This window comes from Colossoma macropomum, unplaced genomic scaffold (assembly GCF_904425465.1).
Source record: "Colossoma macropomum unplaced genomic scaffold, Colossoma_macropomum, whole genome shotgun sequence".
Lineage (NCBI taxonomy): Eukaryota > Metazoa > Chordata > Actinopteri > Characiformes > Serrasalmidae > Colossoma > Colossoma macropomum.
In genome coordinates, this window is record NW_023494796.1 from 34,232,803 (window position 1) to 34,376,981 (window position 144,179).

Here is a 144,179-nt window from a genome sequence, read left to right on the forward strand (position 1 = left end):
TTGATGAACTCATATTGTCACTATTAACTGGCTATCATTGCATTTGTAAACTCTCCCCTGCTGAAAATGGAATTAGAAACTACTGAGATTAAAACCTAATGGTTTTGCTTTCTAATGGGCCGTTCCGCGCTGGTCTGAACTCGCGAGACTGGTTACAGTTTCTGTACCACTAAATCAGAACCAGGGAATACCCAAGAAAAACTCAAACAAGAGGCTAACTGCTAACAGGCTAATAGCCACGCACACATCACTAGATAGATTCTGTTAGACTCCGTCTGTCACTCCAACTCCGGTCTCTCTCCGCTGTGCTCATCTTGTTTATCCTCTAAACGAGTGTTATTTGAGATCAGTTACTGAAACAGCCTGTACTGCGGTGGGTTCACCTGCACTACTTTCATTTATTTGCCGTCCGTGTGAGCGAACTGAATTTATTTGATTGTTTTCAAGTTTGAAACACAAAACCGCCATAAAAATAGAACCAATCAGTGAATAACTACATCGTTACATCATCCCACTGAACGGTTCTGTGGCCCTGAGTACGCTTAGCTAACTGTGCTGAAAAAAGCGCTCCATGTCGAACCGTGTCCGTGTGGAAATGCCCTCCGTGCTCAGAACCATCCGGCCCTGCAGTGGAAAAGAGGCCAGTGATTGACTGATTACTCTGCTTCAGAATACATCCATGTTGTAAACAGTTGCTGTATAATATTAAATATAGTGTACATTTGAAAAAAGGCTAAATTAGTGATGCCCCTCACGTCACTGGGGTCATCTCTATCTTTAATTAGGGAACATAACTAGCAAATCAAATTGCCGTTCCGTTTTTTAGTTGCATTGACTCTTTACACCCTGTCTGGACTTCAGGCTGTTTATTTTTCCATTTGAAAACTTTATGAAAATGTAGAAATGACAAATCATGTACATCAGTCATGTACAAATGACTGGTTCTATTTTTATGTCGTTATTTTGCCTTTCACATGGGAAAAAATTAAGGCACACGAAGGCCTTAAGACAGTTTGAGGGCTCATTTGTATTGTTTGTGCCTCCATGAAGAAAAATGTACCTCTACTTTACCTTTTTTCTGACATTGTACATGTTAAAACAAAGGATTATTATCAGGCATTAACAGACTGGATGCTGCTTCTGCTGCAGGTTTTCCTGTAGAATATTCCAAACATAATACCTACTGTTTACCCATCAGCTGAATTCCAGAGTGATTCCACTATAATTATGGAACATGTCTCATTTTGTTAATATATAAAGCACATGGAACTGGCTTTGGCACTCCCTCACTCAAACATGTTTAGCAGTCTGAAGTTATCAGCACTCCAGTTGCTTTTGTGTGCATCGTTTAAAAAGAAGCAACAGCGGTGAACTCACACCAGCAGGAGCTCACAAAGGCTCTTATTTACAGTCAGCTTTCAGAACAAGAGGTGAAATAGTTCATTAGTCAAAGGTAGTAAGAATTTTTCAATGGTCCATTATTTAATACATAATGTAATTAAATCAGTTAAGGCTAAAAAATAGCATTTAAGCTAAAGACAGTGTAGAATGCATGTCAACTGTGTGGGTGTGTGTATGTGGGGTGATATAATTAATAATCTTGATTTTTTTAACAGCAAACTATCAAGCTATTTATTTTTAGAGATGGTCCAGGCAGCTACACTGATGACAGGATGAATATTACAGATGTTTCATAATAACATTAATCTGTGATGTGCTGTTCTCTGACACGTCTGAGCTGAAGGGCTGATCTGTGAGAGGTCAGATGGGGACACTTTCTGAAACTCTCCACTTCTGATGGCCACAGTTTTTCCTGCCTGTGTTTCGTAGCTGATCAGAGGATGTTGAGGAGCTATCAGATGCTCTTCTGCTTCTGATGTTCTTCAGACTGATGTTCTCCGTGTTGTTTCTCTCAGGTGCTCTTCAAGCTGGTGCTCGGCAGTGCCAAGTTTGGGGAGGCTGCTCTGTTCCTCAGCATTGTCGGGGGAGCCAACTTTGTCTTCATTAGCTTCGTGCCAGTAATTCTGTACTTCACCCACGTGGAGTACTTTGGGTCTCTGGACAGTATTCCCTGGGCCAACCTCTGCGGAGTAGCAGCCCTCCTGCTAGGTATGTCTGACTTTCCCTGTGTGACAGAGCGGGTCTGACAGGCTAACACTGGTTAACAATTTCTAATCTTTCTTTTTTAAGTAAAGTCTCAGAAAAAGTTACCCTCAAACAATAAATTGTGTATCTAATATCAAACAAATTATATGAGACGTTTCATTCAGGTTTTGATTCTAACCACAGTACAGAGACGGCATTGGTTCATGTTGTGAATGACCTCAGGCTCAGCACTGATGCACAAAATCCTTCTATTCTGATCTTATTGGAACCCACTGCAGATTTTGGTACTGTTAATCACATAATTCTAGTCTACCACCTTGAATGCTGGGTCGGCCTCTCGGGCACAGTTTTAGAACGGTTTAAATCATAGTTAATGAACAGACAGTTCATGGTTTTACTGGAGAAATCATTCACTGAACAGGGTTTTTGTGGAGTCCCACAGGGTTCAGTTTTAGGGCCTTTGCTTTTCTCTTTGTACATGCTACCTCTAGGTGATGTCATTAGGAAGCATAATATAAATTTTCATAGCTATGCTGACGACGCCCAGCTATACATTTCTGTTCCTTCTGATGATCAAGACTCTGCAGACAGACTGACAGACAGAGTTCATATCACCCCGTTTACACACTGCACTGACCGCCTGGATCTGTTATAGAGAGTTTAAAGCTCTGCTGCTGGTTTTAAAGCTCTAAATGCCCTTAAAGCTCCTGAACGTCTGTTTATGATCTCAGATCTGCAGATTCTGACTTTCTGAACTCCTTCAGTAAAACACAGAAAACGTGGAGAGACTCTTTCAGTTATTCTGCTTCTAAACTGTGGAGCTCAGTTCAGCTTTTATTAGACAGTCGAAAACGCAGCTTGTTAACTCAGAGCTTTATTAAACTTTACTAAAAATCTCTTTAATCTGATCTGTTTGTGTCATGGTGTGGTTTAATGTTTGTGACCTGTTTCATGCCTTTTTATTGTGTATACATGGAAGATACATGTTAAAATCTGTGTTCGGGACGTCTTCTGGGGTTAGTCTCTCACTGCAGAGAGAGAGAGAGAGAGAGAGACACAGAGAGAGAGAGAGAGAGAGAGACACAGTGAGAGAGAAAGAGAGAGACACAGAGAGAGAGAGAGAGAGAGAGACAGAGAGAGAGAGAGAAAAAGAGAAAGACACAGCGAGAGAGAGAGAGAGAGAGAGAGAGAGATATCGTGGACAACCTGGGGAAAATATAATTTTGCTGATTGTATGTTTAAAGTTTGAACAGGAGGATTTTAAAAGAAATTCTCTACAAACTACACTTTTTTTGTCAATAGCTTTATTTTTCTATTTCATTTGTTTTTGCATTTTGTTAAAAGTTCACATCTTGGCACTTTTTGCACCAGTAAACACACATTTTTTTCCTGCCGTGTTCCTCAGTTACCTGCGACCTTGTGACGGCCTACGCTGCCTTCACCAGGCCTTGATATTTATGATATTTATTAATATTTCCAGTGCCATTGTGTTTACACTCGTCTTCGTGTTGTTTTATTTCTCTACAGCGTTCAACATCCTGGTGAACTTCGGGATCGCTATAACGTATCCGACGCTAATTTCACTCGGGATTGTGCTGAGTGTTCCTGTGAATGCAAGTAAGTGGTGCCTTCATCCCAGTCCAGCCCTCTCATGGACAGCGTCCAGTCCAGCACACGCTTTATTAATGTAAACGAACGTGAGCTTTAAAACAGTGCTTTATACTCACCTCTGATTCATATATAGGTGTCCAGTCACAATCACAATCATGATGGGTTTTAGACGTCTTGTAAAATCAATTAAACGTTCATTAGTTTAATATTTATTCACTATTTTATTCTGATTTTCAGTTTTAGTATTGTTTCAGATACTAGATAAGAGAGTAGTAGCTTTAGCTAATAGCTAATAGCTTTTAGTGTAGTTTTCATTTAGTTTCTGTTGGCTGTGATGTTTATTAGTGAACCTGTTAATTTGGTCATGCAGACTTTGGTGAGTTTGACGGCTGCTACACTCTCAGCTCACTCGTTCACTCTGTAGTGAATAAAGAAACACACCTGCTGTGTGACACTCCAAGGCTGTCTCACTCCTCCTCTCTGACCCCCGCTGTGTCCGCAGTGGTCGACCTGTACACCTGTGAGATCCACTTCAACACGGTGCGGCTCATCGCCGTCTTCATCATCTGCCTGGGCTTCCTGATGCTGCTGCTGCCGGAGGACTGGGACCAGTGCCTGATCCAGCTGAGCACCAGGCTGCGCAAGCGGGAGCAGCACGCCGAGCCGGCCGAGCCGGGAGCCGGATCCAGCCTCAACTGGAGCCGAAGGACCAGGACCTCCATGTCCACGTTCACGCACTGATGGATTTGACCGATAAAGAAAACATCGCCCAGAAACACTAGCAGGACATTAAAACTGGTGGGACCACTTAGCATGATTGTTTTCATAATGATGCTAACTGGCTTATGCTAACTTTGATTCGCTGTTAGCAGAGCTAGCGTTCTTCATGGAGATGACCAGCCCAGTCCTGCTTCATCAGCATGGCTATCTCACCTACAGTCTGACCAAAGCGGTGGAACATCTCCCTGTCTGCTTTTCACACGCTTCTCACTTACCTCTCCGCAGTTAAAGGAGGATTCCACAGAATGTTCAAAATTTCAACATGTTCAGATGTAAACAGAGTCGTTCAGAGTGGTTTGGTGTGAAACTCTCCGTTCTAGAGTCAGAACTGTTCACAGTGGTGGTGATGGGAACCAGACATCCACCTCTAAAAGCTCCCTCACAGACAGTTATTACATGAGTCAAGTCAAAATCTACTTATATAGCCCTTTACGGCAGGCGTTGTCGCAAATCAGCTTTACAGAAAAATCCGGGTCTGAGCCCCCATGAGCGTCGCCAATGGCAACAGTGGCAAGGAAAAACTCCCTAAGAGCAAGAGGAAGAAACACTGAGAGGAACCAAGACTCAAAAGGGGAACCCATCCTCCTCTGGACCACACCAGATAGCAAACAATGAAAGACGTTTGTTCAGGGTGGCAAAACAGTGGTCAAAGAAAAGCCTCGATTAAGGTTTATTATTACATATAAAAACACAGATGACATGTAGGTGTATTAATCATTTAGGACAGTAAATAAAAAATAAAATAGCATAGCTCTGTGTTTATGTCCCTTTCACCACCACTGTAAAGACATCTGAACCATTTCACACCAAACCATTCTGAATCTCTCTGTTTACACCTCACACACTGAGTTATACTGGCATTTTGAAAAGTTGGTGGAGTTCTCCTTTTAAATGGATGAAATTGGTCACTTTTACTTTTGTTTCTTCCCTCCTTCCCTGAACCCGCTGTAGTAATTTACACGGCCAAACGAGTGACTGTATCCTGAAAGTGAACAGATGTAAACAGAGAACCCCAAATAATTCGGATCAGGTATGACTTACTGGGTGTGTCTCTGGCCCTCCTCTCTGTCCTGACCTGAGCAGAGCACCTGCTGTCCAGCCGAGACGCTGCTCTCCGTCTCTCTGTCCCTCTTGTGCAATAACTGCCCTGTACACAAACGCTGTAATCACTGTTTCAGACTCAGCTGTCGGTGCCCTCAGTGTCCAGCAGTGACTGACAGGAACATCCAGAACATCTGTCTGAGGAGGGCAGCCTGGAAGGGAACCTCCACCAGTTTTCCAAAAGTCCTGCATAATTAAGTGGTTAAGATGTAAACAGAGTCGTTCAGAGTGGTTTGGTGTGAAACGCTCCGTTCTAGAGAAACATTAGTTTTGAGATTCCCCTTTTAGGTATAAGTGTCAGTCTACTAACTGAACTAATTAATTAAACAAGTGGATGCTCCTGCTGATTTGCAATTAAAAAACCTTAACAGACAAGATTGGACCCCTGGCTTAAAGGAAAATTCCACCAATTTTTCTAAATTTCTGCAGAATTAAATAATTGCAGACATCTGAAGTGTTCAGTGCCTCTAAAAGCTCCCTCACAGGAAGTGATTACATAGAATGGTTATGAATCCACTGTTTTACGATAGTCTTGAAGTTTTTGGCCTTTCATAACTCTATTCACAGTGGAGGGATACATGGAGAGTGTTGCCAAATAGTCCCCTTTATTTACTATCCAAAACCACCAGTTCTCTGGTGGTTCTGGATAGTAAATAAAATGTCTATATCTGTGTTGTAGTCATGGCGACCCCTGGTTCCTATCACCACCACTGTAAAGACATCTGAACCATTTCACACCAAACCACTCTGAATCTCTCTGATTACATCTCACACACTGCAGAAATTTGAAAATATCAGTGGAATTCCCCTTTAAGGACCCAACCTGAGAGAGGCTAGCTAAAGGCCAGTAAGAACACCCTCTCATGTCTGCCCAATACAGAGTCTCCAGAACTTTGACTATGGCCTTAACTTCTCCCTAAAGCTTCCCTTTTCTCACCAGCCACTTATCATCACTCACACTGTTCGTCCAGGGCCGAGTCACGCCAGCATGTCCAGCACGTCCAACAGAACTGCTCTGATGGACCCAAACACCAACACCGACACCAACAGCAGACATGATCTTCGGCCAGTGCCAAACAAAGGACTTGAGGACTTCCTGTGGGCCTAAAGATGTTTTCTTCTTCAGCCCCAAATCCAAGAATGAACATGTCACATGACCTGTGAGCTCTGAGTGATCCTGGACCAGGATCTCCGTCTGAGGAGGTCCAGGCTGTTTACATCCAGTCGTTCTGTATCAACTCGTCACCTTCTCGCTTAACTACGCGTTAACCACTGTGAGGCTACTTCAGGGTCAGGCGGCGCAGCCACGCCGTAACTGGGCATTGCCAGAGCGTTGAGAAGACGTCAAAAGCGTGGGTTTGCGCCCGCCGCGTGAATGTATGAGCGTTTCCGAAACACGCACCCACACAACGTGCTTTCCGGAGTGGCTGACCAGGACTCGCGCCGTCTCCGACTCACAGCGCTTCTGCACTCATGACTTCCCACAATTCCCCAAATATGACTCTGCAGTGCATCATGTTTCTGACTGTGTTGTAAGTCTTGTTGTATTTCTGCATCCTGAGGATCGAAAAGGACGGTAAGTGGACGTGGAAGCGCATGCAGGAACGGTCAGTCAGTGGTCAGCTTCACTGCCTTTTCTTTAGTTCGCAATAGAAATCATCAGCACTGTCTCCCATTGTCATTGTTCCAATGACAATAACTATGATATTGTATTCCTCTGGAATTATGGCTAGGAATTATTGTAAACCTTTGTAAGGAATGACAATTTTTACACTGAAATGCAGCGTATGATTATCACATTTGAGGAAAATGAAAACATGAATAAACAACAGCTTCATTTATTAGACTCGCTGTATTTTTTATAACGTCAGAAAAGAATATCCGATGTGGTTTGTCATTTATGTTAATTATGGTTGTTGTATGTTCTTCTTAGTTTTATATTATTCTTCTTTTCTTATTTTGAAAAGATAACTCATCCTGCAGTTTTCAAGATCTCAACGCCATTCTGACTCCAGATTGTCTGGACTGATTGTGTGATTCGGGCTTGTATACAGCTTTTTGAGTGGATGTTTCCGTGTAGCAGTGGAATTTTGTGGAATTTTTCCCATAGGAATGAATGGAGTGCAAATGTTTTGGCAACTTTCTTGTGTCACGATGATACAAATACACTAACCACAAACACACACACACACACTCACACACACACACACACACACACACACACACACACACACAGAACACACCAAACACGCACACAGCACACAAATGCACACAAACTCTTTTAAGGTAGCAGGAGATTTTAGGTAGCTGTGTATTTAAGGTGGCACTGGATTTAAAGTGGTAGTGGATTTAAGGTAGCAGTGAAGTTAAGGTAGCAGGAAATTAAAGGTGGCAGTGGACTTAGGCAACCATAGTAACCACCAACTTGGCAACACCATAGCACCACACTGCAACCACCTGTAATACCATAGCAACAATCTAGCAACATAATAGCAACTACCTAGCAACCATAGAGGAGCACCATAGCAGCCCTCTGGGATACTTAGCAACATATAGCAACCACCAGATTCTTTAAATGTCCACTTACTGAATATATCATATTGTAACGAATATATATGTATATATATAGAGAAAGAGGTGGGCGATATGGCAAAATATATATAAAATATAACATTTTTCATAATGTATGATATTCTGACATCTGATCAGCTGGAACAGATGAAAAGAGCTAGCAGTGCTACGTTTTAAAAATACTATCATAAACTGTGATTTCCATTCAGTATTTGGCTCTAAATCCAGTTAAATGCGTACTGGACTGTGACATAATTCATCACCATAATGATATATATGGTCATATTGCCCAGCCATCATATGTATATGTATGTATGAGTGTGATCTGTAGAGGATGTGAACTTATTTATTCCTCATTTCCTCTCAGCAGACTGAAGCTTAACATGCTAATGGATCAGACAGTGCCCTGCTGAAAAAGGACCATTAGAAGCCATCAAACACATTTAGAACCAGCCACTGCTCACCTGTTAAACCATTAGGATCCTTTACACTGTGATATCAACCCATTAAAATAGACAAAACACATTACAGAACCATCAGGAACCAACAGGAACACTTACTGGTTTCTGTGTTTATCAGCAGGTAGAGACGGTTCACCACAGACCAGCACATGTTTCTCAGACTGTGTTCTGGTTTTCATCTCCGCCACCACTGATCATCTCCAGTGGCAGCACTTAGAGCCATGATGATGTTCTGCATGAAGCCACGACTGACCAACCGGTCAGCTGAGAACCGGACTTGAACCAACAGCCTCCTGATCTTGGAGGCATGATGTCTACCAGCCGGCCACAAGATCTCACAGCTGCTTGTTTTTTTTAAACATTTGTCTTTGTGTTTCTCATCTTCACCATGAAGACATGCAAAAGAAGGCCTGAAGCAGGATTTGAACCAACAACCCTCAGATCTCACACAGCAGGTTTACCAATAAGCCACATGAACATGAGAGCAAATTATTTTTTTTGAATATATGTCTTTGAGATTCCCACGTTGTGTGTCTGCTCATGTTTGGGAGCTTCTTAAGGAAGAGATGATTCCAAAAGGCAGTTCCAGATCAAACTCCACAAGTTGTAACCTGTGTGTGTGTATGTATATATATATATATATATATATATAATTTTCCAAGAACTTGGTTCCATCCCACACTGACCAAAGAAACAAGAGTGGTGCTTTAATACTTGCAGGAGAATATAATCATGATTCTATTGACTAAAGATGAACAAAAATATATACAAACATGCAGTTTTTGGATCTCAAAAGTGACCAGCAGAGTGTCTGGAAGAGCTGATGTCCAGGATGAGAGGGGTCAGATGGTGTTTTGCCGGCACTCTGCTGTTGTAGATGTCCTGAAGTGTTCCAGATGCATCCCATGATCCTCTGTGCTGTCCTGATGATGTGCTGCAGTTTGGCTCATTCTTGTGAGGTGGAGGAACCAAATCAGATGGTCAGAGTCGATGTGAGGACAGACTCGCTGTGTAGAACTGGATCATTAGGCTCTGCAGCAGGTCGAATTTCTTTAGCTGGCCACAGAAATTCACAGGAATCGCTGAAGCCAGCGAACCAAAGGATCTCACAACTGACCTTTGTACATTTTTAGCAACATTAGACTTTCAGCTTCCCAGAAAAGATGTAAGAAATTAATTATAACCTCCAGCCTAATGAATATTAGAACGCACAGCCTCCTGGCACTGAGAGCACAACCCACACCACTGAACTACAGCAATTTTTAGTTGAGCTGCCTTTTTGGACATTTATCTTTCTGATTCCCAACTTCACAAGAAAAAAGGTTTTGACTCAATATCAGTAATGTTAACCAATCAGCACTCAGTATCAGTAATGTTAACCAATCAGCGCTCGGTAGCAGTAATGCTAACCAATCAGCGCTCAGTATCAGTAACGTTAACCAATCAGTGCTCGGTAGCAGTAACGTTAACCAATCAGCGCTCGGTAGCAGTAATGTTAACCAATCAGCTCTCGGTATCAGTAACGTTAACCAATCAGCGCTCGGTAGCAGTAATGTTAACCAATCAGCTCTCGGTATCAGTAACGTTAACCAATCAGCGCTCGGTAGCAGTAATGTTAACCAATCAGCTCTCGGTATCAGTAATGTTAACCAATCAGCGCTCAGTATCAGTAACGTTAACCAGTCAGCTCTCAGTATCAGTAACGTTAACCAATCAGTGCTCAGTATCAGTAACGTTAACCAGTCAGCTCTCAGTATCAGTAACGTTAACCAATCAGTGCTCAGTATCAGTAACGTTAACCAGTCAGCTCTCAGTATCAGTAACGTTAACCAGTCAGCTCTCAGTATCAGTAACGTTAACCAATCAGTGCTCAGTATCAGTAATGTTAACCAGTCAGCTCTCAGTATCAGTAACGTTAACCAATCAGTGCTCAGTACTACTTCTGATGATACATTTTCTAAATCGTGTTAAAACAGAAAGCAACCTATAATCTTTATATTAACCCCCAACTCCCAGCTCCCCAGGCACTGCGGATAGGGCTGCCCACCACTCCGGGCAAGTGTGCTCACTGCCCACTAGTGTGTGTGTTCACTAGTGTGTATGGGGTGTTTCACTGCACATGTGGAGGTCTAATTCCTCTGTGTACAAACACAGTTGGCTGATGGTTCTGAATTCAATTCAATTCTATTCAATTCAAGTGACCAGAATTGCTGCAGCAGCGCCAAAGACAGTAAGGGACTGTTTGTAAAGTGCGGGTACTGCCTAAAAATGTAGAACATTCAAAGACATGAGGAGCCTGTTGTTGTTTATAAAGACTTGAAAACAAATGAAATACAAAGATGATGTGAAAATCAATAACTGATATTAACAAGTATACATTTTTATCAGTTTAGTCTAAACGTGCATGTAGTGGACTGAAGTGTCACAACTCTAATACATTCTAGTTTTGAAAAATGTTACCAAACATGACTTGGTGGAATTGTATTATGCTTTGTCAAGCGGTTATTTAAAAAAAATTACTTTCACAAAGTTGTGTGAAAAAAAAGAACAAACTGAGACAAATCAGATAAACCTACTGTGAAATAAAATCACTTGTCCTCAATTAAAAACATACAAAAAATACAAGCCTTAGTTTTATAAGATCGACCTTAAATGGATTTTAACGAAATAAAAAAAAAAATCTTCTGTGAGATCTAAAAACACTGACACACACACTACAGCCTTTAGTTTAAAAAGAGAAGCCTTGTGTTTAAGACTAAAAGGTACTTAGAAGTGCAGGAAGAGGGGCTACAGTGGAGAGTCCAAGTGGGAAGGAGTAAATTTGGGTAAACTCACAGGTCATGAGGTCACTATGTCAGACTTCTATAGTTCAGGACTGGCCTTACCAATAAGACATTTCCTGATTGCTCATGAAGGTGGAGTCTAACCTATCAGACATGAGAGGACGAGGTAATACGTTTTACCATGACTTACAAGGGTTTGTTTGAAGTGTCCACCAGAAAGTAGAAGCCTTTTTATTTTAGTGTCATAAACCCACAGAGCAGCAGTGATGGAGTTTAGTCTTCAGCAGCAGTTTGTGGACTGTGAGAAAGCAGTGGAGGTCCAAGTTTACAACATAGAACAGTTCTAAACCTCGTGTTTCAAGGCTGTTCATGGCAGCCTTTAGTGATTCTTTGACCCTTTAGTCTGATCACAGGCTACTTTCCTTTAATACCATGAACGTGAGCACCAAGCGAAGTATGACCAAAGGTGGTGTTCCTTATCCGCATTCAGTACTTTTGTGGTTCCAAACAGAAAGACCGTATTATTTCTCCCCCCCATGTTCTGAGTAATATAGTGCTGATTTCCACATTTATGCTAAGAGCTCCTGAGACACTCTGATCATGGCATTTTTAACGTTAACTGGTTCTGATCAGTGAGGCGTTATTCACCACAGTATCATGTGTAATTATAATTGTTCAGGTAACACAGTTTTGTGGGGGAAATCCGACAATTTAAAAAATGATACAAAATACACAAAAACTGATTTTTCTAAATCTGTAATGCAGTGATTTATTTCCAACACTGGAGGGCGATGGTGAGCACAGTTGTGGAGATGGAGGTACCATTGAAGGCACCAGTGAGCTTTAGTATCTGTTTTTTTATCCCAGGTTTTTTTTTTTTACCAGCAGTTCAGAAGAAACAGTGGCATTTTTTGCTCGAACTGTGGAATAAAACAAAAACTCTGATTATTATTTCAGCTTCTGTGTAAGACTTTAGTCTCCAGGCGGTTCTGAAAATACTTTTGGAGTTTATGAAAAACAAGAGTCACTATAAATTAATCTGTTCAGATTGTGGCTTCTTGATTGCACTCAATTATGAAAGCTAACGTTTATTTGCACAACATTTTCAGTATTTTATTCATTTTACATCCCAAAGTCTTTAAAACTGGCTCTGAGTGTCATATAAACACCAAGATAATCATCTACGTTACATTAATTATGGACCAATCAGCCAATGAAATGTTAACAGATCAGCCAATGAGGTGTGGTGTTAGAAGGACAGAACTAATGTGTATGTGGTGTTTCACTGCACGGATGGGTTAAATGCAGAAGTCTAATTCTGATGTGTTTAGACGCAGTTGGCTAAAAGGTTCATTTCATATTTTAGTGAAGTGTGAAAATGTGAAGGTACCAGAACCAACCAGAAACAGTGTCTTCAGCAAGACCAGATCAGCTCAGAGCTCCGTTTACCGACCTGAGGAAGGCTGAACTGTTAATGACTCTCCAGCTGATAGCACACATGCTAATAGTGTTAGAATCAGCTAACATCCAAACTAGAACTGATCCACAGTCTGAGCTCCACCTGAGGGCTGTGTAAGCTAAGCTGAGTTCGCTTCAGCTGAAGGAGATCTTAAGGCCGTTAATTAGTAATTAACCCCACCTGCTGCTGGTGACAGTGAAGAACTGCGCCATCTGCTGGCGATGAGGAGGGACAGTGCAGAACTGCGCCATCTGCTGGCGATGAGGAGGGACAGTGCAGAACTGCACCATCTGCTGCTGGTGATGAGGGAGGAGGGACAGTGCAGAACTGCGCCATCTGCTGGCGATGAGGAGGGACAGTGCAGAACTGCGCCATCTGCTGGCGATGAGGAGGGACAGTGCAGAACTGCACCATCTGCTGGTGATGAGGGATGAGGGACAGTGCAGAACTGCGCCATCTGCTGGTGATTACGAGGGACAGTGCAGAACTGCGCCATCTGCTGGTGGCCTTCAAAACGGTTTTTGACTGCTTTCCTTTTTTAGATTTTCAACTCGAAACGTTCGTTAATGTTTCGGAGCGCCCTCTAGCGGTTCTTGTAAGGCCAAAATGCAGTATTTACGGTGACAGTAAGAGAAAAGTTTCAAACTGAGATTTTAACATTATTTTCTAACATTACACTACATTATGGTACTGAAGTACTAAAACATTACATTTCAAATAAAAATCTAATAAGTTACACTACAATAAAGACATCATTTTTCTAAAGGTTTTTTTGAAGGTTAGCATTACTGACACTGAGTGCTGATTGGTTGGCGAGTGGAGCAGCTCATTGGCTGTTCGTGCTCACTGACGTGTTTTAAACCCCTATAATTCGTGTTTTAAAACTCTTAAAAATATACCAGCAGTGTTAAAATGTTTTATGCCGTTCTGTGTTCAGGAAATGAATGTATTCTTTTATATTAAAAACGTTTAAGCATTTATAAACTATGATTGTGCTCGAATGCTCCATATTAACCCATTCATTTTGGACTTGCTCAGGAGCGCCCTCTAGCATTTGAGAAACCTGGAAGACATTACAGAGCGCCCTCTAGTGGTAACTTTGTACTTTGCCTACTGTAATGATCAGCTGTGATCCTTCTGACAGCCTCGTTTTATCGGAGAACATTTCAAAATCAGGATAAATCAAATAATTAGGAATTTTTTTATATGTGTACATTTAGTTAGGTTTCAAATGTAACATTCTACGTTTTATGTATTTACAGTCATTTATTAAGACTGAAATCTACTGTTGTTTGATGTTTGGTAGGAGCCTTTATTCTGTTCCAGTATTTCAGAAAACAGTTAAGTCACAAATACTGTTGATATACTGGAACAGAAATGTAATGTTAGCCACTTTTTGGCACATTTAAAAAAAAAAAATTGTTTTAATTTCAATTTATTCATTTATTAATATGCATAGCTTTTATCCATAGCGATTTGGGAAATATCAAAACTGCTGCACAGAAAAATAATTCCCCCAGTGGTGAATGAGGTAACGTTAGGTTTGAAGCTTTTTTAGACACCCAAAACTGAAAAGCTGAGGAGGGAAAAAAAAAGCGCAAAACCCCACTATAAACAAAAAGAAGCAAACCGGGCAGCCCAAGTTTAGAACTTACTCTATGTCAAAAGCCTCAACTACAGTAAGACTAGTTGTCAAATTGATGGTAACTTTGGATTTCCTGACATGGGAATATGGTCATTTCTTGAGTTACCATGAATGAGAAGCCTGAAGCACCAAGCTGTGTTTGATCAACCAAGCAGGCTAAACTGCATTAAAAGCTTGTGGTGTGTTCAGTGTTTGTTTTAATTAAATGGTGTGAAACTCTATTTTTTTTTTGAACTTGCCTCTTAACACATCTCAGCTCAAAGAATTCAATCTGAGAGGTTATTTTGCCCAACAATGTAATTATAAACAGGAGCTATAACAGGACTAGTTCTCAAACTGATGGTAACAGGTAGTGATTTCCAGAGTTATCATAAGTGAGAAGCCTGGAGCACCAAGCTAAGTTTGACCAACCAAGATGCAGCTTCATTTTGACACTGTAGTTTGAAATTTAGTTGTGATGATGATTTTCTGTTTGGTGTGATGTTTTTAACCTCAAGCAGCTCTACAAAAAACTTTCTCAGTTGTTTGTGCGGCGTGCATTGACACATCACGGCTCGATCGTTAAAATGAATCCGTTCTCTAGTTGCACAGACAAATTTTCCAAAGTTGTTTCCCAAGTTCATAGCATTTCAGAACCGGTCTTGACGTTGATGTTAAATGCTTTGGAGTTGCCACGTTAACTAGAACGCAGCTGTTTTACAGTATAAAACAACTTTCATACAAAATATAACTCTCTTTGAAGTCCCTCTCACATCAAGTTCCTAAACATGGGTAGAGGCACAACCTGGGAATCTCAAAGACAAATGTCCAAAAAAAAACAAAAAAAACAAAAAAAACAAAGGAGCTTCCCCGTAGGGCCTGTGGCTTGCTAGTATAAATGATGTTTCTACAACCAGAGGGTTGTTGGTTCAAGCCCCACTTTAGGGCTTTCATTTGCATGTCTTCATCAGTAAAGATGGCAAAAACAAAGACAAATGTTAAAAAAAAAGAAGGACATTTGTGAGATCCTGTGGCTCACTGGTAGATGCCCTGCCTCCACAGTCTGGAGGTTATCGGTTCGTATCCCGAGCAGGATCCTCACATCACGGTGGTGGTGAAACACACACAGGGTGAAGGGTGTATGATGCATGATGTGCGAGGAAGGCCGGAGGGCGCAACCCAAGAACCAGGGGGGAAGGTATACCCGTCTTCCCCCCTGGGGCCCAGGAGAGAGGACAAGAGGGGGTTATGCAGAATTTTGCTGGAAAAAAAAGTTGCACTTAACCCTTTGGGTATGCAAAAATTCTACTTACTTGGACCCTCATTTTGCTTAGCAATCTGACTAAAATGTTACCCCTTTGATTGACACTTTCTTTTCTTTTCTTTTCTCCCCCATCCCCTTCCCTCTCCTCCAGACTTGAACTCACAACCTCTCACATTTGAGGCCAAGGCTTTTCCCACTAAGCCACCAAGCTTCACACGCAACAGCCTTTTTTTGGAGGTTTGTCTTGAAGATTCCAAGACACACACAAAAAAATCTCATTTATGCTCCTAAACATGCATCTTCTCATGATTCAAAGCCCATGAAGGCCAGAACGTAGTTTGAGAAATGTGTGCTGGTAGTCTGTGCTGAACCGAGGTGTTCCTAATGCTTTAACAGGTGGCTGATTGCAAATGCATCCCATGGTTTTCTAATGGGATCTAGGTGTGTGCTCTCTATTGGAAACCAGACAAACCACAAGTTTTATTTCAGAAAAATGAGTCTAGGTAAACACAAGTATGGAATACAGTATAGAAAAGCTGTGTGTGGATGAGGTGTGGATTGTCCATGGAGATCATCACGACGATGACTCGGAGGTGCGGCGACAGGCCTATAGGCCGATACGCCGGCGCTACTGGCCGTTCGGCAGCCGGATGGCCCGGGGGAAGAGAGCGGCTCGGAACCGGACGGTTCTGGACTTTATGCTTCTGCGCCTCCTCCTGCACGGCAGCTCTGAGAACAGACAGCGGCTTGGGTGGGTGGAGTCCTTCCTCGGGCAGCGGCTGGTGCATAAATCCAGGAGGTTTGGGAGCTGGACCCCGGTGATGCGCCGGGCTGTCCGCACCACCCTCCGCAGAGCTTTCCGCTCGATGGCGGTGCAGTTCCCGTACCAGGAGGTGACGGAGCCTGTTAGAATGCCCTCCACAGTACATGTGTAGAATGTTCCGAGGATGCGGGGATGCATGCCAAGAGGCGCTGTTGCGCCTTCTTCACCACCCGTGTGGTGCATTCGGTCCACGTCAGCCCCTCTGAGATGTAAACACCGAGGAACTCGAAGCTGCTGACCATCTCTAGAGAGGCTCCGTTGACGGTGACGCGGGTGTCCGCTTTCTCTTGCTTCCGGCACCAGTGTGTCAGGAAGCTGACCTCCTCTCCGTAGGCCTCCTCGTTGGCCCACAATCGTGGTGTCATCTGCAAATGTGATGATGACATTGGAGCTGTGTCTGGCCGAGCAGTCGTGGGAGTACAAGAGAGGGCTGAGCACCCAGCCCTGAGGAGCTCCGGTGTTAAGGGTCAGCGAGGAGGCGTCGGCCCGTCGGGAAGTTCGGGATCCAGCTGCGCGGAGAACTGTTCGGACCCAGATCCCAAAGGGTCTGAACATAATCGTCGACGTCACATTAATAATGGACCGGTCGGCCAGTGAAACGTTAACAGATCAGCCGATGAGGTGTCGCGTTAGAAGGACAGTGACTCCAAATGGATGAAAGAAGAATGGCTCCAAAGTCAGGTAGGCTAATCTGACATTATTATGAAATGAAACAGTGCTGTTATTTTGGTAAACGGTGGGAAAATGTAAAGGTACGAGAACAAACCAGAAACAGCGAGTCTTCAGCAAGACCAGATCAGCTTAGAGCTCCGTTTACACACCTCAGGAGGGCTTAACTGTCAATGTTTTCGACGCTTATGAGGAGAACAGCAACAAAAACACTCTCTAGCTGCTAGCACACATGCTAATGATTAGCGTTAGCTTCCTAGGCAGCTTTCGGCACTTTGTAAACACTTCACAAAGGTGCGAATTGTAAAATATCAACGGTGCCGTTCTAGTATCCGGCCTGGTGCTCTTCATGCTCTGTGATAGTGACCATAGTGACTTTCTCCTCACCTGAGCAATAGTTTAAGACTGTTGGAGAGAGACCGCGAGATCCCCACAGTGCACGTTGCTCAGAAAGAGAAAACAGAGAAATCAGAGATGAACTCCTGATCTGCAGTGGAAGCATTCACTCGTCCACTTTTCTCTCTCTGGGGAGTTTAGTTAAGCACAAATATCTTGTTTTAGTGCCGTGGTTCTCGTGTTGGTGTTCCAGATAAAGAGGAGAGGAGTTCAGTCCTCCAAACTAGAACTGATCCACAGTCAGAGCTCCACCTGAGGGCTGTGTAAGCGAAGCTGAGTTCTCTTCAGCTGAAGGAGATCTTACGGTTTAAACTCAGCGGCATCTCTTAAATCTAAAGGCCTTTAATTAGTAATGAACTTCACCTGCTGCTGGTGATGAGGGAGGAGGGACAGTGCAGAACTGCGCCATCTGCTGGCGATGAGGAGGGACAGTGCAGAACTGCGCCATCTGCTGGCGATGAGGAGGGACAGCGCAGAACTGCACCATCTGCTGGTGATGAGGGAGGAGGGACCGTGCAGAACTGCGCCATCTGCTGGTGGCCTTCAAAACTGTTTTTTTTCTGCTTTCCTTTTTTAGATTTTCAACTCGAAACGTTCGTTAATGTTTCGGAGCGCCCTCTAGCGGTTCTTGTAAGGCCAAAATGCAGTATTTACGGTGACAGTAAGAGAAAAGTTTCAAACTGAGATTTTAACATTATTTTCTAACATTACACTACATTATGGTACTGAAGTACTAAAACATTACATTTCAAATAAAAATCTAATAAGTTACACTACAATAAAGACATCATTTTTCTAAAGGTTTTTTTGAAGGTTAGCATTACTGACACTGAGTGCTGATTGGTTGGCGAGTGGAGCAGCTCATTGGCTGTTCGTGCTCACTGACGTGTTTTAAACCCCTATAATTCGTGTTTTAAAACTCTTAAAAATATACCAGCAGTGTTAAAATGTTTTATGCCGTTCTGTGTTCAGGAAATGAATGTATTCTTTTATATTAAAAACGTTTAAGCATTTATAAACTATGATTGTGCTCGAATGCTCCATATTAACCCATTCATTTTGGACTTGCTCAGGAGCGCCCTCTAGCATTTGAGAAACCTGGAAGACATTACAGAGCGCCCTCTAGTGGTAACTTTGTACTTTGCCTACTGTAATGATCAGCTGTGATCCTTCTGACAGCCTCGTTTTATCGGAGAACATTTCAAAATCAGGATAAATCAAATAATTAGGAATTTTTTTATATGTGTACATTTAGTTAGGTTTCAAATGTAACATTCTACGTTTTATGTATTTACAGTCATTTATTAAGACTGAAATCTACTGTTGTTTGATGTTTGGTAGGAGCCTTTATTCTGTTCCAGTATTTCAGAAAACAGTTAAGTCACAAATACTGTTGATATACTGGAACAGAAATGTAATGTTAGCCACTTTTTGGCACATTTAAAAAAAAAAATGTTTTAATTTCAATTTATTCATTTATTAATATGCATAGCTTTTATCCATAGCGATTTGGGAAATATCAAAACTGCTGCACAGAAAAATAATTCCCCCAGTGGTGAATGAGGTAACGTTAGGTTTGAAGCTTTTTTAGACACCCAAAACTGAAAAGCTGAGGAGGGAAAAAAAGCGCAAAACCCCACTATAGACAAAAAGAAGCAAACCGGGCAGCCCAAGTTTAGAACTTACTCTATGTCAAAAGCCTCAACTACAGTAAGACTAGTTGTCAAATTGATGGTAACTTTGGATTTCCTGACATGGGAATATGGTCATTTCTTGAGTTACCATGAATGAGAAGCCTGAAGCACCAAGCTGTGTTTGATCAACCAAGCAGGCTAAACTGCATTAAAAGCTTGTGGTGTGTTCAGTGTTTGTTTTAATTAAATGGTGTGAAACTCTATTTTTTTTTTGAACTTGCCTCTTAACACATCTCAGCTCAAAGAATTCAATCTGAGAGGTTATTTTGCCCAACAATGTAATTATAAACAGGAGCTATAACAGGACTAGTTCTCAAACTGATGGTAACAGGTAGTGATTTCCAGAGTTACCATAAGTGAAAAGCCTGGAGCACCAAGCTAAGTTTGACCAACCAAGATGCAGCTTCATTTTGACACTGTAGTTTGAAATTTAGTTGTGATGATGATTTTCTGTTTGGTGTGATGTTTTTAACCTCAAGCAGCTCTACAAAAAACTTTCTCAGTTGTTTGTGCGGCGTGCATTGACACATCACGGCTCGATCGTTAAAATGAATCCATTCTCTAGTTGCACAGACAAATTTTCCAAAGTTATTTCCCAAGTTCATAGTATTTCAGAACCGGTCTTGACGTTGATGTTAAATGCTTTGGAGTTGCCACGTTAACTAGAACGCAGCTGTTTTACAGTATAAAACAACTTTCATACAAAATATAACTCTCTTTGAAGTCCCTCTCACATCAAGTTCCTAAACATGGGTAGAGGCACAACCTGGGAATCTCAAAGACAAATGTCCAAAAAAAAACAAAAAAACAAAAAAAACAAAGGAGCTTCCCCGTAGGGCCTGTGGCTTGCTAGTATAAATGATGTTTCTACAACCAGAGGGTTGTTGGTTCAAGCCCCACTTTAGGGCTTTCATTTGCATGTCTTCATCAGTAAAGATGGCAAAAACAAAGACAAATGTTAAAAAAAAAAAAGAAAGGCACACTGTAGGCCCTGTGGCTTGCTGGTATGAATGATGGTTCTTCAACCAGAGGGTTGTTGGTTCAAGTCCCACTTTAGGGCTTTCATTTGCATGTCTTCATCAGTAAAGATGGCAAAAACAAAGACAAATGTTAAAAAAAAAGAAGGACATTTGTGAGATCCTGTGGCTCACTGGTAGATGCCCTGCCTCCACAGTCTGGAGGTTATCGGTTCGTATCCCGAGCAGGATCCTCACATCACGGTGGTGGTGAAACACACACAGGGTGAAGGGTGTATGATGCATGATGTGCGAGGAAGGCCGGAGGGCGCAACCCAAGAACCAGGGGGGAAGGTATACCCGTCTTCCCCCCTGGGGCCCAGGAGAGAGGACAAGAGGGGGTTATGCAGAATTTTGCTGGAAAAAAAAGTTGCACTTAACCCTTTGGGTATGCAAAAATTCTACTTACTTGGACCCTCATTTTGCTTAGCAATCTGACTAAAATGTTACCCCTTTGATTGACACTTTCTTTTCTTTTCTTTCTCCCCCATCCCCTTCCCTCTCCTCCAGACTTGAACTCACAACCTCTCACATTTGAGGCCAAGGCTTTTCCCACTAAGCCACCAAGCTTCACACGCAACAGCCTTTTTTTGGAGGTTTGTCTTGAAGATTCCAAGACACACACAAAAAAATCTCATTTATGCTCCTAAACATGCATCTTCTCATGATTCAAAGCCCATGAAGGCCAGAACGTAGTTTGAGAAATGTGTGCTGGTAGTCTGTGCTGAACCGAGGTGTTCCTAATGCTTTAACAGGTGGCTGATTGCAAATGCATCCCATGGTTTTCTAATGGGATCTAGGTGTGTGCTCTCTATTGGAAACCAGACAAACCACAAGTTTTATTTCAGAAAAATGAGTCTAGGTAAACACAAGTATGGAATACAGTATAGAAAAGCTGTGTGTGGATGAGGTGTGGATTGTCCATGGAGATCATCACGACGATGACTCGGAGGTGCGGCGACAGGCCTATAGGCCGATACGCCGGCGCTACTGGCCGTTCGGCAGCCGGATGGCCCGGGGGAAGAGAGCGGCTCGGAACCGGACGGTTCTGGACTTTATGCTTCTGCGCCTCCTCCTGCACGGCAGCTCTGAGAACAGACAGCGGCTTGGGTGGGTGGAGTCCTTCCTCGGGCAGCGGCTGGTGCATAAATCCAGGAGGTTTGGGAGCTGGACCCCGGTGATGCGCCGGGCTGTCCGCACCACCCTCCGCAGAGCTTTCCGCTCGATGGCGGTGCAGTTCCCGTACCAGGAGGTGACGGAGCCTGTTAGAATGCCCTCCACAGTACATGTGTAGAATGTTCCGAGGATGCGGGGATGCATGCCAAGAGGCGCTGTTGCGCCTTCTTCACCACCCGTGTGGTGCATTCGGTCCACGTCAGCCCCTCTGAGATGTAAACACCGAGGAACTCGAAGCTGCCGACCATCTCTAGAGAGGCTCCGTTGACGGTGACGCGGGTGTCCGCTTTCTCTTGCTTCCGGCACCAGTGTGTCAGGAAGCTGACCTCCTCTCCGTAGGCCTCCTCGTTGGCCCACAATCGTGGTGTCATCTGCAAATGTGATGATGACATTGGAGCTGTGTCTGGCCGAGCAGTCGTGGGAGTACAAGAGAGGGCTGAGCACCCAGCCCTGAGGAGCTCCGGTGTTAAGGGTCAGCGAGGAGGCGTCGGCCCGTCGGGAAGTTCGGGATCCAGCTGCGCGGAGAACTGTTCGGACCCAGATCCCAAAGGGTCTGAACATAATCGTCGACGTCACATTAATAATGGACCGGTCGGCCAGTGAAACGTTAACAGATCAGCCGATGAGGTGTCGCGTTAGAAGGACAGTGACTCCAAATGGATGAAAGAAGAATGGCTCCAAAGTCAGGTAGGCTAATCTGACATTATTATGAAATGAAACAGTGCTGTTATTTTGGTAAACGGTGGGAAAATGTAAAGGTACGAGAACAAACCAGAAACAGCGAGTCTTCAGCAAGACCAGATCAGCTTAGAGCTCCGTTTACACACCTCAGGAGGGCTTAACTGTCAATGTTTTCGACGCTTATGAGGAGAACAGCAACAAAAACACTCTCTAGCTGCTAGCACACATGCTAATGATTAGCGTTAGCTTCCTAGGCAGCTTTCGGCACTTTGTAAACACTTCACAAAGGTGCGAATTGTAAAATATCAACGGTGCCGTTCTAGTATCCGGCCTGGTGCTCTTCATGCTCTGTGATAGTGACCATAGTGACTTTCTCCTCACCTGAGCAATAGTTTAAGACTGTTGGAGAGAGACCGCGAGATCCCCACAGTGCACGTTGCTCAGAAAGAGAAAACAGAGAAATCAGAGATGAACTCCTGATCTGCAGTGGAAGCATTCACTCGTCCACTTTTCTCTCTCTGGGGAGTTTAGTTAAGCACAAATATCTTGTTTTAGTGCCGTGGTTCTCGTGTTGGTGTTCCAGATAAAGAGGAGAGGAGTTCAGTCCTCCAAACTAGAACTGATCCACAGTCAGAGCTCCACCTGAGGGCTGTGTAAGCGAAGCTGAGTTCTCTTCAGCTGAAGGAGATCTTACGGTTTAAACTCAGCGGCATCTCTTAAATCTAAAGGCCTTTAATTAGTAATGAACTTCACCTGCTGCTGGTGATGAGGGAGGAGGGACAGTGCAGAACTGCGCCATCTGCTGGCGATGAGGAGGGACAGTGCAGAACTGCGCCATCTGCTGGCGATGAGGAGGGACAGCGCAGAACTGCACCATCTGCTGGTGATGAGGGAGGAGGGACCGTGCAGAACTGCGCCATCTGCTGGTGGCCTTCAAAACGGTTTTTGACTGCTTTCCTTTTTTAGATTTTCAACTCGAAACGTTCGTTAATGTTTCGGAGCGCCCTCTAGCGGTTCTTGTAAGGCCAAAATGCAGTATTTACGGTGACAGTAAGAGAAAAGTTTCAAACTGAGATTTTAACATTATTTTCTAACATTACACTACATTATGGTACTGAAGTACTAAAACATTACATTTCAAATAAAAATCTAATAAGTTACACTACAATAAAGACATCATTTTTCTAAAGGTTTTTTTGAAGGTTAGCATTACTGACACTGAGTGCTGATTGGTTGGCGAGTGGAGCAGCTCATTGGCTGTTCGTGCTCACTGACGTGTTTTAAACCCCTATAATTCGTGTTTTAAAACTCTTAAAAATATACCAGCAGTGTTAAAATGTTTTATGCCGTTCTGTGTTCAGGAAATGAATGTATTCTTTTATATTAAAAACGTTTAAGCATTTATAAACTATGATTGTGCTCGAATGCTCCATATTAACCCATTCATTTTGGACTTGCTCAGGAGCGCCCTCTAGCATTTGAGAAACCTGGAAGACATTACAGAGCGCCCTCTAGTGGTAACTTTGTACTTTGCCTACTGTAATGATCAGCTGTGATCCTTCTGACAGCCTCGTTTTATCGGAGAACATTTCAAAATCAGGATAAATCAAATAATTAGGAATTTTTTTATATGTGTACATTTAGTTAGGTTTCAAATGTAACATTCTACGTTTTATGTATTTACAGTCATTTATTAAGACTGAAATCTACTGTTGTTTGATGTTTGGTAGGAGCCTTTATTCTGTTCCAGTATTTCAGAAAACAGTTAAGTCACAAATACTGTTGATATACTGGAACAGAAATGTAATGTTAGCCACTTTTTGGCACATTTAAAAAAAAAAATGTTTTAATTTCAATTTATTCATTTATTAATATGCATAGCTTTTATCCATAGCGATTTGGGAAATATCAAAACTGCTGCACAGAAAAATAATTCCCCCAGTGGTGAATGAGGTAACGTTAGGTTTGAAGCTTTTTTAGACACCCAAAACTGAAAAGCTGAGGAGGGAAAAAAAAAGCGCAAAACCCCACTATAAACAAAAAGAAGCAAACCGGGCAGCCCAAGTTTAGAACTTACTCTATGTCAAAAGCCTCAACTACAGTAAGACTAGTTGTCAAATTGATGGTAACTTTGGATTTCCTGACATGGGAATATGGTCATTTCTTGAGTTACCATGAATGAGAAGCCTGAAGCACCAAGCTGTGTTTGATCAACCAAGCAGGCTAAACTGCATTAAAAGCTTGTGGTGTGTTCAGTGTTTGTTTTAATTAAATGGTGTGAAACTCTATTTTTTTTTTGAACTTGCCTCTTAACACATCTCAGCTCAAAGAATTCAATCTGAGAGGTTATTTTGCCCAACAATGTAATTATAAACAGGAGCTATAACAGGACTAGTTCTCAAACTGATGGTAACAGGTAGTGATTTCCAGAGTTACCATAAGTGAAAAGCCTGGAGCACCAAGCTAAGTTTGACCAACCAAGATGCAGCTTCATTTTGACACTGTAGTTTGAAATTTAGTTGTGATGATGATTTTCTGTTTGGTGTGATGTTTTTAACCTCAAGCAGCTCTACAAAAAACTTTCTCAGTTGTTTGTGCGGCGTGCATTGACACATCACGGCTCGATCGTTAAAATGAATCCATTCTCTAGTTGCACAGACAAATTTTCCAAAGTTATTTCCCAAGTTCATAGTATTTCAGAACCGGTCTTGACGTTGATGTTAAATGCTTTGGAGTTGCCACGTTAACTAGAACGCAGCTGTTTTACAGTATAAAACAACTTTCATACAAAATATAACTCTCTTTGAAGTCCCTCTCACATCAAGTTCCTAAACATGGGTAGAGGCACAACCTGGGAATCTCAAAGACAAATGTCCAAAAAAAAACAAAAAAACAAAAAAAACAAAGGAGCTTCCCCGTAGGGCCTGTGGCTTGCTAGTATAAATGATGTTTCTACAACCAGAGGGTTGTTGGTTCAAGCCCCACTTTAGGGCTTTCATTTGCATGTCTTCATCAGTAAAGATGGCAAAAACAAAGACAAATGTTAAAAAAAAAAAAGAAAGGCACACTGTAGGCCCTGTGGCTTGCTGGTATGAATGATGGTTCTTCAACCAGAGGGTTGTTGGTTCAAGTCCCACTTTAGGGCTTTCATTTGCATGTCTTCATCAGTAAAGATGGCAAAAACAAAGACAAATGTTAAAAAAAAAGAAGGACATTTGTGAGATCCTGTGGCTCACTGGTAGATGCCCTGCCTCCACAGTCTGGAGGTTATCGGTTCGTATCCCGAGCAGGATCCTCACATCACGGTGGTGGTGAAACACACACAGGGTGAAGGGTGTATGATGCATGATGTGCGAGGAAGGCCGGAGGGCGCAACCCAAGAACCAGGGGGGAAGGTATACCCGTCTTCCCCCCTGGGGCCCAGGAGAGAGGACAAGAGGGGGTTATGCAGAATTTTGCTGGAAAAAAAAGTTGCACTTAACCCTTTGGGTATGCAAAAATTCTACTTACTTGGACCCTCATTTTGCTTGGCAATCTGACTAAAATGTTACCCCTTTGATTGACACTCTCTTTTCTTTTCTTTCTCCCCCATCCCCTTCCCTCTCCTCCAGACTTGAACTCACAACCTCTCACATTTGAGGCCAAGGCTTTTCCCACTAAGCCACCAAGCTTCACACGCAACAGCCTTTTTTTGGAGGTTTGTCTTGAAGATTCCAAGACACACACAAAAAAATCTCATTTATGCTCCTAAACATGCATCTTCTCATGATTCAAAGCCCATGAAGGCCAGAACGTAGTTTGAGAAATGTGTGCTGGTAGTCTGTGCTGAACCGAGGTGTTCCTAATGCTTTAACAGGTGGCTGATTGCAAATGCATCCCATGGTTTTCTAATGGGATCTAGGTGTGTGCTCTCTATTGGAAACCAGACAAACCACAAGTTTTATTTCAGAAAAATGAGTCTAGGTAAACACAAGTATGGAATACAGTATAGAAAAGCTGTGTGTGGATGAGGTGTGGATTGTCCATGGAGATCATCACGACGATGACTCGGAGGTGCGGCGACAGGCCTATAGGCCGATACGCCGGCGCTACTGGCCGTTCGGCAGCCGGATGGCCCGGGGGAAGAGAGCGGCTCGGAACCGGACGGTTCTGGACTTTATGCTTCTGCGCCTCCTCCTGCACGGCAGCTCTGAGAACAGACAGCGGCTTGGGTGGGTGGAGTCCTTCCTCGGGCAGCGGCTGGTGCATAAATCCAGGAGGTTTGGGAGCTGGACCCCGGTGATGCGCCGGGCTGTCCGCACCACCCTCCGCAGAGCTTTCCGCTCGATGGCGGTGCAGTTCCCGTACCAGGAGGTGACGGAGCCTGTTAGAATGCCCTCCACAGTACATGTGTAGAATGTTCCGAGGATGCGGGGATGCATGCCAAGAGGCGCTGTTGCGCCTTCTTCACCACCCGTGTGGTGCATTCGGTCCACGTCAGCCCCTCTGAGATGTAAACACCGAGGAACTCGAAGCTGCCGACCATCTCTAGAGAGGCTCCGTTGACGGTGACGCGGGTGTCCGCTTTCTCTTGCTTCCGGCACCAGTGTGTCAGGAAGCTGACCTCCTCTCCGTAGGCCTCCTCGTTGGCCCACAATCGTGGTGTCATCTGCAAATGTGATGATGACATTGGAGCTGTGTCTGGCCGAGCAGTCGTGGGAGTACAAGAGAGGGCTGAGCACCCAGCCCTGAGGAGCTCCGGTGTTAAGGGTCAGCGAGGAGGCGTCGGCCCGTCGGGAAGTTCGGGATCCAGCTGCGCGGAGAACTGTTCGGACCCAGATCCCAAAGGGTCTGAACATAATCGTCGACGTCACATTAATAATGGACCGGTCGGCCAGTGAAACGTTAACAGATCAGCCGATGAGGTGTCGCGTTAGAAGGACAGTGACTCCAAATGGATGAAAGAAGAATGGCTCCAAAGTCAGGTAGGCTAATCTGACATTATTATGAAATGAAACAGTGCTGTTATTTTGGTAAACGGTGGGAAAATGTAAAGGTACGAGAACAAACCAGAAACAGCGAGTCTTCAGCAAGACCAGATCAGCTTAGAGCTCCGTTTACACACCTCAGGAGGGCTTAACTGTCAATGTTTTCGACGCTTATGAGGAGAACAGCAACAAAAACACTCTCTAGCTGCTAGCACACATGCTAATGATTAGCGTTAGCTTCCTAGGCAGCTTTCGGCACTTTGTAAACACTTCACAAAGGTGCGAATTGTAAAATATCAACGGTGCCGTTCTAGTATCCGGCCTGGTGCTCTTCATGCTCTGTGATAGTGACCATAGTGACTTTCTCCTCACCTGAGCAATAGTTTAAGACTGTTGGAGAGAGACCGCGAGATCCCCACAGTGCACGTTGCTCAGAAAGAGAAAACAGAGAAATCAGAGATGAACTCCTGATCTGCAGTGGAAGCATTCACTCGTCCACTTTTCTCTCTCTGGGGAGTTTAGTTAAGCACAAATATCTTGTTTTAGTGCCGTGGTTCTCGTGTTGGTGTTCCAGATAAAGAGGAGAGGAGTTCAGTCCTCCAAACTAGAACTGATCCACAGTCAGAGCTCCACCTGAGGGCTGTGTAAGCGAAGCTGAGTTCTCTTCAGCTGAAGGAGATCTTACGGTTTAAACTCAGCGGCATCTCTTAAATCTAAAGGCCTTTAATTAGTAATGAACTTCACCTGCTGCTGGTGATGAGGGAGGAGGGACAGTGCAGAACTGCGCCATCTGCTGGCGATGAGGAGGGACAGTGCAGAACTGCGCCATCTGCTGGCGATGAGGAGGGACAGCGCAGAACTGCACCATCTGCTGGTGATGAGGGAGGAGGGACCGTGCAGAACTGCGCCATCTGCTGGTGGCCTTCAAAACGGTTTTTGACTGCTTTCCTTTTTTAGATTTTCAACTCGAAACGTTCGTTAATGTTTCGGAGCGCCCTCTAGCGGTTCTTGTAAGGCCAAAATGCAGTATTTACGGTGACAGTAAGAGAAAAGTTTCAAACTGAGATTTTAACATTATTTTCTAACATTACACTACATTATGGTACTGAAGTACTAAAACATTACATTTCAAATAAAAATCTAATAAGTTACACTACAATAAAGACATCATTTTTCTAAAGGTTTTTTTGAAGGTTAGCATTACTGACACTGAGTGCTGATTGGTTGGCGAGTGGAGCAGCTCATTGGCTGTTCGTGCTCACTGACGTGTTTTAAACCCCTATAATTCGTGTTTTAAAACTCTTAAAAATATACCAGCAGTGTTAAAATGTTTTATGCCGTTCTGTGTTCAGGAAATGAATGTATTCTTTTATATTAAAAACGTTTAAGCATTTATAAACTATGATTGTGCTCGAATGCTCCATATTAACCCATTCATTTTGGACTTGCTCAGGAGCGCCCTCTAGCATTTGAGAAACCTGGAAGACATTACAGAGCGCCCTCTAGTGGTAACTTTGTACTTTGCCTACTGTAATGATCAGCTGTGATCCTTCTGACAGCCTCGTTTTATCGGAGAACATTTCAAAATCAGGATAAATCAAATAATTAGGAATTTTTTTATATGTGTACATTTAGTTAGGTTTCAAATGTAACATTCTACGTTTTATGTATTTACAGTCATTTATTAAGACTGAAATCTACTGTTGTTTGATGTTTGGTAGGAGCCTTTATTCTGTTCCAGTATTTCAGAAAACAGTTAAGTCACAAATACTGTTGATATACTGGAACAGAAATGTAATGTTAGCCACTTTTTGGCACATTTAAAAAAAAAAATGTTTTAATTTCAATTTATTCATTTATTAATATGCATAGCTTTTATCCATAGCGATTTGGGAAATATCAAAACTGCTGCACAGAAAAATAATTCCCCCAGTGGTGAATGAGGTAACGTTAGGTTTGAAGCTTTTTTAGACACCCAAAACTGAAAAGCTGAGGAGGGAAAAAAAGCGCAAAACCCCACTATAAACAAAAAGAAGCAAACCGGGCAGCCCAAGTTTAGAACTTACTCTATGTCAAAAGCCTCAACTACAGTAAGACTAGTTGTCAAATTGATGGTAACTTTGGATTTCCTGACATGGGAATATGGTCATTTCTTGAGTTACCATGAATGAGAAGCCTGAAGCACCAAGCTGTGTTTGATCAACCAAGCAGGCTAAACTGCATTAAAAGCTTGTGGTGTGTTCAGTGTTTGTTTTAATTAAATGGTGTGAAACTCTATTTTTTTTTTGAACTTGCCTCTTAACACATCTCAGCTCAAAGAATTCAATCTGAGAGGTTATTTTGCCCAACAATGTAATTATAAACAGGAGCTATAACAGGACTAGTTCTCAAACTGATGGTAACAGGTAGTGATTTCCAGAGTTACCATAAGTGAAAAGCCTGGAGCACCAAGCTAAGTTTGACCAACCAAGATGCAGCTTCATTTTGACACTGTAGTTTGAAATTTAGTTGTGATGATGATTTTCTGTTTGGTGTGATGTTTTTAACCTCAAGCAGCTCTACAAAAAACTTTCTCAGTTGTTTGTGCGGCGTGCATTGACACATCACGGCTCGATCGTTAAAATGAATCCATTCTCTAGTTGCACAGACAAATTTTCCAAAGTTATTTCCCAAGTTCATAGTATTTCAGAACCGGTCTTGACGTTGATGTTAAATGCTTTGGAGTTGCCACGTTAACTAGAACGCAGCTGTTTTACAGTATAAAACAACTTTCATACAAAATATAACTCTCTTTGAAGTCCCTCTCACATCAAGTTCCTAAACATGGGTAGAGGCACAACCTGGGAATCTCAAAGACAAATGTCCAAAAAAAAACAAAAAAACAAAAAAAACAAAGGAGCTTCCCCGTAGGGCCTGTGGCTTGCTAGTATAAATGATGTTTCTACAACCAGAGGGTTGTTGGTTCAAGCCCCACTTTAGGGCTTTCATTTGCATGTCTTCATCAGTAAAGATGGCAAAAACAAAGACAAATGTTAAAAAAAAAAAAGAAAGGCACACTGTAGGCCCTGTGGCTTGCTGGTATGAATGATGGTTCTTCAACCAGAGGGTTGTTGGTTCAAGTCCCACTTTAGGGCTTTCATTTGCATGTCTTCATCAGTAAAGATGGCAAAAACAAAGACAAATGTTAAAAAAAAAGAAGGACATTTGTGAGATCCTGTGGCTCACTGGTAGATGCCCTGCCTCCACAGTCTGGAGGTTATCGGTTCGTATCCCGAGCAGGATCCTCACATCACGGTGGTGGTGAAACACACACAGGGTGAAGGGTGTATGATGCATGATGTGCGAGGAAGGCCGGAGGGCGCAACCCAAGAACCAGGGGGGAAGGTATACCCGTCTTCCCCCCTGGGGCCCAGGAGAGAGGACAAGAGGGGGTTATGCAGAATTTTGCTGGAAAAAAAAGTTGCACTTAACCCTTTGGGTATGCAAAAATTCTACTTACTTGGACCCTCATTTTGCTTGGCAATCTGACTAAAATGTTACCCCTTTGATTGACACTTTCTTTTCTTTTCTCCCCCATCCCCTTCCCTCTCCTCCAGACTTGAACTCACAACCTCTCACATTTGAGGCCAAGGCTTTTCCCACTAAGCCACCAAGCTTCACACTCAACAGCCTTTTTTTGGAGGTTTGTCTTGAAGATTCCAAGACACACACAAAAAAATCTCATTTATGCTCCTAAACATGCATCTTCTCATGATTCAAAGCCCATGAAGGCCAGAACGTAGTTTGAGAAATGTGTGCTGGTAGTCTGTGCTGAACTGGTATGTTCTTAATGGTTTAACTGATACCCTCTCGCTGACTTTAAATGCATTTCCCACATCATTTCAAAATTATCACTGCTAAACAGCAGAGGGCGCCAACGAGCAAGTCCTTGGTGAATGGGGCTAAATGGGGCTAAAAACAAACAGTTAAAATAGTTTCTAATCACTTAGAACTTTCCTTTAATTTAGACAGTAGAAGAATGAATTTCACTAAAACAGCAAAGAAAACTCACCTGAATGTTTCCTTTACTACAGCAAACAGACACCAACATTACTGATACTGAGAGCTGATTGGCAGTTCTGCACTGTCCCTCCTCATCACCAGCAACAGGTGGAGTTCATTACTAATTAAAGGCTTTTAGATTTAAGAGACGCCGCTGAGTTTAAACCGTAAGATCTCCTTCAGCTTCGCTTACACAGCCCTCAGGTGGAGCTCTGACTGTGGATCAGTTCTAGTTTGGAGGACTGAACTCCTCTCCTCTTTATCTAGAACACCAACACGAGAACCACGGCACTAAAAAGATATTTGTGGTTAACTAAACTCCCCGAAGAGCGAAACGAGGACGAGTTTAGGTCTTTGCCTTTGTTTAGGTTTGCAGTCTCTCTCCAACAGTCTTAAACGATCACTCAGGTGAGAAGAAAGTCACTATAACCACTATAACAGAGCACTAAGAGCACCAGGACGGAAACTAGAACAGCACCATTGATATTTTTGCAATTAAACACTTCATACACGTGTTGTTGGAAGCTGTTGCTAACATCATTAGCATGTGTGCTAGCAGTTAGTGTTTTTGTTAGTGTGTTTCACATGAACGCTGAAAACATTAACAGTTAAGAAAATAGGTATTTTTTTAATTTTCTTTGTCCATATTTAAAATAAGTCATATGTCAGTGGTTTGTTTATTTAAGGTTCGAGTGATTTAATCAACATTTTTGTGTTGTAATGAGCCTTTTTGTGTGGCTGAGCTTCAATGGAAGTGTATGACCCTCAGTAGGAAAATGAACCGGACAGTAGATGGTAGCACTGAGCCAAGTGTCTGCTTCAAAACAATGAACCATTTTCTGATACAAGTAGCTCAGCTGTGTTAAGATTCGTAACGGTGATCGCTACTGTCCATTTTCTCACTGTTCACCAAAAGAACATCATTTAGTTTCATAATAATGTAATAATCAGCCGACCTGACTGCAGAGCCGTTCTTCTTTCTTCATTTAGAGTCGCTCTCCTTCTAACATGACACCTCATTGGCTGAGCTGTTAACATTTCATTGGCTGATTGGCTCATTACTACTGTCACATGTAGACTAATAGCGCCGTGTTTATATGAAACTGAGTCAGTTTTAAAGACGCTGGGATGTAAAATGGATAAAATAATAAAAAGTAGGCGTGCGGGAAAAAATCGATTCTTAGATGCATCGCGATGCGGACGTCAACGATTCTGAATCGATTAACAAAAGTCGAAAATCGATTTTCTAAATATTTAATTTATAATGTAACGTTGACGGAACGCAAAAGGCGGAACTTGGAAGTGGGTGAGTGCAGAGCCCGGACAGTCTGTGGCGGCACATAACAAACACTACTGGATGAGCGAGAAATCCGACCGGCTCCCTCTGCATTAAAGCCAGGTTAGGTCAGGAGTCACAACCCAAATGTTAAGAAGAGACATGTTGTCCTTTCAAGAAAAATCAGACCACCTTGGGAGCCACAATATCTAATGTCCAGTATGTGCTGATGTCCTAGTTTAGGCTTAACAATATAAACGAAAACGCGGACTTACTCTGCTCTGCTTTAAGCTTTAGCTATAACCGCTTTTCCTCTAACTCTGCCAGAAAACTTTTCCTCAAAAGTTGAATAGTTTCTTGTAAAATGTCCTGTTTTACGAGGCTGAAGTCGCTTTTCACTCGCCAGCTTCTTGCTGAACTTTCCCGTTCCACCTTAAATTCTGACTGAGGCACCGAATGTAAATGCGGCACCATTTAAGGTGGAATGGGAAAATTAGAAAGAGAAGCGTCTACATCTTCGCACCTTTTTAGTTAGTGTTCGACACATTTGCACATTTAACGTACCAGGAAACCAACTGCGCTGCTTATAAATGCGAATAAGTCCATTCGTCTCCAAATGTTTGTCTGTCTTTCGCTTTTCCTTTTTCGTTCGCCACTAGCTCGGCGAAACCTCGTTGCTATGGGAAAAACGCCAGTTCTCAGTCATTGTGAAACAGAGCTTTCGCGCTCCCCCCCTCTATCACGAGACCAAAACCGAAGTTAGAAAATCACTGAATTAAACGGGCAGGGCGGCTGTAACATCCATTACCACTGGATCTTATTTCACCCTAACAGCGCATTTTATTGCAGATGAGTGGCAGCAGCTTCTCCAAACAAGAGCAGTGAATGAGAGCCTTCTAGATCACTTACCACATCACTTCCATTTATTTTATTAATAAAAGATATTGGACGTAAATGCATTATGGGCCATTACAAATACTTTAAAACTACCAAGTCCTCACACAGTAGAAAATAGAAATCATGTATAGAAAAAAAAGATGCATCGATAATCGTTTTATAATCGCATCGCAGCCTCTGAATCGTAATCGAATCGAATCGTGAGGTGCCTGAAGATTCCCACTCCTAATAGAACTGTTAGGCTTATACACGTTTAGCTTTCATAATAAATGTGATCAGAAAGCCGTAATCTGATTAAATTATAGTGACGTATGTTTAAAACTTAGTGTCTCTCCAAAAGACGCTTCGAGCTCAGTAGATCTTAAACGAGAGGTTTTTTTGTTTTTTTTTACCGTGTGCAGGTTTTATTCTACAGTTTGGTCAAGAATACATTCTATTGTCTTTCTCCTGAACTGCTGGTGAGGAAATAAACACTGTGATACGTGTGATGCTCACCTGGGCATTATATAGCTGTGCTCCTCATCGCCCCCCAGCGTCAGAAATAAATTATTGCATCATGTATCTAAAAACAAATTGTACAGTTTGGTGTAAAATAATTTTTCTTCATCTGTAAAATGTTCTTCACAGAAAGTAAACATAACGATATACAATAATACATTGACGGCCACAGGGGGCGCTGCCAACCAGGAGCTGGCATGTGGCGAAGAGGCTCACAGGAGGCACGTTCCCCAGTGAAAAGAGATACTCCATGTTCATGTTGTTTAAAGTTGCGTGTGTGTGTGTTTATTGTATGTTCTGTGTTGGGTGTGGTTTTGGATGGGGTGGGGGGCTGTGACCTCCCCCATGAGTGTTTGTGTTGTTAGGTGTTTATTTCTCACCTCGTCTTTGAATAAAGAGGTGTTTTTGATTTTGATTGATGGTTTTAGTTGACTCTTTTTGTTTGGTCTTACGATGTACAACGCAACAGAAATGATGCACGACACATCTTTACATTAACAAACAGCAACACAAACAATCCTAAAGTCCCTTTTTCAGAGGAGACACACTTAGCAGGGGCCTCCTGAGCTCTTTGGAGCGCCAGCCGTAGAAGCTCTGAACCCCTAAAGCTTACACCATCACTCAGACACTAAACACAGTGAATAAGAATCTAAACACTGTGAATGTGAATCTATATACAGTAAATAAGAATCTAAATACAGTAAATAAGACTAAATACAGCGAATGTGAATATAAACACAGTGAGTGTGAATCTATAGACAGTAAACAAGACTAGAGTGAATGTGAATCTAAACACTGAATAAGAATCTAAATACAGTGAATGTGAATATAAACACTGAGTGTGAATATAAACACACTGAATGTGAATCTATACACAGTGAATAAGACTAAATACAGTGAATGTGAATCTATACACAGTAAACAAGACTAGAGTGAATGTGAATCTAAACACTGAATAAGAATCTAAACAAACTGAATAGGACTAAATACAGTGAATGTGAATCTAAACAAACTGAATAGGACTAAATACAGTGAATGTGAATCTAAACAAACGGAATAGGACTAAATACAGTGAATAACAATCAAAATACAGTGAATGTGAATCTAAACAGTGCATAAAACTAAATACAGTGAATGTGAATCTAAACACAGTGAATAAGAATCTAAATACTATTATTATACTACATACTATTATTATTATTACAGCATGTCATATACAGCACTATTCTGTCAATTTAAACTTATTAAATTTTGGAAAAGCAAAGTACAGTAATGCACGTAGTGTACCGTGAAAATACACTGAAGCATCACGATATAATATTTTTGCCACATCGCCCAGTCCTATTAGCAATACAGCAAACCTACTATCGAACAAAAGAGGGAAAAATAAGCAGAGGACGCAAAAAATTCAATTTGAATACATTTAATGAATTGAAGTCCATGATACAAAACCATCTTAACAAATGATAATGTTTTATTTAAATACAATTTCTTGCTCACAAGCATAAATTAACTCCCCATAAGAAACCGAACTTTCCTCGGCCGCCTACTCATCGTTGACTGTGCTATCTGATCTGACAGGACTCTCGTAACTCGACCCGACCAAATTAAGATTGTTTAAAATGTGGAAAAACCCCTGTAGTAAAATGCTAACATGCTAAGTTCTCGTACCCAACGCCAGGTTGGGTTAGTGTTGTGCATGACGCTGCGATGGCTGAACAAGACAGCGTATAAAACCAAAGAAAAGTCCAAGGCTGTTTTGTCTCAGCTACAATCATATCACATCTGGAGTTCATCTGGAAGTCAAGATCATTGTAATAAAAAAAGAACCATTGTACAAAATGCATGTACTCAAATGGCAACTGACCAATAGAAATCAAGGACTCTAATGCAGTTCGGACGTCAGTCACCCACCGATACGTTTAAATTCTGGTGAACAGCGCAAGTTTTTGCAACAATGAAGAAAACGAGTGGACTTAGGACTTCAGTCGGTTTCTCCAAATAAATATTTCATTCTTTTCTGTTTTTATTTTTTAGCAGCTACATTTCCAGTTCAGCATTAACAAAGTTAAAATCAAATGAATTGTACTGCAGAAGGAAACTGGTAAAATATAAATTTATAGATAAATAATACTGAAAATATACCACAAAGAAGGAGACTTGATTTCATTGCCGATGAACAGAACACTAAAAATCGATCAAAATCATTTTTGGAAAATGGCAGTACAAAAATAAAAGTGATGAATTTCACATTCACAACAGACTAAAATAAAAACCAAATAAAGAACAAAACGTAAAAACACTGATATATAGTTTTCTTTACCCCAGACACGAAGGCAAAGGCATATTTAAAATCATAAAAAAATAGTGATACGCTGTTGAATGTCTGTCAGGGTGTTGAGGTATTCGCGCCTTGTTCTTCTGTTCTAACGGGCTATTGAAAGAACTTTAGTCCTGCCACCAGGAAGAATTTCTCCAGGAAAATCTCAGAGTCCAGAACAGCGATGTGGGCCGCCCGGCCGATCAAAGAGTTGGCGGTGTTGGGCAGTGCATGAATCACATCGTAGCGCACCAGATTACAGTCTTTGTTCTGAAGCACTGGTACCAGCAAGTTCTCGATCATCTCAGCGTACACTGGACCTGAGACCCAGACGGGTACATAGGTAAAGAGACAGTTTTACATGTGAAGAAGTAAATACACCCCATGAAATGTTTCTCTTTTTTTTTTCCATATGTGGAAATATCAGTACTAGGGGTGGGCAATATGATGATATTTTAGTGTTACTGTGATACATTATGTCACAATATGCTTTTCTGAGCTTATCATGAAGATCAGCAGTGCTTAAAAACACTGACTACATGCTTCATTACAACATAAGCATAATTAGGCCCGGTTAACTGGATTTAGTAAAGCGCAGTTTGTAAAAGAGTGAATAAAAGTCAGTTAGTAGTAGTTTTATCATGACTAGTTTTTTTAATATGTGGCAATACAGGTTCTATTTTGTCTGTAACAAATAACAAACTCAGAAATACCAAATATCATGATGCATATCATATATCGTGAAGATGTCTTGTAGTATCAGGTATCACAATATATTTTTGCCACATTGCCCACCCCTAGTCAGACGGATAAACGTTATGGAACAGAACAAAAAATTATGGAAATTCCACAATTATTCTGCAATAATTTACTAAAAATACAATAACTGTCTGCTGAAAAATTAAGTATAGCCCTGGCTTCAGTAACTGGTACCACCCCTTTTGACAGAAACAACTTCATGGAGCAGCGCAAAACCATAACACTTCCACCGCCATGCTTTACAGCTGGCATGAGGTTCTTCTGATCAAATGCAGTCTTTGGTTTTTGCCAAACATGGCTTCTTTTACTGTGGCCAAACAATTCTCTTTGACTCTTTGTCGGTCCAGAGCACACTGTTCCAGAAGTCCTTGTCTTTGCTGGCAGTGGTTTTTAATCTTCTCTACTAACTTACTACCTGATGATCTTCCAGACAGTGGAATAACTCATTTCTAACATTTTGGATATCTTCTTAAACCCCCTCCCAGACGCAGAGGCACCTACAACCTTCTTTCTGAAGGCCTCAGCGAGCTCTTCTGATCTTGCTATGATGAAACCACACACTCCAATAACAAAGAGCAAACCAGACCAGATATCTGAGGTTTAAATAAGACACGTTCCTCCAAGACGTTCTCTAGCGGTGCTCTAATCATTAGCACCCAATGAGGTGCAACCAATTTACACTGATGTTTAGTGATATAAATAGGGGTGTACTTACTTTTTAAACATAAGACAACTGCACGTCTTTTTGTTTCAGTTACATAATTGATTGCAAAAATGTTAATTCTATGTGTCACATGTTAAAGTATATCACCCTGATCTATCAGCACTGTTTAAATGAAGACTTAATATCTGTATCTCCAAATATGTTGCAAACGTAAAGTTTTCCTGGGATGTACTTCTTTTCATGACTGTGTGCTTACAGAACGATGTTTTTTGGTCACATTTATACAGTTTTAAGAAAAAATGTAAGCTTTGGTGGACTCACACATGGTTCTGTCTAACTGTTAGTTAAACACTAGAGTGCAGTAGATCATTTCCTGTCAGTAGGACCTGGTGTTAGCTACAGATTAAAGGTAGCTAGGAAACTAATCAGCCTGCTTAAGTTGCAGTGAATAAAGAAAAATAGACAACTATATCGTTAATTGCAATTGCATTGTAATTTATACAACAGTTAATCGTAAGGTAAACCTTTTATGATCATGACAGTGTTACAGTACACTCACGGTTTAAGAAACAACCACAGCAGCATTAGCCTCACCTGTCTGCTTGTCTTTTAAGGCTGTCTTGCACATCTCAATGCGAGCCGAGTGATACGGCACATAGCGGTCCTGCAGAGAGCCTACCAGCACCACGTTCTTAAAGAACTGAAGACCTGCACCACAGAGAGAAAAATGAGTTCAGTGAGTCCAAAAGAAATGTGCATGCTCCAGAAAATGCCTGACATTAACCTGCTTTCTTGCTCAGCTTGTAGAGGAACGTTTGCCGAGGGTCTGAATGATCACGGCAGGTCAGCTGAAGCAGCGAGCCGGACTTTTTCCACTTCTGCATGAACCACAGCCCTGAGGTCGAGAGAAGAGAAGACGTGGAAACAAAACTATTCAGCAAACAACTATAACTGATCATCCAAAATCTGCTCGGTGCTCAAAGCCTGGGCCAGTTATTACTATATACCCGTACTGATAAAATAACTCGAAACAGATTCTAAAATCTGAATGGCTGAGCCAAAGCCGTTGTAAATCACTTAACATACACATTTGAGCCCAGATCTCAAAAGAATTCTCTGTTTCTCCCAAATTTAGTCACTGCCAATTCCTCCTGCTAGTTAGGTCTCACAGTCGCATGACGGTAAGAGGGAGGGAAAGCATGTGCTTAGCCACCACAATACATCATCATTGGATGGTTCAACATGCTTGCAGGAGACTGCTAACTTTGTATGTTAATGTACCAATTCAGGTACATTAGTCAGCAATCAAAGAGCCTAATACCATCCCGAATTATGGGGGAGTGGAAGGGCCAGTTACTCTCTGCTGGAGTCCCCGTCCTCACTGGGAACTTGCAATTTCCCAATGAAAAGACCAACATTTAAAGGGGAACTGCTGCAATTTTTAAAAACTGCTGAATAATGAAATCATTGCGATGTAAACGGAGTCATTCAGAGTGCTTTGGTGTGAAATGCTCCGTTCTAGATAAACTTACCGAGTTGGAACTGCTCACAGTGGTGGTGATAGGAACCAGACGTCCACCTCTAAAAGCTCCCTCACAGAAAGTTACTACATGAAATGGTTATGAATTCACTGCCTGATGACTGAGACACTGTTTTATTATAGTTTTAAGACTATTCTGGCCTTAAAATCCATGCATGGTGTAATTTATATGATATGTTAATCGTAAGGCAGGGTGTTCTAAGGCAACTGCATTTTTTTTCAAATCACTATTTTCCATCATCAACATTCCACATAAACCTCCGAAGACTCGTGTAGGTTCACTGGTGGTGTTGGATAGTACATAAAATGTCTATATTTGTGTTATGGCTTTATTAGGTATCACAATACCTGGTTCCCTCTGTAAAGAGATCTGTTTTCTTTACAATTCACCATTTCTCACCACATTACACATCAATTTTGTTCACATGTCAATGACTGAACTACATGGAAATCTTTAATAATCAGTGGGGAATTCCCTTTTAAGACATTGTGGAACAATCTTTGACTTTTACTTTCCTGACAATCACAGCCTACTGGTAGACAGACTGTTCATTGTGTTTACTGTCATTGGTGTATTTCACTGTGTTTACCAAGGCCATGTACATTACAGTGATCTGTCATGGTTACGCAGGTTTTAGGTTTATTGCTGTATTCTGTGTTTGTGGTGTTGAGTGTACTGATGTGTGGGCGATCAGGTTTCGTCATACCGGTATTCACAAGGGCTGAGGTGTTGTAGAGGGTGCCGAGGTGAGGCCCGGACAGCGACAGGAAGGTATGCAGTCTGCTGAGATAGCACTTAAACCTGGGCCTCGTCAGCACCGAGCGCACTATCAGGTTCCCCAGAGAGTGACCAACAAAGCTGCGGACATCAGATAAGACTGGTCAGACTGGTTTTGAATGTTATTAAGGCCTTGGATACACTACACAACCCCTAATACACTCTAGAAGACTGTCTATCTCACACTATCTGACTGGTTTCTGGGTATTTGTTGGGCAACTGTAATATTGGGAATCACACACTTCACAGCTTTAGTTGTTGCAGAACTGAACTGAACTCAAACTTGTGCGAAACTATTGTGGATTTTATTTTAGTAATCAAGACTTCACTTCGCTTCACTTCGGTGAGCTGGGTGTGCATGTAACCCATTTAAACGGATTCTAGTGTAGTGTGTTGTCTTACTTATGCAACCATAAATTATGAATGCTTACAAGAGGTACACAGGAATGTAGTTTACAGTGCTTTTAGCTGTAGAGGTAGCCTAGGGTACTCTACACTTTGGGTGGTCTCTCACTGTGTGCCAGCTAGATAGGGAGTCAACTCCTTGCAGCTTCCCAAGGCTTTAGGCCTCTGTTGTCAGTTTCGAGGCTTGGCTGAACTGACTGTCCATGAAAGAAGTGAGTATGTTTGTGTGTGTGTGTGTGTGTGTGTATATGTGTGTGTGTGTGTGTGTAAGAACATTACCTTATCTTGGAAACAGTTAGATTGTAGATTTGTATGTATTGCACAATTTCATCCAGAAGTCGGTCGGTCATAGACTCAAAATCAGCAAAGGTATCATTCTGCGAAAGGAGAAACCAAAACAAAGTAAATAATAGCAGACGATGCACATTATGCCCAAAAACACAGTTAAAAAAACAGTGCAGAATAAAACAGAGACGCACCAAAATGAATATTCTTGGCTAAAACCGAAAAATGAAAAAAGATGAAATAAATAAACTAAGTTGATTGCAATATGTAGACTACAGTCAACGTTTTGGATAAGAGAGTGCTGTTGGTCATCCAAAGCAATAAATTCTCTTTTCAGTTATGTTTTATGGTTTGAACACTTTATTGCAGGCTTATTTACAGCAATACTATGTAATATTTGGAGATTTGGAGCCCTCTCTGGTGTTGTGTAATTGCAGAACATTTTGCAGTGTGGGTTGTGCTTCGGCCCTTTACCAAGCGAATGAATCTGCTGATTGAAAGATAATTCAGAGAGAACTCAGAGTGAATTATCTACTGTTGTCATCATATCTTCATCAGTATGATGCTGATTATGAGATCATTTGAGGCCGAAACATCGAGCCAGACCTTCTTTTAGAGTCTGTGTGCGACGTTAACACGTAAAGACGTACGACGTGGTGTGAAAAACTCCCTGACTTTTAAATGATTATTTCAGGTTTTACAGGGTGATTTGCTGCAGCAGCTCCATATTTTTGCCTGTTTTTATTCTCCTCACTCATTAATGAAACTCTCTCATTTTTCTCTTTCACAGCACTTTCAGTTTTCGGCTTAAAGAGAAAAACGGCTTAAAAAAAAAAAATCCAGTGGCTGAAACTTCAGTGCATCCCTATAAAACAATGATGTATGGCCTGTTACCTGGTTGCGCTCTGACATTAAGAAGTCTATACGTGCTCCAGGCAACCCCAGCTCTAGGTAGGTCTTCACCAACCTCAAATCCGCACTGTTACCTGTTGGAAGAGAAAGAACACAAAAAAACGTAAGCCTTATGCAGCTGCAGTGAAACACTGTAGAGTGTGAAGATTTCACAATATACAGTACAGCCTGTGAGTAATTTGACAGTTTTATTGTATTGATTTAAGACGACCAACACTGCGGAACATCTTTTTAAATTAAAGAGATGTTTACACAGGATGAACCATACAAATAAGAGTCTTTTAAACAAGCGAGCTTACGCCCCATTCGGATTGGATTAGTATTCCATGAGGAGGTGGGTGATGCGTGTTTGCCACATGACGTCTATAATGTTTATGACCGATTCGCAAGAAATCTCATGTGTAAATGACAGAGATGCAACGGCTACTCGATTTACGCTCCAAGTCCAGAATAGAGTAGAAAACGTTAAAACATTTAATTTGGCCGTTATTTCATTTACCATAAATGTTTACCTTTCTATCTGTCTAATGCAGTGCGTCATTAGCATCACCATTAGCTGGGAATTCACAGCCTACAGTCAGCTTCATCGCATAAAATCAAACTTTTTGTTTGAGTTGTACATGTGAGATTGGACAATAATGCTATATATCAGCCTGATTTTAGCCACGGAAAACAACAAAGCTGAAGATGGCTTTCTATTCAGCAGCGTCATGCTAGAATTTTCCTGTTACACCTTAAATGGTGCAGCAGTTACATTCTGCTGCCTCCGGCACTGTAATAATAACTGCTGCACCATTTAAGGTGGAATGGGACAATTCGAACAAGAAGCTGAGCTCAGAGAACACAAGTATATCACAGTATATCATAGCATCTTACTAGCATGCCAATTCACACAGGATTACTATAACCTGAGGTTATTTTTGGCTCATTTTACAGAAGGTAAAAGATGCCCAAATGTCGCCTCACAGCTTTCTGTTTGGAGTTTGCTGTTCTCCCTGTGTCTGTGTGGGTCTCCTTACACAGTCCAAACACATGCAGTCAGGCCAGCTGGACACGCTAAAAGTGTATATGTCTGTGTGTCTGCCCTGTGATGGACTGGCGACCTGTCCGTGGTGTTTCCTGTCATCTGCCCAATGAAGGCTGGGATAGGCTCTAGCATGACCCATGAGGATAAGCGGCTTAGATAATGTGTGTATATTTAGTTCATTTTTAATCTCTTTCCTTTTCTTTTATCTTGTTTTTTTACAACATAAACAGCAGCAGTGAGGGTGACATCTATACACAGCTCGCCTCAGTTAAAGCAGAGCTTAGGAGTGTGGAGAGAAGAACTGAAGACCCTCTGAAGCAGCAGACTCGGCAGAACCAACAGGTTAAAGGCTTTAAGTTCTCCAATCTTTGTTGCTCTCATCACAAGTAACCGATATTGCCCAGCAAGCTGACAGAATTCTCAAAAGTTGCCGTTTTAAACCCCTTTTTGTCCCTGTAGGCACTAGAGACATTAAAAGAAAGACTTTATCATTATCAACAAGTTTAGGAACAAATGCAATCTTGCCATATCTAGCCTTCTTCCTGTTTTTGTCAGGATGCCTTTAGTCATCTCCTTGCCCTAAAAAACTAACCGGCTCAAGAAATAAAGTTCTGCCAAGAAAGGGATCATTGCAGAAAACTGGGACATGCCAACGTTTGTCTCCTCTGTCCAAAACACTGTTGAAGGAATCTCTGGGCTGGGAGTCTGAGAGCACCCACGGTACTACAAGCGACCGTGCTCTCCCCCCTCCACCACATCCAGAACCCACCATAACCAAGTTTGAGGCTTTTAGGCTCTCCAGTGTCTTTGTCAGCCTCATCACAGCCATCAAACTCAACTGCTGGAAGTAGAAATTCCATTGTGTGCAATCTGGCTCAGACAGCACTGAATCCCAGTGTTACTGTCCACTGTTTCCTCAGACCTCCAAACAAGCTGACAGAATTCTTACAAAAAGCTGGTTTAAAACTGCTGTCATCCATGCAGGTAGTAAGCACATTAAAAAGAAACTGTCAGAAATTCTGAAGAAGAACCAGTTTATTGTCCACCTAAACACACACAATCCTTTCTACTCAATCTCTCGAACTCTCAAACAGTTTGTGATTTTTAATTTTTTTTTACTTGAAATTTTAACCTTCATGTCCACAGCCGAACTAAATGTAAGGCAATGGATTTTTGTGTGAGTCTTGCATTCCTTAGATGTTTCCCGACATTTTACTGAGGAACATTTTAAACATAATAATCCTGTGAGGTCTTAGCGTTAATGTGCATGAGATTATCAACACAGTGATCTCAGATAACTACTGCTTTTTTGATGGAGCTAGAGGTTTCTGTGGGATTGTCTGCTAAACGTATGTTTTCTGCTCTTTTCCTGACACTGAAAAATAAAGAACTTTTATTTTAATGGCTGTTATGACTGAAAATTAAATAAATGAAGGTTGGTTTCTGTACTATTTACAGCACTATCATCACTAAAGCATCAAGAGTGACGTTAACAACAACACCATGGAATATCGATACATCTAGATGATTTATATATTTTTTACTACTAATTTTATTTATTTTTTATACTGATCTGTTTAACCCTGCGGTCACACCAGCAGCGACTTAACACCTCTTGTCGCCCACATCACTGATCACTCAATCCCTGTGGGTGTTCCTGAACTTGAGCGGACCGTTGTTTCCCATGGTTTCACTGATACACAAATAAGATGCATTCCTGCTAAAATTAAAAATCCTGGTGAGAAATCATTTGTGTGCTTATTTTTATTTAATCCTCGCATCTGTGCAGTTGGTTTATGAGGAAAACTGTATTTGGTCTTTGTGATTACTGTCAATTTGCAGTGCCACTGCTGGTGTGAACGCAGGCTTGACTTTTGATTAGTCTATTTTCAATTTTTATGTGCTGTTTTAATAACACAGCATGATTAAAAAAGATTAATCCGATTTCAAAGCGCCATATTTCTACAACCGTGAGGCTCCTAGGAACCAATCACAATCCAATTGAAAGAGGGGGTCATAGAGTTTCTGACTGTCAGTGGAAGATGGCTCCCCTCAGTCTGAGAGGAGATGAGACCCCTGAGCAGAAAGCGTTCTGCGTTCTCCACTTCAATAAGAGTGAATCAGTCATAACTGTGCAGCGCGATTTTCGTGGGCAGTGAAGCTCCAACAGCTCGGAGTGTTTGTCGTTGGTTCCACAACACTGGATGATCTCCGAAATCGCACTGAAAGAGCCATGAGTGCAGCGACACCCAACATGCTCAATCCAGTATGGGATGAATCTGACTATGGCGTTGATGTTGTCCGTACAGCTGGAAGAGGTTCATACTGAGCACATATACAATTACATAATAAACTTTATGCTCACTTAAACAATTTACACTCTACTGCATTATTCTGTAATGATTTACAAGGGAAATAAATCGTTTTGAAATCAGACGAATCTTCTTGAATCACCCAGTATTTTGTTTTCTTTGCTGTACTTTTACTATCACAAATACATATGTATATTTACTCTTTTCAACCCCATCTTTTCTGTATAATGCTTAGCTACACCCTGAATGTATTCCAAGTTTAAGTAAAGGTTTACTGATTGATTTCAACACTGGGCCCTGCAATAGTAGTGTGTTCATTTAAAACATGTTTACATCACATTGCCGGTGTATGTGGATGTATGAATGATATTTTATCATAGCACACTTGTAATATACCATTTTGTCCAGCAGCACGGCTCCACTTGCACATTGGATAAATAAATAAAATAAACAGTCAAGCATAACAATACACTATATTATTAAACAAACATCTGTCAATATTTGCTGAGGGTGTGTTTGTGCGGCCTCACCGTCCAGCCCATGCACACACACGATGAGGTGAACACCCTCGTCACAACTCTCGTCCTCATCCAGGCTGAAATACGGCACAGTGGAAGCCAGATCTGCCACTTCACTGTACAGGAAACCTGGCAGTTTCAGCTGCTTCAGCTCCTCTTTCGCCTGAACAAACCTATAGAACAAATGGTTAGAGAGCAACAATGAAGAAGATGTGATAAAAAACGCTGTTTTGAAATGCATTACCTGAAATTATTTCAACAGCAGTACATTATGAAAATCACCGAGTGCTTTATGCATGTTTGAGCTTGACTGATTTAATCTAACAGCAGGCAGGACTTCACTCGAGAGAGTTTTAATGCTCTGAAATTTCTGACAATAAAAGGTAACATTTTACTGTCAGAAATTTTTTTCCTGATAAACTATAAACCAGCACCTGAAAACCTACAATTGTTGAAGTTTTTTGACGAAAAAAAAATTACAATTATGCATTATTTTAGCAGGATTGTCATTGTGTGCTTCGCCTACAGCAAACCAACAAAAACTACAGCAGACTGGCAGACTGAGCTCTGTCTCACAAGCCTTCTCTGTTAATACATAAACATATGGAGCATTAAAAGGGCAGCTTCTTGCATCATGTGCGAGGGCTTCATTTATGCACCGTCATCTTCGGAGAATGTTGCTAAATTTGGCTACACATTTCTGAAACATCATAATTATAATCAACTGCTCAACATTAATGAATGTTCTTTGTGTTCAACTCTTTTGTTTAAGGCATGTGACTTATTTACACACTGGTCACATTAATGACCCTCAGTGGTGGAGAGTAAAAAAAAAAAAATGTAAATATATTCAGAGAGAAAACAGTCATATGTTCAGAAAACAAAAATAACTGGTCTTGTTTATAGATAGCTTCTAGGGCGTAACGCTTTTGGCAAAATATCTAACTGCAATTTTTCTGACCAATATTGTGATTACGGTTTAAATTGCGATTGTTTCCTATAAACTGAGGTTTGGGCCTTTTTTTTGGCTAAGAAGACCAGAGTATACTTTTCTGGCTTGAGACTTAATGCAGTGCACCAGTCTGCCAGTTAATTGTGTTTGTGATGTCACAGCACACGGATGTTTGGCTGCTTCTGATCAGTCGAATTCATCTAAAAGCAGTTCACAAGCTCCATGTTATTAGGTTAAATTTCCCACCTTAAAACGTACAGCGTATCAACGTAGCTGATAATAGACTGTAATAAGAATACTTATAATACTACTGATCTATAAAAATAAAAAATTCATTCATTCAAATTAATTTCAAATATTAGATTTCCATCTAAAACTGATTATCAATACTTCAGCTGTAATAGTTTCCATTAGTTACTGATTTAAGAGTCTTCAACAGTCGTGGATATGCCAACCAACACGTGGAAGTTGTTCACTGTACAGACACAAACATTACTGTTATATAAATAAAAATATGTTTAAAAGGATCTTAAAAATCTAAATGTAATTTTACAGACTCATATGTAGCTGTATTCAGTGCACAGTCCACACTTGTGTGGTCAACTTATCTAAGGTTGGCAGGTGAGCCATTAAACTGAGGACCGGACACAGGGCTACGCAAAGTGAGTGTTGATCCGGTTGATAAGTTTTGAGGGCTTTTGTACCATAAAAGCTAACGTTAGTGAAACTGCTGCTCAAACACTGAAGTAACTAAACATCGTCATGTCAGTGAACTTGCATCTGTTTCATAATGGCTGTCCTTGCAATAATATGTAAAGCACACAGATCTTATTTGGATTCTACTGGTCATTATATTGTCGGCGTGGTCATATGGTGACGTCACAATTGTGGACACAATTTAAAACATTTATAAAATACTAGACAGAAGCATCATTTTTATTTGATTAAGCAAAACCTATGTGGCAGCAATTGTTTGCCAAAAATGGTATTAAATATAGTGCATTTATTTTCTTGCAATAAAATTCAATGTTTTGAATCATTTTCATGCATGGAGTTGGTGAAAACCCAGCTAGTGATGCATTTCTGAAAAAAATAACTCTGCCATGCATTGGAGGTTGATGCACTGACACAGTGAACAGACCCCAAGCAAGAAAACTCACATTTTCATTTGGGCAGGGGGGGCGCTCTCGTACCAGCGAAGGTTGCTGCTGGTCAGCGCCGTTTTGGAGGGCCGGCTCTGCTGGCAGGTCCGTGGGGAGTACGCTTCCCTAAGATGCTCCAAACCCAGATGCTCGTAGAGGCGTGCCTCTGCTCCCTGGCCACCTTCCCCCTCTCCGCTTCTTCCATCCTCCTCTGGCAGACCGTTGACAGAGACCGGCCCATCTGTCTCCTCATAGTAGCCGTTCTCGATCATCTCATGCTCCTGCTCTTCCTCGTCCTCCTCTTCCTCAGCGGTGTGGGGGCCAGTCTGGATGCCCAGCGTAATGGCAGCTGTCTCCACAGGGCTGATCTCGGAAACGTCGGTGCTAGAGCGCGAGCCGAAGTAATTCTCAACCAAACCCTTCTTCACCAGGTCCGTGCTGCTGGTGGCTGAGGTGCTAGACTGTGCCGCGGTCTGCAGATCGCCGGAGACCTCCGGCCCAGCACCTCCACCAGCAGGTGGCCCAAGGTCAGCAGACTCCGTTTTGTCGGTAGCAACAGCTTCGCAGAGGGACAGAGGAACCGAAGCCTCCTCCTTAAGGAACACCGAATCATCTCCATGGCTGGAGGCTCCTCTGAGAGGTGAAGGCCTGGTGGGGATGGTGGCACAGAACGGAAGGCGGATATCAGCTCCTCCAGAGAAAACCAGTGCCTGCTCCTGCACGATGACACTGGATTTCCTCCCCACAGCCTCGCCCTCCACCTCGTCGTCTGAGGGGAGCGAGTTTATGGAGGTCAGGGAAGACTGGACGCCACTTATGCCACTGGTACTCTCGGGGTTCGGCACCTCAGGCACCGTAGAAGCTTTTGATGCAGGACTGAGCTGAGGCAACTTGGGGGCAACACTCGGAGGGGTCGGTTCGCCCTGTAATGGAACCCAGTCTAGATCCACCCCAGTCAGAGTGGAGGAAGTCTGTGGCCCCGGTGCCAGCTGGGTGGCAGAACTAGGTTCGCTCTCGATGCCTGAATCAGAGAGGCGCGAAGAGGCGCTTGGCACATTGTCGCTCCTCAATGCCATGGCACAACCACCCAGCAGACCCACATCTGTGGTCCCTGCCCCACTCTGATTCTCCCTGCTTTGAGGCTTGGACTCACAGCAGTCTGTCTGTGTGATCTCAGGAACACCCCTCTTGGGGGCAGGATCATAGGAGCACGGTAACAGGATGGTGACCTTATCGCCCTGGTAGGGGTTCTTGTCGCTAGGTTTGACCTCAATATGTCGAAGCCCAGCGGGTGGCACAGTCAGGTCGACTCCATGTGCTGCTTTGCTCTCTGTGTGTCCTGCTCCAGGACCTGCCTGGGGCCTGGCCTGTGCTTGCAAGCTTAAAAGATTTGTGAAATTGTCCCTCTGGATACCAGTGTCAGCTTGGCTGTCGTTCATAAGACAGTCTATAGTGAGAGTGGTTGTAGTGTCATTTTGATGAATGTTTTTAAACCGGCTGCTGGGATCTCCAGGCATGTCGTCCCGCTCCTCTTTCTGATTGCACTTAGGTTCGCCAGCTTGCTCTTTGGGCCTGCCTGCTGGTTCACTAGGAGGAACCTTCAGGTTCTTGTAGCCTGTCAGAACCACTGAGTCTTTTGAGCTCTGCCTGATCAGCTTCTTTGCGTTTTCCGTCTTGGCGTTCTTCTTCAGCTTGATGGACTTGGCCTTGGATTTGATAGGAGGCTCATTCTGTTCAGGCCAGTTGGTGGCCAGGGCAGCTTGTGGGAGTTCTGGGCTGAGAGCACCTATTCCAGCACCCAAATCTTTAGAATTGGGCTTATCTGCTTTACTAGACACAGAACCACTCCTGGAGTTGTGCAGGCCAAGCCATGGACCATCACGATCTTTGGGAAGAGGCAATCGGTCAATATTAAATTAACAGATGCACAGATGAAAATAAATTGTCACATGCAGATGTTTGAAAACCCCCAAGTTTCCAAGTGAAAGTAAGTTAACACTTCCTCTATGAGTAACAGATGGCATAGAATTTTCACTGCAAATTTTAATGCTACAAATAAATAACGTATTTATAAATAAATAACGTATTTATTTGTAGAGTTAAATAACCGAACATAAAAACGTAAAAATAACAAAACATAAAATGTGTCGTGACATTTGCACAGGTCACATCTTATGACTTGCAACTGTATATTAAAATATATGTTTTCTGTAGAGGATGTGCACCTATTTTTTTTTATTTAGAAAATCAATAAACATTATCGCTGTCGGCACAAAACGCATGTCCAAATATATATCCTGTATATCCAAAGGGTGAAGAAAGGGAAAAAATATTCTTAACTTGTAACTGAAGTTAAAAAGATTTTTTATAAGTAATTTTGGACCATTTTTATTGGTCGTTCCATCATGAAGCAAAGGGTAACTGAACTTTTCAAATTATGCAAAAAATTAAAAATAACAAAAATGGAGACACAAGGTTTTTTCCTGACACATATTTTGACCAACGGTGCCCAAATTTTTGTATATGACTAACATATGACTAACAAAAAAAAAAAACATAGCTACTTCATTTCATGTTCTTCTCAGCAGAATCTAAAACTAAACACACTGCAGTCAAATCAAGTCAAATCAATAGTTTCTCCTTTCTAAAGCCCACAGTAAGGAGGTAAGCCCACTTACTACCTCTAAAAATATACAAACCCTCTGTAATAGACTCCAGATATCGATCCTCAAAGATGACTGGCAGGGAGTTCACATCTCCGTCCAGGTCAGCACATTCCACTGGAAGCGGCGGGAGGGAAAGGAAGTACGAGGAGTTCTTAATAGCTGCAGTCATCTGTTGGTGGCTATGCGCGCTGTTCATACACAAAAATAGTCACTGAATCAGTATAAATGACAGATTTCGTATGTGCACCAAACGCCAACACGACCATGCTGATACTCACTGCAATTCCTGGAAAGCCAGTGCTGCCTGTCTTGGGTGTTCAAGGCAAAAGAAAGCCTCAGCAAATCTCCGTACCTACAGCAAATGGACAGACAGACACAGAAATAACGACTGGAACAGCTGCTTCTTTAAGTGGTCCATATCACGGAAAACTTCATGTAGTATGTAAGTACTAGATAAATTTCATATATTATTTATTCCTCAGTTCATATAATCCATATTCGGAAACTAAGCCAGACGAACAATTTTAAATTCATCGTTTCTGTAACGTTGTAAAAACTTTCACGTAGATCCGCCTATTCAGGCCACAATAGTTTAGCTCCGCCCAATAATGCTGAACTGCTTCTGAATGAGGCAAAATACAGGGCAGCCAATCAGGACAGAGTTCATTTACATTGCAGCCTGAGGTCACTGTTCTGCAAAAACCTTGCATCTCCATTTTTGCTGTTACATGATAAGAACACTACAGTTACACTTTGCATTGTGTCAAAATTTCATGCAGCAGAAATGATCCAAAATGACTTGCAAAAATATCTTGTTCCACCAACCTCCATTACAATTTAACCACATTTTTTCCTTTTCATGTAATGTTACTATTTTGGAAGTACGAGGTTTTGTGTCAACAGTGATGATATATACATCTTGAAGGCACAGCACCAAAAACAGTCTGTTTGATCCTAAGACAACCACTTCCAATACCCTAGCAACCCCCTTAAATACCATAGAAGCCACCTAGGAACAACCAGAGATACCACAGCAACCAGCTAGCAATGAATTAGCAAACACCTGGAACACCCCTGCACCCACCTATCAACCCCCAAGCAACCATGAAAAATAAGTAACCACCTGCCAAGTCCCTATCAATAAACTCCAATTTCAGTGCAACCCAACAGAAACACCTAGTAACACCCTAGCAACTACTCGGAATACTATACCAATCACCTGTAGTTGCTACCCTAGTAACTACACTGAATGCTTTAGCAACTGCTTAGCAACACCCTAGCAACCACCTTAAGTACCACAGCAACCACACCAATGCCATAATAACAACCTAGCAACCACAAACAACCACCTGGCAACACCCTAGCATCGTACTGGAATACCATAGCAACCCTAGCAACCACCTAAAACATCATGCCAATTGCCTAGCAACTGGCAGAGATGCCTTAGCAACCACCTACCAACAGTGTAGCAACCACCTGCATCACCATAACTACTTAAAAACAACACAGCAAACCCAGAAAACCACAGAAATTAAGCAGCAACCTCCTCGCAACCACCTGGAACACCACAGCAACAGGAATAACAACAGGAATAACAACAGGAATAAACGTTTTAACTTAAAATAACCCAAAATCAACATACTACTTTCATCTATTTAGCAGTATATAAACACAATTAAGTTAAGAACAGTCTACAACAGCGTTTTCTGCTGCTTTTGTCAAGCCGACTTAGAGCTTGTTCACAAACTTTCCCTTTTTAGTTATGACTGCTTTTGGTATGCAAACTTCACAAACTTCATAACTGGACTTGAGGGGAAAAAACATCAGTAACAACAGTAACAGAAGTAGGAAGAGAAAAGTGGAACTGAGAAGAGGACCTGTACAAGTTCGACAGACAGTGGAGCGCAGTTGTATAAATAAGATGTTATTTATACTTCATGTCACGTCTAGTCTCTGGAATGTGAAGCATGTGAACGTACCCTCAAGGTGTGGTGCTCCTGAGCCAGCAGCGTCGAGATACTCTCGTGCAGAGCGACCGCTTCCAGGAACTGACCCCACAGCGCCATGAGCAGAGAGCACAGCTGTGCAAGGTTCATGTTCACTAGTTCAGCCAGCTCGTCCGGGCTCTCCGCTCTCTGCTGCAAGACGACACACATGCAGAAAGAAGTTAGACACCACTGATCGCTGAGAGATGCCTTATTATTCACGTTAAGTTTCATTAAATCTCGGAGGTGTACAACATCTGGATTACAACATAATAAACACAATCAGCGAACGCCTCCCTTGACAGCTATGCAGCCAGCTGTGTTCACAGATTGCTCAGGACACTGTTTGGATTCCATCTAAACCCTGGGGCAAAACTCAGCTTCACAGCTAATGCTTTTACAGATGAGCTACAATACACTTCAGCTATACTGTAATTTATAACTGAGGCCATAAATACACCAATCAGGCATAACGTTATGACCACCTCCTTGTTTCTACACTCATTGTCCATTTTATCAGCTCCACTTACTATATAGGTGCACTTTGTAGTTCTACAGTTACAGACTGTAGTCCATCTGTTTCTCTGCATACTTTGTTAGCCCCCTTTTACCCTGTTCTTCAGTGGTCAGGACCCCCACGGACCCTCACAGAGCAGGTACTATTTGGGTGGTGGATCATTCTCAGCACTGCAGTAACACTGACGTGGTGGTGGTGTGTTAGTGTGAGTTGTGCTGGTACAAGTGGATCAGACACAGCAGTGCTGCTGGAGTTTTAAACACTGTGTCCACTCTCTGTCCACTCTATTAGACACTCCTACCTTGTCGGTCCACCTTGTAGATGTAAAGTCAGAGACGATAGCTCATCTGCTGCTGCACAGTTTGTGTTGGTCATCCTCTAGTCCTTCATCAGTGGTCACAGGACACTGCCCACAGGACGCTGCCCACAGGACGCTGCCCACAGGACTCTGCCCACAGTCCAGCAGTGACACTGAGGTGTTTAAAAACTCCAGCAGCACTGCTGTGTCTGATCCACTCGTACCAGCACAACACACACTAACACACCACCACCACGTCAGTGTTACTGCAGTGCTGAGAATGATCCACCACCCAAATGGTACCTGCTCTGTGAGGGTCCACGGGGGTCCTGACCACGGAAGAACAGGGTAAAAGGGGGCTGAAAAGGGGGCTGCAGAGAAACAGATGGACTACAGTCTGTAATTGTAGAACTATAAAGTGCACTTAGTAACAGCCTAACAACTACCTGGAAATGCAAATGTCTGCTAAGGTTAAGTAAAGAACTGCAGTCTCCTGTTTAGATCTCTCTTGTTAAAGAATTAAACACAAACACCCAACTTCCAACCTACAGCAGCAACACCCAGCAAGGTTTAACATGTCTCTGCCAGCAAAATTCACTGTTCTCATAAGTGCCTATACTGTAGTTTATGACTGAGGCCATAAATATGTCTTATAGTTAGAGTATGAATTCATAAATCTACAGATGTCATGCAGTGAGAGACAAAAACAATACATCACGTAATGAAATCACCTGTTTCACCTGTTTTTTTAATGTTTTTTATACTCGTGTAATATAAACGTGTGGGGGGTGAACAGTATGAAGGCACTGAAAATGCCAGACTTTGCGACACATTTACTTTAAAACAATATGATCTAATGGCTCACCATGTGGCCATGAGGGACAGGGATGCAGTTCTTTTGTATTAAAATTTAAATTCACAATAGATTTAATTTTTTTAACTTCACTTTAAAACAAATATTTTCATAAAACAATGTTAAAAACGCAAAAAAAATTGCTTAAATTTAGGTATTAAAATTTGGGACAGACACCTCCCAATAGAAAGAACCCTATAAATGATGATGGTGCATATATTTAGATTGATACTGTCTCTATTAATGTCTTGGGTTTAAACAGATCAGAACACAAACACTGTAAATGCCTAAGAGCTGAATATTTTCTTGTTTTTTTTTTTGTTTACTGTGGGACCTCAGAGCTAATTCAGTAGACCGCTCCATTTAAACAAAAGCATTCAAAAATATCAGTAACTTCAGGATGTTTGTGCATACCTTGACTTGTTCGCAAAGCTCTTGAAGGCGGGCTTCCACATCCAGTTTTTCTGAAATGGAGGTTAAAAGAAGAAGAAGAACACTTCAAAACTGAAGCAGCTTCAACACAAACATTCTGAGGAACATCAGAGAGATTAGTCTGTCTGAAGAGCCTGACGGCTACAAGAGAGAACTAGTACAGGATCAGAGAGGATACAGAAGAGCAGCAACGCTGCAGAAGGATGACTGGTCTGTGGTCAGTCGTGGTTCTGAATCAGAGCTTATTGGAAGACAGACCGAAGAACCGAGCCCCCCTGTTGAGGGGGGGTGCTCACCATAGACAACAGTCCAGACAGGAGGAGGATAAAGGGGATGGAAAAAGAAAAAAAGAAAGAACTCAAAAATGAAAGGTAAGAAGCAATGTTGAGGGTGAGGGTCGGCTTTGGAGGGACGTACCTATGTAGACGTGCCTTTGGCCTCGGGGGAAAGGTCTTCTTAGAACTCGTTCATAAAGGACTTGCATGCTGGGCTTGGCTAGTGGTGGGATTGCACATATAGGCATGTTTAAAATGGTTCCTCTCCCCTTTCAGAGCAGAGCTGAGTGCTAGCCTTTACATACATGTACGACTCATTACAACATACATGAGACCAGCAGCGCTAGGGGGAGGTCTGTTAGTGCCTTTAAGTGAGAGTCTAGCACAGGGAAGTGTTCTAGATGGAAGGCTCTAGAGAGCAGCTTGTGCGGGCAAAGCAAAACTAAAGCAAATACATTAATAAACAGAAAAAACACAGACCCGAATGGTAAAACACAAACAGGAAGACTGAGGGGCGGCATGCAGAAAGACAGACGACAGGCCTATGCTTCGGTCTAAAACAGAGGTTTCAACCCAAATGTTAAGAAGAGCCATTTTGTCCTTCAACAAAAATCAGACCACCTTGGGAGCCACAATATTATATGTCCATTTTACCATCTTGTCTGTAAATATGTCTCAGTAGGTGCTGATGTTCTAGTATAAGGATAAAAAATATAAAATAAACGAAAACGCAGACTTACTCTGCTCTGCTTTAATCTTTAGCTCTGCTATAGCCGCTTTTCTCACATCTCCAGCAGGAAACTTTTCCTCAAAAGTAGAACACTTTCTTGTAAAAATGTCTCTCAATGTTCGACTTTTTACGAGGCTGAAGTCGTTTGTCATTCGCCAGCTTCTTGTTGGAATTTTCCCATTCCACCTTAAATGCCACTGAAGGCACCAAAACCGCAGCACCATTTAAGGTAGAACGGGAAACCAGCTTCAGCCTTGTGATGTTTTAGTGTTTGTTTCTCAGTTTTTCACTGCAGATTAAACATATCAGGAAACCAGCTGGAGTGATTATAAACACAAATAAGTCCATTCGTCTCCAAATTATCGATGTTCGTCTTAAATCTCTCTCTTTGCCGTTTCGTTAGCTACTAGCTAGGCGAGACTGTTGTCTGTGTTGCTATGGTGACCAGCAGTCTGCGCTGATCTTCAGGGTTAAAGGGTGAATTAGCAGTTCTACATTAACTCCAAAGTTTAAGACCATTTATTGTTAAACTGTGTTGAACGATCAGCAGAGCTTTATTTTACTGTAAAGGAGGATTATTTTATTTTTACCTACAAAATCTAATTCTGTTTTGGAGCCACAACAGGGCAGCAAAAGAGCTGAACTGCTTGTTGCCGACCTATGTTCTAAAGGAATATATGCACTGGATTAGCAGAGACGTGTTTAATGTCCAATCTTTGTTTTTTTTTGTTTAGCACTGGGCTAACGCTGCTAACAAACACTAGACGTCAATAAACATCAAGAAGTCTAAGCGACCTTAATGAAGAGCTGGATGAGGTTTGCAGAGTTTTAGAGAAGTTCTCTGGATGTATTTACAGAAAAGATTTGGGTGACTATAGACCCTTTTCACAAGAAACAGAAGTGTGTAAACGCTGGGTAAAACAAGTTCCTCTATTGTCCTACATACAGTTAACTTCTGAAATACAAGCGTTCATATCACTTCAGTTCACCACAGAAACGTGAGTCACTTTATCTCTGTCATAGCTGCCAAGATTGGAATTTGAGTCCAGAACGGTTGGAGAACCAAATACACAACAATGTGGGAGTCCAGACTAAATCAGGGATATAAATGCTTTGTGGAAAAATTCCTTCACAGCTATCAGAGCACAGTAACGCCAGCTAACGTCTAAAGAGAGATAATCAATGGTGGATAAAATAACTATAACCAAAACGTCAGATTAGCCATGTTTAAACAGCTCACCAGCAATAAACTAGCTGGCAAAATAACTAAAGACACACACCAGCAGGGGGCGCACTGGGTCGTCAAGGTCCGTAGCGCCACCGTAGACGTTTTACACAAAGACCAGCTCCAGTGAACGAACACCTGCTCCCGGCTGAGCTCTCGTTCTCTCAGATACCGACAGCTTTAGAGGGAGGAAATGAAAACTGTTCCTCTGAAAGCGGCTGAAGCAGCAACTTTACACCACGACCTGCACGTTAACGTTGGTCAGCAGCGCTGAAACACAGACACAGAGGGTCTTTAACTCCGTATGACAGTTTATTCCTTTAAGTTACACAAACCCATTTCTCCTCTGCTCATCATCAGCTGACGAACCACTGAAACGGAGATGAGGCTGTTTTTGCTTCAGGCTCGAACACCTGAGTGACCTTTACACGCTCATCATTGTTGTTATTGTCATTGCTTTCGTGGAAGCAATGTCACCCTGCAACGACTACATCCAGCAGAGAAAATGCGAAAATGTGAAAAGGGTCTATTGACTTCTAGTGTTTGTACACAACATTAGCCTTCTAGCTTCAACGTTAAACTAAAGAAGCACAATTTGTACAGTGCAAAATTGTAAACGTTCAGCTTCCTGTTAAACCATTCCTTTAAAGCTAAAGAAGCTGTCCTGGTGGTAGATGACACTGGGTTAGTGTTAGAGGCTAATTTCAGGTCCGACAGCTAACAGTTGCTAATTTGCAGGCTAGTGCTAGTTGATTGCAGGCGAGACACCAAAGCCTGCTCAGCTTTAGCAGACTGGCTCTTGTAAGTGTTAATCATGGCTGTAAACACTTTAGGGAAGCAGGCAAGAAGTGAGAAAGACATACACAGGTGAATATCTCTACTTCAGCCTACAAAGCGGGATTTCTACAGCACAGATTAAATATTATTTTCAACAAAAAACAACAATGTTGTACAACAGCACGGCGAAAACGTATAACTGCTACACAATTTATCTTTAAAAAAAGTTAAAATCGGTTCTTCAGGGGCTCTTTAGAAAATAATTCTATGTAGAACCAAAGAACTGATTAAAGGATTCTTTGCCAGACACTTTATTTCAGTACCAATATCTGCACATATTTAATCATTATTGTTATTATATGCTGTTACCCGAGCCTCCTTGTACATTCATTACTGCACTGCCTTTTTATCTCAGAATAGATTTTATTGAATATTTTTGTATATTTCTAGTTGTATATATGCCTGTAGATTGTTTTTTTGTATATATTCTTTTTATATTGTATCACTCTTACTCAACTGTACTGTGTTGTGTGACTCATACTGACTGCTGAATTTCCTTCGGGATCAATAAAGATCAATAAAGTTAGGGCTATCTATCTATCTATCTATCTATCTATCTATCTAGAGAATGTGCTGTAAGTTGTTCTATATAGAACCTTTTTGAAAAGGATTCTTCTATTATGACAACATCAAGCTTTAACAACAGAAAAGCCCTTTTTCTTTTTAAAAAGGTTCTACGTAACAGCACTCTCCATCAATCTGAAGAACCCTTTCATGATGTAATAAACCCTATAATCATGCAAAGGGTTCTTTGAGTGTTCATGGTTCTATACAGAATCACTTTCTTTACTAAAGAACCCTTGAAGAAGCACCTTTAAGTGTGTAGTTCAGAATTTAAAGCTAGTATTGATATCAATCAAGATACTGAAAGATGGTGCCCTGAGCTGTCCGGCGCTGAGGGACGTACCAAGCTCCATGCGGTGAGAAGACGGGAGGCTCTTGGTGAGATTCATGAAGTACTCGAAGAGGCCCCGATAGGCCAACAGCAGGCTGGCACACAGGCTGTGGTGCAAGGTGAAGGCGTGCTGCAGACACTGGTCTGACACCAGGAAGGTCTTTCCCTGGGAGAAGTGCAGAAGGCATCAGTCACAGCTTCAACTACTGTTAATAATCAGTGCATTGATAAACAATATGCACCGCACTGTTACTGCTGCATGGACCAACACCTGGTCTACGTTCTCTTTCCTGTGCTCAGTGGTTGTAGACTTGTAGTTATGGCATATTTAGATAAGAATTTACTGTACAGTGTTTGTACAGTTTGTCTGTATTTACTGTCTGTGGCCGTTCTGTGTTAATTGTGTCACTGTGTTTAAAACATTTAACTCCTATTATGGAGAAATTCACAGCAAGATTACAGCTGAGAACAGACAGTTTTTTAAGCCGGGGTCACACTAGACGACTTTTATCCGAATTTTGAGCTGGTCGGCTCTAGTCTGCAGATTTTTGGGTCAGTCGGAGTCTGGAGAGAGAGTCGTGTGTGAGCGGCACAGACTCAGATTTACCGCATTTCAGACCAGTCAGTGTTTATCAAACATGATTGAATTTTTAACCCGATTCCGAGTGTAATCTAGTGTAAACTGATCAACAACTCAAACTGAACAACTCCTCCGACAGCCAATGAGAACTGAGAGCGCGAAAGAAGAAAATACAGCAAGTAAGCAAAGAAAAATGGTGAAAAGTCTCTCACGAGTGGAGCGAAGCTTTTTAATGAGCTGAGTTTAAGGCACAATTGAGTTTATGTAGACTTAAAACTCTAAAAATACCAACTGATCACATTTTTAAATCACTGATCCTCACTTAAACATGTTTACCTGCTGCTTCTTCACTGTTTCAGCGCAAACAGCAGAGAAACCAGCAGCTGCAGCTCCACGTTTGTTTATTTGCAGCTACTAGTAACAGGAGAACGCAAGAGTTCGTGTGAGTTTAGTGAGTTTAGTGAGGTAGTGTGTAATTCCTAATCGCTTAGTGTGGATCCCCAATATTTCAGTCCCCCCAAAAAATACGCACACTGTTCAGACTTTAAAAGTCGTGTAGTGAACCCGAGGCTTTAAAAAGATGGACACCATTACTACAGGCAATGCCAGAACTCTTAGGTTTTTCTCCTTCTGAAGGGGAATAGCTTACAACAATGTTTAGGACATGAAAAGAATTTAAGTTAAAACAAATGTAATGAGATCAGCATTATTTTATCTATTATATTCCAGGTATGTTGAATGAAAAGTCAGTTAAAAAAAACTTAAAATTGTAACTTATGTTTTAAAATCATGAGACGATATGAAGAGCTTCATTCTAAACTGCTGTACAACCTTTTTGTAACAAAAAGAGATTTGATAGTGTAGCAGGTGATTTATAATGCACACTGTCAAAACACAGTCTACCTTCTGTAATAAAGGTTTTATCAATCGCAATATTTATGGTATTCCAATCGCACTTCCATCACTGCGGTTTGTCATGAGATAACTGCCATCACTGATTCAGCAAAGACAGTAAAACATCTTTTCTTGGAAACACTCACTTTAAAACGCATATTAGTCCTTACTTTTGAGTGTGTTGATTTTATTTTATTTGATCTGTTGCTGTAGTGATGACAAATGAAAGCTGAAATCTAAAAGCCTGAGATTTCCCACTGTGTGACTAGCATCTAACCTGCATACTAGCTCCCTAAATAGAGTGTAAAAATAGTGCATAACCCATTAGAAGTGCACTCATTAGTGGAGTAGGTGAAGTACAGAAGTGTGTGGTTTGGGACGTGGCGCTAGATCAGCCAGTGCTGTGCTGCTCATTAAACACCTCCAAGAGGAAGTTTGAGGTATTTTCTGATTAAGCATGTGTTTATTGGGGTAAACTGGATGTGTGCATGTTTGACGTTGGCTTCATTTTCAAAATTCGTTCCATATAAATGTAACTGCTGCACCATTTAAGGTGGAGCGAAAAATTAGAATAAGAAGCTGGTGAATAAGACCAACTCCAGCTTAATTGTGTTTTTGTGATTTTTGGCTGGCATGTTTATTAGTTTTCCATTTTTTGGTGGTTATTCTGGTCTGTTCTCCTTGGTCTTCATCCACCTGCAGGGCTGGAGCTGAACCAGCAGTGACTAGACGAGCTCTAACAGTCAGAGTTGATATTTGTAAATATGTGTAAAGCCCACTAACAACACGGTGTATCATAAGAAAAAGAAGAAAAATAATAAAAACTAATAAAAGCTGTGTTTAATGCATTTTGGAACACAACCTTTTGTACAGATGAGGAAGTAACGCGGTCATGACCCAACCCTTCGTTTCAGTACTGTTTTTACATGTTCTCATCAAGTTCTTACCATATCCACTTAGGGGAATCCCCAATGCCACCTTTAGAACCCATTACTAAAGTAAAACTTTGAATGGGAATTTCCACTAATTTAACCAAATACCTGCATAATTCAGATGTTGAGATGTACACAGAGTGACTTAGAGTGGTTTGGTGTGAAATGATTCACTGTAGAAACTCAGATTTACAGTGGTGGCGCCTCTCAATCATTAAAAAAATATACAGATATCAACTCAGTCATCAGACAACACATTTGCAACAAGCTTTCTGAGACATCTGGTTCTCATCAGTACTATTATAAAGAATTCTGACTCAGTAAGACTGGAACTTCACATCAAACTGCTTTAAACAACTGCGTTCACGTCTTAATGATTTACCTGTGCAGAAAATCTGAGTGGATTTCTGTTTTCAGTTTGTTGGATGACCCCTTAGAGGGGTAAGACAGAGTCAACAGCAGCCGAATGTGCCCAGAAATCATTGCGGTCAGAAGCAATTTCCTATTCTAACTCCCATAAAAAGTACTGCTTATACGCCAGAGGAAAGTAATTAATATTCCAAAGCTATAACATTCGATTTGCTTCGTTTAAATGGCTGTTTGAGGCAAAACTACTCTGTGAAAACAGCTTCAGTTCGAGCTAAATTACTTCATGTGGTAACAAGCAATTGAGCTGGTTTTATTTAGCTCCAATAAACAGGCTACATGAACAAAAGCAGTATTTTACGCCAATTTAAACCTCAAAAAAACACTTCAAATCAACTTCTGCCCTGTTCCTCTTTTTGCAATGTACTCCATCTGTTGTTACACGTCAGCTGACTTACTTACCCTGCTAGATTGCTAGTTAGTATGCTAAGAGCTATACATCTAGCATAAACAAAAAAAGAATGGCAGGGCTAAACCTCAAATTTTTGACCAGAAAAGTAGTTTTTCAAAAACTATATGCACTTTGCAACGTTAAAAGTTGACTGTAAAGACAGCTGTACTACAGTTACGTCTCAGCGTTTAGCCTAGCAACTTTACTGTATTTAATTCAGAGTTAAGTACAAGTTTAGTAGCTCAAATGGCCAAGCAGAGGTCTGCATATCAGCTCTATTAGATATGACTGACAAAGATACAGCAGTTCACACAGTGTGTTTACATGCACTTAATCTGATAACTGCAAAAAATCAGATTTTGTCAGTAATCCGATAAACACATTTACATGCTCTTGAGTAATCAGATAAAGGGGAAACTCCAGGTCTACATGAGTCAGAGAGTATTCAGATTTCTGCTTTACAACCAGCCAATAAACTCACAGAAGAAGACGTGACGTAAACGTAACGTAAAACTAAAACTTCGGGCTGCAGCTTTTTTTTAAACATTGAGTCACTTTACCTTAAAATATGAACATACATCATCTAGAAGATAAAGAATATTCAAATCCTTCATTTCGTCAAGCATGTATTTGGTTTCAGCATTGCTCCAAATGTGTTTTGCTGCGTCTCGCGGCGACACTGCTCGCTCATTTCCGGTAGCGCAGTCTGTTTTCACAAATGCTCAGACTGAGAAATCCAAAAGAAATCAGAGTAAGAGTTTACTGCACTGAGAAATCTGATTACTGAGCTCTTTATCAGATTTCTTAATCAGATTTCTAGATCGGTGTATGGTGTTTACATGACCATTTGAATAATCGAATAACTGCAGAAATCTGATTATGTTTGGATTACTGAGTGCATGTAAACACACTAAATGATTCTTAACAGCATTCAGAATGTAAACAATACCTAAATATTCTATGTACAACTAAGTTCTCAACAGAACCATTCCATTACCAAAGAACCCTTGAAGAACCTTCATCCATCCTTTTTAAGAGTGTATGGGTTCAAAACACCAGTAAAATAGGCCAATACTGACATATTCCAGCAAGCTAATGAACACCCATTTCACAACCTCAGTTTCCTCTTTATCTGTCACAAAAATGCGCACGACAGGTTAACAAGCTCCTCCACGTACAAAACTGTCGCCTCACTTGCGCTAGAAAGCAGCATTACCACGTACTGTAGACACTTTGCTGCTAAAAAAACAAAAATGTCATGTTAAAATTCTCTCGTAAGGACAGGAAAGTGTGACTGCAATTCTGAAATGAACCACTAGAGGCGCACTTGTAAGGAGCTGATAGTGCAGGTCTGAAAGTGTGGTACTGCGGGTCGGCAGTTGGACACTACACACAGCACGTTAGGCGCAGGCGAGCGCCAACTTTTTATGTAGGCTCTGTCTTATGAACGCTGCACATGTGCAAACATCTGTATTTCGTTGCTGTCAGAACAAAACCTCGTATCTCCATATCGTTTTTCAGTTTTTGACATAATAATAAAATGCCTGTTGTCCTTTACATTGTGTGTAAATTTCCCGATGAATGGACTAAAAGAAACGGTCCGAAATGACTTGGAAAAAATTCTGGTTCCACTGCGTTACAGTAAAAGTAAAGTATGTTTTTTCCCTCTCCTGTAAAGTTACCATTTTGGACATACAAGGTTTTGTACCAACAGCAGTGATGTGCAAGTTCAAGCTTAAAGCTTCAACTTTTCGCTACACAGGAACTTCTAAAAATTCTACCATCACAAAATTTGCTTATCCAGCAAACCTGCCTTGAGAGGGCAGGTTAAAAACAATACTGGAAGATAAGGAAAGTCACATGTTTATCCAGACTGTGAAAGGCTTTCTACATCTGTTTTTCCCCTCTTTATTTTTCTGATGCTATGTGAGGTGATTCAGAACTGCTGAGGTGAGTCAGCTGGCCTGAAAACACTGCCGGAGAAAAGAATGCATAAACACACAGCAGTTAAATGTCATGGTGAGGTGAATAAAAGCTAAAGAGGGCCCCAGTGCTGAAAGAAAAGAGGAGCTAACCATATCATGTACAGTCATATGCAGAGTTTGAACACCGCAGGTCAAATTAACTTCAATGTTTGGTTCATTTTTAAAGTCAAAATGGTTTAAAATATCCTCTACAGTAAACACAATTTCATCTGCTCATTTTAGAGCACAATTTCAGTTTATTTGCTGAGTTTAACATTTAAATATAAAACATGAAATCAAGGCATTCGTACTTTTGTACAATTTCATATTTTATGTTATTCCTCCCTCCAATATAATAATTTAGCGAATAAACGGTAATTGTGCAATACATTTGTTCTCTGTAAAGGATGTTTTCTTATTTTAATTTAGAAAACCAACAAAACGTTTGTGCATACGACTGCATCATCTCCTTCACATGCTTGCTGCACAACTGTGTCTAAGGGTCTAAAGTGTTTCTGAAGTCTCCAGTATTACCGTTATAATCAGTTGCACAAGACTGACAGTGCCACTTCAGCGTTGTGTCACAATCAGAATCAGCTTCCCTAATTGAATGAGGGCAGTAAATGAATACTGCCAACTGTCTCAGGCAAAGCACAGAGCAGCTCTAAGTTCTGACAGACAACAACCTTAAGGGGAAAAGCCATGCATTTTTCAGGATTTCTGCATAATTACAAGGTTAAGATGTAAACAGAGTGGTTCAGAGTGGTTCTCCGTTCTAGAGAAACTTGCCGAGTCAGAACTGTTCACAGTGGTGGTGATAGGAACCAGACGTCCACCTCTAAAAGCTCCTCACAGAAAGTTCCTACATGAAATGGTTATGAATTCACTGCCTGATGACTGAGACACTGTTTTATGATAGTTTAGAGAACTTAAACTCCATTCATGGTGGAGGGATACATGCAGGGCGCTGTGAGGCAAAATAGTCCCCAAAGAAAACTTATTATTTCAGATTTTCCACTATTTTCCATCATCAACATTCCATATAAGCTCAGAAGACTCGTGTAGGTTCACTGGTGGTTCTGGATAGTAAATAAAATGTCTATATCTGTGTTGTAGTCATGGCGACCCCTGGTTCCTATCACCACCACTGTAAAGACATCTGAGAATTTTAAGTCTCAACCTTCAGTAACTTCTCGTCTCTTGTGTGTTTATGTAAGATAACACCAGAGAAAGCAAACAGTTTCCTCTCTTCTATTGATCAGGCATCTGAAGACAGTGCTTTGGTTCCATCTTTTTGTGTGTGTGTGTGTGTGTGTGTGTGTGTGTGTGTACGCATGCTTACATCTGGGGAAATCTGCTTGACATAGCTGCTGCCAAACACCACAGTTTCCAGAGCAGGGATGAGGGAGTCTTTGCTCTGTGCTGGTGCGTTGCGGTTTAGCCAGGTGCTTTTAACCAGCCGGGGGAAACTGCAGAACAAACACAGAAGGTCAACACGAACTGTGAAGGTCATGAGAACAGACGCCAGCGCTGCCAGGCACCAAGTGACCTCATTACACTCTCTCAGAACAGATACAAGTCACTGTAATGTCTGTGTGGGTAAATATTTTTTTACCTAACTGCATTATTTATTAAACACAGCAGTGTTAGCGCTGAATTCCACAAGATACCAGGACACAATCTATCTGAAAATTGACTGAAACCTGTGACACAATTTCAATAATATTCGATTACAACAGCCTCTAAAAGCATGAAACCTTAAAAACCTGTAAGAATTAGTGATTTTGCTCCATCTACTTCTTGTGAGTTGTCTTGAGATTCACTGTTGTATGTAAAGGTTTAAACTTCCCTGGACAAATTATGTTATGTTTAGTTAATTTAAATAAAAAAACAAGTTATCCTCTACAGCAGGTGTGTCAAACTGGGGACCTTTCAGGCCAAAGTGCTGTGGAGATCAGCGTGTACCCTCATCTAACACTCTGAATTCAGTTCATGGCCTTGATAATTAGCTGATGAGCTGGATCAGGTGTGTTTAATGAAGCACTGTGCTGAAGTCTGCAGTGTTATGGCCCATGAGGACTGGAGAATGACACATATGGTCTACAGAGAACTTAATATGCAAGTTTAATACACAATTTCTATTTATTTTTAACATAGTCATAAAAAAAAACATGAAATATAATAAATAAATGGTAATTGTGCATTGTATTCAGGCCTCAGATAGAACATCCAAGTATTTCACTGTCAGAAACAGGATAGAATACAGCACTTTCTCATCAAAGTCCAATCCCATCACTTAGAATTACAAAAAAATCCAGCAGCTAATTAATATTTCATTATTAAGTGAACTGCGATACCATTATTTTGCGATTCTAAGTCATTATTTGAAGATGCTACGTCGTTCTTCTTAAATACTCTCATTAATTCGAAGTCATTATTTTGAGATGTTTCATGCTTTTGAGGTGAAAAATATAAACATGTTCTCAGAAAGCAGCTTGAGTTTCTCAAAATAATGACTTAGCAAAACAACACATTGATTTACTATCAAAATAATGGCAGAGCAGTTTACTTGATAGCAAAAAGAAAACATTAGGTGAAAGATATAAAATGCTGGCTGTGCTAAACAGAGCGCCTGACCCTTCCCTGACCTGATGAGGGGCTGATGCAGGGCCACGAGAGAGGCGTGGATGGTGACAGATATCACAGACAGGTGGAAGTAGTCAAACATGACGTTGACGTGCTGGTGGATGCCTCTGTGGAGGCTAAAGTGCAAGCGCAAGGTCCGGCTGCTGATGCTCTGCAGAGAGCTGGAGTCCTCTGGCCTAAGGGAACACACATGGACACAGCTAGTTCAGGCCAATATCTAATTAATGACAAAACTGCCTTTCAAAAAGGAGAAAGGACGTGTCAACATGCTGAAGCTTTCTTTCCACCTTCAGCTGCTACTCAAGAGCATGCTTTAACCCTCTCTTACACAATGTTGCCTCAGGGCAGCAAATTTTCCTCACCTTACAATAACATTATACAACCCCATTTCCAAAAAAGTTGAGACGCTGTGCAAAATGTAAATAAAAACAAAATACAATGATGTGCAAATCATTTAAACCCTAATTTAATTGAAAATACTACAAAGACATTTCAAATGTTGAAACTGAGATATTTGTATTGTTTTTGGGACGGGGGCCTGTTTACCACTGTGTCTCATCACCTCTTCTTATAACAGCACTCTGTAAGCGTTTGGGAACTGAGGAGACACTGCTGTAGTTCTGAAAGTGAAATGTTTTCTCATCCTTGTTTGATACAGGATTTCAGCTGCTCATCAGTTCAGGGGCTCATTTGTCCTATTTTTCATTTCATAATGTACCAGTTTAGCACCTGGACTCTTTTAATACGGTGCAATGCTGCTGTAATACATGCAGAATGTGGTTTTACATTGTCTTGCTGAAATAATCAAGGCCTTCCCTGAAAAAGACGTCGTCTGGATGGCAGCATACGTTGCCAAAACATGTATATATCATTCAGCATTAATGGTGCCTTATATGATGAAAAGCAGAAGTTCTTTGCTATTTTATGTTCAGAAACGTTATTCCTGAATTGTTGCACTATTTGATCGTGCAGTCTTTCACAGAGTGGTGAACCCCTCCTCATCTTTACTTCTGAAAGACTCTCTGAGATGATCTTTTTACACCCAATCATGTTACTGACCTGTTTCCAATTAACTTTTAGCATTACAACACTTTATCAACCTTTTGTTGCCCCCCGTCCCAACTTTTTTGGAACGTGTTATTGCCATCAAATTCAAAATGGGCAAATAGTTTTCAAAAAACAATAAAATTTCTCAATTTCAACATGTGATTTGTTGTCTTTGTACAATTTTCAATTAAATATAGGGTTTAAATAATTTGCACATCATTGCATTTTGTTTTTATTTACATTTTGCACAGCGTCCCAACTTTTCTGGAAATGGGACTGTACATATTTAAAGACAACAACAGGGTTAACAATTAAGGGAAGAGTTTGAGTAAGTCCATAAAAATACTATATCTTAGTGCACTCTTTTAACCTCTTTAACATTCAGTATCAATTTTTTTTGTTGCGAGAATTTGCAGTAATATGTTTGTTGCCTAGAAGCAACATTGTGCAACAGTGGAATGGATTTAGCCAGTCACAAACCAGGTCTCACCACTTCAGGGAACACGGCTTTATATTATTTCTTCTCATTGTCACACAATGTTTCCTCAAGGCAACATATTCCATAAGGACCCTTGCAAACATTTTTTTTATGATTCTGAATATTGAGGTCCAAAAAATAAATCAAGGACCATTTTATGCAAGAAAAGTGAATTGAATATTTTTTATGTCAAATTGTTCTCATAACACGTGGTGGAGGGTCACCCAAGCATATGACAAAAGTGCCGTCTATGTTTGCTTAAGTGTCCTTGTGTAAGAGGTCAGAGTGATCTCTGTTATATTTCCAGTCAACAGAGGACGTACGTGTAGTCGCCATCTGTGAAGTAAAGGTCCAGAGACAGCTGGAAGTCCATCTCGTTCAGGGACTCTTCCACCTGGAGAGGAACATCACAAAGTAGTGACTGGAAGAACAAAGTTTTCTGACAGATCTTCATTAGCTGTTTGAAATGGACAGGGACACTTTTTTGCACTAGGCAACTGTGACAGCCACCAAGGGTCCCCATGAACTGAGGGCACTGTATGATAGAAATTACACATACTGTACGCGCTGTTGCGAAATAAATACATACACAGCAGGGCCCAAAGTCTGAGAGCTCTAGTGAACGTGCTTCTATTTCACACGCTTCTCTACTTTAATACGACGTCTTTCTATTAGAAATTATATTATCAGCACAGCAATCTGAGCAAATCCACCTGAGAGTTGTCTAAACATGAGCTTCACTGGAAGAAGACCCAAAAAAAAAATTAAAAAATCTGACCTTTTTGTGCAAAAACCTAAAAATGGGCAGCGTCACAAATTTGCTGAAATTTGAATAGTGACCTAAAAGTAGTGCAGAATCACGAAAATTTCTTCTACATTTTAATCAAGACTTTTACTGTAATTTTTTTTCTCACACACACATTTTCTAAGCCGCTTTTTCCTTCTAGGTTGTGGGGGTGCTGGAGCCTATACCAGCAGTCATTGGGCAGAAGGCAGGAAACAACCTGGACAGGTCGCCAGTCTATCACACTGCTAAAATGTTTTCAAAATTTGAAATTGTTCTGCTGTTTATTTGCAGGATTATCAATCAATCGATCAATCAATAATGTATTAAAACCATGAGTACATTGAGGATGACTCTCATTTGCAATGTAGCCAAGCACTAGAACACTAAACAGGGACTGAAAAGAGTAACACACACACTGAAGAAAATTTTGGTAAACCACAGGAACAAATCAAACTATAAAAAAAAAAGAGAAAAATACAAAATGTACACTGGTAAGACGAATTACCAAATTTAAAAGGGATTAAAATAATAATAATCAATAAGACATACTTTTTAAAAATACAATTATAAATACACACACACACACACACACACACACACACACGATCTAAACCACTTATCCTTCTGGGTTGCGGTGGGGTGCCGGAGCCTATCCCAGCTCAATAATAAATAAATAAATAAATAAATAAATAAATAAAAAGACGTCGTCTGGATGGCAGCATATGTTACCAAAACATGTATTAATCGTTCAGCATTAATGGTGCCTTCACAGATGTGCACGTCACCCATGCCATGTGCACTAATGCCCCCTACACCATCATGAATACTGGCTTTTGAACTGTGCACTGATAACAAGCTGAGTGGTCTTTAGCCCAGAGGACACAGTGTCCATGATTTCCAAAAAGAATTTCAAATGTTGATTCGTCGGACCACAGGACACTTTTCCACTTCCCCTCAGTCCATTTTAAATGAGCTCAGGCCCAGAGAAGGTGGCAGCGTTTCTGGATCCTGTTTATATTTGGTTTCTTCTTTGTGTTTTGGAGTTTTAACTTGCATTTATGGATGCAGTGATGAACTGTTTTCACAGACAGTGGTTTTCAGAAGTGTTTCTGAGCCCATGCAGTGATTTCCTCTACAGAATCATGTCTGTTTTTAATGCAGTACCACCTGAGGGCCCAAAGATCACGGCCAGCAGATACTGGTTTTTGGCCTTGTCCCTTACATACAGAGATTTCTCCAGATTCTCTGAATCTTTTAATGATATTATGTACCGTAGATGATGAAAAAAAAAAACACAACATACCAAAATCAAATAAGAACAAACTAAGATCTAACAAAGCAGTGTTAGGCTGAGTGGAGGTTGTTAGAGTGACACCAGTGAGCAGAGCTTTAGAGTTTCCTGTAATAAAGGCTAGTGCACTTTAAATGAAAACAATCCTAGATTTTCAAAGTGGTCTTAGAGGTTTGGACCCCACTGTACTGTATTTTAAAGGAAGCTGCTATTTATGATTGTACTTCAATGCAGCTGCATCCTCCTCCCAAAAACACTGTCAGGTAATAATGGACTACTCTAGGTTGTCTTTACACAGCCCAGTAAAGACAGATGGGTATGAACAAGAGATAACTAGAAATATTAGATATATTGATTAGATTTAAGATTGTCACTTTCTTTTTTTGTTTGTTTTGCACATCTCTCATGTAACGGTTCCAGGGAGAATACAATAAACTAAACCAAGCTAAATTAAAAGTCCTTAGAAGTTATGTGAACATCAGGGGAGCCAAAACACCAAAAGTTATGACATACATGAAATTAGAGATGGAAACATGTCAAACACAATTACTTCCATAAACCAAAACTTTTTTTTTTCAAGAAATTGTCATTACGTAAAGCATTTAACAGCTAAAAGTGAGGGTTACAAAATCAAAATTCATATTTTTTTACATTTCATCTGTACCGCTTGCTCAGAAAATGGATGCAAACAGAGCCAGTAAGTGCACAATCTGACAGAAAGAGGAAGAAACTCTCACCTTCTTCTCATCCAGCAGCATCTTCACCTTAAATATGAGGACATCGTTGACGACTATCTCTTCATTCTTGTAGAGGATCTGAAAGGTTTTGCTGCAGATGACGTCATCCTGCACTGAGGCAGGGAAGGCCAGATCTGAACCTGTGAAGAACGGAGCACATGAGTGAGCACAGAACTCTGATTAAAAGCTGCGCTTATGAAGGATTATTAGGATTATTAGCTTCTGAATGAGCTGCTAAAAGCTCCTACGCGCAATTAAAATCTGAGAGGTTTGGAGATGATGACCATCACGTTCTCTGTAACAGCAGACATTCCAAGATTGTAGTACTGTGGAGATTTGATAAGGTCAGGGCTGATCATCGTTCAACAACGTTTTCAAAATCACCTTGTTTTGCCAAGTACGTTACACATGTGAGGAATCGGGCTTGGTGAGTCACACATGTATGACATGAACAGACTGAACAGACCAGACAAGCACACAGACTCAAAACCGGCATTAAAAGAGACAAATACAATAAAATACAACAATAGAATAAAAAATAACAAGGAGATGTGGAGAGGAACTAAAGAGATGTGGGTACACAGGTAACATAATATCTATATATATGCAGGTCTCAGAAGATTTTAGATTAATATTGAAGACATCAAAACTATAAAGGCCGCGTTCGAAGCCATGCTAAAATCCACAATACATCACGGCTATGACCGCCTCACAACCACTGAACTCTGTATCACTGCACCACAGCATTAAAAACCCTTCTGCTGTTAATGGAATAATCTTTGACTCTCACGCTGCTCACATGGAGTGTACTGATGCAGTAAGAACCTGTTTCTTGTTTAAACTGAGGGGGTGACAACCTACGTTCCTACCCAGAACTACGCTGGTCAGCTAGCTAACAGGCTAAAAGAGCCAACAGCCTAAATGGCTCCATCATTAATATCACAAGCTTGAATTAAAGCACTGACTGTGTGATTCTCTGTAAAACTGCAGTATAAAAGTCTAAAGAACGTCACCTGAATGTCTCACACTCTTCAAATGTTCGTGTTTCAGTCAGAAGGAGCATCAAACCAAGACTGAATCCCAAACGGCTCTGTGCTCCCCCCTAAATAGTGTTCTAGATATGAAAGTTTAGAAATTCTAGCCTTTACAGCCAAACAGTGCATCATTTATCCAGTGTGGATGTGTCCCAAATGACTTTCATAGCTGTATTTTGCTCTGTTGGGCTGCAGGATCCAGTATTTAAACTCCTACATAGTGCACTATGTAGGGAGCAGGGAGCTGTGTGAGATCCAGCCCCAGGGTGAGAAGAGGGTGCCACTGGATTGGTGCTAAATAAGACTCACGGTGGTGATTTAGTGACCAAAAGGTTCTTACAAGGCAAAGGTTTCTGCATTAAACAGTGTAGTGATATGAAGTGAAGTGATTGCAATATACAGCGACGGGTGACCGAACATTCTCCTCATACAGTCGATGACTGCTTAGCAACAATACCATACTCTAAGGGAACTACATTTCATGGAGAAATACATGTTTATGTACATCACTACTAACAACTTATTTTCTCAAAAGTTGATTCAAAAAGATTCATCCGATTTCAAAATGATTTATTTCTCTTGTAAATCATTACAGATCAATGCAGTAGAGTGTAAATGGTTTAAATGAGCATAAAGTTTATTATGTAATGTTACAAGGTCTCAGTCTGAACCTCCTCCAGCTGTACAGACAACATCAGCGCCATAGTCAGATTCATCCCATACTGGATTGAGCGTGTCGGGTGTCGCTGCACTCACGGCTCTTTCAGTGCGATTTCGGAGATCATCCAGTGTTGTGGAACCAACGACAAACACTCCGAGCTGTTGGAGCTTCACTGCCCACGAAAATCGCGCTGCACAGTTATGACTGATTCACTCTTATTGAAGTGGAGAACGCAGAACGCTTTCTGCTCAGGGGTCGCATCACCTCGCAGACTGAAGGGAGCCGTCTTCCACTGACAGTCAGAAACTCTATGACCCCTTTTAGAATTTTTCCCCGATTTTCTCTCCAATTTAGTCGTCTGCAATTCCACCCACTAGTTAGGACTCCCCCAATCACAGGATACTATCAACGCTAGGAGGCTGAAGCACAGGCTTCCTCTGAGACCTGTGAAGCCAGCATCCAGCAACCAGCAACAGCTGAACGCGCTTGGAGGAAAGCGCCATCCGCCAGATCTGTTACGTCAGCTAACAGATGCCTGCACTGACTAGCATCATGGTGGGTGATGGGGGAGACAGGGGGGCCATCCTACCCACCCACAGAGCGAGGCCAATTGTGCTCTCTTGGACTGATGATAGGGCCAACACGGTTGCGCCATTCGGGAGCCCCCGACCCCCCTCTTTCAATTGGATTGTGATTGGTTCACCTCACGGTTGGAAAAAATATGGTGCTTTGAAATCGGATGAATCTTTTTGAAACACCCTGTACTTTATTATATTTTATGTTGGACACTGTTTTATAAAAGCAATAATCCATGAATATCTGCAAAAAAATGTAACATCTATACAGTGGTCCAAATAAGCCGAACTTTGAACTTTAAACTGCCCTGTTTGGTGCGAACACTTTCTGTAGTTCAGTCCGTTTTGACAGGTGTGAACTCTCAACCTGTATTTGGGGGCACACCAAGCTAATAAATGGTGGTCCGGAGGGTCTCGGACTGCTTCTAAAGTACCCCGGTTCAGTTCGCTACTAGTGGGAACGCATTTTTGTGAGGGTCTGCACCAAATGAGGCGCTCTAAGGTAAACTACACTATATCTGTGTTACTGTATTTGCAAAAAATCACTTTGATATGATGTATAATATCTAACAATAACGTTTTAGAAAAATGTTAAGCTTAGTTAATTATCTTTTCTTAACTTTGCTGCACAGTTGATGAACCAGTGAGAATAAAAAGACTACATTCTGACATCTGTGTTTACAGCATTATGTAGAGGTTAATATTAATGCATTAGCTCATCTGAAGGTCGAGCTTTCATCACTAAAACTTCTCCTTATAAAAAGCTACCACTCTAACATCACTGACGAGATGGTTTGCTGAATCCTTTTTTTTTTGCTTTAAATTGTCCTACATTCATATCTTGTCAGTACTCAAACAGGTCTGACTGTACTGAACATCTTGTAAAGGTAGCCTGAGCTAAAAGTTTGACAGGCATAAGAGCCACACATGAGAGGGGACCTTCATAGAACTCTGCCAACAGTCAATTACCAAGTGGCATTTGTTCAATATGTTGTTCTATATCTTCATTCAATGGCTTTCTGACTATTCAGTTGCCGTTAGTAACATGCATGTGGAGTGTAATATAGGCCGCCGGTCACCAGCCCAGATTTTGGAACAAGTAAGCCAAGTGGCTCATGGAAGTATCAGAATTTCATACTGAATTACCTGGAAATTTTCCAATACTCTCTAGTATTGGAGTTATTTGGGCTGTCCCATAAAATGAACCTGCCCTATCTAAAGGGGAATTCCACTCATTTTTACTATTTTTTATAATAATAAATAAATAGTTAAGATGTAAACAAAGTCAGAGCTGTTCACAGTGGTGGTGATAGGAACCAGACGTTCACCTCTAAAAGCTCCCTCACAGAAAGTTATTGTACACTTTGATGAATAAAGGTACTAAACTGTCGTTGGGTCAGTTCCTCTCTCATCACTGGGGCGGTTCCCTCAAGGGTCCATCTCAGTACCTTTAGTCAGGGAACATAACTGAACCATAATCCACTGAAATGATATGTTCTAAGCTGTACTGACTCCACACACCCCGTCTCGTCTCCAGGCTTTTATTTTACTGTTCTGTTTAAAACATTCGGTTATGAAAAGGTACAAATACGAACTTTTCACCTGGAAAAACTTATTTAAAGTTCACAATCAGACCTTAAAACCACTGTTGGAGCTTTGAGGGAACATTTACACTGTTTGTACCTTGATGAACAGAAATGTACCTGAACAGAACCTTTATTTCTAACAGTGTATGAATATGAATATGCTGCCTGTTGTCCGAGACATTGCCCCTCACTAGTTTTGCTGTATGATTTTTTGAAAACGTATTCATGGCGGAAAGGTACTTGGAGGGTGCTAGGTGAGTGAGGCAAAGAAAACTTATTATTTCAGATTTTCCACTATTTTCCATCATCAACATTCCATATAAACTCAGAAGACTCGTGTAGGTTCACTGGTGGTTCTGGACAGTAAATAAAATGTCTATATTTGTATTGTAGTCATGGCGACCCCTGGTTCCTATCACCACCACTGTAAAGAAGTCGGGAAGCACCATTTTACAACAAAATAGTCTTAGCAGCTCTGCATACATCCTGGTACATGTTTACTTTCCCCTTTAATGCCCAGCCTTTACAGACAGACACTGTGAGTTAATAAGGTATTTGAAGTAAAACCTTGACAGGCGCTAACGGAAGTGAGAGAACCCATTTCTGTAACCCGTTTCTATCTCCGTTAGGGTACTGACCAGCACCATACATCTACTCTACATACATTTCTAATTCCAGTAACGAGAAAAATGTCATGCTTTTCCACTCAAAGCACAACTACATCAACAGGAATAAAGGTTCTGTGCAGGTACAAAGGTACAACAGTGGTTTTAAGGTCTGATTGTGAACCTTAAATAAGTGTTTCCAGGTGAAAAGTTCGTATTTGTACCTTTTCATAACCGAATGTTTTAAACAGAACAGTAAAATAAAAGCCTGGAGACGAGACGGGGTGTGTGGAGTCAGTACAGCTTAGAACATATCATTCAGTGGATTATGGTTCAGTTATGTTCCCTGACTAAAGGTACTGAGATGGAGCCTTGAGGGTTCCACCCCAGTGGCAAGAGGAGAACCGCCCCAGTGACAGGTCAGCCCCTTTATTTCTGAGAGTTTATCCAGCAGATTCAAGATTCAAGTTAGAACCAGCACGTCTTCTCAGATAAACCAGTAAACGACACTTCCTGACGTGGGCACTTCAAGCTTGTGTTAAAACAGTAAGTTGAATTAATTACTGAAAAATGAACCTTTCTTCACCCAAGTTCTAACAGACATGTTAAAAAATACCCTTCTCTGCCACAAACTTATTTCCAAACAAACCAGTCACGCTTCTCAGCTGAGGAGCCTTCTAACAGAGCGTTACTTCTGCTCTAGTTAACTCAGAGAAAAAGATTCTAGCACAGCTTTCGCTAAGACCAAAACAACAAGAAATTGAGGAACCAGAAAGGGACAGTCAGCCCTTGTATTAAGAGCTTTCTTAATAGATCTGCTTACAAAAAATAAAGGCTGGCCTTCAGATCGGCTCTATTCTAACAGAAACCCAAAATATTATTTTATCTGAAAAGCTTTTGCTGCAGAATAATGACATTTACATACAACATAACATTTAATCTGCCAATGAAATGTCCGGACAACAGCTTTGTGTATGAAGTGTAAGAGTAGTGTTTGTTTATTTGTTAGCTATGTAGCTAACTGTAAAGTTTGTGGCATGTATGAGTGTTTTTTGCTTAAAGAACATATATAGTCATATATACATATATAATCGACTCTATATGTAATTCTCTGTAACGGTAGATGTTCATTAACTAAAGCCAGCGTTGGCCGCAGTAAACATAGCTAGCAGGTTATAAATCAGCCAATCAGGCCACTTGAGGCTTGTACTATTATATTATTATAGTATAATATGAATAACAAAATGTCTCTGAACTGCAAAGCCTTTAAACTGAAGCCTCAAGAAGCCATGAAGAAATGAAACACTTCCATCTTCCAGCCATCCACCAAACCTTGTTGTCTCCTAGTGCTGCATGAACCATAAACCACACTGCCATCCCCACAAGGAGCGTGTAAAGATCCCGTGAGGGGCTGGAGACTCCTACGGCTTACAGTGTGGATCCTGGCAGGCCTATGGGAGGCAACGAGCACGGCTTATGTAATCGCGAGTGCCGGTGTGCGTAGGGCTGTGCAGCTTACATAATGCCGAGTGCAGCTCCATAAAGAAACCGTAACCCATGGAGTGGAAGGGCTGCATATGGGCTGGTCTTGCCTTGGGAAGAAATTCTGGTGACTGATGTGGAATTGTGTAGAATTGAGGTGTCATCGCTGTTCCCATAGATCTACATACCTAGACACCGCATTGTCTGTTGTTCTCTATCTGAGGCGATATGTTGGTGAGGTCAAGATCTGCTTGTGAACAGATTCACTCGTATTGAGAGACGAAGAGTCTCAGGATTAAATCAGCCACAACTTCCTTATGACTCAACCGATTTTCACCCAATCTGTTTAGTTATAATCCTCAGACACAGATTAATCCAGGCTGCTCGGATCTGCTCTCAGTAGCTTTTATTACTGTAATAACTGATCGTGATAATTAGCCGTCCGGACCAGCAGGAAAGTATTCAGTCTGCACCTGACGATAAAAACCGAGTTTAGCGCGACAAAAACACTCTGACACATCAGCAAATCATCAATGTGTGAATCACTTCTAATCTTAATACACATAAAAATAAAATAATCCCCCAAAACACAGCAAGAAGGACGGAGCTGAATGGCTTCCTATTCGCCAGCTTCTTGATCGAGTTTTCCCGTTCCACCTTACACGGTGCAGCTGTGACTTTCTGGTCACTTTCTGCACTATTTCAGGTGGAACCTAAAACTCAAACAAGAATTGTGTAAGGTCCGTGTAAAATGGTTCTAACGTTAATCTATTATGAATATCTACACGGATTAAAGAATGATATAACTTACCGAGCTAAAAAGCTTTAACCATCACTGTAAATAAATAACTACTACATCAAGTTAGGATCGCCTGAATAGACTATTAAATGAAATAAGCTTAATATAAAACCAGAGGAAAAACCATCACATCAACAGGTTCTCTGTGCTTCACCAACCACACGATCATATCCACATAAACATCACATAAACAATCAACACCACACAGACATGAGTGTGGATCACTGCGTTCCCTCCGTTATATAATCCTGTCCCTCTTTCTGAGTGTGATATTCCTGAAATAGTGTAATTTTGGACAGTATCTTTCTTAAACTGCCGCTCTGTAATGGTTCTGAATGCAGTCCCGCAGCGATGTTGACCACCCCGAAATGGCGGCGCCGTTGACGTGCCTGGCTGGACCCAACGCAGCATCTAGGTATGTATTTCTATGGCTGTCCCATAGACTGTTGTTGGGGTAGCAAAGTCAGAGCGCACATTATGTTGCAGTGCACGCTGGGGACTGTAGTGTAGCACACTTTGAAACAGGCTAATCTTAATAGGAAATTAACTTTTGCGGGCTGGATAGGACTGTGTCCCGCGGGCCTTGTGTTTGACACATGAGCTATATGGAAATATATATGGCACTGACTGCACATACTGAAAATTCAAATCTCAGTGCCACAAATAATGTCATAAAGGGTTTCTCTCACTCCGCCCCCTAGTAACCACCTGGGATACCACAGCAATGGCCTAGCAACACCTTAGTAACCTCCTGGGATACCATAGCAAAAACCAAAAATAACAACTAAATCGTTAATTGTGGTTATTACAAACAGTTCCCACTGTCACTTGAGCAGGTGGGAAATGAACAAGGGCTAGAACCATAAATTCAGGTGGTTTTGTTTGGGTCCGTTGTTGTTTTTGAACAGCAAAAACTGAGTTTAGTGTGGGAAACATAATCTCACTCACACCAGCCGATCCGTCAATGTGTGAATCACTTCTAATCTTAATACACATAAAAATAAAATAAAGCCCCAAAACACAGTGAGAAGGACGGAGCTGAAAATGGCTTCCTATTCGCCAGCTTCTTGTTCCAGTTTTCCTGTTCTCTGACCCTGTTTCCAGGCCATGGATGGGGATGATGGGAACTTTTTTTTGCTCTAAAAAGTCTCAGGGTCAGGGCTAGCTGCTCTAAGGTGACAGCCAGTCACTTGAGCTGCTTTTCACTGCAGCAGAATCACACTGCAGCGCGACGGAGCTCCAAAACACGGCGGCGTTTATGAGCAGTTTAATGCACTGAAAATAAACTTAAGATAACATAAAGAGAAGTGGGGGAGCTGTGAGGTGGATAAAGCAGAGAGCAAAAAAGGTAGTTTTCCTAACTGACATTTTACATTCTCTCTCTCTCTCCCCGTGTCTTTCTCTTTCTCTCTCTCTCTCTCTCGACACCTTTGCACTACTTAAAGGCACATGGTCCTCATTTCTCCAAAAGGCATTTGACATTTCAGCCTTAAATACAACAACAGACGCAGACTTTTGTCTCTCGATCGCCTTTCAGATCAGTCAGAGTTTACCAAACGTTAGATTTTTTGGCCTGACGCGGAGTGTAATCTAGTAGTGTAAACTTGTCAGCGACTCCGTCTGAAAGGACTCCTCCAATTCTCCAAAGCCAGTGAAAACTGAGAGCACACAAGAAGAAAATACAGCAAGTAAACAAAGAAAAATGACAATAAGACACTTGTGTGTGGAGTGACCCTTTTTAATGAACAGAGCTTAAGGCACAACCAAGTTTAGGTACATCTAAAACTCTAAAAAACGACCACAATGATCACACCTTTACATCTATGACCCTCATTTATAACGATTACCTGTTGAATCTTTACTGTAACAGCAGCGAAAACAGCAGCAGCTCCTCTGCATTTGTGTATGTGCATCTCCTCGTAACGCGAGAACATGTGCTCCCCCAAGTTTGCTTCAACTTAAAAACTGAGCAGTGCACGCCCCCCAATATTTCAGTCATCTGAAATGTGCAGAAACCTGTTAGATAGTGTGAGTTACAATCTCTAAGGACGTTAAAAGCCGTGCAGTAAACCCAAGGCTTAAGACGAGCTGCTTCTACCTCCGACTGGATGCGTTATCCACCTGGAAGTTCAGCCAAAGTTCATGTGTACAAACACTGATTTAATCTGCAGGACCTTGATCTAGATTTGAAAGTGAAAACCCACCTATGCCAAGTTAGCACGAAGGTTTTCTAGCCAGGCATGAAGACTGACTCTCTGGCATGTGTGTGCATGAGTCAGAGCGAGAAAAGTAAGGCATTGCTGGACTTACTTGTGGGTTGAAGAAGACTGGCCTCTATTCTGTGAGGGGTCCTTGGAGGTACTTTCATACTGCCACGTACCTGATAAAACCTGTCAAACCAAACAGAGACCATTACTAAAACAGTCAATATAACAACAGAACAGTAACCTGAAAATTAGTCTCTGCAACAGATCCACTCATTAGCAGTGATTTATTCAAGAAACACTGCAATTCTGACACAATTACTAATTATATAATGCACATATAAAGCTAAGGCTGGGTGGTACAGCACTAATAAGGTGCACCACAGTATTTAAAAATTATGATGAGAATTTAAAATTATGATGCATCGAAGATTTATTCCACACCTGTACAGATAAATAAACACATTTTACCCATTTATACTTTAGAGCAGAGGTGTTTAATTAAAATTCAGTAATGTCCAGTTATAGAAAATGTCCTCAAGCAAAGGTCCGGAACATCATAACGTCTAACTTGCATCGTGACTCAAGGCCAATTACTGTTTACTGAAATAGCCTAGTAGGTATATCAACATCTTATACAGTCAACAACTGAATATCAAATCAAATAAAGCACAATTCAGTGATATTTCAAAACCCTTTAACTGTCAGTTTTCTCCTTTTAGATTACGACGTGAAATAACCTCCCTCTGACTCACTTTCTCCTCCGACTGCTGTTTCTCGCCTCGTCCCTCCCCTGTGTGCGCATCACTCACTCGAGTCTCAGCGCTCATCATAATGCACAGATCTGATTGGCTGAGTAGCATCACGTGTGATATTTACAAAGCATGCGACTGGTCTGTGAGTCTCCCGGGCAGCTAAAGCAGCACCGTAAAGGCTAGAAAAGTTACGCTGATTAAAATAGGACCACCTCATCAAAATTAAAAAAATTATCCATAGTTTATCGGTTATAGGTCCAGTTCCACATAGGAGAACGTCTGGGTCCGGACTCACGCTGCAGCCCGCCTATTAGTGACCTCTGCTTCAGAGGGTCAATGATGGGCTGTGTGGGAGCTCACAGGTATATGGCGCTGACAAAAAATAGGGGAAAAAACATCAGAGCCAGGTAAAAACTCAGAAGCAATTCTTCCACACATGGCTCAGACGTTTGCAGCCCAGTTTGAGCTGCTTGAGCTGGATGATTCCCATCCAGTTGCTCCCCATCTCCCTAACTACTGGCAGTCAGTATATGATTCCATAGAAGAAATCTTGGAATGAAAATGAGTGAAAGACCCCTTATTAGCCATTCTGGGACGGGAGCCAGACATTGCAGCAAGAAATAAACAGCGGCATTAGCTACTGATATTAATGGTAGCAGCAGACAAACACAAAAAAAAACAACAAACAACAGCCATCACAAGGAACTGGTTTAGAAAAAAGCCCCCAGCCCGCCCAACAGGAATGGTGGTCGATAATTAGGGAGATTTATGCAATGGGAAAAAAAAAAAATCACATTTCTTTTGAGATTAAAATGGAGGATTTTTACAAAAGAAAACGACTGGAAAGGTGTTCAGTAGTTACTGTCATAACTTATTTAAACATCTCTTTTTTTGTATTATTATCTTTTTTTTTACTATTATTATTCTTTAATCATTGCTTTTTATTCTTCAACGTGAAACTTTTTATTTTGCAATTCTTGTAAATGTATACTTGAAATAAAAATGTAAAAAGTTGAAGGAAAAAAAAGTTCCAGTTGCTGCACTATCAAAATGTTCTTTATATAGAACCATCACCACAGAATCCTTCGCAGGATTAAATGGTTCTTTGTATCGTGAAAGGATTTTTCAATTGGATGGAAAATGTGCAAGACCGTGCTACAGGTGGTTCTATATAGAACCCTTTTATCTATTTATTTATTTATTTTGCGCCCAAAAAGTTTTCTTCTATTGTTAAAAGCTTGACATCGTAACAATAAAAGAACCCATCTGGTGCTATATAGAACCATTTTCAAAAAGGGTCCATCTACAGCGAATTTGCCATCAATCTAAAGGTCCTGTCGCCTTGCCAACTAACTCAGCCAGTTAGCTTTAATTAGCCAGAATACAACAGGTTCAGTGCTGAGCAGAGCTGTTAGCAGACTGAGTGGTCAAAAGATGTAAAGGCATGTAGAAAATTAAAAATACTTTCATGTTTTGGTTAGTATAGTGAAATGTGTAACACCTCTACCCTCCCTGCTGCAGAGTGGGATTCGATCCCTGCCTGGCCAAGCACCCTACAGTGTGCCGATCAGAGTCCTTGGGCAAGACTCCCAACACTACCCTCATCTACCTCTGTAATATTCATATGGTAAGTCGCTCTGGATAAGAGGGTCAGCCAAATGCCGTAAACGCACCAAAGAAGGGGAATACCACCCAACCCTAACGCCAGCCACCACAAATCTCTCTACAGTATACAGACATCAGGAAAGAACATCTGGAAACAAAGGCTTGGGGTCATAACATGGGACCAATCAACTCACTGGCTCTTTTACAGAAGCCTAACAGGAGGCAAACTAATTGCTCAGGTCAGCGGACATAAAAGCATATAGGCCAGCACTGAACCGCTCATGAATGAGTAATCAGCACTTTCACATCACTACATTTAACCGCCTGCTCGGTTCTCTTCCCCACATCCGGAAGCTCTGCTTAATGGCAGACTCTGTCCGAAACTTACAGTTTGTTTCATTTTCTACAAAGGTTATCAGAGCTCAAAGCTAAACCCTCCTATCGTGTTCCAGGGCAAGAATGAACCTTCAAAGTCTCCAAAATATCATTACACTTGAATTTTTCATAAAACTTGACTTTCTGAACAGTGATGACATGAACGTGTAAAAATGAAAATGACCAATTTAATGTTTAATAAATTCTCTACAATTCCTGGGTATGAAAACACTGTTCAGGGTCAGATTTGACCCTGTACTTCTGAATGAACATCGAGAACGCAGCAGACTGGAGACACACAGTGCAAGTTTATTAAAATTGGTAAGGTTTCACACACATACACACATCTGTCTTGCTGTACATGTGAGGACTTCCATAGGTTTCTATTGTTTTTTTGCGGAACTGTAGTCAAACAACAGTAACCTAGACCACAGATCTAACCCTAACCTTCATCAGTTTGCGTTGAAGTCCCTGTAGTTACTGAATAATAACCCTAAGTATGTAATAAGCCTGAGATTTTAAGATGAAGGTTTTGCTGCTCTTTTAGATTTTCCAAAAATAAAAAATAAATAAATGTAATTTGTGGTCAAAACAGCACATGCTCAAGTGAGGACCAGCAAAATGTCCTCATTTCAACAAAAATATCATGTTGTCCTATCATTGGGCTTCATTCATCAATGTCTTCCTAAGATGTGTTCTTGAGAAAGGTCCGAAGAAGAAGTCTCCGTCAGATTCATGACGTGTTCTTACAGCGCAGAACTGTTCTCACCTTTGCGCTCTTGAGTGTGTGTAGATTCTGTTCTTACCTAAGAACAAACCCCAACAACAAAAAAATAATATTCATAATGTGATGTCATCAACACAAACTAAATATCTGTGACATATGTATGTGATAGAAAGAGATAACCCAGTTCAATATCCGGCTTCTACATCCAAAACAGCAGTTTAAACCTTTGAAATGCTCCAAAATGTGTGTTTTGTAATGAAAACTACTGTCATACTTGAATGTAAATAAGGTATTTTACTGCTCATTATCAAAATAGAGTAACTAAGCTGGGTGAGCAGTTGGCCAGCAGGGTCAAATGAAGTAGTAGAGTAGAATACTTTCACAAAAGATGGTTCTTCAAGGGTTCTTTAGCAAAGACAATGGTTCTATATACAACCACATATATTCTATCTACAACCATAAACACTCAAAGAACCATTTGCATGCTTAAATGGTTGTGTATAAGGTGAAATCGCTTTTTAGATTGATAGAGAATGGGTTACACATAGTTCTACATAGAACACTTTTGAAAATGGTTCTATATAGCACCACAAACGGTTCTGTTGTTGCGGTGATGTCAAGCTTGTAACAGTAGAAGAACCCTTTTTGGTGCTAAATACAACCATATACAACACATTCTCTATCAATCTAATTGGCATTTTCACCACATAGACAACCATTTAAGCATGCAAAGGGTTCTTTGAGTGTTTATAATTCTATATAGAACCACTGTCTTTACTAAAAAGCCTTTGAAGAACCATACGTATGTTCTAGGACTGTTTTGAGGTGATTTAGCCATACAGGGTCAAACATCATTCAGTAAAACACACAAACATAACAGGAGAGTTAAACAGCCACTGCAGTCGTGGGTCTGAGTCAGGAGAACCGCTGGGACTGCTGAAGCACTCAGACACGTCGCATTCCTCCACGCTCTGCCCTTCCTCTGCACTGGAGCTTAGTAGAATAAACCGGAAAATCCATGTTGCATCAGGCAGAAGCCTATTCCACTCGGCCTCTTAACTCCCTCCATGTGCTGCCCACAGAAGAGAAGCTCAGAGGACAGAAACAGGGCGCACCTTCTGAGGAATATCGTATAATCAGAAGTATGCCGGGAGAGGGAATGATCAGAACACAATGCTTAAGCCGGAAGATGGGCTGCAGAGCAGGAAGAACGCGCACCAAGCTGGGACCTCTGAGGGAAGAACGGAGGCCATATCTCGCTTCCTGGCCAACAGCTGAGCAAACCTCGGTGTCATGGCGAAAGTGTCGGCTGCGTGGAATGTCATCTCGGGGCTGTGAACTGCAGCGTTAACAGCTGTGAGCAGGTCACTGCTGAATGCTGCTGTTTATTCTGTTCTTTTTCTCCTTCCAAATGCAGGGCTCAAACAATCACCTGATGCCCCCAAGTAGTGGTCTGCCCTCCTGAGGATTCCCTCGGAACCAACAAGACTTGCCACAATATCTTGTGGTGCGGGACTAATTTTTAGTTTGCGCTTGGGAGTGGGAGAGAAACCAGCCCACTGCAGGCAGGAGCGGGACAAAGCATGCATGAAGAGAAATCCCACAAATGAATGAAGAGAAGCCCAAATAAAGTATAACTAGAGCAACATGGCCAAAAATGTTATCGCGATAAAAATTCAAATAGTTTCGATATCGATACATACCGCAATAAATGCCAGATCATTATATCTTTCAAGTTTGAAGGCTGATTTTTGCTCCTGGGTGATTAATTGCTGTTTTAAACTATCCTTCATGGTCGGAACACGACAAACACTCGCCAAACAAACTCGCACAAATCTGTCAGGGGACAGTGGGAGAAAGTGTCTGGTGAGCTGTTTTTACCAGCTGAAATAGCATGGCCGCAGTTTTTGTAATAGTCATAATTTAAGAAAGAAAACAAGATTATAGCTGTGAGCAAAAGAGTTCAAAAAGTTTGTGGTTTGTTTTTATTTCACCTTGTTGTACCACATGGATTATTATAACCACATTTATTAATAGGCCACATTACATACAAAAAGTGTCCTCCATGGCTCTCATACGAGTCACTGAAATGGCCGTTTTTGTCCGTAAAAGCCTTGGTCTGTTTTGAGGCTTGCTGCAAAGCAAACCGAGCATAACTTAATTAAAGGACTCAATCTAAACTAATTCATAAAGGCGAACAAGACTCACTGGTCACACAGCGTATGATCTTTGACTAGATACTTTAATTGTCCTGTCTAACAAACGATCATGAGTCCACAGATATAGATTTTCTTCAGAGATGCACAGAGACTGCCTCATAAATAAGGAATCAGTTCAGTGGGTTTCTCTGACGCACAGAAGAAGTGAAGATCATCAAAACTATCATGTTCTGTGTTCTAACATGTAAGCACAACTTCATCTTGAGCAATCCAACTATGCAAGCATCCTTTGAGAAGGGTGTAGCAACTTCCGATGAACAAAAAGAAAAAAAGACTCTGAAAGCGAGCCTCACAGATGTAAAGAGAGCGCAGAGCACAGTTAAAGGAGACGTGGTGAACAAAACTGCATTTTCCCTTCACATATACACTCACTGTCTACTCTATCAGCTCCACTGACCGTATAGTTTCACTCTGTAGTTCTACAGTTACAGACTGTAGTCCATCTGTTTCTCTGGATACTTTGTCACCCAGTTCTTCAGTGGTCAGGACCCCCATGGACCCTCACAGAGCAGGTACCATTTGGGTGGTGGATCATTCTCAGCACTGCAGTAACACTGACGTGGTGGTAGTATGTTAGTGTGTTGTGCTGGTATGAGTGGATCAGACACAGCAGTGCTGCTGGAGTTTTTAAACACCTCAGTGTCACTGCTGGACTGAGAATAGTCCACCAACCAAAAATATCCAGCCAACAGCGTCCTGTGGACAGCGTCCTGTGACCACTGATGAAGGACTAGAGGATGACCAACACAAACTGTGCAGCAGCAGATGAGCTATCGTCTCTGACTTTACATCTACAAGGTGGACTGACAAGGTAGAAGTGTCTAATAGAGTGGACAGTGAGTGGACACAGTGTTTAAAAACTCCAGCAGCACTGCTGTGTCTGATCCACTCAGACCAGCGCAACAAACACTAACACACCACCACTTGGTCACTTGGGTCCATCTGGATTTTGGCCATAAGCTGTTCATAATTTTTTACCCTGGGGATTCATAAACATCACTAAACTTTCCAAACTATCGACAGCAGAGGTGTCAAACTGGGTTCCTTCTGGGTCGCAGCTCTGCAGAGCTTTGCTATTTCCCTCTTCTAACACTCAACTCACAAAAGCCTGGCTAACAAGCTGATGAGCTGAATCAGGTGTGTTTAATGAGGCAGAATGCTGAACTCTGCAGTGCTAAGGTCCGACACGTGATCTTTGGGGCGTTACTGTAGTGTCATTACAATTAGCTCTACATTCCAGAGAAACATGCGCACATGTTTAACTCACGTGAATAAGCAATATCGTTAAGACATGTCTGAGCCCAGCAGTAATTAAACACAGATCAACTCATGATTAGCCCGAGTGTGTGTGTGACAGGCACGGCTTGTTTCATAATCAGTCACAGCCTCCACTACAGACACCTGCCTGTTTTATTACAATGAAAACCAAATAAAAGTATCACTGTTGTCAGAACAAAACCTTGTATCTCCAAAATAGTAACTTTACAGGAGAAGGAAAAAACATACTCTACTTACAATGTAAGTCAATGGAACCAGACGTCTTTCCAAGCCATTTTGGGCCGTTTCTTTTGGTGCATTCATCATGAAATTTACACACATTGTAAAGATCAACAGGTATTTTCAAATTATGTCAGAAACTCAAAAATTACAAAAATGGAAATTTTGTTCTGACAGCAGCGATACGACATTTTCTAGAGCGCTGTTAACAGCAAGGGAGAGGAAAGTGGGTGGGGGGCAGACTTACCCTCTCTGGAAGAGATCCACGTTGTAGAACTTGTGGAGCTCTACAGAGAACTCCACAGTGGCCTGGACCTCACTCATACTGGCTTCAGTGGTGGAGCAAGGCCAGCTTCAGATCATCTGCAGCATAACTGTGGAGGAACACGTACAGGAAATAAGTACATCCAGCACCAGGCAAGAGCAAAAAAGTCTCTAAATAATAATAATAATAATAATAATAATAATAATAATAATTATTATTATTATTATTATTATATCTTTATTTATGAAGCACTTTTCATAGCGGTGACAGCTCAAAGTGCTTTACAGACAGGAGAGATAAAGCTTAACAGAAATAGAAAAAGCTCTAAGTATTAATTAGAATTAAAGACAATGACACTAATTAAAAATATAAAGTGGACTTTTAGTTAAACGCTGTGTTTTCAGGTGTTTATTAAAAGTGAGCTCTGAGCTTGATTGTCTAATAAAAGGTGAACTGAGCTCCACAGTTCAGATCTGGCGTATCAAACTGGTGACCTTCTTGGTCAAAGTGCTGTGGAGATCAGTGTTTATCATCTAATGCTCTGAATTCAGGTCATGAAGGCCTTGATAATCAGCTGATGAGCTGAATCAGGTGTGTTTAACGAGGCAGTGAGCTGAAGTCTGCAGTGTTTCAGCCCACGAAGACCGGAGCCTGACACACAGTTTAGAAGCAGAATAACTGAAAGAGTCTCTCCACGTTTTCTGTGTTTTACTGAAGGTGTTCAGAAGGTCAGAATCTGCAGATCTGAGATCATAAACAGACGTTCAGGAGCTTTAAGGTCATTTAGAGCTTTAAAACCAGCAGCAGAGCTTTAAACTCTCTCTAAAAAGATCCAGGCGGTCAGTGCAGTGTGCAAACAGGGTGATATGAGCTCTCTGTGTTTATAGGATAGTTCAGTGCACAGTTTACTTCCAACCCTAATCTATTACACCTGATATAATCAGTGAGCACAGGAGCATTTCAGCCAATGTTCCAACCAATATTTTATTTTATAGCAGGGACATTGCTTTAATACTAAAGCAATAAGCTACGAGAGGCTGTGAGTTACTGCGATTTTATTAAGAGAAGGGTGTCCTCAGGCACGACGCAAAGCTGAGCGCCTTATATTCCCTTCCCTGTGATTAAATCACAGTAACGCTCTGCCTTACTGATTATAAAATGGTGGCCAAAATAAAATATTTTCTAAATAAAGGTGCATTTTATCATATTTCAAGTTATTATTTAGAGAAATCTACATAAACAAGTATTCACCAAGAAACGTAGTTCCTTTAGAGTATGGTATCGTTGCCAAGCAACCACTGACCACTGAGAAGAACATTCAGTCGGCCATCGCTGTAGATAATGAACTTTGTCGTATAACAACGAACATATGATATCACAGCTCTGTTTATTGCAAACCCTTCGCTTTATAAGAACCTCTTGGTCATTAAATCACCACCGTGAGTCTTATTTAGCACCAATCCAGCGGCGCCCTCTTCTCACCCTGGGGCTGGATCTCACACAGCTCCCTGCTCCCTACATAGTGCACTATGTAGGAGTTTAAATACTGGATCCTGCAGCCCAACAGAGCAAAATACAGCTAGGAAATAGTGATTTGGGATTCAGACTCATTCACACGGGATAAATGATGCACTATTCTGAATTTCTGAACTTTCATATCTAGCACACTATTTAAGGAGTACAGAGCCGTTTGGGATTCAGTCTGGGTTTGACGCAACTTCTGACTAAAACACGAACATTTAAGGTGTGTGAGACACTCAAGTGACATTTTTAGACTTTTATACTGCTGTTTTACAGTTAATCATATTGTAAGTGCTTTAATTCAAGCCTGTGATATTAATGATGGAGCTGTTTAGGCTGTTGGCTCTTTTAGCCTGTTAGCTAGCTGACCAGCCTGGTTCCGGTTAAGAACATAAGCTGTCAGCCCCTCAGTTTAAACATCAGTACACTCGGTGGACCATGCCAGCAGCATAAGACTCAAAGATTCATCCATTAACAGCAGAAGGGCTTTTTCATGCTGTGGTGCAGTGATACAGAGTTCAGTTGTTGTGAGGTGGCCAGAGGTGTGGGTATATCATGGATTTTACAATGGTTTCGAACGCAGCTCAGACAATCAGATTTTAAGACCGGCACTATCCATTTTATAACATGCCATTTTGTCTGTGTGTCAAAATATGTTGATACGTATTGTATATACTGAAAAGTTGAGTATCGTGATATAGTATTTTTTCCATATCGCCCACTCGTATCCGCTTTCATGATACACTAATGGCTGAAATATCAGGAAATCAATCAAACAGGCATACAGTCATCCAGTTGCTGGTCAAATGGTTGTCATTAATAGGTTGAATCTAAAACAAAACGCGGCATTTTGCTTCTAAAACACTTTTAGGGATGGACTGGGGGCAGTCGTGGGCTGGAGGTTAGGGAACCAGCCTTGTGCCCAGAAGGTTGCCAGTTTGATCCCCTCAGCTTACAGTATGTGACTGAAGTGCCCATGAGCAAGGCACCTAACCCCCACCTGCTCCCTGGGCGCCATGGATAGGGCTGCCCACCGCTCACAGTGTGCTCACTGCCCCCTAGTGTGTGTGTGTGTGTGTGTGTTCACTAGTGTGTATGTGGTGTTTCACTGCACGGATGGGTTAAATGCGGAGGTCTAATTCCGATGTGTTCAGACACAGTTGGCTAAAAAGGTTCAATTCATTCATTCCTTCACCAAGGGTTCAGAGACCTTTAACCAATGGAACTGCACTGAACTCCAACATTTCACATACAAATAAACTGGCTTGTTAATTTAGGTTCTCCTGAACGTTTGAAATGTTCAAACATGTTCCCACGCTGTCCTTGGCCTACCAAAACTGATATTTTATGCTTAATCACCAGCTATACTCAAAGACATGTCACTGCAGTTGGAACAAAACCTTGTATCTTAATTTTTGACATAATTTGAATATACCTGTTGGCCTTTACATTGTATATAAATTTCATGATGAATGGACCAAAAGAAACGGCCCAAAATGACTTGGAGAAAATTCTGGTTCCACTGACTTACATTAAAAGTAAAGTAGGTTTTTTCCTTCTCCTGTAAAGTTACCATTTTGGAGATACAAGGTTTTGTTCTGACAGCGTATTTAAGTAATCTTAACTCTAAAGCCTTGGTCACCAGCCTCCTCCTGCATGTTCCACATCCAACCCAAATTAAACACACCAGACTCAGCTAATCAAGTACTTCTGAAGGCAGTAATGAGATGGATCAGGTGGGGTTGATTAGGGCTGGAGACACTGTACTAAAGAAAGCACAAAGTGAGTAAGAAGATCTACTGGCTGAATTTTATTCGTCCATTATCGAGTGTTCATAAGTCATCTGTCACTGTTTGGAAATGCAGATGTTCAAACTTGTAATAAATTGGAAGGTATTGTTGGTAACGCTTCAAAGATAATCCATCAGTTCGTTCTGTTTATACTCAGCGCAAAATTTATGGAGTTAATTTTGGGCCAAAAGTTTCAAATAAAATTATAAAATCAAAAAGCAAAATGTTAAATATAAAAATGTCCAAAATATCAAATCTAACTTAGTTTTTTAAAAAAGATTTCTATTCATTTTCAATCATTCTGATATAAATTTAGTCATTTTGCCAGTTGTTCTTTAATTTCTTTCTATTTGCTGATTTGCAGAGACACTTTTTGCTCCTGAAAAGTTTAGTAACCTCACCGCGGTACGAAAAAATCTGCTCTTAAAGCTGGCGGTCTTAGTTTTCAAAGTTCTGTAGCTCGTCACAGAAGAAAGTTGTTGGAAAATATGTTTGACTGGAGGAGAGGAATCTGTAATTACTCTATTTGCTTAATTAAGAGCTTATTTTGTGCCAAAAGTCAGAGTCAAATTTGTTGCAAATACAAATAATGATTTTTTTTATTTTTTAAAGATTTCTACTCAGATTTTGCTTTCAGTTTTTTCTATTTGCTGATACATTTTTTGCTTCTGAAATTTTTCTTTTGCTTCTGACTTTTAGGGCATTTTTTATTTATCACTCAAATGCTGTTACGCTAATAATCAATCAGCCACATGCAACAAGAAATCACAGCCACTGATTGTGATCCAGATTTATTCAGTGTTTCAGAATGTGAGCAGTAGAACAAACACACCCTACAGAACATTTCCAGGCCCAGAAACCAAATTCCTGAATTCCTTGACCAGGATTTTCATGACTGTACACGCCGTCCTGACCATGGCTTACGTTTAGTATTGGACACCGATCCTATGGTGACTCACCACTAAAGAGGAAAAAAACAACTTAGTCTAGACATGGATTTGATCTGGATCTGGGAAACTGGCCCTGGAAAATTTACCCTAAATGGTGTTATCCCAGGAAAACTGATGGAGAATGTGTTGTGTACAGTTCTATAGGGCACCAAAAAGGTATCTGCTACTGTTACAATGTCAAGCTTGTATTAACAGAGGTATTTAGAACCCTGTACAACACACACATTCACCATCAATCTGAAGAACCCATTAAGCATGCGAATGGTTCTTTGAGTGTTCCTGGTTCTATATGGAACATTGTCTATACTTATACTGCTTTATCTGACACCTGATCTGCAGTATCATCAGAAAACTTCATATATACATTCCTAATATTAAAAATATTTCAAAAATATTTTCAAAAGTTCTGCATAATTAAGTGGTTAAGACATAAACAAAGCCATTCAGAGTGGTTCTTCGTTCTAGAGAAACTTACAGAGTCAGAATTGTTCACAGTGGTGGTGATAGGAACCAGACGTCCACCTCTAAAAGCTCCCTCACAGAAAGTTACTACATAAAAGGGGTTATGAATTCATTGCCTGATGACTGAGACACTGTTTTATGATAGTTTTGAGAAGATTTCGACTTCCATTAAATCTCATATAAACTCAGAAGACTCGTATAGGTTCACTGGCGGTTTTGGATAGTAAATAAACTGTCTATATTTGTGTTGTAATCATGGCAACCCCTGGTTTCCATCACCACCATGCAGAATTTTTTAAAAAACAGTGGAATTCCCCTTCAAGTGTCCATCTAGAAAGAGTTGTATTGTTGCTTAGCCTGATCAGAAATGTTGTGTCTGTATACAGCTTTTTGATCAGGCCTACAGTTTTCATACAAGCATCAGTAAATAACAAATTTTTGTCCATAGCAATAAATGGGGAGCAAAAGTTTGCACACCCAACTTATGTTATGTTGATACAAGTCCATTAGACTTACAATACCTATTAAGAACCATAGCAACCACCTGGTACAGCGCAGCATCCAACAGCCTAGCAACCACTTAGAATACCACAGCATCCAACACCCTAGCAACCACCTGAGATACCACAGCATCCAACACCCTAGCAACCACCTGAGATACCACAACATCCAACACCCTAGCAACCACCTGAGATACCACAGCATTCAACACCCTAGCAACCACCTGGTATACCACAGCATCCAATACCCTGCCAAACACCTGGGAACCCACAGCATCCAACACCCTGGCAACCACCCGGTATACCACAGCTTCCAACAGCCTAACAACCACCTGAGATACCACAGCATCCAACACCCTAGCAAACACCTGGTATACCACAGCATCCAACACCCTAGGAGCCACCTGGTATACCACAGCATCCAACACCCTAGGAGCCACCTGGTATACCACAGCATCCAACACCCTGCCAAACACCTGAGATACCACAGCATCCAACACCCTAGCAACCACCTGAGATACCACAGCATCCAACACCCTAGGAACCACCTGAGATACCACAGCATCCAATACCCTGCCAAACACCTGGGAACCCACAGCATCCAACACCCTAGCAACCACCCGGTATACCACAGCTTCCAACAGCCTAGCAACCACCTGGTATACTACAGCATCCAACACCCTGCCAAACACCTGGTATACCACAGCATCCAACACCCTAGCAACCACCTGGGATACCATAGCAATCACTTAATATATAACATCTTTGAAACCACCTAAAACACCATAGTAACCATTTGGCAACACCCTAGCAACTGCTTAAGCTGTGCCATCACTTTGCCTTTTTTTTCAAAAAACACTTTGCAGTTGTTATAATTATAGTCTTTTTTATATGTGGCACTATACGTTCTACTTTGTCGGTTCCAACTTATGAAATCTCAGAAAAACTAAATATCATGATGCATATTGTGTATTACGAAAATGAGTACAGGGCAACTCAGAGCAACATGTTTTATTTTCTCCTCACTTTCAATTTTAACCAAAAAATCCTACATAGCGCAGCTTTAAAGTTACCTGGCTAAGCAAGGTGTCTTCTTGAGACAGGCCCCAGACGCACCACTAACACAGACAAACCTCTATTTCTTTGGTTACTGCACTCTAAACATGACAGTGATGTTTCCAAGGACAATAGGATACACGGAACTTTAACAACGGGTCCGCTTTTAGGATCTTCCAGCAGGATCTGCAAGAATATCTGGTTACAATACAGCTCAGAGCTCAAAACCACCTTTGTGACAAACTCGAATTACACTTGTGCACCTGCTAAAAGCTGAAAAGTCAGTGGAAAATGCTTACTCCTCCACTGCGGCAGGTCACTGAGAGGAGGGGGCAGGGTGGTGTGGAGGGAGCAAACACAGGGGTCCCCTAAATCACCCCCTCTTTGATCCAAATACAAGAGGAGCGGCAATTCGATTCCAACTGAGAGGTACGCAAACTTAGCTGCAGTCCTGTGCTGTAAATAACACGCCTTTCCTAATTGGCTGGCAGACTGGCCAAACATAGAAGGAGACGCACAATGAGAAAGGAAAAGCAATGAATCACTTTTCCAAAATAGCTCAGAAACACAATATCCGAGCCTGGTTTACAGTACGAGGTTATGCAGTTATAAATCGCCCAGAAGCAGCTCTGCTCCGTCCGAAAAAGGTGCTGTGCAGGTACATCTTTCATTCTTTAAGGTATAAACAATTTAAATGGACCCTCAAAGGTACAACAATGGCTTCAAGGTACAACTATGTACCTAAAATAAGCTGTTCAGAGAGGACAGGTATGTGGCTCATTGGCATTTTGTGTGTCTATTATTTTTCCCAAAAGAATAATTTAATAAATACGACATATTAAATTATTAAACAAAACCTCTTTCATGTGAAACTATTTTCAGTGCATCCATATAAAATTCATTTTAGTTTCTTTTTGCCTCCAAATGTCTAAAAATGTCAGATGGTGCAACCATCCAAGCATATATGCTGGTTAGGTAACCTATCAAAAAACGTAATTTAGTGATAAAATTCTGTAAATAGAATAAAACATTTTGGCATGATTTTGTGTTTGAAAGCTTTGAAATAAAAACCATGTAGCAAAATAAGGGTCAACTTACTTAAAAACCTTTATCTGCAAGTTTTCACTTCCTTACAAGTCAGGCAGCACAACCAAAAACAAAGGACTTTTATTTTGACATGCTTTTACTAAAAGGGGCCACTGTACTGCATCATTAGGATGAGGAAGTGATGTGTGTGATGTTTGAGTCGTGGTTAGAACGGTTCCGTTTACCATGTCAGGTGGTCTGACCTCAGGAGAACCATGAAAATGTGGAATTATTATAATGTTTATTTATTTAATAAAATGTAAGTATAAACTCAAGCTCAATGACGGGTGTCTAAGTAGATGCCTGTTCAATTCGAAATTAGTCTGAAAAGTCAGGTGGCGCAACTAGTCAGTCAGATGGAGCAACCAGACCAGCACAGCTTAATAACTAAAACAGGCAATTAAAAGCTTTGATAACACTCACTTTAATTAGAGTTGGAAAATCCACACATAAAAATGCAAATTAAGCAGATGCAGATATAAGAAGGCACATCATGTCCTGTTCAATTTGATTTTTAAAAATTGCATTTGTGAAAACCTTATATTTGTAACTTTTCACAACTTAACATTTTAAAACAGAACAATGAAATAAAAAGCCTAGAGACGAGACGAGATTTGTGAAGTCACTAAAAATTAAAACGTATAGTTCCAATGGAACATGGTACAATTATGTTGTAAAGGTACTGAAGATGTTCCTTTGAGGGTTCCTCCCCAGTGATAAGGTTTACATTTAGTAACACAATCTCTGATCAGTCAACGAGTCACTAACACAGCCTCTGACTAGTGAACGAGTCAGGAACACAACCTCTGATTGGTCAACGGGTCAGGAATGCCGCCTCTGATTGGTGGACAAGCCAGGAGTGCCAACTCCGATTGATCAATAAGCGAGGAACACAGCCTCTGATTGGCTGACAGGCTCAACCCAAGGCATCACTGGATTGCCATAATAACAACAACTCTAATCCTACACAGATTATGGATTTATTTCACAAGGACTCCAAAAAGAGGCAGTTCAAGGCTGGATTACAGAGCTTCTGAGAGGGATACGATCTCACTCGAGCCCCACTGGAACCTAGCCTTCCGGGAAAAAAATTAAAGTAAGTGTGCAGCACGCAGCATTCCCAAGATGTTTATTCTTTTATGTACGACACCCTTTGATATTGTGTACGAAACTGTCGACCCAAAAGGGCTCAACACTGCCAAACAACGACTCTGATTATTGGAGCGAACAGAAGACGGGCCTTTTCCTTTCCTGAGTCTCCTAAACCCCTGACTGTGGTCGTCTTGTATTACCTGATAACAGCTCCAGCCCACGAGCTACTGGACAACGAGTGACTCAGGCTTATTTGCATAAAGGGCGCTGGCGTAGCATCCGCAACTATGAGTCGAGAGAACTTATCAAAATTCCTATTTGTGCTTGAATAAAAACACTCGCAAACACAACAACAGCCGGATCGTTTAACTGACACTCAGCGTAAGTGGTGCGTATGGCCACTAGAGAAGATAAGCAGCTCCATAATGACAAAGCGTTCACTTTCCCCACGCTAACATAATGGAACCAACCACAGAGCAAACAATCCGACCCGACCACAACGGGATCTGCCTCGGAAATCACAGATGGGGCTGTGATTAATGCACTGAGCCTGGCGAGCCTTCGCACAACACAGAGGAGAAGACGGTGTCAGGAGCGCGGAGGGATGATCTGATAACTACAGTAACATTCCCTTTTTCAGAGGACTACAGAACGCGCAGATAACGTTCTCCCCATTTCTCAACCTTGCCTTACGCTCATGTTCTTCAGCGCCCTCCCTCCTGCCTACGAGCCGAGCCTAAGCTTCAAGGGGTGACTCTTGAGCAACACAGTGGACAAGCCCTCGGGTGCTGCTTTTTCTTTCCTGTAGTCATAAGAGCGTGGGCACTCCCACAGAGTCTAAATGAGTCAAAAACAATCCACAGAAGACACGCAGGAGCACATTTCAGCATTAAAACAATCATACTTACCCATCTTCACTCCTTCTGCTACTGTGTCCTCCACTCGCACTCGAGAAAACCATCGTCAGCTGCTGAGATCGTAGCTATGCACTCATTCCTAAAACACAGGGAGAAGGGAAAAAATAAGATGACCGTGTGATACAGATGGTTAATATTTACATTATGTCTATTTTTAATCTAAATGTAAAGTGGTTGGCCTGTTAGTTTTGCTTCTTAGCTTGTCAGGTATCACTTTCTGGCCAGCAAACAAGTAAAAACAAGCCGAATAATATTAGTTTCACACCTAGTTAGATAACTGAGCTACAACATATAACATACACCGATCAGGCATAACATAACATTAAAACTCCAGCAGCACTGCTTTGTCTGATCCACTCGAACGAGCACAACACACACTAACACACCACCACGTCAGTGTTACTGCAGTGCTGAGAATGACCCACCACCCAAATAGTACCTGCTCTGTGAGGGTCCATGGGGGTCCTAACCACTGAAGAACAGGGTAAAAGGGGGCTAACAAAGTATCAGAGAAACAGATGGACTACAGTCTGTAACTGTAGAACTACAAAGTGCACCTATATAGTAAGTGGAGCTGATAAAATGGACAATGAGCGTAGAAACAAGGAGGTGGTCATAATGTTATGCCTGATCGGTGTAGTAAGATATAGCTGGACAATATGCCAATATTTGTTAATATCATGATAAATTACATCACAGTATTAGGCTATTCTGAGTGTGTTGTGAATATGGTCAGTCTTGTTTGATTAAAAAGACCCTCGTTAGTCCTGGGTAACTGGATTTAGTGCAGCACAGTGAGTGAAACAACTGGATGAATAATTTTGATGCCATTTTTCGATGTGGCGCTACTTTGTCTGCTTCAACTCATCACATGACAGAAAAAATTAATTTTGTGATGCGTCCTGTGTTGTGAAAATGTGAAAAAAGTATTATGGGATATTACATTTTTGCCTCGTTGCCCCGAAAACAAGGTTTCGTTAACATTCGCTGACATTTTCTATCTACGAATTCCAGCTGGCAAGAAAGGAAAACATATTTTGTCAAAAGTGTTTAACCACTTAAAAAAAGGTTCTTCAAGGGTTCTTTAGAACCACGAGTTCTATTCTTGGGGAAAATGGTTCTTCAGATTGACAGTGAATGTTTTCTATATGGTTCTACATAGAACATTTTTGAGAATGGGTCTATAAAGCACCAAAATACTTCTCTTGTATACAAGCTTGACATTGTCAGAATAGCAGAACCCTTTATAGCACCACTTTTATAAAGGTTCTATACAGTACCATTTGTATACTTAAATGGTTCTTTGCATGGAGAAATGGTTCTTTAGACTGGTGGAGAATGTGTTGCATATGGTTCTATGAAGCACCAGAAACTATAAGCGTTTTTGGTACTATATGGAAACATTTTCAAAAAGCCATATTCAACACATTCTCAACCAATCCGAAGAACAGTTTCACCATGCAAAGAACCATTTAAGCATGCAAATGGCTCTATATACAACTCAAGGTTCTAAATAGAGTCTTCGCCTCTAAGGAACACTTAAAAAAAAAAACGCTTTTTAAAGGGTGTAGAACTACTACCTTTACTAAAGAACCCTTGAAGAACCATCCTTTTAAAAATTCTAGTACAGCTGCATTTACTAAAGAGTCCTTGAAGAACCATCTCTTTAAGGAAAGAAGAACCTATTCTTTTACTAAAGAACTCTGAAGCACCATATTTTTATGAGTGCAGAACCACTGCCTTTACTTAAGAAGCGTGTTGAACCATGTTTTTAAGGAGTGTAGAACCACTGCCTTTACTAAAGAACCCTCGAACCATCTCTTTAAGGAGTGTAGAACCTATGCCTTTACTAAAGAACTCTGAAGAACCATCTTTTTAAGAGCGTAGCTCGGATAGCTCGGGTACCTACGGCTGGCTGGCTAAGCGGGCAACAAGAGTGTCCAAACAGGTCCACCGGGCTAACAGTATATCAGCTAAAATACCCAGACCCACAGAGACAGGGACACAGAAAGGGACAGAGACAGGGACACAGAAAGGGACAGAGACAGGGACACAGAAAGGGACAGGGAGAACAGGCTGTCCGAGCCACTGCAGTGCTGATCTATGCGCTGAGTGGAGTTCTCTCCCAACAGGTCCGGTGTAAAGGCGCGCTGACCAGTACAAAACAAATCGGGCTCTGATTGACCAGATACAGCTAACCTAGCCATGTTAGCACAGACTGGGCGAAAACACGGGCGAAGCGTTTTGTTAGCTAAGAAGACACCCTGCCTGGACTGGTTAGCTAGCTTGCTAACCTCGGCAGAACATGGTGAGGGTTCTGAAAATGTTCTAAACTCGTTTCACCAGACGAACAACAGAACCTCAGACTCGGCCAGCCCGCCGGCTAACCTAGCTAACGCTAGCGGAGCGTATTCAGCAGCGGTTAGCTGCCGTGGCTAGCGGTCAGGCTAAACAGTGGTGCTGGTCCAGTTTCGTAGTTTGATGCGACATAAACGTTACAAACACTGTTTTTCTGAGTACATACCCGACGTTTGGTGTAGTCGGGCGCATGTACTACAACAAACCTGGGCCCGGGCGGCGGCAGGCTTGGTTTGTCCGCCCGACCTGCCTGCTGAGCGTCCCTTCACGGCTACACTCTTCACCGCATACCGCTAACTTGGCTAAGCTAAAGCTCGGAGATCCGCTCGTCTTGCTCAAATATTAGCTCCACGTTTAGGAGCCGATCAGCTCTTTTCAGCTCAATAAAGTGACTCGAGTCTCCACAGCAGAACCCAGGTGGCTGGACGTTCTTCGGCACTTCGTTAAGGCGGAGAGGGGTGAAGCGGTGACAGGGGGCGGAATCCGACTCCGTCCCTCTCTACCAGAGCGGCACGAGCAGCGGCAGCGCTGATTCTGAGGAAGCCCGTTTCCGCCTCTGGTACATAAACACACGACCATTTAGGAAGAAGCAACAAAAGAAACGTTTTCTTTAAATATGACTTAGAATCCCACAATAAAGAGATTCTGTCTCATAATTATGACTTACTTTCTCATAATCATGACTTAGTGTCTCATAATTGCACTTAGTTCCTGATAATGACGACATGGTATTTCATACTTGTACTTATCTCAAAATTATGACGTAGCATCTCATAATTATGACTTGGTGTCTCAAAATTATCCTTTAGTATATCTAATTACCTCCTAGTATCTCATAATTATGACGTAGCATCTCATAATGACTTAACACCTCATAAGTACGACTTAGCATCTCAGAATAATGACTTAGTATCTCATAATTATGACGTAGTGTCTTATAATTGTACATAGTATCTCATAATAATACTTGGTATCTCAATGTTTTATATTAGTATCTCATAATTACACCTACTTTCTAATAATTATCACTCAGTATCTAATAACTATGACATAGTATCTCATAATTATACTTAGTATCTCAGTTATAACTTAATATCTCATGACTATACTTAGTACCACATAGTTATACTTATTATCTCATATCATGACTTAGTATCTCATAATTATACTTAGTTTCTCATAATTATAACTTAGTATCTCATAAGTATACTTGTTATCTAATTATCACTTAATATCTCATAATTATGACATAGTATCTCATAAATATACTTCTCATAATTACACTTATTTTCTCAATTATCAATCAGTATCTAATAATTATGACATAGTATCTCATAATTATACTTAGTATCTTATAACTTAGTATCTCATGACTATAGTTAGTATCACATAATTATACTTATTATCTCATATTATGACTTAGTACCTCATAATTATTACTTACTATCTCATAATTATACTTAGTATCTCAAGATTATCCTTAGTATCTCATAATTTAACTTAATATCTCAACTATTCTTAATACCTCATAATAATGACTTAATATCTCAACTATGACTTAGTATCTCATTATATTTAGTATCTTAAATTGTCCTTAGCATCTCATAATTACGATGTAGAAACTAATAATTATGACTTAGTATCTATCTCAATTATGATTTAGTAACTCAATTATGTTTAGGATCTCATGATTATGACTGATTATCTCAATTATACTGAGCATCTCAATTATTCTTAACATTTCATAATTATGGCTACTTTCTCATAGTCATGACTTATGTTCTCATAGCTAGGACTTAGTATGTCGTAATTATGCTAACTATATTTCATAATTATTAATTACTTTCTGAGAAAATGTTCTTATTGAGGCACTAAGTCATAATTATGGAAAACCTTCTCATTATGATGCTTTCCTAATTGGTTATATATACTTTTCCCAGTGATGGACGTGAGCTTCCATACAATGCTGAGGGACACTGAGAGGAAAACGCTGTGGATTAGAGTTATTCTGAGGGATTAAAGAGTGACCAGTAGCCACGTCTGTTAAGTTCATTTTAGTTGATTTAGTTTTAGGTTTTCCTTGATTTTATTTATTATTACTTTTTATCAGTGTCTTTTCTATTGTTATTTTACTATTTTATCATTAATAATGTTGTCTTACTTCTGTTTTCTATATTATCTTTTCATGCTTACTTGCTTTATTTATTTATTTTTATTACTAATGTGCCTAATAGTTTTATTAGATTGTTTGTACTTGTCTTAAAGTCTTTCAGTCCTATGCATGTATTGCTGTTAACTCCTACACACTTAAAAATATGGTTCTTCAAGGGTTCTATAGTAAAGAGCCATTTGCATGATTAAAGGGTTCTTTTCATCATGAATGGGCTCTTCAGACTGATGGAGAATGTGTTGTATTTTAATCACAAAAAAAGGTTCTGCTGTTGTTGCAAGCCTGACATCGTAACCTTTTTTTTGTGATTAAAATAGTTCTATATAGAACCATCTACAGCAGATTGTCCATCAATCTGAAGAGCCCATTCATGATGCAAAGAACCATTTAATCATGCAAGTGGTTCTTTGAGTGTTCATGGTTCTGTATAGAACCATTTTATTTACTAAAGAACCCTTGAAGAACCATCTTTTTTAGGAGTGTACTATAACAGTCTGAAATAAGGGTAAGAAATATAGAAGTATTTTATTATATAGGAAGTAATGTATTGGGGCCGTAAGTGCCCTTTGGGTGCACCATATGTTGCACCATGTGTACACTATTTCCAGCGACTTGTTAAAGGGTAACTCCATCCATTTTTCAAAATTTCTACATAACTCAGCTGCTAAGAAGTCATTCAGACTGGTTAGGTGTGAAATGCTCCATCAGAATTATTCACAGATGGGAGCCAGATTTCTGGCTCTAAAAGCTACAGCATAGAAAGTTTTCACATTAACATGATGCTGAAAAGGTAGTTTACACAACCATACCAGTAGGTAATGTTCTCCTCACATTCACCAAACCCAGATTCATCCATCAGGCTGCCAGACAGTGATGTGTGATTCATCACTCCAGAGAACACATTTCCACTGCTCCAGAGTCCAGTGGTGGCGCTTTACTCCAGTCCATGCGACGCTGGGCATTTCGCATAGTGATCTTGTGTGCAGCTGCTCAGCCATGGAAATCCATTTTGTGAAGTTCCTGACGCTCAGATCTTGTGCTGGTGTTGCCTCCAGAGGCAGTTTGGAACTCTTTAGTGAGGGATTTAACAGTGATGCAATATTCATTACATACTGAACTGCCCAAAATGTAAACATATAAAAAAGAAATATTTAAAACAATTTAACAAACAGATAAACAGCGGAGGAGAGATGTATACATACAGATACAGATATTTATGTATATATATATGTATATATATATATATATATGTATATATATGTATATATATATATATATATATAAATAAAACAACTAATCTGGCTTATTTGCGGACGTAAATATGCAATAGATATATTTTTTCTACTCTTTCATAGTTTACTTATTTATTTATTGGTGTGCATTTTTCTATTTCTGCATAAATTGTGTCTGTTTTATTTCTATTTTATTTCTGCCTGATATATGTACATTTATGTGCAATTATATGTCTTGCTACTGAAACACTGCAATTTCTGGATTGTGGGGATTATGGATTTCTGTCTTTTCTCTTCATCGCAAGCGTGAAACGTATGTGTCTTTCAACAAGACCAGGTCTGCCAGTAGTTTTAATCTTGTGTAAATTCTCCGAGGCCTGCATCCTGAAGAATGTTCTTGAGTTTGGAAAAACAAAAAAACAATGTAAGTAATTCCCAGGTGCAAAATGAAAAATTCACTTTAGAAGTCATGAATTATTACACGGATCCCGAATTCTGCAGAATCATTCATTATATATCATATTTGCGGGAAGTGAACGTCTAATGTCGACAGCCACTGGGAACACTGGGAATACGGCTTTTTTTCTAAAGTACGTGAACAAACAGCATAAGGGGCCTGTGAGGAAGTCATTAAGAAGCCCAGTGCTGAACCGGCAAGCGGCCCCCACAGCCATCTCCGAAACAGCACAATCCCAGCCTCCCAAATCTGCGCTGTTTAATTTTGAATTACATTCAGGATATGAATGATTTATTTTCACCGGATCTCTGGATCTCTCACGACCCCATTTTCAGAATCGAGGAGCATGTGCGCTAGCATCTATTAGCTTTGGAGGTTACATTAAACAGTTTCTTGATTGTACTTTACTTGATACTCAAGCCTCTGTAATTTATACATAAACCATCCATATTTTGAGAATCATACTTACAACATGATCACAATATTACAGTATGTCAGTGATGTAACTAGGATCTCATGAACACCACTGTAAACAATGCATGACCCCCCAAAAATGAAAAAGAACCTATAATAAATAAAAAATGACAATATGATTTGCTTGTTTGCTTGTCACCACTTCACTACTGCACTGTTAGAAATAAAGGTTCTGTTCAGGTACATCTTTCATTCAATGTAAATGTTCCCTCAAAGGTACAACAGTGGTTTTAAGGTCCGATTGTGAACCTTAAATAAGTTTTTCCAGGTGAAAAGTTCGTATTTGTACCTTTTCATAACTGAATGTTTTAAAACAGAACAGTAAAATAAAAGCCTGGGGACGAGACGGGGTGTGTGGAGTCAGTACAGCTTAGAACATATCATTTCAGTGGATTATGGTTCAGTTATGTTCCCTGACTGAAGGTACTGAGATGGAGCCTTGAGGGTACCATCCCAGTGACGAGAGGGGGACTGACCCAGAGACAGTTTAGTACCTTTTATTTACTACTCAAAACCACCAGTAAACCTACACGTGTCTTCTGAATTTTATATGGAATGTTGATGATGGAAAATAGTGGGAAATCTGAAATAATACGTTTTCTTTGGGGACTATATTGCCTCACAGCGCCCTGCATGTTATGTATCCCTCCACTATGAATGGTGTTTTAACCCATGTTTCTTAAACTATCATAAAACAGTGTCTCAGACATCAGACAGTGTATTCATAACCATTTTCAGAAAAGTTGGGATGCTGTGCAAAATGTAACTTAAAAAAGATAGTAAAGACTGCAAATAGTTTAAACTCTATGTTGAATCGAAAATAGTACAAAGACAACAAATCAAATGTTGAAACTGAGAAATGTTAATGTTTTCTGAAAAATATATGCCCATTTTGAATTTGATGTCAGCAACACGTTCCAACAGAATTGGGACGGGGGCCTGTTTACCACTGTGTTTCATCATCTCTTCTTTTAACAACATTTCACAAGTGAAATGTTTTCCCATTCTTGTTGATATAGGATTTCAGCTGCTCAGCAGTTCGGGAGTCTCCTTTTCCATATTTTTCATTTCATAATGCGCCAAATGTTTTCAAAGGGTGACAGACTCTTTTACTACAGAGCAATGCTATGGAAACACATGCAGAATGTGGTTCGGCATTGTCTTGCTAAAATAAGCAAGACTTTCTTCCAAAAAGAATTTTAAATTTTATTTCTTTGGACCACAGAACACTTTTGCACTTTTCTTCAGTCCATCTTAAATGAGCTTGGGCCCAGAGAACGTGGCAGCGTTTCTGTTCATATATGGTTTCTTCTTTGCATGGTAGAGTTTTAACTTGCATTTGTGGATGTAGTGATGACAGTGTTTTTCAGAAGTGTTTCTGAGCCCATGCAGTGATTTCCACTACAGGATCATGTCTGTTTTTAATGCAGTGCTATCTGGGGGCCTAAAGATCACGGCCAGCCAATATCGGGTTTTGGCTTTGTCCCTTCCATACTTAGTATTCTCTAGATTCTCTGAATCTTTTAATGTTATTATGTACCGTAGATGAAAAACAAAAGTTCTTTGCTATTTTATGTTGAGAAACATTATTCTTGAATTGTTGCACTATTCGATCGTGCAGTCTTTCACAGAGTGGTGAACCCCTCCTCATCTTTACTTCTGAAAGCCAATTAAACTAATTATTTGTGAGATGTTCGACGGGGAGTTTTTTAGCATCACACAACTTTACCTGTCTTTTGTTGCCCCTGTTTCCGCTTTTTTATAACATGCTGCATGCATTAAATTCAAAATGGGCACATACTTTTTAAAAAACAATAAAATGTCTCAGTTTCACCATTGGATATTTTGTCTTTGTACAATTTTCAATTAAATATTTGGGTTTAAATGATTTGCACATCATTGCATTCTTTCAATTTTTGCAACTTTCTAAGAAACAGGGTTATAAAAACTTTCTGTGAGGGAGCTTTTAGAGGTGGACGTCTGGTTCCTATCACCACCACTGTGAACAATCCTGACTCAGCAAGTTTCTCTAGAACAGAGCATTTCACACCAAACCACTGTGAACCACTCTGTTTACATCTTAACCACCTAATTATGCAGCGAATATTCAAAACTGGTGGAATTCCCTTTTAACTCATATCCTAAGGCTCCCCAGTTTGTACATATGGTCCCTATTTTTTCACATTTTGTTTTCTATTTTGAGCATCATACTCATACTCATCATATGTTTAGCCTGTGTGAGTATGATGATTTACAGCAGCCTCATCGGGAGCTCTTTGTGCTCAGTGTTACTGACCCTTCCTTTTGTTGTCTTTTAGGCCAGTGCAATCACCAGAGAGCATGTGACGCTAAGCTGTGCAAACATCAGCCATGCCTGCTCTGGTGCTTAGCAGCACTATTACTTTACAATATCTGCGACTCCACCATTAGATGTGGTTTAGTCGAAATTCAGTTCTACAGTGCGCCTCAATATAATTAAATGCAAAATTATAAATCCTGAAATGACACAGTTCATTCGAGTAGTTGTTTTTATTGAACCCTTTGGATTACAAACATGATCTTGTTGTCTTTTCAAAGCTAACATTACGAAGCTGTTGGTGTTGAAGAACTACTTTAAGCATTACTGAAGCAGAGAACAAAAAAGATCTTTTTTTTTTCCATTTGTGCCTGACAAAATAGTGTGAAAATAATGGTTACATTAAGCTGTGCATGTAGTCAGTGGACTTTAAAAAACACAATGGAGTCATATTTATTTAAGTGTTAACCCTTTAAATGGCGAGGGCCCACCAGCGGGCCCAATGTTTTACCACACACACTTCTATAACCTAAGAACATCTCAACTACACACTTAAAAAGATGGCTCCTTAAGGGTTCTTTAGTAAAGAAAATGGTTCTATATAGAAGCATGAACACTCAAAGAACCCATTGCATAATTAAAGGGCTCTTTGCATTGAGAAGGTGTTCTTCAGATTGATGGAGAATGTGCTGCAGATGGTTCTACGTAGCACCAAAAAGTGTTCTTCTATTGTTACAAGCTTGATGTAAGTAAATATAGAAGAATGCTTTTTGGTGCTATATAGAACCAATTTTCAAAAAGGTTCCATACAGAACATGGCTGTAACTGGCTATGAGGACACCGAGGTCCGGACCTCGGTAGTTTCACTTTCCTCCATTCATGAGATTAAACACAGAAACAGCACCATTATGATTACACAGTCCACTCAGGGCCACAGCCGCAGTATCCAGCCCGCTCAATCAAATGGGGACAGAATACTTTTTATGCTGCATGATGATATTTGATTGGTTCTCTGTGAGTGCTGTCACTGTGTTATGGCCAATCAAAATCTGCCGCTATTTTCTAAACCCTCCAATTACTGCTTAGCAACCGTTACTGTCTGCAACTATTTCAGGAATTTAGCTAGCGTTCGTGGCTAGCGTTAGGACACTGAGGCAGAGAACTTGTAGACATGAGAATTCCCGCTCTGCAATGTCTTCTGGTTTTCTCAAACGCTAGAGGGCGCTCCCGGGTGAGTCCAAAATGAATGGGTTATGATGTAGCATTTCAGCAAAATCATAGTTTATAAATGCTGAAACATTTTCAATGTAAAAGAATTCATTCATTTCCTGAACACAGAGCAGCATAAAACACTTTAACACTGCTGTTATATTTTTTAAGAGCTTTTAAACTCGAGTTATAGGAGTTTAAAACGGCGCCTCATGTACGGCCATGATGGTGGTGAGCGCGAACAGCCAATGAGCTGCTCCGCTTGCCAATCAATCATCACGCTCTAGCAGTAATGCCCACCTTCTGCTGCTCAAAACCCGTTTGCTGTAGAAAAAAGGAAAAATATAGGTAAGATTTCTCTGTTTTTTTAGTGAAATTCATCCTTCTACTGTCTAAAATTAAAGAAATGTTCTGGGAAAGTGACTAGCAACTATTTTAACTTTTTGTTTTTAGGGATTGAGCCATTTACTCCCATTCATTGAGGACTCACTCGCAAGTGCCCTCTGCTGTTTAACAGTCCTGTTTTTGATATAACGGGGGAAATAGGAAATGGCCAGGCTCCTCATAAACCGGCTCTGACTGAGGTCCTCTGAAGTGTCTGAAGAGTTTTATTAGCTTCAGTGTGGAAAAAGTGATGCATCTACTCAATGAGCAGTGAGAGGTTCTCAGCTGACCTCAGAACAGCTGTGGTTCGGCCACAGACTGAACTGCCTGCTCTGTTTATCTCTGTATGCAGAGTGCCAGAGTAACTTTGACTGCTTGAGATGTTCAGGTGTGCAGCAAAACATGCTATAGGCTAACATATAACATCGCTATGGTAAAAATGTAGGAGTTTATGAACCTAATTTATATATTAATGTATATTTTTCCATATTAATGTAAAACGCAAACCACAATTTCTTTACTTGGAGCATTCACAACGTTGCTGGCTAAACCAGCATGCTTTAGTTCAGCTCCAGTAGCTACTTAGTTTAGGTTCCAGGCTTCATAGTCGGCTATATTAGTGATTAGATGAGAAATTAAAGCTGTATTTTATATTTTGAATTGGCTGTATATTTCAGAAAATAATGGACCTCAGAAAAATTCTGCTCCTAGTTATGACCCTGGTGTAGAACCACATACAACACATTCTCCAATCAGAAGAACCATTTAATGATTCAATCATGCAAAGGGTTCTTTGAGTGTTCATGGTTCTATGTAGAGCCATTTCCTTTACTAAAGAACCCTTGAAGAGCCATCATTTTTAAAAGTGTAGTTTGCATTGTAGTCCATGTAGCTAGTGAATAAGCCGCGGTATGTAATAAACCTGGAAGGGGTTCACAACAACTGGTTCAAATTATAACTTTATGTTTATTTTCAAAAAACACATGTGGAGACTTCCTTGCTGAACTGTTGTTGCTCCTAGATGCTTCCATATCACAATAACAGCACTCACAGTTGTCTAGGCAGATCTAGCAGGACAGAAGTTTGTGGAAGAGGTGCCATCCTATGACATGCAATGTTTAAAGTCACTGAGCTCTTCAGTGCGACCCTCTCCTGCCAGTTTGCCGCTGTGCAAAACCCGTGTAAACCTTAAAGCTGTTCCTGCAGGACAGCGCAGTTTTAGTTGTGTTTGTAATTTTATAAAAGGGCTTCAAAAGTCCAGCCTGACACTCAATGATCATTATGTCACTTAGCTTTAGGATTATTGACTACAATATTGATAGATTATAACAGGGGTGTCCGATTTTTCCACAGAGGCCAGTGTGGCTGCAGGTTTTCACTCCAACAACACCTGATGAAACGTTTGAAGACTGAGACGATTGGACACCCATGGATTATAAGATGCCTGCAAAAAGAAACAGATGAAAAATATTAAGGTTTCTGGATCTTACAAAATAATAATAATAATAATAATAATAATAATAATAGGAAAAGTGCATTTCCTGATGAAAATACATAGTGATTGTACAGCTAAAGCTATTCCCAAATGGTTGCCAAGGCGTTGCCATGAGGTTACTATGGCATTTTAGGTGCTAACTGTGATATCCCATCTTTGAAGAACCCTTGCAGAACCATCTTTATAAGAGTATAGATTATATCACAAAAGTGAAAGGACAACAGTCTGCAAGCTTGCTGGCCGATGCTGGATGTACTCAGAAGTCCCACTGCAGTTCTAGATTCATAAAAAAGATGGTCCTTCAAGCATTCTTCAGTAAAGAAAATGGTGCTATATAGAACTAAGAACATGCAAAGAACATTTTGCATGATTAAAAGCTTCTTTGTATTGAGAAATAATCCTTGATCTTAATGGAGAAAATTGATGCTGTAGATGGTTCTATACGGAACCTTTTTGAAAAGAGTTCCTCTATTGTTACAAGCCAAAGAACACTTCTTTGGTATTGTATAGAACCCTTTTTGCTGAGAGTGTACACTCTTAAAATAGATATGGTATATGAGTTCTACAGTATAGTTCTATATTGAACCAAGACAAATCAAAGAATGCTTTGCATTACTAAAAGGTTCTCTGCATTCCAAAAGCGTTTTTCAACTCTAGCAGCTCTTACACTTTAGCAAGGGTTTAGGCCAGAGGTCCTCAACCTCTTCCACCTCAGCGTCCACCTATTTATCCCTAGAAAGCATGAAAGGCCACAGGAAAACAAGAAAAACTGTTTTGCATATTTTTGGGAAATTGAACACAGCAATTTCTGGGAGCCACAACATGTCATGTGTATCACTGAACATTAAATATCAACAGATCAGATGAACATAGGCTTATTTTACACCTGAAATCAGGCAGAATGGCAGCTAATTTGGTAAAAGTTTTCACTCCCAAGTGGACAATTGAAACTTTGGGGCAGTAGGTTTTGTTTTTTGGACAAGCGGGTAAAACCAGATGAAGCACCATTGTTGTATGATTGTAATAATAATCGGTAAAAAAAAAAAGATTACAACCAAAGTACCATCCGTGGCCACTATGGACCACTGTATCCTCCTCAGTATAGGCCCAAGGACCACCAGAGGGTGTGTCGTGGCTCACTTGTGGTTAAGAAACCCTGTTTTAGGCTATTCAACCCACTCCAGACTCCCACCATTCAGAGAGCAGAGAGACATGACGCTCAGAAGGTAACAGACTTTTCCTTCATGCATCTAATCTTTGGTTAACTGGTAGAATTGTCTGCAGTTCAATGCTTTGATATTTCTCTTCAGTGCACAATTAGCCAAATTTTATTGAAAAACAGTGAGTGTGTTCACACTTAATAATCTGATAATTGCAGAAAATCAGTTTGTGTCAGTAACCAGTTCAGTGTGTTTACATTTAATAATCTGATAACTGCAGAAAATCAGATTGTGTCAGTCACTGGTTCAGTGTGTATACATTTAATAATCTGATAACTGCAGAAAATCAGACTGTGTCAGTAACTGGTTCAGTGTGTTTACAATCTGATAACTGCAGAAAATCAGATTGTGTCAGTAACTGGTTCAGTGTGTTCACACTTAATAATCTGATAACTGCAGAAAATCAGATTGTGTCAGTAATTGGTTGAGTGTGGTTATACATAATCTGATAACTGCAGCAAATCAGATTATGTCAGTAACTGGTTCAGTGTGTTTACACTTAATCTGATAGCTGCAGAAAATCAGATTGTGTCAGTAACTGGTTCAGTGTGGTTATACATAATCTGATAACTGCAGAAAATCAGATTGTATCAGTAACTGGTTCAGCGTGTTCACACAATCTGATGACTGCAGAAAATCAGATTGTGTCAGTAACAGGTTCAGTGTGGTTATACATAATCTGATAACTGCAGAAAATCAGATTGTGTCAGTCACTGGTTCAGTGTGTTCACATTTAATCTGGTAACACTAATAACATTCATTTATAAAACATTTATAATTCATAATTAACTAAATATGAACTGATGATGAATTGAGCTATAAATTATTAATTAATATATTAACAACACTTTATAAGACACATAAGTTCTTATCTTAATTCAGTAGTTATCCATCAGTTATGTACATACTGTAATAAAAATTCATAGGTTCGTGGCATATTTACCGACTTTTAGGTTTAGGTGTTTTGTAGCCAAAAAAAACCTCTTAAAATAACATCTATAAATTTCTACTTTGTGATTTACAAATCATGAACTAATCAAGTATTTAAGAGTTGCTCTTCATTGTTTATACATTAATGGCAGTGGTGGCTTTTGAGCAGTACACTCTAGAATGTGTCCTCTTTACAAGATATCAGGGTTTCATAATGGCCCACATATAATAATATGTAGAACTGTTATCACACCTCCCTGGAGACCTCCTTATTCTCTGTCTGCGTATGTATGAAGACCTGGTGTTGTTGATGACTGTGTACCGTCACTGCAAACCTGTCATGCAGGTTTCTCCACTGCAGCATCTGGACAATTTGATCCTTTCTCTCTAGGAAGGTCACCTAAGTGCTTGTCCAGTGCCTTGTAATCTCAAGGCTTGATTACAGTCAGGCCCTTACAAGTGATCAGAAGGGTTACTTATATCATCCCACTGCTGCGTTCTTTTCACTGGAGTCCAGTAACTGTTCACATCAGATTTAAACTCTGACATCTGCCTACCAAGCCAAAAAAAATGGACCAGCTTCTTCCTACTGATGACCTAGAGCAATTTAAGCTTCAAGTACAGCCCAGCTTGACTTTCTTACTCATGTTTTATAAATGATCTGTTCATTACATATAAATTATTTGCAACATTTTGCATCCCCTAATCTAAAGTGGAAACTATTCCGTATTTATGAATATCTAAAAATGCATATAAGCCATTTACAAACTAAAGTCCTTTTGTTAAGTCATTTATACATTAATTGGTCAGCATTTATAAAACAGTTTGCAGCCCCTAATCTAAAGTGGAAACAAAAAACAATGTATAGACATTGTCAGACTGTTGCTCATTTACTCAGTACTATTGCTTGCATTAAATGTGAGCTGGCACACAAATTCTTGAATTTTATTCAACCATAAAATACAATTTATCAAAAGAGAACAAATGAGTTGTTAGAATTTTTCTTACATAATAAACAAATATGAGTTAATGTTTTGTAATAGCTATTTGCTAAACATTTAAAAGTAGTATTTACTTTGACAACCAAGACATGACAATTTGTTGCGCAAATTAATTAATAAAATTTTACACATTTTAAATTTCTTCAACCTTAACTATATTGTAACTGCAGGAACATTAGTGCAAAAATGCATGTACAGTCTTTACAGTTTGCCTGCTAAATGAATAGGACTAAAGTCAGGTTGAGTTTAATGTGGCATCTCATTCATGGAGTTTTCCAAGATCATGAATTAGCTGTCCTAGAGGCCCGTTATGATGCGTTTTTTTTTTTGCTAGCCATTCATACCATTCAATTACAGTCAAGTGATTCTTCAGTAGCTCTTCTCTCCGGTTACCTCTAAGCCTCCAAACTGTTTCCTTGTATGTTGTCCAGGCCCTCTCTATTTGCTGGGTGTGAGCCCCTGTCTGAGCATCCACATATGATACACTGTGATTGACTGTGTAATGCCTGTAGCCAAGCTGAGGTAGAGCCTGCCAGTAGGCACGCCACTCATTACTTAGGATACTGGATCCCCTCCTGACATGTTGAGTGATGAGTGGCATGAGTTCCCCTCTGGACCTCCGCCCGATGAGGCAAAGAACTGGCTTTCTTTGTGTCCCCAACTTTCACACCAAGCATGCCGAACACCCACTTCCTCTACCTCCAGCCCCCAGCCATCCGCTCTCTTCCATACTAAATTAGATAAAAAGGAAAGCAGTATCGCGTTAACTGCTTAAATGGCCATATCCTGCCACCCACTCCCACCTTCTGTTACAAAGTATTAAAAATTAAGAAAAACAGCCAGTTTGCAGTGCTGTTCTTATGGTTAATGTGTAATAAGCCAGGACAGGGATTGACCTCTTAAACTGCAAAAGCTTGTATATGACACGTCAGTGTCTTACTCTCATAATTACATAATATATTAACCTTTTAGGTAATGCTTTACCAAAGGGCCTTCATAAAGCTGCATGACAACCTCCATTAGTCTTTCCTGACAACAAACATAAACCTACATAAACATTTATAAAGGCTCCAACAGGCATTAATTGTTATAAAGGCTGCTTTTGTGAACAGTATATTTGGTGTCTTCTGTAAAGTACCTGGGCTTGAAAATGTGCCAGAATCTGCTAACCCTAGAAAGTGATGCAACATCCAACATTAAAATGTCCTATGAGTTCTATGATGTGTTTTTAAGAATTGCTTGTGAAATGGACACTATTAGGAATAGGAGAACTGTCAAAAAGATATGACAACGCCAAAACATCAGTTGACATAACATGCTATGTTATTTGACCCAGAAAGTGAAATAACGTTACCTGATACTGACATAAATCTGTAAATTGGCGTATTCATTACGTCAACTTTGAACTTGACAGAACCCGCCTTTATGACAACCAATATTTGATGTGATAAACCTTTATAAATGCAAGTTAATGTCAGTCATGAGAGACTTGTGTAGGATGTCACCTCAGCCTTAAACAGCCTTTCAGTAGTGTTACCACCTGTCACATAAGACGCATTGCCAAAAATGGTTAAGATTAATAGCAATAGAAATTAAGAAATGTATGTCCATTCAAGATCAAGACTATACCAAACGCTATCCTCATTAATACACCTGCCTTTCTTTTATTATAATAATAATAATAATAATAATAATAATAATAATAATAAAAATAAAACAATAATAAGAATAATAAAACAATAATAATAATTTACATTTATATAGCGCCTTTCACAAGCCCATGGTCGCTTCACATAGCATGGGCAAACAAACAAACAAAACACTAAGCAGTGGAGGAGGAAGAAAAATGCTCATGAAAGTGAAAAGTCTTTAAGTCAGATTTGAAGGAGGAGAAAGAAGAGCAGTCCCAGAGGGATTGAGGAAGAGAATTCCGGAGTTTGGGGGCTGTGGCACTGAAGGACCTCCCTCCCAAAGTGGAAAGTCTGGTGCGTGGCAAGTAAGTTATTACAAGAAGACCTGAGAGAGCAAGAGGGAGTATAAGAGGTCAGCAGTTCTCTGAGGTAGGGGGGAGCAGGTTCTGCAGGGCTTTGAAAGTGAGTAGTAAAATTTTAAACTTTATACGGGAAGGGACCGGTAGCCAGTGTAGCTGAAAGAGAATGGGGGTGATGTGAGCTGAACGCTTAGTATGGGTTAGAACTCTAGCTGCAGAGTTCTGAATGTACTGTAGCTTTTGTATAGACTTTACAGGGAGACCAACAAAGAGGGAGTTACAGTAATCAGTATGGGACATAACGAAGGCATGAACCAAAGTTTTTGCATCATTACTGGTCAGGAACGGGCGAAGACGAGCAATGTTACGTAAATGCAGTCTTAGTGAGGAACTTGATATGTAGATCAAAATTAAGTGACGGAGTGATTTTATGCCTGACGTGACTCTCGTCTAACAATGAGCTGCCAGCGTCCTCCAATGTGCTGTCCTTTCCTTCTTCTGAGTTCTCCATTGACATCACAAGCCTCTCTCACCTTTTTGGCCATTTTTGACAAAGTTGCTGAACTCCCTGCTATTTCATCAGCAATCATGTCGATTTGGTGTAAACGCAGATCTTGAGAAACCCTGTAGGCACATAATGATAGAAAACTTTAGACTCTGATTGTATGAATTTAAGTTGTAAAGTGCAGCATTTCATGCAGTGTATGGATACCAAAAATGGAACTGGGCAAAGATGTTTGAAATGCTTTTGGTCACCTGAAATGTTTGCTTTGCTTCGCTTCATTTTAAACAAAGATATTTCAGTTAAACATAAGTAAACTTGCTCATTAGCACATGAAGTACCTTTATAGGTTGCACTGTAACCATATTTTTGCAGTGCAGAAACAGTCTTTGTACATTCTGAACAAGATTAATATTGAGTATTTGGTAATATCATACTCAAGTGCAAAGTTCAAGTTCAAATGGCCACCCCGCCCACACCTGTAATATGCAGCAATAGAATGCTGTTGCTAAGACCTTGTAAACCTGTATGTGTAAGCTGCTTTCACCTGTACACAAATTCCATCCATTTGAAGAGATACACTTTGGAATGACAGACACAGAGTCGTGCCTGACGGATCTCTTTACTTGTCGTCCCCTGTGGATAGACCATTGACACCTCCTGCATGGATAAGAATTATATTTATGTCCAAGGTGTATTTAAGGTAAAAGGTATTTAGGATAGTCATGTTCAATTCCAACACTAAATTACTATTCATTATAGAAGTGGGTGCTATGGCAAAAACATACTACCACAACACTTCAAGAAGTTTATGATTTCTGACATCTGATAAGTTGGAACAGACAGTGTAGGTTCACAATTTAAAAATTAAACACTATTCCAATTATTTTTATTGAACATTTCACACTGTGCTGCACTAAATCCAATTAAACGGGACTAATGTTGCTCTCTTTGTACTCAGCATGCAGCTGGAGAATATCTTAAAATACTGCAATATCCATGTATGATCAGAAAAGCATACTTTGACATAGTGACAATTTATTACAGTAAATACTTTTATATTGCCAAACCCTAATTGGATGTTTCACACCTTGAAATGCATTTCAAAGCATAAACTGAATAAAGTTATTTGATCAAAATAACCAATAACAAACAAATACAAAATCTATTTCAGATAATATTTACTTTCTGTAGTGGATTTTGTTAAACTATATTTTTTTCTTCTGCCAACTAAATAACTTATGTTAGTGAACTTAGGTTAACTTAAATTCTGTTGCGTTAACTTACATTAGAAAAGCGTAACGTGACTTACCTTTCATAGCAGTCCGAGCAGTCGCTGACTTTGAGCTTTATCTTGTGGTGACAAAGACTGCATTTCACCTCTTAGGTTTCCAACCAGACATACCTATGTGCTTTTGGCAGTCATAAGGGAAATGAGGGAAAAGCAGGAGGGTAAAAATTACTGTGTGGCACAACCACATTTACCTATCTGCTCGATAGGTTTTTTACCTCATAAAAGAATCTAGCCTGCATCATTAAAACCACACATGTTCATTTGACAAAATAATAAGTCACTAATGGTTGACAGTATAACATATCAGCAGATACTTGCTATATGTGGATTTGCTGTTGTGGTGAGCGACAAACTCTTACCAAAGATCAAAAAGTTCCAGAACAAAAATGTCATTGATGTAAACTTAATTTTAAATTGCTCTTTTATTATGTGGTAAACTGCACATTTTCTTCAGTGAAGCAGGTCTATAGTTTTGTTGGGTCATTATGAGTTTAAAATCAAGTCGGGATCAAAAGGGTACATTCGTCACATTCTTAGTTTGAGACAAATTTTAGCCATATGTTATACGAGTGTAAATACATCCATCTCTCCAAGACACAGTAAATGATATCTGCCATACGCAAGCCCTTTCTTTGTAATTGTGACGCATTCGCTTGCAACTGAAAGACGTTCCAACTGAATTTAAGCCAAATTAAAGACGTCACCACAAAAAAAAAAAGAAAATTAAGCGGATTAAAATCAACCTGCCGCTATCCGCCATATGCAAGCGCCTGCATTGTCATTGAGACGCGTTCGATTGGGTGGAAAGAAATTCGAGCTGAATTTCAGCCAAATTAAAGACGTCAACACAAAAAAAAAAATTAAGCGGGTTAAAATCCACGGGCCGCCATATGCAAGCGCCTTCTTTGTTTTTGTGACGCGTTCGATTGCGGTGGAAAGACGGTCGAACTGAAATAAGACTAAATTAAAGACATTACAACGATGACAAGCCAGCTGGGGCAACCCAATACATGTAAGCACCTTATTTGTAATTGGGACGCAGTCGATTGCACTAGAAAGACATTCCAGCTGAATTTCAGCTAAATGAAAGACGTCACCATAAAAAAAGAAAGAAAATTAAGCGGATTAAAAATCAACCCGCCGCTATCCGCCATATCCAAGCGCCTGCTTCGTCTTTGTCACGTGTTCGATTGCGGCGGAAAGAAGTTCCACCTGAAATAAGACTAAATTAGAGACATTACAACGATCAAAACAATAAATGAGGAGAATAAAAGCCAGCTGGGGCAACCCAATACATGTAAGCAACTTTGTTGTAATTGTGACGCATTCGATTGCACTCGAAAGAAATTACAACTGAATTTCGGCCAAATTAAAGACGTCACCATAAAAAAAACAAGAAAATTAATCGGATTAAAATCCACCTGCCGCTAGCCGCCATATGCAAGCCCTTTTTGTTATTGTTACACATTCAATTGCACTAGAAAGAATTTCCAACTGAATTTCAGCCAAATTAAAGACGTCACCATAAAAAACAAGAAAATTATGCGGATGAAAAATCCACGTGCTGCTATCCGCCATATGCAAAAGCCTGTGGTATTATTGTGAGGCGTTCGATTGCGGTGGAAAGACGTTCCAACTGAATTTCAGCCAAATTAAAGACGTCACCATAAAAAAAAACAAGAAAATTAAGCGGATTAAAAATCAACCTGCCGCTATCCGCCACATGCACGCGCCTGCGTTGTCCTTGTCACGCGTTCGATTGCGGTGGAAAGAGGTTCGAACTGAAATAAGACTACATTAAAGACAATACAACGATCGAAACAAAAAATTAGGAGAATACAAGCCAGCTGGGGCAACCCAATACATGTAAGCACCTCATTTGTAATTGGGACGCAGTTGATAGCAGTAGAAAGAAGTTCCAACTGAATTTCAGCCAAATTAAAGACGTGACCACAAAGAACAAGAAAATTAAGCGGATTAAAAATCGACCTGCCGCCATATGAAAGCGCGTTCTTTGCAATTGTGACGCATTCGATCGCAGTAGAAAGACGATCCTATTGAATTTCAGCCAAATTAAAGACGTGACCACAAAGAACAAGAAAATTAAGTGGGTTAAAATGAACCTGCCGCTATCCGCCATATGCAAGCGCATTCTTTGTCATTGTGATGCATTCGATCGCAGTAGAAAGATGTTCAAACTGAATTTCAGCCAAAATAAAGACGTCACCACAGAGAACAAGAAAATGAAGCGGATGAAAAATCCACCTTCCGCTATCGGCCATATGCAAGCGCCTGCGTTGTCCATGCGACGCGTTCGATTGCGGTGGAAATTAGTTCGAACTGAAATAAGACTAAATTAAAGACATTACAACGATCAAAACAAGGCGATTAAAAGCCCGCTGGGGCAACCCAATACATGTAACCACCTTCTTTGTAATTGGGATGCCTTCGATTGCACTAGAAAGACGTTCCCACTGAATTTCAGCTAAATTAAAGACGTCACCATAAAAAAAAGACAATTAAGCGGATTAAAATCCATCTGCCGCCATATGCAAGCGCCTGCGTTGTCTTTGTGATGCGTTCGATTGCGGTGGAAAGACGGTCGAACTGAAATAAGACTAAATTAAAGACATTACAACGATGACAAGCCAGCTGGGGCAACCCAATACATGTAAGCACCTTATTTGTAATTGGGACGCAGTCGATTGCACTAGAAAGAAGTTCCAACTGCATTTCAGGCAAATTAGACGTCACCACAAAAAAATAAGAAAATTAAATGGATTAGAATGCACCTGCCGCTATCCGCCATATGCAAACGCATGCGTTGTCCCTGTGACACGTTCGACTGCGGTGGAAAAGTTCCAACTGTATTTCAGCCAAATCAAAGACGTCACCACAAAAAAAAACAAGAAAATTAAGTGGATTAAAATGAACGGGCCGCTAAGCGCCATAAGGAAGCACCTTCTTTGTGATCGTTACACATTCTATTGCACTAGAAAGACGTCCCAACTGCATTTCAGCAAAATTAGACGTGACCACAAAAAAATAAGAAAATTAAGCGGAATAAAATGCACCTGCCGCTATCCGCCATATGCAAGCTGCTGCATTGTCAGTGTGAGGCATTCGATTGCAGTGCAAATAAGTTTGAACTGAAAGAAGACTAAATTAAAAACATTGATGATCAAAACGAAAAATAAGTAGATTAAAAGCCAGCTGGGGTAACACAATACATGTAAGCGCCTTCTTTGTAATAGGGATGGATTCGATTGCACTTGAAATACGTTCCAACTGAATTTCTGCAAAATTAAAGACGTCACCACAAAAAAACAGAAAATTAAGCGGATTAAAATGCACCGGCTGCTATCCGCCATATGCAAGCTGCTGCATTGTCATGTTGAGGCGTTCAAGTGCAGTGCAAACAAGTTCAAACTGACATAAGGCTAAATTAAATACCCACCTTAATATCTCCATGTAATGAAGGCTCTCCAGATGGGTGTGAATCCATGATTCCCGTTTATTCAGAACACAGCCTCATAAATCACAAACAGATTCAGAGACAGTCAAAAATGTAAAATAAAAAAAAAAAAGCAAACATGAAACATTACAGATCATCTCACAGAAAAGGTCCCAAAGAGTGTTCAAAAACAGAAAAAAAAAGTCCAGAAACGGGTCTAGGCAAACCAAATAAATCCAAGAGATGAGAAAGGTTGCTACACATTTGAACTGGCAATACTTCTCAGAGATCCACTGTGAATGAAAGTCCTCATAAACAGCGTTTAATGAGCTGCAGGTGAGTTAGGTCAAGGTGCCATTAGGGAGCAAGTCAATACTCAGGTGAGACTGACCTCTGGTGATGAAGGCGGGTATTGCACCTGCCACTCCACATTACAGTGTCATGTCTTCAGTCAAGTAGAGATATGCTCCACTCCTGAATCCAGTGGGTCATTGTTACTGAGGATCATTACTTTAAGGAATGAGTTACAAAGTTACTTTTTACATATATATTGTAACAATCTTGACTACTGAAAGCATATCATGAATGAAATTGGTTTCTGTTGCAACTGATAGAAATTTAAAATCATAGAAAACAGTAGCAATGCGATGTAATTCAACACTTAACTGAAATGAGCCTAATTAAAGACCGTACCACGAAAAATATGAGAATTAAGGAGACAATTAAGCGGATTAAAATGCACCGGCTGCTATCCGCCATATGCAAGCTGCTGCATTGTCATGTTGAGGCGTTCGAGTGCAGTGCAAACAAGTTCAAACTGACATAAGGCTAAATTAAATACCCACCTTAATATCTCCATGTAATGAAGGCTCTCCAGATGGGTGTGAATCCATGATTCCCGTTTATTCAGAACACAGCCTCATAAATCACAAACAGATTCAGATTCAGAGACAGTCAAAAATGTAAAACAAAAAAAAGCAAACATGAAACATTACAGATCATCTCACAGAAAAGGTCCCAAAGAGTGTTCAAAAACAGAAAAAAAAAGTCCAGAAACGGGTCTAGGCAAACCAAATAAATCCAAGAGATGAGAAAGGTTGCTACACATTTGAACTGGCAATACTTCTCAGAGATCCACTGTGAATGAAAGTCCTCATAAACAGCGTTTAATGAGCTGCAGGTGAGTTAGGTCAAGGTGCCATTAGGGAGCAAGTCAATACTCAGGTGAGACTGACCTCTGGTGATGAAGGCGGGTATTGCACCTGCCACTCCACATTACAGTGTCATGTCTTCAGTCAAGTAGAGATATGCTCCACTCCTGAATCCAGTGGGTCATTGTTACTGAGGTTCATTACTTTAAGGAATGAGTTACAAAGTTACTTTTTACATATATATTGTAAAAATCTTGACTACTGAAAGCATATCATGAATGAAATTGGTTTCTGTTCAAAAACAGAAAAAAAAGTCCAGAAACGGGTCTAGGCAAACCAAATAAATCCAAGAGATGAGAAAGGTTGCTACACATTTGAACTGGCAATACTTCTCAGAGATCCACTGTGAATGAAAGTCCTCATAAACAGCGTTTAATGAGCTGCAGGTGAGTTAGGTCAAGGTGCCATTAGGGAGCAAGTCAATACTCAGGTGAGACTGACCTCTGGTGATGAAGGCGGGTATTGCACCTGCCACTCCACATTACAGTGTCATGTCTTCAGTCAAGTAGAGATATGCTCCACTCCTGAATCCAGTGGGTCATTGTTACTGAGGTCCAGCTCTTTAAGGAAAAAGTTACTTTTTACATATATATTGTAACAATCTTGACTACTGAAAGCATATCATGAATGAAATTGGTTTCTGTTGCAACTGATAGAAATTTAAAATCATAGAAAACAGTAGCAATGCGATGTAATTCAACACTTAACTGAAATGAGCCTAATTAAAGACCGTACCACGAAAAATATGAGAATTAAGGAGACAATTAAGCGGATTAAAATGCACCGGCTGCTATCCGCCATATGCAAGCTGCTGCATTGTCATGTTGAGGCGTTCGAGTGCAGTGCAAACAAGTTCAAACTGACATAAGGCTAAATTAAATACCCACCTTAATATCTCCATGTAATGAAGGCTCTCCAGATGGGTGTGAATCCATGATTCCCGTTTATTCAGAACACAGCCTCATAAATCACAAACAGATTCAGATTCAGAGACAGTCAAAAATGTAAAACAAAAAAAAGCAAACATGAAACATTACAGATCATCTCACAGAAAAGGTCCCAAAGAGTGTTCAAAAACAGAAAAAAAAAGTCCAGAAACGGGTCTAGGCAAACCAAATAAATCCAAGAGATGAGATCAAACAAAGGTTGCTACACATATGAACCGGCAATACTTCTCAGAGATCCACTGTGAATGAAAGTCTTCATAAACAGCGTTTAATGAGCTGCAGGTGAGTTAGGTCAAGGTGCCATTAGGGAGCAAGTCAATACTCAGGTGAGACTGACCTCTGGTGATGAAGGCGGGTATTGCACCTGCCACTCCACATTACAGTGTCATGTCTTCAGTCAAGTAGAGATATGCTCCACTCCTGAATCCAGTGGGTCATTGTTACTGAGGTCCAGCTCTTTAAGGAATGAGTTACAAAGTTACTTTTTACATATATATTGTAAAAATCTTGACTACTGAAAGCATATCATGAATGAAATTGGTTTCTGTTCAAAAACAGAAAAAAAAAGTCCAGAAACGGGTCTAGGCAAACCAAATAAATCCAAGAGATGAGAAAGGTTGCTACACATTTGAACTGGCAATACTTCTCAGAGATCCACTGTGAATGAAAGTCTTCATAAACAGCGTTTAATGAGCTGCAGGTGAGTTAGGTCAAGGTGCCATTAGGGAGCAAGTCAATACTCAGGTGAGACTGACCTCTGGTGATGAAGGCGGGTATTGCACCTGCCACTCCACATTACAGTGTCATGTCTTCAGTCAAGTAGAGATATGCTCCACTCCTGAATCCAGTGGGTCATTGTTACTGAGGTCCAGCTCTTTAAGGAATGAGTTACAAAGTTACTTTTTACATATATATTGTAACAATCTTGACTACTGAAAGCATATCATGAATGAAATTGGTTTCTGTTGCAACTGATAGAAATTTAAAATCATAGAAAACAGTAGCAATGCGATGTAATTCAACACTTAACTGAAATGAGCCTAATTAAAGACCGTACCACGAAAAATATGAGAATTAAGGAGACAATTAAGAGGATTAAAATGCACCGGCTGCTATCCGCCATATGCAAGCTGCTGCATTGTCATGTTGAGGCGTTCGAGTGCAGTGCAAACAAGTTCAAACTGACATAAGGCTAAATTAAATACCCACCTTAATATCTCCATGTAATGAAGGCTCTCCAGATGGGTGTGAATCCATGATTCCCGTTTATTCAGAACACAGCCTCATAAATCACAAACAGATTCAGATTCAGAGACAGTCAAAAATGTAAAACAAAGCAAACATGAAACATTACAGATCATCTCACAGAAAAGGTCCCAAAGAGTGTTCAAAAACAGAAAAAAAAAGTCCAGAAACGGGTCTAGGCGAACCAAATAAATCCAAGAGATGAGATCAAACAAAGGTTGCTACACATATGAACTGGCAATACTTCTCAGAGATCCACTGTGAATGAAAGTCTTCATAAACAGCGTTTAATGAGCTGCAGGTGAGTTAGGTCAAGGTGCCATTAGGGAGCAAGTCAATAATCAGGTGAGACTGACCTCTGGTGATGAAGGCGGGTATTGCACCTGCCACTCCACATTACAGTGTCATGTCTTCAGTCAAGTAGAGATATGCTCCACTCCTGAATCCAGTGGGTCATTGTTACTGAGGTCCAGCTCTTTAAGGAAAAAGTTACTTTTTACATATATATTGTAACAATCTTGACTACTGAAAGCATATCATGAATGAAATTGGTTTCTGTTGCAACTGATAGAAATTTAAAATCATAGAAAACAGTAGCAATGCGATGTAATTCAACACTTAACTGAAATGAGCCTAATTAAAGACCGTACCACGAAAAATATGAGAATTAAGGAGACAATTAAGCGGATTAAAATGCACCGGCTGCTATCCGCCATATGCAAGCTGCTGCATTGTCATGTTGAGGCGTTCGAGTGCAGTGCAAACAAGTTCAAACTGACATAAGGCTAAATTAAATACCCACCTTAATATCTCCATGTAATGAAGGCTCTCCAGATGGGTGTGAATCCATGATTCCCGTTTATTCAGAACACAGCCTCATAAATCACAAACAGATTCAGAGACAGTCAAAAATGTAAAATAGCAAACATGAAACATTACAGATCATCTCACAGAAAAGGTCCCAAAGAGTGTTCAAAAACAGAAAAAAAAAAGTCCAGAAACAGGTCTAGGCAAACCAAATAAATCCAAGAGATGAGATCAAACAAAGGTTGCTACACATATGAACTGGCAATACTTCTCAGAGATCCACTGTGAATGAAAGTCTTCATAAACAGCGTTTAATGAGCTGCAGGTGAGTTAGGTCAAGGTGCCATTAGGGAGCAAGTCAATACTCAGGTGAGACTGACCTCTGGTGATGAAGGCGGGTATTGCACCTGCCACTCCACATTACAGTGTCATGTCTTCAGTCAAGTAGAGATATGCTCCACTCCTGAATCCAGTGGGTCATTGTTACTGAGGTCCAGCTCTTTAAGGAAAAAGTTACTTTTTACATATATATTGTAACAATCTTGACTACTGAAAGCATATCATGAATGAAATTGGTTTCTGTTGCAACTGATAGAAATTTAAAATCATAGAAAACAGTAGCAATGCGATGTAATTCAACACTTAACTGAAATGAGCCTAATTAAAGACCGTACCACGAAAAATATGAGAATTAAGGAGACAATTAAGAGGATTAAAATGCACCGGCTGCTATCCGCCATATGCAAGCTGCTGCATTGTCATGTTGAGGCGTTCGAGTGCAGTGCAAACAAGTTCAAACTGACATAAGGCTAAATTAAATACCCACCTTAATATCTCCATGTAATGAAGGCTCTCCAGATGGGTGTGAATCCATGATTCCCGTTTATTCAGAACACAGCCTCATAAATCACAAACAGATTCAGATTCAGAGACAGTCAAAAATGTAAAACAAAAAAAAGCAAACATGAAACATTACAGATCATCTCACAGAAAAGGTCCCAAAGAGTGTTCAAAAACAGAAAAAAAAAGTCCAGAAACGGGTCTAGGCAAACCAAATAAATCCAAGAGATGAGATCAAACAAAGGTTGCTACACATATGAACTGGCAATACTTCTCAGAGATCCACTGTGAATGAAAGTCCTCATAAACAGCGTTTAATGAGCTGCAGGTGAGTTAGGTCAAGGTGCCATTAGGGAGCAAGTCAATACTCAGGTGAGACTGACCTCTGGTGATGAAGGCGGGTATTGCACCTGCCACTCCACATTACAGTGTCATGTCTTCAGTCAAGTAGAGATATGCTCCACTCCTGAATCCAGTGGGTCATTGTTACTGAGGTCCAGCTCTTTAAGGAAAAAGTTACTTTTTACATATATATTGTAACAATCTTGACTACTGAAAGCATATCATGAATGAAATTGGTTTCTGTTGCAACTGATAGAAATTTAAAATCATAGTAAACAGTAGCAATGCGATGTAATTCAACACTTAACTGAAATGAGCCTAATTAAAGACCGTACCACGAAAAATATGAGAATTAAGGAGACAATTAAGAGGATTAAAATGCACCGGCTGCTATCCGCCATATGCAAGCTGCTGCATTGTCATGTTGAGGCGTTCGAGTGCAGTGCAAACAAGTTCAAACTGACATAAGGCTAAATTAAATACCCACCTTAATATCTCCATGTAATGAAGGCTCTCCAGATGGGTGTGAATCCATGATTCCCGTTTATTCAGAACACAGCCTCATAAATCACAAACAGATTCAGAGACAGTCAAAAATGTAAAATAAAACAAAAAAAAGCAAACATGAAACATTACAGATCATCTCACAGAAAAGGTCCCAAAGAGTGTTCAAAAACAGAAAAAAAAGTCCAGAAACAGGTCTAGGCAAACCAAATAAATCCAAGAGATGAGATCAAACAAAGGTTGCTACACATATGAACTGGCAATACTTCTCAGAGATCCACTGTGAATGAAAGTCTTCATAAACAGCGTTTAATGAGCTGCAGGTGAGTTAGGTCAAGGTGCCATTAGGGAGCAAGTCAATACTCAGGTGAGACTGACCTCTGGTGATGAAGGCGGGTATTGCACCTGCCACTCCACATTACAGTGTCATGTCTTCAGTCAAGTAGAGATATGCTCCACTCCTGAATCCAGTGGGTCATTGTTACTGAGGTCCAGCTCTTTAAGGAAAAAGTTACTTTTTACATATATATTGTAACAATCTTGACTACTGAAAGCATATCATGAATGAAATTGGTTTCTGTTGCAACTGATAGAAATTTAAAATCATAGAAAACAGTAGCAATGCGATGTAATTCAACACTTAACTGAAATGAGCCTAATTAAAGACCGTACCACGAAAAATATGAGAATTAAGGAGACAATTAAGCGGATTAAAATGCACCGGCTGCTATCTGCCATATGCAAGCTGCTGCATTGTCATGTTGAGGCGTTCGAGTGCAGTGCAAACAAGTTCAAACTGACATAAGGCTAAATTAAATACCCACCTTAATATCTCCATGTAATGAAGGCTCTCCAGATGGGTGTGAATCCATGATTCCCGTTTATTCAGAACACAGCCTCATAAATCACAAACAGATTCAGATTCAGAGACAGTCAAAATGTAAAACAAGAAAAAGCAAACATGAAACATTACAGATCATCTCACAGAAAAGGTCCCAAAGAGTGTTCAAAAACAGAAAAAAAGTCCAGAAACAGGTCTAGGCAAACCAAATAAATCCAAGAGATGAGATCAAACAAAGGTTGCTACACATATGAACTGGCAATACTTCTCAGAGATCCACTGTGAATGAAAGTCTTCATAAACAGCGTTTAATGAGCTGCAGGTGAGTTAGGTCAAGGTGCCATTAGGGAGCAAGTCAATACTCAGGTGAGACTGACCTCTGGTGATGAAGGCGGGTATTGCACCTGCCACTCCACATTACAGTGTCATGTCTTCAGTCAAGTAGAGATATGCTCCACTCCTGAATCCAGTGGGTCATTGTTACTGAGGTCCAGCTCTTTAAGGAAAAAGTTACTTTTTACATATATATTGTAACAATCTTGACTACTGAAAGCATATCATGAATGAAATTGGTTTCTGTTGCAACTGATAGAAATTTAAAATCATAGAAAACAGTAGCAATGCGATGTAATTCAACACTTAACTGAAATGAGCCTAATTAAAGACCGTACCACGAAAAATATGAGAATTAAGGAGACAATTAAGAGGATTAAAATGCACCGGCTGCTATCCGCCATATGCAAGCTGCTGCATTGTCATGTTGAGGTGTTCGAGTGCAGTGCAAACAAGTTCAAACTGACATAAGGCTAAATTAAATACCCACCTTAATATCTCCATGTAATGAAGGCTCTCCAGATGGGTGTGAATCCATGATTCCCGTTTATTCAGAACACAGCCTCATAAATCACAAACAGATTCAGAGACAGTCAAAAATGTAAAACAAAAAAAAAAAGCAAACATGAAACATTACAGATCATCTCACAGAAAAGGTCCCAAAGAGTGTTCAAAAACAGAAAAAAAAGTCCAGAAACGGGTCTAGGCAAACCAAATAAATCCAAGAGATGAGATCAAACAAAGGTTGCTACACATATGAACTGGCAATACTTCTCAGAGATCCACTGTGAATGAAAGTCCTCATAAACAGCGTTTAATGAGCTGCAGGTGAGTTAGGTCAAGGTGCCATTAGGGAGCAAGTCAATACTCAGGTGAGACTGACCTCTGGTGATGAAGGCGGGTATTGCACCTGCCACTCCACATTACAGTGTCATGTCTTCAGTCAAGTAGAGATATGCTCCACTCCTGAATCCAGTGGGTCATTGTTACTGAGGTCCAGCTCTTTAAGGAAAAAGTTACTTTTTACATATATATTGTAACAATCTTGACTACTGAAAGCATATCATGAATGAAATTGGTTTCTGTTGCAACTGATAGAAATTTAAAATCATAGAAAACAGTAGCAATGCGATGTAATTCAACACTTAACTGAAATGAGCCTAATTAAAGACCGTACCACGAAAAATATGAGAATTAAGGAGACAATTAAGCGGATTAAAATGCACCGGCTGCTGTCCGCCATATGCAAGCTGCTGCATTGTCATGTTGAGGCGTTCGAGTGCAGTGCAAACAAGTTCAAACTGACATAAGGCTAAATTAAATACCCACCTTAATATCTCCATGTAATGAAGGCTCTCCAGATGGGTGTGAATCCATGATTCCCGTTTATTCAGAACACAGCCTCATAAATCACAAACAGATTCAGATTCAGAGACAGTCAAAAATGTAAAACAAAAAAAAGCAAACATGAAACATTACAGATCATCTCACAGAAAAGGTCCCAAAGAGTGTTCAAAAACAGAAAAAAAAAGTCCAGAAACGGGTCTAGGCAAACCAAATAAATCCAAGAGATGAGATCAAACAAAGGTTGCTACACATATGAACTGGCAATACTTCTCAGAGATCCACTGTGAATGAAAGTCTTCATAAACAGCGTTTAATGAGCTGCAGGTGAGTTAGGTCAAGGTGCCATTAGGGAGCAAGTCAATACTCAGGTGAGACTGACCTCTGGTGATGAAGGCGGGTATTGCACCTGCCACTCCACATTACAGTGTCATGTCTTCAGTCAAGTAGAGATATGCTCCACTCCTGAATCCAGTGGGTCATTGTTACTGAGGTCCAGCTCTTTAAGGAAAAAGTTACTTTTTACATATATATTGTAACAATCTTGACTACTGAAAGCATATCATGAATGAAATTGGTTTCTGTTGCAACTGATAGAAATTTAAAATCATAGAAAACAGTAGCAATGCGATGTAATTCAACACTTAACTGAAATGAGCCTAATTAAAGACCGCACCACGAAAAATATGAGAATTAAGGAGACAATTAAGCGGATTAAAATGCACCGGCTGCTATCCGCCATATGCAAGCTGCTGCATTGTCATGTTGAGGCGTTCGAGTGCAGTGCAAACAAGTTCAAACTGACATAAGGCTAAATTAAATACCCACCTTAATATCTCCATGTAATGAAGGCTCTCCAGATGGGTGTGAATCCATGATTCCCGTTTATTCAGAACACAGCCTCATAAATCACAAACAGATTCAGATTCAGAGACAGTCAAAAATGTAAAACAAAGCAAACATGAAACATTACAGATCATCTCACAGAAAAGGTCCCAAAGAGTGTTCAAAAACAGAAAAAAAAAGTCCAGAAACGGGTCTAGGCGAACCAAATAAATCCAAGAGATGAGATCAAACAAAGGTTGCTACACATATGAACTGGCAATACTTCTCAGAGATCCACTGTGAATGAAAGTCTTCATAAACAGCGTTTAATGAGCTGCAGGTGAGTTAGGTCAAGGTGCCATTAGGGAGCAAGTCAATACTCAGGTGAGACTGACCTCTGGTGATGAAGGCGGGTATTGCACCTGCCACTCCACATTACAGTGTCATGTCTTCAGTCAAGTAGAGATATGCTCCACTCCTGAATCCAGTGGGTCATTGTTACTGAGGTCCAGCTCTTTAAGGAAAAAGTTACTTTTTACATATATATTGTAACAATCTTGACTACTGAAAGCATATCATGAATGAAATTGGTTTCTGTTGCAACTGATAGAAATTTAAAATCATAGAAAACAGTAGCAATGCGATGTAATTCAACACTTAACTGAAATGAGCCTAATTAAAGACCGTACCACGAAAAATATGAGAATTAAGGAGACAATTAAGCGGATTAAAATGCACCGGCTGCTATCCGCCATATGCAAGCTGCTGCATTGTCATGTTGAGGCGTTCGAGTGCAGTGCAAACAAGTTCAAACTGACATAAGGCTAAATTAAATACCCACCTTAATATCTCCATGTAATGAAGGCTCTCCAGATGGGTGTGAATCCATGATTCCCGTTTATTCAGAACACAGCCTCATAAATCACAAACAGATTCAGAGACAGTCAAAAATGTAAAATAAAACAAAAAAAAGCAAACATGAAACATTACAGATCATCTCACAGAAAAGGTCCCAAAGAGTGTTCAAAAACAGAAAAAAAAGTCCAGAAACAGGTCTAGGCAAACCAAATAAATCCAAGAGATGAGAAAGGTTGCTACACATTTGAACTGGCAATACTTCTCAGAGATCCACTGTGAATGAAAGTCTTCATAAACAGCGTTTAATGAGCTGCAGGTGAGTTAGGTCAAGGTGCCATTAGGGAGCAAGTCAATACTCAGGTGAGACTGACCTCTGGTGATGAAGGCGGGTATTGCACCTGCCACTCCACATTACAGTGTCATGTCTTCAGTCAAGTAGAGATATGCTCCACTCCTGAATCCAGTGGGTCATTGTTACTGAGGTCCAGCTCTTTAAGGAAAAAGTTACTTTTTACATATATATTGTAACAATCTTGACTACTGAAAGCATATCATGAATGAAATTGGTTTCTGTTGCAACTGATAGAAATTTAAAATCATAGTAAACAGTAGCAATGCGATGTAATTCAACACTTAACTGAAATGAGCCTAATTAAAGACCGTACCACGAAAAATATGAGAATTAAGGAGACAATTAAGAGGATTAAAATGCACCGGCTGCTATCCGCCATATGCAAGCTGCTGCATTGTCATGTTGAGGCGTTCGAGTGCAGTGCAAACAAGTTCAAACTGACATAAGGCTAAATTAAATACCCACCTTAATATCTCCATGTAATGAAGGCTCTCCAGATGGGTGTGAATCCATGATTCCCGTTTATTCAGAACACAGCCTCATAAATCACAAACAGATTCAGAGACAGTCAAAAATGTAAAATAAAACAAAAAAAAGCAAACATGAAACATTACAGATCATCTCACAGAAAAGGTCCCAAAGAGTGTTCAAAAACAGAAAAAAAAGTCCAGAAACAGGTCTAGGCAAACCAAATAAATCCAAGAGATGAGATCAAACAAAGGTTGCTACACATATGAACTGGCAATACTTCTCAGAGATCCACTGTGAATGAAAGTCTTCATAAACAGCGTTTAATGAGCTGCAGGTGAGTTAGGTCAAGGTGCCATTAGGGAGCAAGTCAATACTCAGGTGAGACTGACCTCTGGTGATGAAGGCGGGTATTGCACCTGCCACTCCACATTACAGTGTCATGTCTTCAGTCAAGTAGAGATATGCTCCACTCCTGAATCCAGTGGGTCATTGTTACTGAGGTCCAGCTCTTTAAGGAAAAAGTTACTTTTTACATATATATTGTAACAATCTTGACTACTGAAAGCATATCATGAATGAAATTGGTTTCTGTTGCAACTGATAGAAATTTAAAATCATAGAAAACAGTAGCAATGCGATGTAATTCAACACTTAACTGAAATGAGCCTAATTAAAGACCGTACCACGAAAAATATGAGAATTAAGGAGACAATTAAGCGGATTAAAATGCACCGGCTGCTATCCGCCATATGCAAGCTGCTGCATTGTCATGTTGAGGCGTTCGAGTGCAGTGCAAACAAGTTCAAACTGACATAAGGCTAAATTAAATACCCACCTTAATATCTCCATGTAATGAAGGCTCTCCAGATGGGTGTGAATCCATGATTCCCGTTTATTCAGAACACAGCCTCATAAATCACAAACAGATTCAGAGACAGTCAAAAATGTAAAATAATAAAAAAAAAAGCAAACATGAAACATTACAGATCATCTCACAGAAAAGGTCCCAAAGAGTGTTCAAAAACAGAAAAAAAAGTCCAGAAACAGGTCTAGGCAAACCAAATAAATCCAAGAGATGAGATCAAACAAAGGTTGCTACACATATGAACTGGCAATACTTCTCAGAGATCCACTGTGAATGAAAGTCTTCATAAACAGCGTTTAATGAGCTGCAGGTGAGTTAGGTCAAGGTGCCATTAGGGAGCAAGTCAATACTCAGGTGAGACTGACCTCTGGTGATGAAGGCGGGTATTGCACCTGCCACTCCACATTACAGTGTCATGTCTTCAGTCAAGTAGAGATATGCTCCACTCCTGAATCCAGTGGGTCATTGTTACTGAGGTCCAGCTCGTTAAGGAAAAAGTTACTTTTTACATATATATTGTAACAATCTTGACTACTGAAAGCATATCATGAATGAAATTGGTTTCTGTTGCAACTGATAGAAATTTAAAATCATAGAAAACAGTAGCAATGCGATGTAATTCAACACTTAACTGAAATGAGCCTAATTAAAGACCGTACCACGAAAAATATGAGAATTAAGGAGACAATTAAGAGGATTAAAATGCACCGGCTGCTATCCGCCATATGCAAGCTGCTGCATTGTCATGTTGAGGCGTTCGAGTGCAGTGCAAACAAGTTCAAACTGACATAAGGCTAAATTAAATACCCACCTTAATATCTCCATGTAATGAAGGCTCTCCAGATGGGTGTGAATCCATGATTCCCGTTTATTCAGAACACAGCCTCATAAATCACAAACAGATTCAGAGACAGTCAAAAATGTAAAATAAAACAAAAAAAAGCAAACATGAAACATTACAGATCATCTCACAGAAAAGGTCCCAAAGAGTGTTCAAAAACAGAAAAAAAAGTCCAGAAACAGGTCTAGGCAAACCAAATAAATCCAAGAGATGAGATCAAACAAAGGTTGCTACACATATGAACTGGCAATACTTCTCAGAGATCCACTGTGAATGAAAGTCTTCATAAACAGCGTTTAATGAGCTGCAGGTGAGTTAGGTCAAGGTGCCATTAGGGAGCAAGTCAATACTCAGGTGAGACTGACCTCTGGTGATGAAGGCGGGTATTGCACCTGCCACTCCACATTACAGTGTCATGTCTTCAGTCAAGTAGAGATATGCTCCACTCCTGAATCCAGTGGGTCATTGTTACTGAGGTCCAGCTCTTTAAGGAAAAAGTTACTTTTTACATATATATTGTAACAATCTTGACTACTGAAAGCATATCATGAATGAAATTGGTTTCTGTTGCAACTGATAGAAATTTAAAATCATAGAAAACAGTAGCAATGCGATGTAATTCAACACTTAACTGAAATGAGCCTAATTAAAGACCGTACCACGAAAAATATGAGAATTAAGGAGACAATTAAGCGGATTAAAATGCACCGGCTGCTATCCGCCATATGCAAGCTGCTGCATTGTCATGTTGAGGCGTTCGAGTGCAGTGCAAACAAGTTCAAACTGACATAAGGCTAAATTAAATACCCACCTTAATATCTCCATGTAATGAAGGCTCTCCAGATGGGTGTGAATCCATGATTCCCGTTTATTCAGAACACAGCCTCATAAATCACAAACAGATTCAGAGACAGTCAAAAATGTAAAATAATAAAAAAAAAAGCAAACATGAAACATTACAGATCATCTCACAGAAAAGGTCCCAAAGAGTGTTCAAAAACAGAAAAAAAAGTCCAGAAACAGGTCTAGGCAAACCAAATAAATCCAAGAGATGAGATCAAACAAAGGTTGCTACACATATGAACTGGCAATACTTCTCAGAGATCCACTGTGAATGAAAGTCTTCATAAACAGCGTTTAATGAGCTGCAGGTGAGTTAGGTCAAGGTGCCATTAGGGAGCAAGTCAATACTCAGGTGAGACTGACCTCTGGTGATGAAGGCGGGTATTGCACCTGCCACTCCACATTACAGTGTCATGTCTTCAGTCAAGTAGAGATATGCTCCACTCCTGAATCCAGTGGGTCATTGTTACTGAGGTCCAGCTCGTTAAGGAAAAAGTTACTTTTTACATATATATTGTAACAATCTTGACTACTGAAAGCATATCATGAATGAAATTGGTTTCTGTTGCAACTGATAGAAATTTAAAATCATAGAAAACAGTAGCAATGCGATGTAATTCAACACTTAACTGAAATGAGCCTAATTAAAGACCGTACCACGAAAAATATGAGAATTAAGGAGACAATTAAGAGGATTAAAATGCACCGGCTGCTATCCGCCATATGCAAGCTGCTGCATTGTCATGTTGAGGCGTTCGAGTGCAGTGCAAACAAGTTCAAACTGACATAAGGCTAAATTAAATACCCACCTTAATATCTCCATGTAATGAAGGCTCTCCAGATGGGTGTGAATCCATGATTCCCGTTTATTCAGAACACAGCCTCATAAATCACAAACAGATTCAGAGACAGTCAAAAATGTAAAATAAAACAAAAAAAAGCAAACATGAAACATTACAGATCATCTCACAGAAAAGGTCCCAAAGAGTGTTCAAAAACAGAAAAAAAAGTCCAGAAACAGGTCTAGGCAAACCAAATAAATCCAAGAGATGAGATCAAACAAAGGTTGCTACACATATGAACTGGCAATACTTCTCAGAGATCCACTGTGAATGAAAGTCTTCATAAACAGCGTTTAATGAGCTGCAGGTGAGTTAGGTCAAGGTGCCATTAGGGAGCAAGTCAATACTCAGGTGAGACTGACCTCTGGTGATGAAGGCGGGTATTGCACCTGCCACTCCACATTACAGTGTCATGTCTTCAGTCAAGTAGAGATATGCTCCACTCCTGAATCCAGTGGGTCATTGTTACTGAGGTCCAGCTCTTTAAGGAAAAAGTTACTTTTTACATATATATTGTAACAATCTTGACTACTGAAAGCATATCATGAATGAAATTGGTTTCTGTTGCAACTGATAGAAATTTAAAATCATAGAAAACAGTAGCAATGCGATGTAATTCAACACTTAACTGAAATGAGCCTAATTAAAGACCGTACCACGAAAAATATGAGAATTAAGGAGACAATTAAGCGGATTAAAATGCACCGGCTGCTATCCGCCATATGCAAGCTGCTGCATTGTCATGTTGAGGCGTTCGAGTGCAGTGCAAACAAGTTCAAACTGACATAAGGCTAAATTAAATACCCACCTTAATATCTCCATGTAATGAAGGCTCTCCAGATGGGTGTGAATCCATGATTCCCGTTTATTCAGAACACAGCCTCATAAATCACAAACAGATTCAGAGACAGTCAAAAATGTAAAATAATAAAAAAAAAAGCAAACATGAAACATTACAGATCATCTCACAGAAAAGGTCCCAAAGAGTGTTCAAAAACAGAAAAAAAAGTCCAGAAACAGGTCTAGGCAAACCAAATAAATCCAAGAGATGAGATCAAACAAAGGTTGCTACACATATGAACTGGCAATACTTCTCAGAGATCCACTGTGAATGAAAGTCTTCATAAACAGCGTTTAATGAGCTGCAGGTGAGTTAGGTCAAGGTGCCATTAGGGAGCAAGTCAATACTCAGGTGAGACTGACCTCTGGTGATGAAGGCGGGTATTGCACCTGCCACTCCACATTACAGTGTCATGTCTTCAGTCAAGTAGAGATATGCTCCACTCCTGAATCCAGTGGGTCATTGTTACTGAGGTCCAGCTCGTTAAGGAAAAAGTTACTTTTTACATATATATTGTAACAATCTTGACTACTGAAAGCATATCATGAATGAAATTGGTTTCTGTTGCAACTGATAGAAATTTAAAATCATAGAAAACAGTAGCAATGCGATGTAATTCAACACTTAACTGAAATGAGCCTAATTAAAGACCGTACCACGAAAAATATGAGAATTAAGGAGACAATTAAGAGGATTAAAATGCACCGGCTGCTATCCGCCATATGCAAGCTGCTGCATTGTCATGTTGAGGCGTTCGAGTGCAGTGCAAACAAGTTCAAACTGACATAAGGCTAAATTAAATACCCACCTTAATATCTCCATGTAATGAAGGCTCTCCAGATGGGTGTGAATCCATGATTCCCGTTTATTCAGAACACAGCCTCATAAATCACAAACAGATTCAGAGACAGTCAAAAATGTAAAATAAAACAAAAAAAAGCAAACATGAAACATTACAGATCATCTCACAGAAAAGGTCCCAAAGAGTGTTCAAAAACAGAAAAAAAAGTCCAGAAACAGGTCTAGGCAAACCAAATAAATCCAAGAGATGAGATCAAACAAAGGTTGCTACACATATGAACTGGCAATACTTCTCAGAGATCCACTGTGAATGAAAGTCTTCATAAACAGCGTTTAATGAGCTGCAGGTGAGTTAGGTCAAGGTGCCATTAGGGAGCAAGTCAATACTCAGGTGAGACTGACCTCTGGTGATGAAGGCGGGTATTGCACCTGCCACTCCACATTACAGTGTCATGTCTTCAGTCAAGTAGAGATATGCTCCACTCCTGAATCCAGTGGGTCATTGTTACTGAGGTCCAGCTCTTTAAGGAAAAAGTTACTTTTTACATATATATTGTAACAATCTTGACTACTGAAAGCATATCATGAATGAAATTGGTTTCTGTTGCAACTGATAGAAATTTAAAATCATAGAAAACAGTAGCAATGCGATGTAATTCAACACTTAACTGAAATGAGCCTAATTAAAGACCGTACCACGAAAAATATGAGAATTAAGGAGACAATTAAGCGGATTAAAATGCACCGGCTGCTATCCGCCATATGCAAGCTGCTGCATTGTCATGTTGAGGCGTTCGAGTGCAGTGCAAACAAGTTCAAACTGACATAAGGCTAAATTAAATACCCACCTTAATATCTCCATGTAATGAAGGCTCTCCAGATGGGTGTGAATCCATGATTCCCGTTTATTCAGAACACAGCCTCATAAATCACAAACAGATTCAGAGACAGTCAAAAATGTAAAATAATAAAAAAAAAAGCAAACATGAAACATTACAGATCATCTCACAGAAAAGGTCCCAAAGAGTGTTCAAAAACAGAAAAAAAAGTCCAGAAACAGGTCTAGGCAAACCAAATAAATCCAAGAGATGAGATCAAACAAAGGTTGCTACACATATGAACTGGCAATACTTCTCAGAGATCCACTGTGAATGAAAGTCTTCATAAACAGCGTTTAATGAGCTGCAGGTGAGTTAGGTCAAGGTGCCATTAGGGAGCAAGTCAATACTCAGGTGAGACTGACCTCTGGTGATGAAGGCGGGTATTGCACCTGCCACTCCACATTACAGTGTCATGTCTTCAGTCAAGTAGAGATATGCTCCACTCCTGAATCCAGTGGGTCATTGTTACTGAGGTCCAGCTCGTTAAGGAAAAAGTTACTTTTTACATATATATTGTAACAATCTTGACTACTGAAAGCATATCATGAATGAAATTGGTTTCTGTTGCAACTGATAGAAATTTAAAATCATAGAAAACAGTAGCAATGCGATGTAATTCAACACTTAACTGAAATGAGCCTAATTAAAGACCGTACCACGAAAAATATGAGAATTAAGGAGACAATTAAGAGGATTAAAATGCACCGGCTGCTATCCGCCATATGCAAGCTGCTGCATTGTCATGTTGAGGCGTTCGAGTGCAGTGCAAACAAGTTCAAACTGACATAAGGCTAAATTAAATACCCACCTTAATATCTCCATGTAATGAAGGCTCTCCAGATGGGTGTGAATCCATGATTCCCGTTTATTCAGAACACAGCCTCATAAATCACAAACAGATTCAGAGACAGTCAAAAATGTAAAATAAAACAAAAAAAAGCAAACATGAAACATTACAGATCATCTCACAGAAAAGGTCCCAAAGAGTGTTCAAAAACAGAAAAAAAAGTCCAGAAACAGGTCTAGGCAAACCAAATAAATCCAAGAGATGAGATCAAACAAAGGTTGCTACACATATGAACTGGCAATACTTCTCAGAGATCCACTGTGAATGAAAGTCTTCATAAACAGCGTTTAATGAGCTGCAGGTGAGTTAGGTCAAGGTGCCATTAGGGAGCAAGTCAATACTCAGGTGAGACTGACCTCTGGTGATGAAGGCGGGTATTGCACCTGCCACTCCACATTACAGTGTCATGTCTTCAGTCAAGTAGAGATATGCTCCACTCCTGAATCCAGTGGGTCATTGTTACTGAGGTCCAGCTCTTTAAGGAAAAAGTTACTTTTTACATATATATTGTAACAATCTTGACTACTGAAAGCATATCATGAATGAAATTGGTTTCTGTTGCAACTGATAGAAATTTAAAATCATAGAAAACAGTAGCAATGCGATGTAATTCAACACTTAACTGAAATGAGCCTAATTAAAGACCGTACCACGAAAAATATGAGAATTAAGGAGACAATTAAGCGGATTAAAATGCACCGGCTGCTATCCGCCATATGCAAGCTGCTGCATTGTCATGTTGAGGCGTTCGAGTGCAGTGCAAACAAGTTCAAACTGACATAAGGCTAAATTAAATACCCACCTTAATATCTCCATGTAATGAAGGCTCTCCAGATGGGTGTGAATCCATGATTCCCGTTTATTCAGAACACAGCCTCATAAATCACAAACAGATTCAGAGACAGTCAAAAATGTAAAATAATAAAAAAAAAAGCAAACATGAAACATTACAGATCATCTCACAGAAAAGGTCCCAAAGAGTGTTCAAAAACAGAAAAAAAAGTCCAGAAACAGGTCTAGGCAAACCAAATAAATCCAAGAGATGAGATCAAACAAAGGTTGCTACACATATGAACTGGCAATACTTCTCAGAGATCCACTGTGAATGAAAGTCTTCATAAACAGCGTTTAATGAGCTGCAGGTGAGTTAGGTCAAGGTGCCATTAGGGAGCAAGTCAATACTCAGGTGAGACTGACCTCTGGTGATGAAGGCGGGTATTGCACCTGCCACTCCACATTACAGTGTCATGTCTTCAGTCAAGTAGAGATATGCTCCACTCCTGAATCCAGTGGGTCATTGTTACTGAGGTCCAGCTCGTTAAGGAAAAAGTTACTTTTTACATATATATTGTAACAATCTTGACTACTGAAAGCATATCATGAATGAAATTGGTTTCTGTTGCAACTGATAGAAATTTAAAATCATAGAAAACAGTAGCAATGCGATGTAATTCAACACTTAACTGAAATGAGCCTAATTAAAGACCGTACCACGAAAAATATGAGAATTAAGGAGACAATTAAGAGGATTAAAATGCACCGGCTGCTATCCGCCATATGCAAGCTGCTGCATTGTCATGTTGAGGCGTTCGAGTGCAGTGCAAACAAGTTCAAACTGACATAAGGCTAAATTAAATACCCACCTTAATATCTCCATGTAATGAAGGCTCTCCAGATGGGTGTGAATCCATGATTCCCGTTTATTCAGAACACAGCCTCATAAATCACAAACAGATTCAGAGACAGTCAAAAATGTAAAATAAAACAAAAAAAAGCAAACATGAAACATTACAGATCATCTCACAGAAAAGGTCCCAAAGAGTGTTCAAAAACAGAAAAAAAAGTCCAGAAACAGGTCTAGGCAAACCAAATAAATCCAAGAGATGAGATCAAACAAAGGTTGCTACACATATGAACTGGCAATACTTCTCAGAGATCCACTGTGAATGAAAGTCTTCATAAACAGCGTTTAATGAGCTGCAGGTGAGTTAGGTCAAGGTGCCATTAGGGAGCAAGTCAATACTCAGGTGAGACTGACCTCTGGTGATGAAGGCGGGTATTGCACCTGCCACTCCACATTACAGTGTCATGTCTTCAGTCAAGTAGAGATATGCTCCACTCCTGAATCCAGTGGGTCATTGTTACTGAGGTCCAGCTCTTTAAGGAAAAAGTTACTTTTTACATATATATTGTAACAATCTTGACTACTGAAAGCATATCATGAATGAAATTGGTTTCTGTTGCAACTGATAGAAATTTAAAATCATAGAAAACAGTAGCAATGCGATGTAATTCAACACTTAACTGAAATGAGCCTAATTAAAGACCGTACCACGAAAAATATGAGAATTAAGGAGACAATTAAGCGGATTAAAATGCACCGGCTGCTATCCGCCATATGCAAGCTGCTGCATTGTCATGTTGAGGCGTTCGAGTGCAGTGCAAACAAGTTCAAACTGACATAAGGCTAAATTAAATACCCACCTTAATATCTCCATGTAATGAAGGCTCTCCAGATGGGTGTGAATCCATGATTCCCGTTTATTCAGAACACAGCCTCATAAATCACAAACAGATTCAGAGACAGTCAAAAATGTAAAATAAAATAAAAAAAAAGCAAACATGAAACATTACAGATCATCTCACAGAAAAGGTCCCAAAGAGTGTTCAAAAACAGAAAAAAAAGTCCAGAAACAGGTCTAGGCAAACCAAATAAATCCAAGAGATGAGATCAAACAAAGGTTGCTACACATATGAACTGGCAATACTTCTCAGAGATCCACTGTGAATGAAAGTCTTCATAAACAGCGTTTAATGAGCTGCAGGTGAGTTAGGTCAAGGTGCCATTAGGGAGCAAGTCAATACTCAGGTGAGACTGACCTCTGGTGATGAAGGCGGGTATTGCACCTGCCACTCCACATTACAGTGTCATGTCTTCAGTCAAGTAGAGATATGCTCCACTCCTGAATCCAGTGGGTCATTGTTACTGAGGTCCAGCTCTTTAAGGAAAAAGTTACTTTTTACATATATATTGTAACAATCTTGACTACTGAAAGCATATCATGAATGAAATTGGTTTCTGTTGCAACTGATAGAAATTTAAAATCATAGTAAACAGTAGCAATGCGATGTAATTCAACACTTAACTGAAATGAGCCTAATTAAAGACCGTACCACGAAAAATATGAGAATTAAGGAGACAATTAAGAGGATTAAAATGCACCGGCTGCTATCCGCCATATGCAAGCTGCTGCATTGTCATGTTGAGGCGTTCGAGTGCAGTGCAAACAAGTTCAAACTGACATAAGGCTAAATTAAATACCCACCTTAATATCTCCATGTAATGAAGGCTCTCCAGATGGGTGTGAATCCATGATTCCCGTTTATTCAGAACACAGCCTCATAAATCACAAACAGATTCAGAGACAGTCAAAAATGTAAAATAAAATAAAAAAAAAGCAAACATGAAACATTACAGATCATCTCACAGAAAAGGTCCCAAAGAGTGTTCAAAAACAGAAAAAAAAGTCCAGAAACAGGTCTAGGCAAACCAAATAAATCCAAGAGATGAGATCAAACAAAGGTTGCTACACATATGAACTGGCAATACTTCTCAGAGATCCACTGTGAATGAAAGTCTTCATAAACAGCGTTTAATGAGCTGCAGGTGAGTTAGGTCAAGGTGCCATTAGGGAGCAAGTCAATACTCAGGTGAGACTGACCTCTGGTGATGAAGGCGGGTATTGCACCTGCCACTCCACATTACAGTGTCATGTCTTCAGTCAAGTAGAGATATGCTCCACTCCTGAATCCAGTGGGTCATTGTTACTGAGGTCCAGCTCTTTAAGGAAAAAGTTACTTTTTACATATATATTGTAACAATCTTGACTACTGAAAGCATATCATGAATGAAATTGGTTTCTGTTGCAACTGATAGAAATTTAAAATCATAGAAAACAGTAGCAATGCGATGTAATTCAACACTTAACTGAAATGAGCCTAATTAAAGACCGTACCACGAAAAATATGAGAATTAAGGAGACAATTAAGCGGATTAAAATGCACCGGCTGCTATCCGCCATATGCAAGCTGCTGCATTGTCATGTTGAGGCGTTCGAGTGCAGTGCAAACAAGTTCAAACTGACATAAGGCTAAATTAAATACCCACCTTAATATCTCCATGTAATGAAGGCTCTCCAGATGGGTGTGAATCCATGATTCCCGTTTATTCAGAACACAGCCTCATAAATCACAAACAGATTCAGAGACAGTCAAAAATGTAAAATAATAAAAAAAAAAGCAAACATGAAACATTACAGATCATCTCACAGAAAAGGTCCCAAAGAGTGTTCAAAAACAGAAAAAAAAGTCCAGAAACAGGTCTAGGCAAACCAAATAAATCCAAGAGATGAGATCAAACAAAGGTTGCTACACATATGAACTGGCAATACTTCTCAGAGATCCACTGTGAATGAAAGTCTTCATAAACAGCGTTTAATGAGCTGCAGGTGAGTTAGGTCAAGGTGCCATTAGGGAGCAAGTCAATACTCAGGTGAGACTGACCTCTGGTGATGAAGGCGGGTATTGCACCTGCCACTCCACATTACAGTGTCATGTCTTCAGTCAAGTAGAGATATGCTCCACTCCTGAATCCAGTGGGTCATTGTTACTGAGGTCCAGCTCGTTAAGGAAAAAGTTACTTTTTACATATATATTGTAACAATCTTGACTACTGAAAGCATATCATGAATGAAATTGGTTTCTGTTGCAACTGATAGAAATTTAAAATCATAGAAAACAGTAGCAATGCGATGTAATTCAACACTTAACTGAAATGAGCCTAATTAAAGACCGTACCACGAAAAATATGAGAATTAAGGAGACAATTAAGAGGATTAAAATGCACCGGCTGCTATCCGCCATATGCAAGCTGCTGCATTGTCATGTTGAGGCGTTCGAGTGCAGTGCAAACAAGTTCAAACTGACATAAGGCTAAATTAAATACCCACCTTAATATCTCCATGTAATGAAGGCTCTCCAGATGGGTGTGAATCCATGATTCCCGTTTATTCAGAACACAGCCTCATAAATCACAAACAGATTCAGAGACAGTCAAAAATGTAAAATAAAACAAAAAAAAGCAAACATGAAACATTACAGATCATCTCACAGAAAAGGTCCCAAAGAGTGTTCAAAAACAGAAAAAAAGTCCAGAAACAGGTCTAGGCAAACCAAATAAATCCAAGAGATGAGATCAAACAAAGGTTGCTACACATATGAACTGGCAATACTTCTCAGAGATCCACTGTGAATGAAAGTCTTCATAAACAGCGTTTAATGAGCTGCAGGTGAGTTAGGTCAAGGTGCCATTAGGGAGCAAGTCAATACTCAGGTGAGACTGACCTCTGGTGATGAAGGCGGGTATTGCACCTGCCACTCCACATTACAGTGTCATGTCTTCAGTCAAGTAGAGATATGCTCCACTCCTGAATCCAGTGGGTCATTGTTACTGAGGTCCAGCTCTTTAAGGAAAAAGTTACTTTTTACATATATATTGTAACAATCTTGACTACTGAAAGCATATCATGAATGAAATTGGTTTCTGTTGCAACTGATAGAAATTTAAAATCATAGAAAACAGTAGCAATGCGATGTAATTCAACACTTAACTGAAATGAGCCTAATTAAAGACCGTACCACGAAAAATATGAGAATTAAGGAGACAATTAAGCGGATTAAAATGCACCGGCTGCTATCCGCCATATGCAAGCTGCTGCATTGTCATGTTGAGGCGTTCGAGTGCAGTGCAAACAAGTTCAAACTGACATAAGGCTAAATTAAATACCCACCTTAATATCTCCATGTAATGAAGGCTCTCCAGATGGGTGTGAATCCATGATTCCCGTTTATTCAGAACACAGCCTCATAAATCACAAACAGATTCAGAGACAGTCAAAAATGTAAAATAAAATAAAAAAAAAGCAAACATGAAACATTACAGATCATCTCACAGAAAAGGTCCCAAAGAGTGTTCAAAAACAGAAAAAAAGTCCAGAAACAGGTCTAGGCAAACCAAATAAATCCAAGAGATGAGATCAAACAAAGGTTGCTACACATATGAACTGGCAATACTTCTCAGAGATCCACTGTGAATGAAAGTCTTCATAAACAGCGTTTAATGAGCTGCAGGTGAGTTAGGTCAAGGTGCCATTAGGGAGCAAGTCAATACTCAGGTGAGACTGACCTCTGGTGATGAAGGCGGGTATTGCACCTGCCACTCCACATTACAGTGTCATGTCTTCAGTCAAGTAGAGATATGCTCCACTCCTGAATCCAGTGGGTCATTGTTACTGAGGTCCAGCTCTTTAAGGAAAAAGTTACTTTTTACATATATATTGTAACAATCTTGACTACTGAAAGCATATCATGAATGAAATTGGTTTCTGTTGCAACTGATAGAAATTTAAAATCATAGTAAACAGTAGCAATGCGATGTAATTCAACACTTAACTGAAATGAGCCTAATTAAAGACCGTACCACGAAAAATATGAGAATTAAGGAGACAATTAAGAGGATTAAAATGCACCGGCTGCTATCCGCCATATGCAAGCTGCTGCATTGTCATGTTGAGGCGTTCGAGTGCAGTGCAAACAAGTTCAAACTGACATAAGGCTAAATTAAATACCCACCTTAATATCTCCATGTAATGAAGGCTCTCCAGATGGGTGTGAATCCATGATTCCCGTTTATTCAGAACACAGCCTCATAAATCACAAACAGATTCAGAGACAGTCAAAAATGTAAAATAAAATAAAAAAAAAGCAAACATGAAACATTACAGATCATCTCACAGAAAAGGTCCCAAAGAGTGTTCAAAAACAGAAAAAAAAGTCCAGAAACAGGTCTAGGCAAACCAAATAAATCCAAGAGATGAGATCAAACAAAGGTTGCTACACATATGAACTGGCAATACTTCTCAGAGATCCACTGTGAATGAAAGTCTTCATAAACAGCGTTTAATGAGCTGCAGGTGAGTTAGGTCAAGGTGCCATTAGGGAGCAAGTCAATACTCAGGTGAGACTGACCTCTGGTGATGAAGGCGGGTATTGCACCTGCCACTCCACATTACAGTGTCATGTCTTCAGTCAAGTAGAGATATGCTCCACTCCTGAATCCAGTGGGTCATTGTTACTGAGGTCCAGCTCTTTAAGGAAAAAGTTACTTTTTACATATATATTGTAACAATCTTGACTACTGAAAGCATATCATGAATGAAATTGGTTTCTGTTGCAACTGATAGAAATTTAAAATCATAGAAAACAGTAGCAATGCGATGTAATTCAACACTTAACTGAAATGAGCCTAATTAAAGACCGTACCACGAAAAATATGAGAATTAAGGAGACAATTAAGCGGATTAAAATGCACCGGCTGCTATCCGCCATATGCAAGCTGCTGCATTGTCATGTTGAGGCGTTCGAGTGCAGTGCAAACAAGTTCAAACTGACATAAGGCTAAATTAAATACCCACCTTAATATCTCCATGTAATGAAGGCTCTCCAGATGGGTGTGAATCCATGATTCCCGTTTATTCAGAACACAGCCTCATAAATCACAAACAGATTCAGATTCAGAGACAGTCAAAAATGTAAAACAAAGCAAACATGAAACATTACAGATCATCTCACAGAAAAGGTCCCAAAGAGTGTTCAAAAACAGAAAAAAAAAAGTCCAGAAACAGGTCTAGGCAAACCAAATAAATCCAAGAGATGAGATCAAACAAAGGTTGCTACACATATGAACTGGCAATACTTCTCAGAGATCCACTGTGAATGAAAGTCTTCATAAACAGCGTTTAATGAGCTGCAGGTGAG

General features: G+C 40.3%; 2 protein-coding genes and 1 long non-coding RNA gene across 3 annotated transcripts in view; 1 reads left to right on the plus strand and 2 right to left on the minus strand.

Annotated features, from left to right (window-relative positions):
* Positions 1–4,827, plus strand: part of slc35f3b (solute carrier family 35 member F3b) — a 119,346-nt gene extending 114,519 nt beyond the window's left edge. Inside the window, exons 6-8 of the mRNA XM_036583379.1 lie at positions 1,917–2,109; positions 3,634–3,723; positions 4,220–4,827. Of these exons, the coding sequence (XP_036439272.1) occupies positions 1,917–2,109; positions 3,634–3,723; positions 4,220–4,458 (522 nt within the window). The 3' untranslated portion in view covers positions 4,459–4,827. The remainder of the gene's footprint in view (positions 1–1,916; positions 2,110–3,633; positions 3,724–4,219) is intronic.
* Positions 4,828–36,114: 31,287 nt separating this feature from the next.
* fam135a (family with sequence similarity 135 member A) lies at positions 36,115–99,204 on the minus strand. Its single transcript, XM_036583380.1, has 23 exons — positions 99,183–99,204; positions 98,682–99,071; positions 96,149–96,236; positions 86,766–86,892; positions 79,447–79,526; positions 70,395–70,534; positions 67,903–67,973; positions 66,057–66,230; positions 64,751–64,877; positions 58,234–58,387; positions 54,677–54,754; positions 54,242–54,291; positions 52,154–52,312; positions 50,453–50,526; positions 50,208–50,362; positions 47,527–49,393; positions 45,427–45,587; positions 41,540–41,631; positions 40,640–40,737; positions 39,885–40,036; positions 38,422–38,532; positions 38,232–38,345; positions 36,115–36,534 (listed from the first exon to the last, which is right to left on the minus strand). The coding sequence occupies exons 4-23, from the start codon at positions 86,840–86,842 to the stop codon at positions 36,329–36,331; spliced, it is 4,140 nt and encodes a 1,379-aa protein (XP_036439273.1). The 5' UTR covers positions 86,843–86,892; positions 96,149–96,236; positions 98,682–99,071; positions 99,183–99,204; the 3' UTR covers positions 36,115–36,328.
* Positions 99,205–113,876: 14,672 nt separating this feature from the next.
* LOC118816918 lies at positions 113,877–118,859 on the minus strand. The gene is made up of 4 exons (XR_005007914.1): positions 118,627–118,859; positions 115,163–115,287; positions 114,423–114,535; positions 113,877–113,997 (listed from the first exon to the last, which is right to left on the minus strand). It is a non-coding gene; the product is annotated as an uncharacterized LOC118816918 (long non-coding RNA).
* Between the last annotated feature and the right edge of the window lie 25,320 nt (positions 118,860–144,179).

Coding starts and splice junctions, on each gene's coding strand:
- fam135a (XM_036583380.1), bottom strand. CDS start 86,842: ATGAGTGAGGTCCAGGCCACTGTGGAGTTCTCTGTAGAGCTCCACAAG. Junction 50,527..52,153: donor AGGAGCACCACACCTTGAGG/GTACGTTCACAT, acceptor CATTTGCTGTAG/GTACGGAGATTTGCTGAGGC. Junction 38,346..38,421: donor CAAGCTGAGCAAGAAAGCAG/GTTAATGTCAGG, acceptor TCTGTGGTGCAG/GTCTTCAGTTCTTTAAGAAC.